This window comes from Eucalyptus grandis, chromosome 10, assembly GCF_016545825.1.
Source record: "Eucalyptus grandis isolate ANBG69807.140 chromosome 10, ASM1654582v1, whole genome shotgun sequence".
NCBI lineage: Eukaryota > Viridiplantae > Streptophyta > Magnoliopsida > Myrtales > Myrtaceae > Eucalyptus > Eucalyptus grandis.
The window spans coordinates 27,980,016-28,118,951 of record NC_052621.1 but is presented as its reverse complement, the minus strand read 5'-3'; the positions used below and the strand labels follow the sequence as shown (position 1 = coordinate 28,118,951).

Sequence of the window (138,936 nt, the reverse complement as noted above, 5' to 3'; positions counted from 1 at the left end):
TTCCCGCTTACGCAAGGCCAAAGCGCAGCCCACACTACTCAAACCCAAGCACCGCCACGTTTCAGCACCCCCTCAAACGCTCTTGCCACCAAGATTTGAGGAGAAACATATGCCCTTCGACACCAAACTTCAAGCACTGATTACAGAGATGCCAAAAAGGTGGTGGGAAGGAGGAGAACTTACCCAAAAACTTAAAGATTCAAGAGACACCCACCATCAGCGCAGACCCCAAGACGCTCTTCCCATGGAGAAAGAGCCCCGGGGCGGTGGGAAAAAACCCTAGAGAAGACAGAGAGGGAGTAGCTTTTGCTTATTCAAATCTGGGTAGCCCCCAGCTCGTGAGGAGGGAGGAAAGCGAAACGAATCAGGACAGAGAAATGCCCTCACTTCTCAGGTTTTCTTTTTCCTCCCTCTAGAAGCGTGCGCTAGCGTGCAAGAAAGAGGGCTCTCTCTCTCTCTCTCTCTCTCTCTTTCGGAGCTGTTGATGGTGGAGTGGGGGAGTGGTGGTGGTGGTGACACAAGCCAGCCAGGGAGGGAGCAAAAGCACCAAAGTGGGAAGTTAAAGGGATGCATGCCAAAAAGAACCTCAGGAGGCTCGCTAGGCAGCAGACACTTTCGCAGATGTATTTTGCCGCCGAGCGTGGCGTGAAGAAACTCCCATTTGCCCTCCTCTCTTTCCCGAGAAATCAATGATGAAATCGGTATAAAACCTTGTATAAGTCATGAGGAGAACCTATTACTTTAAGTGGTACAAGTTCGTTCTAACAAAGGGTCCCGGATTCGCAGAACAAATTGCTCTTTTTAAGGTAAGTGCTTTTCTTGGACTTTGTCCGTGCATGAAGAGAATATCTAACTACTTGCATGCCAAGAGTACTAATATAAATTAGGGTCTGGTCGGTCTCAAAAATTTTCTTTGCATACCTCAGCAAGTGATCATCCCATCTTAATATAAGCAAGCAATTAGGCATCTGATTTAAGGTTCCCACATTAAAATATTTTAGAAGTTTACATTTGCCGACTTATGAATGGAGTTATATACCGATTCTGTTGAAGTGCTTCAGGCAAAATTTTATGGGAAAAATACTGAGTATTGGTTCAAAATTGATTGAAGATTGGTTATATAATTGAATTAATTTAATCAGTTCGGAACCTGGATTGAATTAGTGGATTTAAGGTTCAATAAAGAATCGAACAGAGCCTATTTAGTTCCCAAGTTTTGTACCCTTGAGTCTACCCAACTCTTCCGGGGATCGGCCTTAAACCAAAGCGGCCAAGACCGGTTCCCGATTGAACGAGGATCGATGCACGCCTCTATTTTCCTCACCTAGAGAGGGAAGGAGAGAGGAGAATGCGGGGGCGAGTGGGGGCACGCGGGGAGACGGCGCGTGGGGGAGCCGGACACGGTCAACCATGGGCGAACAAAGTGCCAAATGCGGGTTACGAGGTGGGCCTGGGCCTTCTTTTTAAAAAGTCGTCGCGCGCCACTCCGAGTCGAGCCTGCGAAGAGCGAGAGATTCCGCGCTTCGGGATGCACGAAGGCCGGGACACGTGGCGTCACGCGATTGCCTGGAGGGGCTGAGGGCCTTTGGAGTTATCTTGGCTTTAATTGAGCTCAAGGAAAAGCAGATAAAAACAAAAACCGGCGCTGTTACCGTGGAGATAACTCAGAAAAGCCCACGGGATGAGACCTCCTGCCAAATCTCTTTTTCGGGTTCTTCTTAATTAATTCTAAAGTCCAGAAACTACTATGTCTCTTTTTGATTTCTCGTTTTGATTATGACCTTTTCTTTTTTTGTAAGACATGGATGTAGTGTGGGAATTTTATTTTATTTTTAATCATGAACATATTACATGTTGTGTTAATTCAGTACCAAAATATTTTAATCTGGCTGATTTAGTTCTAAACGTTTCGATTTTATCAATTTAGTCTTTATTTTTTTGAAAATTTGTCAATTTCAGCCGAAAATTGCTGATTTAGTAGTTTAGTTAGCATCGACAACGGTTGACACTCATGTGAACGAATTTTTTTAAATTCTTTTGAATTTTTTCTTTTTTCCTTACCTTGGATAGGGGAGGTTGTCAGCCAACCTTACCTATTGGACCAATGACCTCACTAGCCTAAGGTTGGGGGATAAAAAAAAGGAAAGAAAAGAGAAAAGAATAAAAAATTACAAATTTTGTCTACCTTTGCACCAAATACACTGTGTAAAACAGTCAGCGCTAACTAAACTGTTGCGTCAATAATTTTCGACCAAAACTTGCCTAAAGGAATAAATTACAAATTATTAAAGGGTTAATGACTAAATATGTACAATTAAACGATTTAAAACTGAAATAGCACAAGTGTAATAATTTTATGATTAAATTGATTAAATTAAAAAGTTCATAACTGAATTGACACGAGTGTAATAAGTTATTGATGTAGTATTTGGAATGTGTCGCTTTCGAAATCACAAGTTTTGTAACTTGACAAATAAACAACACGAACTATGTAAGGGATCAAGTTTTCTTTCTTTATATCACTTCGTTTTATAATCCAATGGCACAAGCCCAATGAACTCATCATTTGGAGGCTCGTGAACAATTTTATAAGCTGTAATCATGTGGTCCTAATTTTGAACAGTTTGCACTCGGTTGATAAAATTCGAGCCATGAACTTCCAGTTCTTAAGTAAGGAATCTCCGTCGCTCCATTAAAAAAAGTCGACAGGGATTTTTTTCTCGTGGTGCAGAGTAAGCTCGATAACTTTACACTTTTTCATTGGCTGAAATGAAGTCAAAAAAGCGAAATACACAAAAAGTGCGTATTGAAGTGACACCCGATGCCAAAAAGTGGGGGTGTTAATTACATGATCCATAGACCATTACGTCAATTTATTTTATCCCTTTTCGGGGTAACGTGACTTTAGGGGAATTTTCAATAGAGTGGTGGGGCCTACGTAGAGGTCGTTATACCGTAACCCAAATAAAAAAACAATTAAATAAGAAAACAATCCGCGTGATTATTTTATTAAAATAAAGACATTATGATTTCAGACAACGTAATCCGTAAAGTTTTATTTTATTTAATATGATCTCAAACTTTATTTCAATATATAATATGACCTTGATTTTTTTAATTTGTTTAATTTAATTTATTAATTTTTTATATATATATTCAACTTAATTCATAAATTATACAGAAATATTCAACGTTGTCTTTCTAATGCTGAGTTAAAATTTAAGAACTGTATTAAATAAATTAAAAAAATTATGAATCATATCATATTATGGGCCAAAGTCTAGGTATATTTGTATCATTTTTTCTTTTATTTTTATGTCTCTTTTTGGCTAGGAGATTGAAGCAAGAACAGCTCATTTAAAAGACAGGGGAGGGTGTTGGGTGTGGGATTTTTTTTATCTGTGCTTAGAAGGGAATTAGGTCGGAGAGAGAGAGAGAGAGGCCAAAAAGCGACAATCATTTGCGAGCTGTACGCTAAGGTTGGGGGGGGAAGAAAAGGGGAGCAATCGAGTGAATCGGAGTGATGGACGTGACGAGGGCGTTAGGTAAGTGAGGATCCCCCGGGCTGGAAATCCTTTTCTGGTGCGTCGCCCATTGTCTCTTTTGTAATCATTTTGCTCTCGGTTTGACATGTAGTCCCAAATCATTCGAAGGCGACAGGGACCGGGGCCGGGAGTGACGCTTGCGCGACGAGGATCTTATGTGAGCACGATTATTTTTTGTTGGCTGTTTTTTTTTTTTCAAATTCTTGGCGCGAAGTTTTAGTTTTTTTGGGCCGACGAGAATGCGCATCATGCGTGGTCTTCTCTTCCTTCCTCTTTGGTGTTTTGCCGGCTGGGGAGGTCGATCATGAGGGGTTTGATTTCTTACTCCCGCTTGATTGCGGAGTGGTTGGTTAGGGTGGGCGCATGGGGAAGAAATGATTACTGGGGATGATTATTGCGGAGAACATGGAGAGGTTGGTTTTGGTGATAATCTTGGTTTGCCTTGGGTTAAACCCAAATACACTGTAAATATGACCTTTTTTCTGTCGACTCGAATGTCATAATTATTTTTAATCACTTTAGTTCCATGTAACTTTTTAATCGATTAGTTAAGTGCCATAACACTTGTAATACGTAAGTGAGCATCTCATCAAAGTTATAACATTTGTGGAATTTGATTTTCAGTAGAAGTGACCACTTGCCTATACCCGACATATCGTTAGGTCAAGCCGGAGCACGATTAGTTTTTGGCCAGTGATTTATTATCTTTGTTTTGAATGGAAAAGGTTTAGAGAAGTTAAACTAGTTAATTTTCAAATGTTAAAAGCAGCAATGAACAGTTAAATTGCGGAGAATTATGGAATACAAATCGAAGTACAAGTACATATCTCTAATATTTGAAAGAAAAAAAAAGTGACACATATTGGTGCCCTGGTAACGGCTATACTAAACTTACGCTAGAGAACGCATCCCTCGCCATGGTCCGGACGATACAGGGTCGCGGTTGTCCCCTTGTCCAGGCGAGGCATAATTGTCGTGAAAACCAATCATGCGTTACCACAGTCATTTCTAAAATTTTGTCGCGGACAAGCTGCATGTACTGTCTTTCAGGATCCGCTGGCTAGTCCTGATCGTGGGCTCCGATGATGTCATAGATGTCGGTGGGGTACGCAAGCCACGAATCACGGTGGCCCTCCTCTTCCGCCATTTCGGAAATTCACGAGCCAATGATTGCCCACTGGGCAAGTTTCGGGTCACTGGATTAGTGGCCCAAACGTGATTGAATTTTGGGACCCCTGGCTCGGCCCGGCCCAGGCCCAAGATGGGACACGGCCCGCCGATGGGCCGTGCTGTGCCCGGACTGGCACGATCACTTGGCCTGTCGGCCCGGTCCTAATAAGGTCTCACTCAGCCGAAATTAGCCAGTACTCACTCGAACGTGAGAAAATGGGAAGGTCGACTCAAATTAGAAGTTATCTCAATCACTCAGTTATTGAATTCTTTAGCTAAGACAAGCAAAAGTTTTCGATGAAAAAGAGCTTATTGATGGACCGGTCGAGGCACCGGGGATGAGATCGGGGAAATCTTGCCGAGCCCTTGTTTAGTTGGGTGTGGATGTGTGGAGCGGAGATTAAAATGGGGTCAGTGGTTCAACACCAAACTACAAACTGCCTCGATCTTGGCAGAGCCAGGACCAAGACCATTTGTCTGTTGGGTATATGACCATGATAAGGTTCCAATTTCAAATAACGTATCGTCTCGGTACCAAGAAATGAAACTGAATTTTTCTAATAATTGTATCTATATCAGCACTGGAGCACATGCATGAGTACTAAGATTCTAGAGACATGACAAGCAGTGTTTACTGCTTATTTATTCATGAAAAAGCCAGATTCATACTTTAAATTGGCTAGAAATTTCACTCTCCCTTTTGGCCTGATTCCTATTGCCACCTAATTGTGAATTCTATCAGGATTTAGAGAAGGCCTAAGCCATATCAGGTTTCATATGCCAGAGACCTGTCTTCCTCCTCCTTTATCGTGGCGATCATGGATGCGACCTGTGTCATGCTCGGCCTGGCCTCCGGCAAGCGGTTGACGCATTTGATGGCCACCTGGAGTAAGTTCACCATCCGCTCCTCGCTCACTCCTTCCAAGATCAGGGACTTATCGAACACTTCCACGGTCCACTCCTCCTGGACGACGGACAGGACCCACTTGGGCAAGTCGAACCCTTTGTCATGGACCATCTTCCCGGTCAGTAGCTCAAGGAGGATCACACCAAAGCCATACGCGTCCGAGCCGAAGGCTCTCGGCATGCTTGGATTGGATCTATGGTCGGGTTCGAACGCGGGGGTGATCAATGATGGAGTCAGGTCTTGGTGATCGTACAGCACCATTAGACCATACTCACTGATGCAGGGCTCCATGTCCTTAGTCAGCAAGATGTTGGAGGATTTCAGGTTGCCATGAGCAATTTCGACATCACGGAGTTCTCGATGCATGGTAGCGAGACCCTTGGCAATGCTGGCTGCGAAGTTGAGCCTGCTGCCCCACTCGAATGCTCTTCCCATCTGGGTTCCTGAAATTTACAAGCAGACGATCAGATTTAGCCAAGGATGTTAATTAAATTACCACCCAATTCCTAAGAGGCACTGCAAATAACCAAGATCCCATTCTGTGCTTAAATTTTCTACGACAAACTTTTGTCGCGGCTATTGTTCAGCTAAATTGTTTGGATACGATTATCACCATGTGGATCTCCGCAGCTCGCTATCCTGGAATATAGACAGGAGAGTATCTGCGTATTTTCATTGAACCATGCTGTTTCTCTATTCACATTGACACACAGCATTACAGAGAGAGAGAGAGAGAGAGAGAGAGAGATCAGGATACCATGAAGGAGCCTGAACAGGCTTCCGTTTTGCTGAAATTCATAGACCAGAAGCTTCTCTTGCTGGGAGGAGTAGAAGGCGGCGGCCGGGAGCACGTTCGGATGCTTTACTTGGTCTATCCTCTGCATCCTCTTCTTGAAGTCCTCGCCTGAGATCGCCCAATCCTTGATCCTCTTCACGGCATACATTGCCCCGTTTTCGCATATGACCTTATAGAGGCTCCCGTGCCTTCCTCTCCCGAGCAGCTCGGCCGGAGCCCGGAGTAGCTCTTCAAACATGAGCCCATTCACGGTCGGCCTCGTGACGACCACGAGGGAAGACGAGACCACTCCACTCTCGACTGAGGTAGCCGAGACTTCTGGTCTATTCAGTGTAGCACTAGTTTTGTGTTCACTTGATGGAACGGTAGCCTTGTTCCCGCTTCCGTCGATCGATAATGCGCTGTTTTCTGAGTCGACCTTGCCTGTCTTCTTCATCTTTTTCTTGCAGAGCTTGAAGCCGACTGCGCCCACGAGAAGTGAACCCAGTAGTGCATAGCCCGAGTACATAAGTACCTGCTCGCCAGAGACGCCTTTCCTCTTATCTTGTGGACAGTTATTCGGGAGCGGATATCCGCACAGGAACGGATTGCCGATAAAGCTGCTCGAATTGAAATAACCTTGGACATCCGGGATTTGGCCGCTGAAGTTGTTGTAGGAGACATTGAATTCGTCGAAATTGTAGAAGTCGAATGCGGGAATCTTCCCGCTTAGCTGATTGTCCTGAGCCAGGAAAATCTGGAGCCCCGAAATCCTGGACAAATTCGGCAAGTTGCCAGAAAAGTTATTGTACGAAACATTAAGAACTTTGAGATTATCCAACGTAGCTAGCGAGTCGGGAAGTTCCCCCTCGAACTTGTTCCCGCCGATCTGCAAGTGAGTGAGCTGCCTGCAAATCGAGATCTGCGCTGGCACTCCGCCGCCGAGGTTGTTCCCATTGAGAACGAGGCGAGCAAGAGAGCTCGCGATGGCGGGCATATTGCAGAGAGAACCCATGTCGAGGCTCCCTGAAAGATTGAACCCTTCAAGACGCAACTTCGTCACGGAAGCATTCTGCGCATCGCAAGCTATACCGTTCCAGCCGTCGACGCAGGGGTCGGACTCTTGTTTCCAGCCGATGGCTGCAACGACCCCGTGATTCGAGAGGTTTCCTAGGAAGCTGATCAGCGAGCTCCTGACCTCCGCCTCGATCACCGCACCCGTCGAGCCTAGTAGGCAAAAGAAAGGCACCATCAACGCCCAGACGAGCAGAGTTCGCTTCATTTTTGGACAATAAAACTTCGCCGACTCTGGAGTTCTGAGTCGATAGATCTAAATACGCCAATGTCTCGGGGCCGGTAACGCTCGTTGCGAATTGGGAGAAGATTCCAATGCTCGTGTTAATTGCCAGTATCAATTAGGCGCATAAATTATTTCTGATTCCACAACGTAAGATTTGTATTCTTGCGAATTCCGCTTCTCGACGTGAGAGTTGACGAGGAAGACAGAGGAAGGGGCCATTTGGCTTCTTCAACAAGAGGCCGGCCTAGCCTCTAGAAACGGTTTGACAGTGAAATGCCACTTCCTCTGCACAAGAAAGTCTCATCTTCATCCAGACCTGCCGATTCCAGTGTAGGCACGTGGCCCTTCCGAGTTCACGTACATTGGCGCGACTGCTTCGATGGACGGTCGAGTGATAAAGGACAGAACCTCGAAACAGAGTGTCCTCTCGATTCGATTCATAGCTGATCTGACCACCTGGGGCCATGCCACATGGAAGTACATCGAATTCGTTAGCCTCGGCGTGCATAGTCTAGCAGATCCCTAATGTGGACCGAGTCTAGAGTTTGTGAGGTCATAACTTCATGAGTCTCGTGAAGTATGCTTAATAGGCATCTCGAGACATTCGTAAACAAGATCCGTGACATTAAGGAACGAAAGAGTTCACCGACCCTTGATGAAATGACGCCTCGATGCGATGCCAACTTCAAGATCTCTATCAACAAGACACGGACAGGTGAAGGAAAAACCAAGAGAAAAGCCACGGTGCGCGGACGGTCGTACACGGACAGACCACCTTCATTTGCACGAGACAAAACGGCACAACGCCACTGGAAAACAGGAATCTAACGGAGAGTTCAACTAAAAGTACCGAGGTGGGAAAGCGAGAGATCTTTATTTTACGCAAGACAGAAAGTCGAGGTCAATTCGCTCTCGGCGATTGGGGTTAGAGGTGGTGGTTCGCAGATTTCTGGCCGCAGTAATAAGCAGTGCCGACCATGAGAGCGACGGTGACGCCTTGAGCAATGACCCGAGCCCTCATTAGCTTCTGCCCTAGGTGCGAGTCCCCTTGCTGGAAACTCATCAGCCCCGCCACCAGCACTCCCGCCGTCACGAACGCCCCTGCGTGGCAGATCGATCGTGAATGGCGAACAGCGTTTATAACAGACAGACCATGATGTTCAACAACGCACAAAAGGAGCCATGCATGTTGAAGATGGGGTCGTTACCGATGGGAACGAGGGGGTTTTGGGCACGCCGTCTTCGGTCGAAGAGCTTCTGATCGACTTCCGAATCGGATGTACCTTGCATATCTTCCTCTGCAACGGCGATCTGGTGGACTACACCCGCCTCTCCCGCTGAGCGTCTTGACTGCCGTTAAAGTTTCTCGACGAAACTCCGGTGGAGAAGTTCGTGGGTGTCCGAAGCGGCGGCGGTTATCTGCATTAGACGGGCTATTTACTGCCCTCCGACACCGTTCCTGTCCTTTTTCCCGGGGAGTGGCTTGGTATGTCGGGACTCTCGACAGTTCATTGCGTGTTGTCTTGGGATGATGCCACGTTTCGAAACACCCACCAGACGCCTAAGATGCATGGACATCTCTCTCTTCGCAATCGCAAGGACCTTTCTTTTTACAGAAATAACCATTTCTGCAACCGCCATCCGCCGCTCACCCTTGACGACCATCACCATTCCCATTCGCAACCCAATTAACTCGCGCCGCCGCCGCCGCCGCCGCCGCCACCACCACCGAACTACCATCACCGTCAATACACCGCCGCACCACTGAGCCATAATGTTCATGGTCACATGCCCTCCACCACCGCAGCCCGCTTCCATTTTAGGTCTTGGCTTCAAGTTTGAGGTCGTGTAAAATGGGCCGGTGCTAGGGAGTAGAAGGCCGCGACCGCGTGGTGATTTTATCGTTGGCTTATAAACAATAAAATCATTTAATGTGTTTTGTCTTAATTAAAAGCGGTTATTCTTAGTAAATGTTCATCATACCATCTTTATTGAACAACGTTTGTCATGTCTAACTGATGATTAAAATTGTTCCATGATAATTTTAACTCCAACTCTATAGTGAACATACGTATCATAATCAACTAATTAAATTAAACAAAAGAAACGCATTTTAGTGCGGGTTATAGAAAATTTAAGAAAGTGCGACGAGCATATAATTCATAATGATATGCATTATGTATATATTTTAAAGGACAAGATAAAAAAAGAAGGAAGTGTAGTGGTCTTTATTTTTGAATAACTGATCAATGAAATAGTGTTCTTAAGTGAATAAGTTTTTATTTTCCGTTTGCTCAAAAGTAAAAGAAAATTAATTTTACAAACATGATCTTTGGTCGTACTAAAAATATCAATATCAAAACATTGGTTTAGCAATATGTTATCATTAGATCAAGTCAATATATCAAAATATACCTCAAAAACACTGCATGAGAGCTCTCATTGTCGGATCCTCTCTTATGTTGACCAAGAAATGGCTCACGATGGAATGAAATTGTTTATATAAATCAATGTGATTCTAGCGTCCAAATATCGTTATAGAAACATCCTTGACAAATAAATTCATTACAAAAAATCTTTTTTTTTATAGAGATTTTATCCATTGTCCTTTTGACTCTTATCAATACAATTATGACTATGGCGATCAAAATTTGCATGAAATTGTATTTATCTCCTTCTTTACTAAAAGATAGCGTGTATAAAAAGATAGAGTTGCTTTCAATTAATTTATACAGCATAAGAGGAGTCCAATTTTCTCATGTCAATTTTAAAGCAATATAACTAAATGTAAATATAACAAAAAGAAAAACCCCAAACCATTCCCCAGACTTTTTTTTTTTTTGGTAAAGTTCGCCAAACTTTTGTTTATGTTACTAAAAATCATAAATTTGCCTACTCTAACGTTAACAGCCAAACCTTTTTTTGACATAAAAAATACAGAAGCTACGTTATACTCTGGCACGCATAAAATTTGTTTTTTATGTGATGCAAGAAAAAGGTGGAGGTACCCACGTCACAATGAGCAAGTCTTGAGATTTTTGGTGGTATTTATCCTAATAATCTTAGAAATATTAACATTAATTTTACTTAGATAACAATAAGATTACTTTTTTTTTTTTTTTTTTTTCAAAAGATTCCGGACGCAATCCACTTGGGTTGGCTTTTTGGTCTCCGAGAGCAACCCCTCTTGCTGTGTGTGTGTCTCTCTCTCTTCCTCCGTCCGAATCAATCTTATAATCCTCGCTCGCTCGCTCGCTCGCTCGCATCTCTCCGCCATTTCCAGAGTCTCCATCGCCGCCCCTCTCTCTCTCTCTCTCTCCTCGCCGCGCCTGTCCCCGTCTCCGCCGTGCTCAGAGCGAGCTCGCCATTCGCGAGATCTCGCCGCCGCCCGCAAGAGGAAAACCTCCGCCGGCCGGAAATGCCCCGCGCCTAGGGTTTTCTCCGATTCCGCCGATTCCCCCCCGCCGTCCGAGGAGCCTCCTCCGATTTCGGCCTCCGCATTTCGGAGCGGGCCCCTCAGGGATCGATCGATCGATCGAGCGAGCATCGGGGGTGGGCGAGAACGCGATGTCGCAGGGGTACGCAATCGAGCTCTACTTCGACCCGGCGCTGGAGAACCAGGTGCTCAAGGCCTGGAACGTCCTGGCCCGCCGCCAAATCAGCACCCAGCTCATCGAGATCGAGGCCCGGCCCCACATCACCCTCCTCTCCTCCCCCTCCCTCGAGCCCCTCAAGCTCGAGGGCGTCGTCCGGGCCTTCGCCGCCCGGCAGGAGCCCGTCCCGCTCTCCTTCTTCGCCGTCGGCAGCTTCCCCGTCGACAACAACGTCCTCTTCCTCGCCCCCAAGGCCAACATGGCCCTCCTCCAGCTGCACTCCCAGCTGTGCGACGCCATGCGGAAGGAGGGCGTCGACGTCGGGGAGGAGTTCCGCCCCGAGTCGTGGACCCCGTACTGCACCGTCGCGCAGGACGTGCCGAAGACGCGCATGGCCGAGGGCTTCTGCGTGTTGCGGGACCTGAAGTTGCCGGTCACCGGGTATGGGGTGGACATCGGGTTGGTGGAGTTCCCGCCTGTTAGGGAGGTGTTCTCTTATGTGCTAGGTAACCCTGTAGAAGGATGAGATTTTGAGGATACTCTGTGATCAGTTGATATGAAGATTTAATCCGCGTGTTCCGATGGGAACACGGTGCAATTTATTTCTTATTGGGTTTCGAACTCATATTGATGGTGGTACTTAGAGAATCGCCCTCTCTGCAATTTTCATGCTTTTGAAGGTTGGTGGCAGCAGCCGAGCGCATATAAGTAGCCATGTTTTGTGATTAGAGATTTGTTTGCTTGTGCTGAAGCTGTCAATGTGACTACATTAGGTAATTTGTACAGGCAAATACTCTCAATAAATTCTTGTGTTCTAACTAATATCATTTAGTGCTTCCCCAATCGGCGGTCATGTGCCTCTTACGCGAATCCACAGAATCTTGGGACAACCTTTACTATATAAATACCTTGTGCAGGTTGACCGTGTGGGTCTATCTAACATATCGTCTCCTGTTAGGTGCTCGCAATATGATCCCAAACTGGGTAAAAGCCGCTAACACCATGAATGTAACTTTTGCGAGAAATTTGTTCTGTCTGAGCAGTTGTTTTGGTGGCCCTTTTAGTACGCGATTGACCTAAGACGTTTCTGGCCCTTGATCCAAGGTATCATGCTGACTTAAGCTATTCTGGACGCGCCAATCTTAATATTATAACACGCATTTAATAATTCTTTTGCATTCCATATTTCCCACCATCACTCACCTGCGTGACTTTTACCTTTATATCGTGACGATAAAGTCTCAGGTTGTGTATCTGTAGTTGTTCAGCGATGATATTCAATTCCGTCCTTCCATTGCTTTGAGCACACTGACTGTTTGGTTTACAATCTTTGAAGGTTCTTTACCTTGGCTGTGGGCCTCTTGTTCAATTGAGTGCATCTTTGTTCCTGAATTGTGGTTTCTAGTGCTTTTGCTTCCACTGTATTTCATCTGGTATTTAGGTCGAAATGCTGTATTGCACAATTGAGTTAGCTTCCACTTTCTCGCTTTTAGTTGGTGGATATTGTCTGAAGCTGGTTGCAAATTGGTCATACTCATATAGTGGTTCTTGACAAGCAATTTCATCAAAGTCATGGATTAATATGGCCCTTGGCACGACTTGCACCTTTAATTAGACTTATTGCCTATATGCTGGGTCTTGAATCCTCTGTTCATGGTGGGAACTTGGAATGCTCTGTTCTTTTCATGGACATTTAGATTTCTATATACAGGTCTCTGTGTCGTAAATTCTCTTCATATAGATGAGAAATTTCCTTTTGTCAGGATTTGACTGTTAGCTCTATGTTCTCTAGTGGGCACGCTATGCTGGCAGGTCCTACTCCTTTATGACAAATCTTGTGTAATTTTGGCTTGGAGTTGAAACTGTGTTTTGCACAAGCATGTCTAGCTGTCATATGCTTTTCTTTTTGACTAGTATGAGGACTAGTTTAAAGAATCTTTGGGCCTAGCATCAAACTAGCCACTTGATGAGATGGCATCCAACAAGTGGTCTGCTGCTTTCTATCTGTCATCATTGCATGCCTATCATGGGCTAATTGTGTCCTTTTATGGAGAGCCACATTCTTATGGAAGAAAAAAGGAAAACCGAATGTCCCTTGAAACAATTTGTTTGCCATTTTCTTCGCCAGTCTTTAGGCTTTTGCTTAACACTTCTACCTGCATAAATATGGATTTCACTTTTCGTATCCATTGCGTCACCTGGTCCTTTTACTCTTGGTGAATTTTGTAATTGCCTGTCATGGCCAACTTCCAACTGCACCTCTGAAAGCCTTCATCTGTTAAATCAGTGGTATTCTTGAGGAGCTTTATTGAGCATGATGCACGCAGTCCTGACATCTGGGAGTTTTATTGTCTTCAATTGTTACTTCTCATAGTCAAATCACTATCTCGATGAAATGACCTGGTTCTTTAGCACCATCTGCTGCTATATACTCTTGTTCCTAAAATGGAGTTTGAGAAAGTTCTCAACGACATTACAGTTTTGCGATCGCGACACATGCTGTTGCAACTGTTATGGACCATATTGATATGATTTAAACTTTAAATCGAGCTTGCTGAATTTGTGCCATTAGAAAGTGTGGATGCATTGCATTTCTGCCATCTGCCTGAGTTGTGCTTGATGTCTATCTGTTCTGCAGTATGGTTTCCTGCAAAGCATACTGAAAGCACATTTTATGTTCAGTATACTTTGTCAGGAAGATTTCGAGATATGAGAAGCCATACCAACACTGAAATCATGGTTAGAGTTTGTGTATAGGTTGTATGCTCTCTGATATCTTGTGATGGCTCATCACATGCAAATTCCCTTTACTTCTGCGTCTAGACTGAGAACGATTTGATGCTGTCGTCTTCAATTTTTCTTTCTACTTAAGATATGGATGCCCCATTCTCACTCGGTAGCTGCAATGGATACTTCTTATCTGAGCAGGGCGTGTGCTTAAGTCCAAGTTCGTGATTTTTTTTCTTTTTCCTGGACAAGATGGAGTAAAAATGGGGTAGCTTGCTTGAAGTTTAGCATGTGAAAAACTATGATTGAGCTTGAATGAATGTGGGTGGATGTGCAGGGATTGAATGGGTGTACAGTCCTAGACAGAAAGGGTTTGGAATTTTGATAAAGATCAAAGCTATGGTGAACTTTTATGAATGGCAATATCAGTGTCGGTGAAAAGATTTCTTTATGCTGATACGACTTTTGCCATATTCTAAATTAGGATATGTCTTGTAATCATGCTATGATAGGATGGCAGTGCGAACGTGTCCGACTTTGTAAGTGATGAATAGACGCTCCCGCTTGAGGTTCAAAATATGATTGTGCTTGTGTTTTGTGTTGATTATGTTGGATGGGAATGCTTCCAGAGAGTTTAGGATGAACATGTTATTGGCTATCATAAGCTATCTAATCGGGGATGTGTAAAGGGGCTGATGGGCTGGAGACATGGACCACTATGTGCTACACAGAAAATTTCCATAATTGGGCCGGCAGCAAATGGCATTTTGGCCCATCTCCACTCTCAGTACAATTGCCTTCGAACGATCAACTAGGTCCGGCAATTCGTGGTTCCCGGTCATGCATGTGTCTCGTGCCTTAACTAAGAATGGAGGAGTGTCAATGTCGATCCATGTCTCGATAAATCTGTGTCGTGTTCGAGTCATATTTCCGCCACCCTGGGAAGAACCATTTTTGGTGCAATTATTTGCTTATTGCTTGGTGAATCCGTCTCTACCTTTTTTCACTCTCTCATCTAGCTGCTATAGTTGGAAAACTAGCAAAGTTCGGGGAGGGATCATGCACCACATGTCCTCAAAATTTTTAACTTTCTTAAATTTGTTACTTTCTTATTTGTCTATTATTTAACTAGATCTCTGATTATGACCCAAAAGAAACAAATAGATCTCTGATTTTCATTTTCACCAGGGGTCCTTCTATTACAAAGGTCAATGGATTTGTTAACGATAATATCAATACAACTGAGTTATTAAATACCAGGCCTATACCATATGCAACTCTCGAGAACATTTTATTATGACTTTTAGTAAAAATGCTTATTTGGAAAACGTTTTGATTTTCAAAGTAACAATTACACATAACACGAAATGAACAATGAATTGAAAACCACAAACTCTTTTTAAATAGGTATTTAACCAGTGCCTTAAAAACATTCGTTATTAAAAAGAATTTCAAAAATGAGGAAAAAAAATGGAGACAAGTGAAACAAGGAGAGAGAAGGTGTTAAGGAGGTAAGGATGACACTTGAGAACAAATGATATGGAGACCAGGATAAGTATATAATCTTCTTTCTCTATTTGTGTAAACTTGATGGGTTATGAGGGTCTCTTTGTGCACAATTATAAAAAAAAAATGGGAAAATTTCAAATAAGGATCCGAAGTGTCATTATTTTCTCAAATAAGGGATTAAAATGTCCATAGTCTCAAAGAATGCTTGAACTCACTATTTGTGTATTTAATATTTCTTTGATTTTTTTTTAAAAATTGAAAAGGTTGGTGAGAGAGGGTGGCGACCTTTGCCTAGATCTCGGGAAAGGGTCATTGCCCAAAGATCTAGTAAGGGTCGTGGCTCTCACCTAGGCATTGATGAGCTCTTCGCCCCAATGGCCATGGGACGGCGGCCACAGTGGGAGGAGCCCTCCCACCTACATTTTTTTTACTTTTTTAAAAAGTTTTTAAAAAATATAATTTAACTTAAATTTAACTCATGTTTTAATAAAAATATTATTAGTTGGCCGGAATATTTTGTTAGCCAACGATTAGTACTTCAAGTCTTTTTTTGATATTGATATACTTTATTTGGAATAAAATTCACTTCAAGTTCTTATTTGAGAAAATAAAAACACTCGAAACCCTTATTTGAAATTTTCTAAAATAAAAGAACCTTACACATGGCTGCGTTGGTTCAGGCATACCCATGGGTTGTTGGGCGAGTCTCTTCTAAGGTATAGTGAGTACTGTGCTCCCGAAGGTGAGCTAGGCCAGATTCCCGACATCACAAAAAAAAAAGAATAATAATTTTAAATTTCTGAAGTTTATAATGCATTAATGTGTAATACCATGAATGGACCTAGACTGAGAACCAGGGAAGAAGAGTAAATTTCCTACAAGTATGTATCCCCCAGTGGGCGAACAACTCCCATTCAAACCCTTCAGGGATAGCCTTTTAGTAGAAAACCACTCAGCCTTTTAGTTCAGAGCTTAGAGACACTCAAAGATGCCAGGATGGAAACGTTTCTAACCTACCCAAGCTGCATTTCTTGGAGGATCCTACCAGGCTGGAGAAGAAGAGGAGTTTAGAAAGCCATAGAAAGAGTTTTCATAAAACACTCACTTTACTTTAAGGGACTTTGCCTAACACAATACACCCTCCTTGCCTTATATAGACAATAAGAGGTCACAAAGCAACAAACAAGGACTAAGCTCATGGGTCCAGACACAAACAAAGACGTCGAAAATTTTTGGGAGGGAATTATTCGCACACTATGAACAATAATTGTACTGTGAACAGTACTTTCCCTAGCCTAGTGCTACTGGTAAAAGTGAACAGTGACTTACTACAATGAAAATGTATGGACTCAATGGTCTCGTCCGTCACGAGCATTGTAGTCATAGTCGAAGTCATCCAAGCTGTGTACTGTTGCTAGGCAATGTTTATCGTATTTTTGCTCAAGTGCTTCAAGGTCTTCTGGTGAGAGAATCTAGTTGAGCTGTCTTGATGAGGATGCTTCTACGTGAGCCTAGTGAGATGCTTCTTCTCGAGCCCAATCTGTATTGTCACGTACTGCAGTGTCGGCAGGAATGCTTGGCTGAGGCCAATTGGTTGGCTGTGCATAAAAAGATGTGTTCATGCTTTGAGATGAGGACGAAGGTCATAGATCGTAGGGATCCTGGGAAAGATAACCTCCAAAGCGTGCATAGGGGTCTTGAGTGGATTGGACAATGTCATATGCTTCTATTATTTCATGATCTTGGGATGATTCTGCTTGTTTGCATTGTCTGAGTGCTTCCTTAGCTTCTGATGCTAGATCATAATCGTCCCATTTGGCAAGTACATTGTAATTCCATACATCTTCAGGAATGGTTTTGTTCTCCTAGCACAGGATTCTCTAGAGTTCTCGGTACTGGTGTTCACAAGATCTAATAGATCCTGGATAAGATTTGTGAATCCGAGCTTCTCGGCTGTCCAAGTGAGGATGTGGTTCCTATTTCCTGTGGGGCATTAATGATGTGGCCATTATTTGTGAAAAAATACCATGGTCGTTAGAAGAACAAGATGGTATGAACTTCAGGATTTGGTGTTATGGTTCTCAGTTCTTTTTCCAAGAGGTATTTCCAATGGGTAGGGGGATAGAACCAATTGAGAAAGTTTAAGAGATTTTTATCACATTTTCTTTCAACATTACCTCTACCGAGTAAGAATATCCTTGTGAGATTGGTAATGAATCTTCTGGTTGGAATTTCAATAGCTATTAAGTACTTATTGGTTAAGTACCATAATAACATTTTGAGCTGATCAGGAAAATCATCTTCCTTCCAGATAAAATGATGTATGAATGGATAATATGAATTTAATCCAAAAAGATAAAGAATCGAACCTCCATTGAATCTGAACAGATCTGTGTGGTATTGCCACATAAGGTTCTCTAGGTTCTCAGCGAGGCTATCATTCTAGATTTGCTGAATAATTTCCTGGGGATATTTCCAACTTGGCAAATCTTTGATCTTCTCAATCTTGTATTTCACGCCATGATTGAGCATATGGAAAGCAGGCCTCTTGATGTACATGTTAATTTCGGGCTGGTGCTTTTGGCCTTGACAAAAAGTCAGCAAGCACATTCTTCTTTTCAAGAATATGTTTAGTTTCAAAAGAGTATTTCGAAAACCATTCAGCCCATCGAAGTAGTTGGGAATTTGGAATTTGTTTCTGTTTAAACTTGGTCATCTGAGGGAAAGATGCCATGTCTAATTCTACCAGGAAGTGATGGCCGATGAGATGAAAATCAAACTTTTTGATTCTATTTTTTACTGCTAAGATTTCTTTGAAAGTGGAATAGTAATGCATTTCAGCTTGAGAAAACTTTCCACTTTTGTGAGCACAAATGTGTCTCTTACCATCAATTTCTTCAAATAGGATGGCTGCCTAGTATTCATCACTGACGTTAGTTTGGAGAATTCTTTTTCCCGTTGATGGTATTTTCAATGGTGGGAGATTCTGCATAATCTCCTTAAGCTCAACGATTGCTTTGGTCTGAGTTTTTCCCCAAGATAGGGGATTCTTCTTCAGCATAGATTGCAAAGGAATCAGGAGTTTTGCAATATTTGGGACAAAATCTCTAAGATAATTGATTATCCCAAGAAATTATTAAACTTGTTTTGTGGTGAAGTTATCTTTAGGAAACTTCAATAATTCTTGAGTAATATGTGGCCCTGGGTAGTATGTCCCTTTGTTAAGGTGTATACCAAGGAATTTGATTTCTATCTGGGCAATATTCATCTTTCTTTGAGAAAGCATAATGCTATGCTTTTTCATAATTTCTACAAACTGCTCAAGGAGTTGACAGTGTGTCTACTCGTCAAGACTGTAGAGTAGAATGTCGTCAATATATACGGCTGTACTTGACAAGATTGGTTGGAAAATATGACACATGACCTTTTGGAAAAGGGATGGTGCTACTTTTAGGCCAAAAGGAAAAACTTTCCACTGGAAGTGCTGGTTCGGGATACAGAATTCTGTTTTGGATCTGTCTTCAGGATGGATGCTCAATTGCCAAAATCCGGTTTTGAGGTTGAATTTGGAATAGATATAGGCCTTGGTTAGACCAGTAAAGAGAGAGTCTCTGGATGGTAAATGGAATTTATCATCTTGGAGAAAAAGGTTGAGAGGTTGATAGTTGATTACCAGTCTCATTTTTCCCCTGTTTTGTTTGGCATGCTTATTGACATAAAAGGTTTCGCAAGCCCATTGAGAATTAGAGATTTCAATAATGCCTTGTTGCAATAGTTTTGAGCATTCCCTTTGAGCTAAAGCCAAATGTTCTGGCTTCATTCCCATGTGACTCACCTTGGTTGGATTTATATCTTCATTCTTCTTGAAAGAAAGGCAAACAAAGAACTCTGAATTTTCCCATAAAGGATGGGAACACTTTTGAGTAAATTCTGAATGGGATTCCGAACAAAATTCTAACAATTTTTGCATGATCGGATCTAATAGACTCATCTGAATGGAAAAGAGTCTCTTAATATTGACGAACTCGGAGAATTGGTCTTTATACCTAAGACATTTTCCATGAATGATACGGAGTTGAGAGATTTGAGTCATGATGTCCCACCCAATTATCAGGTCTTTATTGGGGAGACTTGATTAAAAAATCTTTGTGGTTATGGAACACTGAGGAAAGAACTGGACAGTTACTGGAGTGATCCTGACATTTGTGGAGAAAATGTCTCCCGAAGCAGAATTGAAATATCGGACATAAGGAGTCCAATATTCTTCAGGAAGAACTTTGGTATCCAGTATTGAACAATTTGCTTCGGTATCAATGAGAGCAATAACAGTGATAGATTTGGCAAACTTCAAAGTGAGGATTTTTATAGGAAAATGGGGACAGTAAATTTGGCTTGAAAATATATAAAGGCTTGGTTCTGAAAATGTGGGGGATATGTGAAAGATGTCTTCAGACTCTGAGTCTGACTCAGTCTTACTGAAAGTTTGGTAAGAGGGAATGACACAAAGAGTTTGTTCAGATGGCTCTTCATCAGCAGAGAATAATGATTCAATATCATCATTTTCAAGAGAAATACTTGTTTCATTCTCAATGTGATGAATTAGACGATTTTGACCTTTTATAGCTTGGGGATAATTTTTGGCAAAATGTCCTTTTTGATTGCAAATGAAGCAACAGTTTGATTTCTTATGGCTTGTGCGATCATTCCTTTTGTGTAAGTATCGCCATTTCTTCTTTTTCTAGAAGTTCTTGGGGCCATGTTTGGACTTCTTCATCCATAACTTTTTAAAATGTTTCTTCTTTTGAGAAAACTTTCCACAAGTACCATCACATGCTTGTTTTGAACATTTGATCTTTAACTACTAGCGAGAGCAAGCTATCTCGAGACTTTTGTCATCTGTGATGTAGGTATGAACCATCTGGCGTTTTAAGCACAGTTCTTCAAGGTATAAATGGATTTCTTGCTGTATTTCTCCCAAGGGAATATCTTGTATTCTCCTTTATCTTCCAAAGAAAAATCTTTCAACCATCTGGGATAATTCTTTAAGGATGGAAGTTAGGAGAACATGTTTTAGATTTGGATCAGCTCCAATTTGATAGAAAAGCTTAAGCATTATTCGATAATGCTTATCAAGATATTTCTTCTGGAGGGAGCAACATTTCCTTTCAAAAAATTCTCTTCTTTTCATTTCTATGAGGTCAGTGGGTTTTCCCACAAAGACATAATATAAGATGGTGATGGCATGGCCGAAATCAGGTGACATCAGAAAATGAATTTGATCTTGTTCTGAAACTGATTTCCACCAAAGTTTGATGCTTCTTGAGAACCTTGTAACAAAGTTGTAAAGGACATCATTCATATCATGGTTGGTGATGGACTGAGTATTCAATCAAGTATGAAATTCTTCAAGTCTTTTTGGCCATTGTGATAAGGAATATCATCAATGGTGAAAAACTGTTTTGATGCCATGGACACATGCCGTCCGGGATTGTCTGTTTGAACATTTTCTGGCTCAGAATAGTTTGATTCCATCTCATGATCTGGAGGATCGGCCATGAATATTGATGAAGTGTTTGGCTCAATAGGGAGGGAATCAATAGTAGGAATCGAGAAGGATGAAGAGGACGAAAGGGATATTGAATCTCAAAGATGCTAGGAGAAATTTGTTCATCTGGGAACGGAATTTGATTTTTTGGAATGGTAGGATTAGGCTGTTGGATAACAAGGTCAGGTTCATGAGTACCCAAATCCTTTAGAAAAGATTCTAATGGATTGGATAACATCATCTGATCTGGCCTTTCTTTTATAATAATCGAACTTGATTCTATAGGCATCTTTTCTTTTCCTTTGTCTTTTGCAACTTTTTGATACGATCTCGTAATTCTGCCATATTTGGTTCTTTTCTGAAAGAATCTTCTGGGATGGTAGAAAAAATGGACATTTGGGATGGTGAAGGCAAATACCCAGTTCTGACAGTAGTTGCGAAGGGATCGAAAAGTCTGAACCTTCATTCTTCAAGGAGTTGGATTTGCCTCTTGAGTTTTTCTATCTCTGGCTTCGGGCTCTCTAGATGATGATACCCTAGATGTTGTCCTGATTCTAAGACATTTAGCCTCTTCTGGAATTCAGAAATAATTTTCTTGGTGGTCTCATCATACTTGCGAAGATCTTGTTGCACATTTCCAATTTTGGAATCGATTGCTTTGAAAGCATTGTTTTGTGCTAACAGAGTCTCCGATTGCCAATTTAGAACAGTTTCAACAACATGAGTTCTTTTCCGTCTTCCATGTTCATCCACATCAGTAGGGGCAGCTATCTTAGGAACATGGTCATATCTGCCTTGTGGATTAATGAATTCCTCTGAAGCGAGAAACGAGAGTTTAGAACTTTCTCTGATAAGAGGGGGAAAGTTATCATCATGGTAACGGAGCCATGGTTTCGTTTGTAATGTTATTCATTCCACACGCTTGATAGGTGAATCAAGTGCTGAGAAGATCCCCTCACATCATGTCTACAAAACCAGAAATTCTCAAAGCACTCGTTTCTCTTGCTCCTTCTCCTTCATCTTTAACCCCTCTAGAATTTCGTGTTTCCAATGCCTCTAAGATAGATTATCTCTATGAAGTCTCTCTTAGTGATGAAACCAAGATCTTAGAAACTCAACTTCCTCTCATGAATCCTTACTCCGCCTTTGCTAAACCCAACTCGTCATTCTCACCTATCCACTCCATCCGCCAGCTTATTCATCAAACCCCAAAGCAAGTAAAGGAGTACGTCCAGTCCTTCAAATTCGACCAACATCCCATTCCTGCTACTGAAAATGAGTATTTTGTTACTCTTCATATCCCTCCAAAATTCCCTAGACAATAGGCTCAATAGGGATACACTCATGTCCATTATGGCGCTGTTCATCTTGTTCTTATTTTTCATGGTCGTAAAGGTTTGCTAGTTGTGGCAAGAATTGCGTTGTTGGATACCAAGTTTTTATAATAGCAGTATGCTTGCATCGATACTGTCCAAACTACTTTGAATATCGGAACAGTCTTTGTGACTTTGTATCCAAACTTTAACATAGCTCTTTCAGATCCCCAACTACTTTATTTCTTAAAAGTCCAAGTATAGCTCACTGAAGTCTCTCAAACTGCTGACTCTATAGCTGCAACCCTACATTACCAGATGGTTTATCGAGTGCAAAATCATGCTCTTGACCTCAACTTCAACAATGGTAATGAAGACGTCTTGTTTATCTCCATGCAGAATGATCATGCATCATGCATCCATGTTCTAAGACAGATCCCGAAGGATACGTTGGCCAAGCTCATTTTAGAGATTTGGATCACCAACTATGAAAAGCTACATCAGCATAACAAGCCTTTCTAGTCTATGGATTCTGAGTTCGTTCGAAAAAAGAGATGAAACTGTTTCCATCAAATTTGGCAAGGAAAATGAAAAAAGTTCTTCTATCTTCCAAACTCTCTTCATGATCGAACCATCAAATTTGGCAAGGAAAAGGAAGAAAGTTCATCTTCCAGTGTTGTATTCTTCAATCAATTTACGAGCCAGATCCAAAAATACTTGTTCGACACTTTGACGATGATGGATATTATGTCTATTATTACAAAGACAACTATGTTAATTGTTTTTGGGATCTTTTTGCCAATCTTCTTAATGTATAAATTTTCCTGATGAGATGGATCCTTTTGCAAAACCCACGCCCCGAAGGAAAAGGCCAAAGAATAAATGTACAAAGGTACTTAAATATTTCTCCGACGATCGTGATTTGTTACTAAAAAGAAAGTCCTTTAGACCATAGAATCGAATTACTACCTTTTCATTTCACATATCAAATCATCTTATTTCGCAATAAATTAATCGCCGATTTGGAAAAACGCTTGGCCGGCATCGCTCTAAAGCCGATCCCGACTGCCGACGACGGCCGGAACCGAAAAAAAGCCGCCGTCGCCGCTTGTCGCCGCGCTCGGTCCGAGTTCTCCCTAATCGCTCGCCTCCTTCTCCGTCGAGATTTCTCTCTTCTTTCTTTGTTCGGTTTCGTTCGTCTTGCTAGGGCTTCTGCACCCGCCGAAACCGAAGCTGTTCGTATAATTATTCTTATATTTTACAACTGCATGATCGCGAGTTGTCTTTCCGCTCGCCGCAGTTGCCGCCGGAGCTGAAGCTTGTTACGCCGAGCGATGTCGAAAAAGGGAGGCGCGGACGCGTTTTACGTCGTGAGGAAGGGGGATTTGATTGGAATTTACAAGACTCTGAAGGATTGCCAGGCTCAAGCCGGGTCTTCTGTAAATTTCTCTTTCATGCTGACTTACAAGTTCCCATTGCTTGCCGTGTAGTCTCGTGTGAAGTCCGTCGCTTTAGAGTTATATTCATGTATTGAGCTTTATTTATGTATTTTATCAGATACCCATTTGAATTTAGGCCTCTTAAACAAGGAAAAACTGCCCTTGATGCGTGTGCTTAAGGGATGAATAGTTTCGGTTTAATTCCATTTGATGACGCATTACTTGTATGTTCCTAGAGTATAGAGTGCCTCTGGTGTGATCTCCTGCATTTAGCAGTCGTATGGTGTTTCCCGGCTGGTGATGGCGGTCCACCGATAAAAAAAGGGCCGGAAACATTTCGGCACATTAACCCTGCATCTATGGGGTTGAAGTTTCTCAGGTTATAGTTTGTGCAGGCCGCAGTCTGGGTGCATATTGTAATATGTTGTGCTTGATCTTAGGATCATTGAGTCTGGTTGAAGATGCAGTATAGTCGAACAATCTAATTGCTTATGTCCTTGATTTGGCTCCAGTTCTAGAAATCTTTGCTTGTGTTTTAAGACATCGTGAGCTCACCATTGATGTGTCTCTAATCTGGCTGGGCATTATCCTCTACGGTGATCAAACGATCAACCTCTCATTGACTTAGTTCTGCCATCTGCAAGATTTCATTGTGCTCCTGTTTTTTTATTGTATTCTTGTGAGAGCTTAGTCTTGCATGGTTGCCCTGCTCCAAAGATATGTGGAATGATCAATATCTTGTGCTATGGCATAACAATGATTTGGCCTGTTGTTTAAATGAGATCTTTTCCTCCTCCTCGTAGGTACATTCTCCATCCGTGAGTGTGTATAAGGGCCATGGTCTAGCAGAGGAGGCAGAGGAACATCTCAAGTCACATGGTCTTAAGAATGCTTCTTATACCATTAGTGCTGCCGACTTGAAAAATGATATTTTTGGGGAACTTGTTCCTTGCCCATTTCAGGTTAGATAGCAAAAATTGTCAGTGCTTCTTAGTAATTTGAAGTGCTTCATTGTGGGGATGATATCTTTTCTTTAGTCTAATTGGTAGAGGTGTCAAATTTCAGTTAAATTTGGTGGTTTGACTGTTGTTAATAAGTTAAATTAGGTTGCCGCTTGTCTGTCTTTCACTTCTCTTTTCGACTTATTCATCTTCAGGCTCTCCCATAATGGAGGGAAGCTTTTATTTGTTTGATTAGGCTAGGTGATTGCTTACAGCATTGGTAGTATCTTAATCTGATTCTAAGACCTAAAATGCCTGGTACTATTGACAGACTATGATACCAAGGTCCAAGACTAAGAATCTTTTGCTTGTGTGGTTTTTTAGGATGTGAATTCATCAATGCCCAATACTAGTAGAGAGCACTGTTTGTCAGCTCACTGAAAGGAGATATGATGGAATCTTACTATTTCTTCTTCCTTGATTAATTTGGTACTGCAACATTATTTTCCTTCAGCAACCAGCCTCTACAAGAGGAGCATCATTGAACAAGGCACTGCCTACAAAGAGATCAGTGGAAGCACTTCAGTGGGACCATAAGGTGTGTTAAAATGTTTATCAAATTTTTTTTTTTAGACATTTCAGTCAGTGTCTAAAAATTTTGATGTTTGGTGTCACATGGAGTTGCAGTAGTTTAGAGGGATTACTAAAATTTCAAGCCTATCGATGGAAAATAATTATTTGAGAAGCTGCATATTTTGTAAGAACACATTGCTTGACAGTTAACAGATCAAGCGGAAGCTAGGCTGGAATATCAGGACTGATACTCAAATTATTGCCCCTATATCCTAGAGTTTGATCCCTATGTTCATCTCTTGATCACTGTATATCATTAACAATGGGAACTAGTTTCCTTATGAATCTTGTTGGCATTATTCTTTTTGATAAGAGCCTGGCTGGTAAGCCTTATTCATTGTGTTTCTGGATTTTTGTTGCAAGGGTACGTTATGTTTGTTGTTTTGGAGTCTGAACTTCCCATATTGTTTGTCATTAAAAATGGGAAGCTCAACATACTTGTCCTGATCCTCACTGTTTGGGTTGATTGTGTGCTTAGTAGCTTGGTTGATTTATTTCTTGTTTGTCTAACAGCAGGCGGTTGGACCAACTTCAGCTTTGATCAATCATCAGAGCAAACATTTGAAGTTAAATGATGGTACTGCAAGTCAGCCAGCATCTTCCAATTGTGTGGGTGACAGACTTCTCTCATGCATATCTTGTCATCATTTATTAAATTTTTTAAAGCCTGGATGGCAAGAGTGTCGCTGTTGTTTTTGGATCAATTGTTCCTTTGATCTGAAAATAAAAAGTTGAACAGTAAGTTCTGCTTGGGAAAATTTCATGTTTCAGAAATATTCTAGCCATTTTAGAATTAAATCTTAACTTTAATATTTATTTTGTGTTGTTTTTGTATCTATCATGTATTTTTAAAAACTTATATTTGCTGTATCTTTGCCTCATGGCTAATAAATTATCTCTCCCCCTCTCTGCTGTTCCCAAGCAGAGCTCTTGCTCACTAGAATTTGATGGAGCTTCGAAAGGAAACCCTGGACCGGCTGGTGCGGGAGCTATCCTGCGTGCTGATGATGGGAGTTCGGTATGCAATCACATGGATCGCCCAATCTTTTATGCCTTGCTTTTAAAATTACTACTCTGGAGCCTGAGTTTTTGGTAGGTTTGGCGATTGCGTGAAGGTGTGGGAATTGCAACTAATAACGTTGCTGAATATCGGGCTCTAATTATGGGATTGAGACAAGCTTTACAGAAAGGGTTTAAGAAAATTCAAGTCCGTGGGGACTCAATGCTTGTCTGTATGCAGGTTTGTCATTTTATTTGATGTCCTTTCATCCTTGACCTATATACTGTGGTGTTTATATTTTAATTTTTTTTTCAATAAATTTTTTTCTGGACTACTTGTATGATCTTTTTCTTTGTGAGAAGTGTAATTGTAAGTTGGTTCCATTTCTTTTGAATTGTTATGATATTCGCTCTTAGAATGCTTTCTCTATGTGCTGAGACTTTGGATCAGTGAGCTCCTGAAGTACCTTGTATATTGAATATGCTTGAGCAACTGCTAGGCATGTAGGTCGACATGCTTGATGCTTGTTAGTGAATTTGCTTATAAATTTGTTTGCACGACAGCAATTTCTCTTAGTAGTCTTGCTTGAGCACTTTGGATGCTTGGCTTCTCTTGCCTGCTATTCTCTTGAGTTATATATTTTATTACGCTGTTTTTCCTTAAAGAAATGCCTATGCAACAGATTCAAGGAAAATGGAAACTAAAGAACCAGAATATGGCCGACTTGTGTCAGGTGGCCAAAGAGCTCAAGGACAGGTTTACTACTTTTCAGATCGATCATGTTCGTAGGGTACAAACACTAATCTTTCCCCCTCATGTTTTTGAATGTTTATCTCCACTCTAGGATTTTGTGCATAAACAACCTTTCTTGGATTTAATCTTGAAAAAGCTCTCTTTCCATTTTCTAGGAATTCAACTCCGAAGCCGATGCCCAGGCGAATCTAGCTATCGCTCTCAAGGGTTCAGCTTTCTTCTCTCTTGAGATTATGATGACTCCGGTTGATGGGGTGTCAGATATCGATCTTGACAGTAACTTAAATTGCATTTTCTGTTGATTGGCAGATGGTCAAGTTGAAGGGGAGTGTGGACAGCAATAGCTCGAGCATGGAGCCGTCAGCTGCTTCCTGTTGTGCCCTCAGATTGTTCTGGAAGAGAGAGAGAGAGAGAGAGAGAGAGAGAGAGAGAGAGTTGCACTCTTTGCTTGGGACTTGCATTGCTACAGGAAAAGAGCTGCATTAACATGTGTCGACAAGAAGGGTACTAACATACGAATTATGCATACTGCCAATTTCCTCTGAAACTATGCTGCAGCTATTCTTTTGCTCGAGGTTATGTTAATGGGCAGTGAAAACCCAGTTGTTGATTTCTGAAGTGGAGAATCATGTTGGACCAATTGAAATTGCTTGATGGAGGAAATAACCAGTGCTTCCCATGCTTCAGTTGATCGTTCTTTGAAGTGATGTCTGAAACCAAGTTAACTAAGCTTAAGTGAGGATGATGACTACTGATGTTAGCTTAGAATGGATAAGCATGCATGCTGTGCCAAGAATCAGCGCCGTTGAAGTTTGGACCAGCGCTCGCGACAGCCATAACGAGGAAATCGAAAGAGTTCTGATTCAAAACAATGAATTTTGGTTTTTGGGAAAAAAAAAGCCTAAATGAGAAAACAGAATGAAATGAAAACAGTTACACGACTTTTTCATTTTCTTTTTACTTAGAAAAACGAGTCTGTTGGTTTTACTGAAAAAGTGGAAATTGTTTTGTGAGAAATTCAGTTTGAAAGAAAGTACCTTTTTTTGGTCCTTGTTTGTGCCAAAACTAGTGGAGAAAATTTGTTTATGGTACTTGAAGACAAGTCAATCCACTAGAACATGCCTATATCCTTAAAAAATGACATGTAAAGACTAACAAACTAGAATCCACATTTTTTGTTTATTCTGTAATTTATTAAAATAACAAGAATTGCAAAGAAATTAGGAAAGGAATCATGAAGTCATATTCGTAAGATACAGCATACGTTGGTGTTTTCAAGAACGTAGAAAAACATGAGCAAACTATATTCAGGAGATGGTCGACAAAGTTTAGACAAAAAAAAAGAGATAGATGAGACTTATTAGGAAAATAATTGATAAAAAATAGGAATATATATATTTTCTCATTTGGACACATATCAAAAAATAAGGAAAATGATTTTCTTTTTATCAAAAAAAGAAGTTGTTTTCTTGATCTAAACTTATTATTTTCAGCCCATGTAAAAAACTCCTAATGATTCATTTTTTATCGTCCAAATATTAAAAAGTTCAAAGATGAGTCGTGTTTTTCATGAAACAAAACGACCGTATTTATTCACGTAACGTAGTACGAATTCTGTTGTGTCGCGCCAGGAAAGCACAGCGCTTTCTCTTTTATCTGCGACATTTTGTCGAACAGTTAGAAACCAAACAACAATGGCGGCTTCTTGGCTTTCCATACCGTCCTTCCTGGACTACAGACATCTCCCGCCTCCATGTGCTCCCACTCTCCGTTCGAAATTCACCTCCGCTACCTCCAAAACCTCATCTTTCGCAGCACCAACAACAAGAGGGCGCTCGCATTCCATCGCGTCAATCACGCACGCGTTCAAGAGAGCTCCTTCCTCCAAGACCCGGCAACGGGGCGTCTGGGAAGACCCCGACGACGGAAGCGGCAGCGACTACGACGACGAGGAAGAAGGAGATGGGAGCGAGGGGGACGGCTTGGACTTCGAGAGCGACTGGGAACAGGACGGGGACGGCGTCGTGGGCCGTGCTTCCGGCGATGGTGTGTCTTCGGCGGACAATTACGAGGAGGAACTGGTGAAAGGTATAAGGGTTCTCTCTGTTTTCTTTTTTTTCCCGGTTTCATCATCTTCTCGTGAGGACGCGATGATCATTTTCGTGTTCGATTTGCCGTTGCAGAGGTTGAACAGCTCTTAGGACCAGAGGAAACAGCTGTTCTGCGTGACAATCCCACTCCTAATTTGGCAAAGATATCGACGGTAAAAATTATGCGCTCGGGTTCGAGTTCTTTTCATCGGCAGCTTATCTCTTTGGCGCTGCATTGGCCGTTTAAGCTGTTTGAATTCTCCTAGTTTAAGTTTTACATCTTCCTGTCTTGATCCAGTACAATTGGCATAACGGTCTATGTCTTAGCTAGTTTCCATTTCGTGTTCTCAGTCAAAATGGAACCCCCTCCATACCTTTGCGCTAGCCGGACAGATACATTTCATGGACAAGCTGCTTGAAAATGGTCTTGATATTGATACTGTTGATGAGGCAAGTTTTAGGAGCTTCCTGGTTTGTTTCCTCCACGTTTCTTCCCCTCAGATTGACACTCGACGGTTTACATCTGCAGTATGGTCTTACTGCTCTGCACAAGGCAATAATTGGGAAAAAGGAGGCTGTAATTAGTCATCTGCTGAGGAAAGGTGCTGATCCTCATGTTAGAGATCGGGTGCGTGACTTCATTTCATTGTTCTGAATCTCTGTAACAGTTCCCTGCCTTTTACTTATGTGTTCTGATGCAACGGTGGTCTTACTTATTGATTTTGTGGTAGGATGGTGCTACCCTGCTTCATTACGCTGTTCAGGTAAGTGCCAAGCAAACTGTGAAGCTACTAATCAAGTACAAGGTTGATGTTAATGTTGCAGATAATGTGAGTATGGCTTACCTTTCTTTTGTGTACTCAAGTCTTCTTCTTGGTGAATATGAATCTTTATGAATCCTTTTGACGCTCTGTTTCTTTTTACAGGAAGGATGGACTCCGCTGCACATCTCTATGCAGAGTAGAAATAGGGATATTGCAAAAATTTTGTTGGTCAATGGAGCTGATAAAACCAGAAGAACTAAGGTATTCTGATAAACTCTCCAACAATATGTAGATGAACTAGTGACTTGCCAAAAGGTTGCCTCTTTTATGGGTCTACTTTGGTACTTTAAGTTAATTCTTGGGGCTTCAAGCCTGTGATGTATTTGATCATGCATATATTGTTGATGAATAAAAAAAGAAGAATTTCACATATTTACACCAAAAAAAATAATAATAATAATAAAAGAAAGCAGACTATATGGTAGCTTTACATCTTACTGTCAGTATCTGTTCATGATTGATTTTGGTAACTTGCCAGGAGTTAAAGATTAAATCTGTTCTCTCCTATTGTAATGTAGTTCTTGGCTAATTTGTTTCAGGATGGAAAAACGCCTCTAGATTTAAGTCTATGTTATGGCAAAGACTTCAAGTCATATGATCTCGCCAAGTTGTTGAAGCTTGTACTGGCTAATCAAGATTTTTGATGGGCAACACAAGTTGAAGGTAAGTCATAAGTATTCATCTGGTGTGGTAGTTTTATGAAAAGTTTGCATTTTTCTCTGTGCTCTATTGGGAATGGCATCATCTCGGATTTCATCTCAGATTGGATTGGATCCCAAGAAAACATGATTCCAAGGGCAAGGAGCGATACAGGATTGGCTTGTGCATTGTGCACTGATATAGATAAAAAATTGGAAGCGAGAGATGATACTTGGAATGTGGGTCTTTAACTTGGACCGCATCCTATCTACGTATGCGAAGTGCTACTGATTCTGAACATTTGCTGCTCCTACATTAGATGAGTAATACGTGGGGCTGCTGGTTTTGAAACTTAGGAAGCTGATGTATAACTGGTCTTTCTCTGTTCCATATATAGTCGTGGGCTACAATGTGGGGTGCAATCAGAGGTTAGCTATCAGCTATTTAAGCTTTACTGAATATGAGGTTCTCCAGGGTAAAAAGTTGTGTTCATCCTGGCGGAATTTTGGTTCGCGGGTATAATTTATGCGCTTTCTTCTCTTTCTTCATTTTCCGCCTTGTCCCCTGTAACTTGAACTCGGTGTGTAGAATGCTGATTTGTGAACGGAACTCCTAGGGTCTTGTCGTGATAATCCCATAACGATGTCGACATAGTTATACTTGACATTCCATGGTCGTGTAACTCATATTTCCAGGAAAGCATTATGCAACCTATAATGATCTTTCCGCGAACAACAACGAGTGTTTCCTTCAAATAATTAAGTTAGAGAAGCAAATGGAGGGTGCAAAATATGAGAGATAGAATGCGTAGTGTTGAGTATAATTTTGATGCGCACAAGGAGTGACCCTTGTGAACAAATTAAGACTTGTTTGTGCCGACCATGTATTTATTAATTTAACCGTATTCAAGCAGAATGAATGCGAAATAATTTGATGAGCAAAAAGGATTGTGTGAGCTTTTACGAAAGATTAAGTAAGATAAGCCAATCGGTGATTTGAAAGATGTTCGCAATAAGTTTTTCTTTAGTTTTTCCCAAATGAATGAGAGCCTTTTAATTATTTCAGCTGTGTAATCATCAATCTTGTCAATTGAGATGGGAGATGATTAGTTGTATCACCCAATTAGTCCTAGTCAGTCAACTTGCTCTTTGATGGGAGTTTGTTATGTCGGTCCAGTGTTCCTTCAGTCCCACATCGCTTAGAGATCATGTAAACTGTTAGTTTATATTATGATGAGAAACAGCATAAGGTTGTCTCTTCGGAGACATCTGATAAAATTGGAACGATACAGAGAAGATTAGCATGGCCCCTGCGCAAGGATGACACGCACAAATCGAGAAATGGTCCAAATTTTTTTTGTCCTTTTGCCCTGAGTTGCGCAAATCAAGAACTGGTCCAAATTTGTTTTTATCCTTTTGCCCTTGAGCCGCGCAATTACCGAACTGGGCTTGCACTGTCGTTTTTTGATCTAAACTCTCTTACCACCTTGCCCCTGTCGTCCAACTCATCATGACAAAAATACCCTCCAACTCCCAGCAACTCGGGTCGGATACAGAAGACCCGACCCGGGTCCATCTGGGTCGGGTATTCGGATTGGAGACCGCAGCACGGAGCTTCTTCTTCAGAAGATAACACTTGCGCTTCGCCAGTTTCGGAGATAAATTTTCTTGCTTTCGGAGTTCTCTGCATCGACAAAACGATGGCCAGCGTCTCGGCCTTCGTCGCTCCCCACTCCATCGTCAACCCCGCGGCATCTCGAAGAAATCCCAGATGGCTTTTCGGCATCCGCGCGCAGAGCCTTCAGTTTCAAGCCCGGAAGGAGGTCGTTTCCACCAGCCGCTTGTCGTCGGGCGAGCGAAGTCGGCACCGGAGTCGCTGGACGAGGGTGGTGAGGTCGTCGGAGGAAGAGGAAGTTCCGGTGGCGGAGGCGGTCGCGGAGGCGCAAGTCGAAGAAGATGCTTCTGCTTCTGATTCTTCTGCTTCCTCTTCGTCGGCAGCTGAGCAGCAGACGGTCTCGGTCCCGGTCTCGCCCTCCGACACTCTGACCATGTTCTTTCAGGTACGCCGACGAGGAGGACCCATTTGGTTCTTGATGTGAATTTGCTTATGCTCTGTTAGTCTTTGTCTTTGTTGTTGAAGTGCTTGTGGGTTTGTAATTTGTTTGCGAGTGTGGTTGTGGGGGGGTTGTGTACCCTTCCCTTTCTCTTGCAGCAAGTGGATGATGTGTTGTTGAATTGCTATGTGCATTGCTCTGTTGAGGTTAGATCATTAATAGTCGAGTGCTGGCATTGGCGTTTGTACAGTGCTGGAGTTAGCTCTAGATGTTGTTGTAGAATGCCTTATATATCAGGAACTGAGAAAAGAAGAAAAGAAATGAAACAAAGGAAGATCAAGCCCTTCTCTGAAGAATGAAAAGAAAGAGGTTGTGAAATTTATAATAAAGAAGGACTTCGTTAACGAGTGCCAGCAATTAAAGGGGAAATTGTTGACCTATTTTCTTTTATTGGATTCGAAAGAACTGGACCTTTATACTGTTCAAGCGGATCAAAGATGAGGAAAGGGATCGGGGAGCTTTATAATCTAACAAGAGGCCTCTTTCTATAGGTTAAACAATCAATGTTGTTTCGCTGAGAAGTTTTGGCATGATTTTGATCTTTAAACTCTTGCATGGTGAATATATGTATGTGCTGTGGGGGTGTCTATGCTAGTCTTGTTATGACAGCATGTTGAGCCTCGACTGTTCATTTAAGAGGTTGATGTTTTCTAATATTTTCTTTCTTATTTCTGTAGGCAGAGGGTACAATGAGCGAAGCAGCCATCCCGGCGGTAACAACTGCATTGGAGGTAGACCCACTTAGTTTAACTTCCATTTGTGTTTCTCTCATCTCATGGCGTAAATACTCTGAGTGTGGTGTGACAGTCAATTACCTGTCTTTTGATAGAGAAGTTGACAAGTTGCTATTAGTAATACAAGTAACCACGACATCAGGCAGCCACGTTCACTGTAAAAGACAAGATCTTATTGACTGCCTGGGGTGGAATACCCAAGTCCGATTCACAACTCATTAAACCCATAGAAACGTCTCATACTTATTTCCAAGTGTGAGAGAAGCTGCTCTGTAGCTTTGACCTCATTTTCCTTTTCTTTTTCTTTGGTCTTTTGTTACAAATTTTGACATATTCCTGACTTTTATTGGATTTATGAATTGTTTTTTTCTTGGTTGACTGGGTAATATGGTCTTATACATGGCCTCTCTTCTCTGGTTTCAATTGTAGGGGAAGTCTGAAATGAAGTGCTCTGCTATCTAACTTTAACTGGTAGTGTAGTGTACTCAAACTATTATTGTGCTTTAATGTGTCCAATTTCTTTTCTCCTCTAGGGAGCTGAGGGCGTTACAACTTTGAAGGTTCAAGTTGTTGAGGGCATTGCCAGTGTTGAGGTGAGTATGGGCTCTTGAAGTGTTTATTATGGTTTTGTATTTGCTTTCCATTTGGTTTGGACCTTTTACTGCATTTCAACTCATCTGCATTAGTGACCCCAAGCAAACATATACAGTGCTAGATTTATCCTGCAATACCTCAAAGCCTTGGAGGATTTGTCCTTTGAGAAGGATGGCCTTAGGATAAGAACATAGCAGGCCCCAATTAATAAGGAGTTCTGTCTAATTTGTGAGTAGAGACAGCAATGTATCCTGCAAACCATGGAAGACATTTTAAATGTTAAGGCGCAAGGGCCAACCATGGCCTGTCTCCACGTTCTTCATGTCAACAGCTTTCTACCCCGATCTTTCTAAGTTTGCTCAATCGTGTGCTTCTCTTTTATCTTTCTTGGACATTGGATGGTTATGGAGCCTTTATTCTTTTTGGCCAGAGGAATGTTGTAGCGCTTATGTTTTGACAATTTCGTCCTTTCTGATCAGTTGACGAAACAGACTACAATACAAGCCACGGGGGTGGCTTCCAGTTTGGTCGAGACCATACAGGGCGCGGGATTCAAGTTACAAACATTGAATTTGAGCTTCGACGAGGAAGAGGAGGTCCCTGTCTAGATCTTGGAACTCTGAACCATTAGGCATAACTTTCAAGTTCTGCTGAGATTCTCGGCCCCTGATGTGCCTCTCGTGAAATTGAGATGTGTAGTTGTCGTTTCAAAGTGTTGGAGAATTCATATCTTGAAAGAACTGTTCCTAACACGGCCAATTACTATCATTATGTGATTCGCGTACATTGATTTTACAATGGTCATTGTACCAAGGCGAACTTGACCGTGATGCACTTGCTTGGCATGAACTTCAATGGCCAACATACCGATCTATCACCGCATAGGAAGGCTGTATGCATCCTCTTTGTATATATAACCGAGCAAGAGGAGTTCGCATGACATGAGAAAGTGAAAGCATACATCTAATAAAACTTTGCCATTGTTTTGCAGTTCCTCCCTCCCCTCAAAAGAGAATAAAAAAGGGTCTGAACTCATTAATTGCACATTATCTGTCATTGTGACTTGGCAATCTTATCCTCTGATGATGTCAATCACGTTCTGCATTTGCAAAGAGCACATTACGAAGTGTAAGAGAGGAGGTTACGGTCTCTGCCACATGTAACTACTTAAAAAGTGTTATCAATCCTAGGTTAGAACACGACCGGTGGAAGTCACTTGAGAGCCCTAACCTAAAACCCTACTTTGCGTGAACTGGATATTACAATTAGCCTCCCGGTTGCAGCTCATCGGTCCTTCGTATGACCTAACTATTTGTCATATTGTCACACCTTCATGCCTTTCTTGCGTTCGGATTACACAACCTTGGCCACAATTACCATCTCTTCAAGTCGTGCTTGAGCCGGATCGAGGTTGATGACAACATACATCATCACAAAACGGCACCTTTAACACGAAAAAATTCACCCAACAAATTAGATCAATGTAGAGTAATGGGTCGAGGTCCTTTTTTTTATGATAACGAAGACGGGTTAAAAAACTACTTAAATTGATTTTGATTAATTCTCTAGTATGCACTGTCAAATAGACACGTGTTTAGAATGGATGGCTCTCAAATGATCTAATTAACCAATGAAAGAAAGCAAGTTTACCAAGGAATAAGAACCTAAGACTGAGAGAGCGGCGGTTACGTTCGGCTCCATATGAAACCTAGGTCAAATTGTGTAAAGAAAGCCAGCGAATCCTATTATGAGATTGTGCTGGCATTCTCTTAATTTCTCCCACGTGAGATTGCTCAAAACAAGGTCTTCTTGTGGGCTTCGTACGTAGCATGGAGGCACATAGAACTGATCATACAATTCATTTATGTCGTATTGCTCAGAAACCTACGGATAAGATCTTCCTCGGTTAGACCCTTTAAGGTTAAACCGATTGCTCATGCACGGAATATGTTTGACTCTCAGGATTAGTCTCATTAACTCAACTCGACACTGGCTAATAACTTAACTTGAAATGTACAAAATCTGCACTGATTTCAAGGCCTACGCATTGTTGCAACTAAACAAATCCATCGGGCCTAGAGTGTTCGAACCCAGATGCATATCAAGTTGGCAAAGGTAGATTCTACCTCGCCATGTATTTTTCTGGGGTAGATGTGATCTTTAGTGCATTGCAGGTGCACCCATGGAAACTTGTGAATTGCCCTTTCTCGACCAAATTTTCACTATATATAGCGAATTCATCACCCGGTTTAGCTCATTGTCAACAAGAGCTCGCAGAAAACAATCCCTTTGGCAGATACACGCTTTTCCGTCTCCGAAATGGCTTTCAAGGCTTTCGTCTTCCTTTTCCTGGCTTTGCTCTTGTTCACAACTGGGGTATCAATCAATCTTTTGCATATGCTAAGAGTAGCTAGTTAGCTAAACTGAGTCATTTTCGCTTTTATATTCTGTTCTATGTTATTTCGAATTCATTCGTGCTTATTTAGCTCCTTCACTTTCCATATCAATGTCAATAGTAACACGTAGTTTATGTGGTTCATGAATAGAGAAAACCAACCGGGCAATTTCATTAGGCTTCTCAGATACATATGCAGTTACCTAAGGAGTGGTCATGGAGCATGAGCATTGAGCTCAGTGCTAAAATGCTTGAAATCCAGTGGGAACTTCTTTTTTATGGTGAAAACCTATAGTAGAAGCTTGGTTAATTGTTCTTTCGTTTCTTAGGGGTAAAGGATTTCTGCAGAGTTATTTCTACAAAATTTAGCTAAAATCTTCGTTCATCACTGAAATCAACGCTATGCTTCTAGCACCAACTGATCCTTTCCCTCGTTACGATCGTCTCATCTTATCACGGGCGTTGTGGTGCATTGTCAGGCAGCACTAACCAACAATGCATACAACGGATAAAGTTTGTCAACAGTGTTATCGTTAAAATCGCATGCACGACATACCGGTATTAAGAAAGTAAGAGTCTCAAGATTAACATCCTTTGTAATTTGATGCAGAGTTCAACCGTGGCTCCAGCTCACCCACCAGAGAAACCTCCCACGGCAGTTCACCCGCCAGTTCACCCACCAGTGAAGGCTCCCATTGGAGCACCCCCTGTCAAGCCCTATGGTAAATAATAGCATCAACTCATCCCTTGCCCTTAAAGAGAAGGAAACGAAAAAGATCGAAAAACTTACATGCGTCAGCAGAAAATAACAGTGTCCACAAGTAGTGTCGTGATGATGCGACAAATTTGCATTCGAACAAGGATTCACCATCTGTTCCCTCGTTCTCGGTTCATTTTTCTTTTTCATTTCCGGCAGTGTAATAAATTCCTGTCTAATTTCCCCAAAAACACAGGATGCGTGGCGAAGTGCGAGGAGCTCTGCAAGACGCACCGCAAGAAGAGGCCGTGCATGACCCCATGCACGGCATGCTGCAAGAAGACCAACGAGTGCGTGCCCCAAGGTTATACGAAGTGCCCTGGCTGGGACTACGTTTCCATCCACGGAAAGAAAACCGCTTGCCCTTATTAGCCATCGCTTCATGTTGTTTGGATGTGGTCGTGGTTTTTTACTTCATATATTGTGTTGTACTGGTACTTGGAGTTGCTTTGATCATGTAATAAGTTCCATATGGAAGGACGAACAATAAAATAAGTGTAAAACTTTCATTTGTCAAAGAAAGTCTTTCATCTTTGGGCAAGCAAAAGCATACACACGGTCTTTTAACTCCTCAAAATATTCAAACTAACTGGTAACTGAACATATGATTTCAACCAGCTTCCCCATCTGTAGTGTGTTAGTCAAGATTAATGAAATATTTACGCGTATCATTATATTAACAGTGTCGGCACGATTGAAAGAGAGTTCCTCTATTCATTGCGTTCCTAACGAAATCTCCACACTACTTACAGAAATATAAGCTTATGACTTACAAAATCCTGAAGGTGTAAAGAACAGAATAAAACTCATTCAGTAAGCCTTAGGATCTGCAGTTGATAGTTTAACAATCTGCCTTCTCATATGCGAGGACGAAGCCCCGCTCTACATCCTTATAAACCATCAAATTTGATGAATCCCGAGTGCGAATCTCTTGAACTTCGCAAGACACATTTTGAATGCATGCAATGGATGCATGCGATATTTCTCTCCTTCTCTGATTTTTAGAATCTTAGGTCCGCTGCACGCGTAGCATGGAGGCAAATAGTGATCATGCCATACACTTACGCCGTGTTACGCAAAAACCTGCGGATGAGATCTTTTCATGGTTAGACCCTCCACAACTAAATTAAATTCTCGTCCATTCACGCATGCAATTTGGATCGTTGACTCTCGGGATTAATCTCATTGGTATACATGAAATGTACAGAATCTACACCATTTTCAAGACCATGTATGGCTGCAATTAAACAAATCCATCGAGCCCAGAGTGCCCGAACTCAGATGCATCAAGTTGGCACAGGTTGATTCTAACTCATCATATGTGTTTATCTGGGGTAGAAGTGATCTTTAGTTTACTGCAATTCTACTTATGGAAACTCATAAGTAACGATTTCTCGACGAAGATTTTCACTATCAATAGCAAATTTTTTGTCCGATTTTGCTCATCATCTTTACACATACGCGCTTTCTGTCTCTAAAATGGCTTTCAAGGCTTTCCTCTTCCTGTTCCTGACTTTGGGCTTGTTCACAACTGGGTATCAATCTCTAGCATAAGCTGAGAGTAGCTAGTTAGCTAAACCAAGTCATTTTTACTTTTATATTCTATTGTTTAATTCAATCCTGCGTAATTAGTTCCTTCTCGTTCCTTCTTTTTCCAACGAATCAATTGCAATAACAACATGTTGTTTATGCCGTTCATGAATAGAAAATCAACCAGGCGATTCATCAAATTTCTCAGAAACTTTCTTAGAGAACTTCTTTTATGGCCCAAAGCCTATAGTAAAAGCTTGTTTAATTGTTCTTCCGTATCTTAGGCAGAAAAGCTTTGAGCGCAATTATTTCTAGAATTTAGGTAACATTTTTGTTCCTCACTAAAATCACGGCTATTCTTGGAGCACCACCTAGTGCTTTCCTCATTACAATCGCCTCATCTTATCACAAGCATACGAATGAAACCAGTCGTGGTCCATTGTCAGTCGGCACTAACCTACAACTCGATACAACGGATAGAATTTTCGACAGTGTTATCATGAAAATCACGTGCACGACATATTGGAGTCTTTTAACAATAAAGGCATAGTTTCACTTGTCAAAGAAAAGCCTTTCGTCTTTGGGCAAGCAAAAGTCTTTTGGGGCGTGATTGGTAACTATTTTAACCAGAAATTAATTTCTAGAATAAAATTAGATTTTTCTATTTCTATTCTTAGATGAGTTTCTAAGCAAAAATATGTGTTTGCTAACGATACAAAATTTCTATTCTCAAAGTAGAAATTTGCATGATAATGACACGAAATTTCTCCTTGCTAGGTGGTAGCAAACGGCGGAGGGTGGCCGACGACGACCTACAGTGGGCGGCTGGCAATGGGGGGAGTGGAGGTGGTGGGTGGCAAACGGCGACAACCGACAATGGACGATGGACGGCAAAGGCAAGCGACGGTGACAACCGGTGATGGCGGGGGTAGTGGGGTGGTGGTGGCAACTGGCGGTAACCGGCGGGGGGTGGGGGGAGTGGCGGTGGTGGGTGGTGGGCAGCAACAATGGGTGGGGGGTTGGCTAGTTGCAAAGACGAGTGATGAGAAAAATTTTTATTTCTCATTTCTGTTCTAGAAATAGAGAAGTGGAAATTTTTTACTTTTTATTTTTGTTCCAAATCTATTTTTTGACTAATAATTTGTTACAAAAATAGAAAAATGAAATTACATTACCAAACATATTTCTATTCTAGAAACAAATCTACAACAGAAAAATAGTTTTGGAACAAAAATGGAATGATTATCATGCGCATCCTTCACTTCTTAAAATGATCAAACTAACTCATAATTGAACATTTCAATCAGCTTCTGCATCTGCCAATATATTTTCCTCGCAAGCAACTGCAATCATGCGGCCATCTAGAATTTGTTAGCTGGGATCAAGAAAGTATTTGCGCAAATCATTAGATTAACAGCATCGGCGCCTATGAAATCTGCAAACTTAATGAAGAGATATAAGCATGTGACTGACAACATCCAATAATCCTTGAGATCTGTAGTTCATGGTTTAACAATCAACCTTCTCATATGCGACGTTGGAGCGCCGCTTCAGATCCTTATAAACCATCAAATTGGACGAATTCCAAGCTTGAATCTCTTGAACTCCACTAGATTCATTTGAATGCGCGGATAATTTGTTCAATGGAGGGAGATTTTGTCCTCTGCAAAGAGCCCGAAAGACAAGTCAAGTCGAGAGATCGACAATGAGTGAAGTGATGATCCTGGAGATCCAGCAGCGTCCGGGGATTTAGCTTTGTCCTAGATGAACTCTCTACTACAAGCAGTGTGAAAAGCTTGAGGTCGCCATTTTCTTTTGGCCAGGAATTGAATGCAGATGCATCTCCATTAGCTATGGTGATTAAAAATGAATTCAACAATTTTTTTTTTGCCCGTTCATTATGAATCATTAATGAAAGAGGACAAGTCTAGCATTGTAGGTTCTTAGTGTTGGACTGGGTTCACTCCCCTGTGAAGAAAATCCAATAAAATATAAGCCCAAAAACTTGGGCTCATATAATAATCCATATGAAGAAATAATGGGAGGTTATATTTTGCCTAAATAAATAGGGTTTCTCTATTTTTTAATGTGGTAGCCACAAAAAATTATTAGTGTGAGGCACTAGCGAGAGAGAGAGAACAGAAAATTCGGAAAGAGATGCTATCCGGTTTAAATCAAGCTAACGATTGGAGGTCAATTTGTGCACCGCTTCCTACATTAGGTTTTTTGTAGGTTGAATTGAATATGCTTATTAGTGAGATTTATCATTGATCTTCTATAAAGTTCAAGTGTATCGTCAAGAATGGCGTCTTAATATTATTGCTTCTATATACCTCTAATATTAATTAAAAAAGAACTCTGCTCACTCAATTTTGTTGTTAGTGAAGATTTTGAATGGACTCTGATCTCGTTGTTTTTAATCTCCTCGCACCAAGGAGGTTTTCCACATAATATTGCCTTGTGATTGCCTGCTTGTTAGTCCTATTAGGTTTGTATATGAAGGGAGATTGTTTTATTTTGCTACGTTAACCCAATATCGTTTGGGTTGTCCTTATTCCCCCAACACATAGATCACTCTCAAACGACCCAAAACAGTGGAAAAGAGTTTGCGCATTTCTATCGAAACGAAAGGTTCTCAATCGTTGTACATAACATGAAAAATCTGAACTCCCACAATGCGGAGACCAGTCGTATAGCATGAGTATTTTAGATGCCCTCGACTTCTTTAACATGTTACTTGAGCCGGAGACAGCTAACATGATGGGAGAGGGAGGAAGCAGTTCAAACAATACATCCGGGTAAGGCTAGCATTCAGAATGCCCTAGCATATTACCTGCCTCGAAATCCAATCTACAATTCGGCGAATGCACATGCAGGGAGAAGTTTCCAGGTTCATGCCTCACTTGAAAATTAATTATAACCTTTCTCTCTTGCTCCTAGCACACCGAACATCTTCCCCGCCAAGAAAAAACAAAACCACAAAACCTAACAACGCACGCTGACCATCTCAGGGAGACAATGCATATGACATCACATGTGGAGAGAGAGTGTGTGTGAAGAGCAGAACACGAGAGAATCCCACTGTCCTACTGCTCAAATCTCGGTTTTGTTTCAGGGGAAGGTCGGCCTAGCATCAGCCTTGGAGGACACTCTAGATTAATCCTAGTGTCAATATAATACGATCTGTCAAGAACCAAAATCTGACTTACTGTAAATAGAAAAAAACAATGCAGGGAAGAAAGACTCTTCCCGCCGTCCTTTCTGAACAGACATTATTGTACAGCCCTGGTGCTTAGAAAAGAATAATAGATATAAAAACTATCCCCCCATATCCCATAAGTATTCAGAGCAGAGGGAGGAGGAGGAAGAGTGTGAAAACAGCTAATACAACTGGCATCTGACAGCAAGGGCAAAGCCACTTGCCGTATCAGTGCCGTCCATCTTCACTTACCATTACCAAACTTCGAGCCTGTGAAAACATGATTCAAGAAATGCAGCATTTCCCTGGTATAAAAGAAGGGGGGGCGAGAGAGAGAGATCAGAGCTATCAATAAAAATGACATCAACTTGTTATCTTGCAAAATGGGAAAATGGATAGCTGTCGAAGAGAATCACTGCTGCAAGTACCAAAGGAGAGACCTCGTGCACGCTGTACAGGGATAAAAAAAAGAAGAAAAACTTGGGTAGAGCTCGACCATACTAGTAAAGAGATAATAGAGACAGATCTCGGGACATGTGGGGTCTAATCTAACAAGTCAGATTTCTGACATCAAAGACCATGACTATTGTACTCCGCCCAACTGGCATGCACTTGACTGAACCCCGCCCACACCGCCTCGTCTCGTAGCATCTCACTCCCTCCTCACTCAGTCTCTCTCTCCCCCTCTCTGTGAGCTCTGCTCTATTTAAGGCTTGTAATACTGTTGCTCTCTCCATCGAAGTAATCATCCAGAAGAGAAGCTCTTTGATCTCATCTCTTTCGAGTTTCAGCCACTCTTGTTGCCATTCCCCATGGCCTTCAAAGCCGTGCTCTTCTTGGTGGCCACTTTCATGTTGATAACCACAAGGGTACTTTCTCTCTCTTTCTCCCTCCCTCCTATTTGTGGGTTGGCGTGCCTTTTCTGTGGTCTAAATCGCTGTCATCTTTTGACAGGTTTCATCCAGTGATGAGGAACTCAAGATGAAGGTAATGTGTAGAATACTGTGAGTAGGAAACAGTGCTGGGTTGTTCAGCAGAAACTGGGCTTCGCTTGCTAGCTTTCACCTTCTAGAGATATGCTCTCATTTACCTGACTACTGAGCAAAAATATATATATTGCCCCACTTCACGACTTGGTCTTTTTAGTACTTTCTACAAAGAGAGACAATGGAAAAGTCTAGTGTTCACAAAGAGACAAGATTAGCCAACCAGGTCAACTGCACTAACTGTTCAGAAAAGTCCAAGTCCCTAGATGTTTCAACGTGGAAGACGCATCATACCCTTATCCTCAACTTTAGTTGCATTCTTGTTTTTCTTGTTGAATCACGTTAATGCGTTGCTAGATTACACGTAACTTGGATGAATTTTCCGAGAAATTAGAGATTGAACGCAGAAGTTTGTTGCAGGCTCCGTCTCCACCGTATGCCAAGGTCCCAGTGCCAGCTCCTGCTCCGGCCAAAGTGCCATCTCCTCCATCGAAGACGACACCACCACCAGCGAAGACTCCCACATCCGCACCTTTACCTCCAGTGAAGTCCAAAGCAGGTAGCGATCTTCCCCCTCCCGACCTTCCCATGATCTCTGTCTTTTCCTGTCGTGCCCTCTTTCGCTGAGGCATCTCATCGAACGCTTCGGTCCGCGTCTCCGCAGACTGCATCCCGCTCTGCGACCAGAGGTGCAAGCTCCACTCCAGGAAGAGGCTGTGCATGCGGGCGTGCATGACGTGCTGCGACCGGTGCAAGTGCGTGCCCCCGGGGACGTACGGGAACCAGGAGATGTGCGGCAAGTGCTACACCGACATGACCACCCACGGCAACAGAGTCAAGTGCCCGTGAAGTGCTCGACCCTTTTCCTCCCTCAGCTGCTGCTACATCTCGCGACTCTCGTAATAAAAGTTTTGAATACAGGGGCGGGGAAAAACCAATGGTTTTCCGCTTGAGAATTTGCTGAACTTCTGCTGAATGCCAAGAAGGCTTGCCTGCGTGATTCTGTAATCTGGGTTGTTTCACTTTCTATGAAATCACCAATCTTTCATCTCGTTTCGGTGGTCGCTCCTTCATTGATCCGCCATTGATATTGAAGCAGGTTTTCACAGCATAACTTCTGGTAACACTACAGTTAATACAGCATCCGTACGTAAACGTGGGGAAAAAGGAGTACTTGAATATTTATAATTTTCCAGTATAGGAAAATACGTGATTCGATCGACGAACGATTTTTGAAAAATATGGTACTTTACCCGACATATAGAGAGAATTAGTACACCATAAGGCTGCCAAATATCATAGATTAAAGGAAAATTTTACGCATATCTAAATACAACAAGCGTTTTAAGTAATTAAAAATATGAGAAAAAAGAATACAGGTTGTTTATGCAAATTTTTTATACTTTTGGTCGGAGTGTTTTATGGAAATTTAGAAGCTATACTATTGGCCACACACGGATAATGTCGCTTATGACAATTCGTGGTACTTTTTAGCTATTACTATACCATTGGCTAATTGCTTCAATGTTAATGCTTTCAAGTCGCAAACTCCGAAATCAAATTAGTATGGGTTAATATCATGAAAAACTCCAAATTGGTATGTTTGTGACAAATTTATTTTAAATTAATTTTTTGATTATAAAAAATTTAAACTAGTACACATGTGATAAATTTATCACAAATAATAAAAAAAAAAATCATAAAATTGTATACTTGTGATAAATTTATGCACAAACTATTTTTTTGGCATTCAAAAACTCCAAACCGGTACATTTGTGATAAATATACCCTTCATTAAATTCAATCAATACTGCAAAAACTCACAAAACTAGCATAATTGCGACAAATGAAGAGCAAAATCACAAATCGGTACACCAAATCAACTACCATGTATTATTCAACTCAACAGTTTGACAACAAAATTTAACATAAATTAATAAAAGATAAATTTATTACAAGTGTACCGGTTTTGGGTAAAATTAATTTTGGATAAATTTGTCATAGATATATCAAATTGAGATTTTTTGTAATATTAACCAAATTATTTTCCACATAAGTAAAATATTAGCTGTAAGCAAAGGTGAATTACGATGAGTATAGATAAGTATAGATAAGTTGTGACCGGTAACGTTAATATACTACATATGAGAGTGATCGAATTTACAATTGATTAAGGTAACATCACAACAAATTTCAAGAAACTTACGGCCTAATACAGGACCGTTCCCTTTGTTTCACCCGGGGCCCAAGAAGCAGCCCGACCATTTATATGGTCCAACGGAAAAAGGCCGGGCTAACAGACAGTCATTCGCTCGGCCCAACCCTGTATGGGCTGGGCTGGGCTGACGAAATGGGAGCTTAAACTCCAGTGGCTACCTTTTTTTTTTTCAATTTAAGTGATAAATTATAATTACTGAGTATGTATACTTAGCAATATTACTTTCCACAATCTAGTGTACATGAAGAAACAAACCGCTAATAATAGGAATTATATTCAAGAAATGGATCGAAATCTTTATGTTATCGGGTACCCATATCAATTTACTTCCTGAATCTAAAGGTTCTCACGCAAGGACTTCCTCGTACTTTCAAAAAATTATAAATTTTCCTGCTAGATAATCAAGCTCAGCCGGAGTCAACAAACCTAAGTGGACAAGCCCCAACTTTGGGCTTTAGAAAGTGTATATGTATGCTTGCGGGCTAGATCAGGCTTTGCTAGGCACTAGCTCCACGATCAGATCTCATTAAGAAAAATGTCTTTTGATCAGTTTTCATTCATAATAAAGCAAGTCAGAACCAGAGATAATCAACTTCCACATTCATCAAAAAATTTCAGAGAGTTGGCCGTGATGGAGTGGTTCTGTGGATACCTTGACCACCATGGTCGAGAGGAACGGGTGCTAGACGTGCAAAAAGTGCGTCGGCAGCTTGGAGAACGCGTTTGTAACGATTCTGTTCGGGAGCGGATTCTAATAGGCGGTGCTTTCTTTTTATTCGGGAAGCGATTCAGAGTAAAAACACGTGTTTGGTAGCTGTTCAAAATTTTTATTACGGAATAGAATTGCGTTTGGTATCGTATTAATTGATTAAGTTCCAAATTAATTTCTTTTGATTTTTAAATAAATTTTAAATAATTTATTTTGATTTTTAAATAAATTTTAAATAATTTCTTTACTTTTTACTTTTTTTTTCTTTTTTATTTTTCTTTTTCTTTTTTCCCCTTTTTCCTATTCTTCTTCTTCTTCATTTGGCCGGTCGCCGGACCGGCGACCGGCCAGACGAGGGCCGGCGACGCTCACCGGAGCGCCGCCAGCCCTCGGCGAGGTCGGCCTTCGTCGGCCGAGCCTCGCTGGCAGCTGGGCGAGGCTCGCCCAGCCCCGCCGAGCCTCGCCGGTGGCCAGGCTGGCCTCGCCCAGCCTCGGCGAGGCCAGCTTGGCCACCGGCGGGGCTGGGCGAGCCTCGCCGGTGGCCAGGCGAGCCTCACCGGCAGCTGGGCGAGGCTCGACCTCGCCCGATCTGGCGAGGCCGAGCCTCGCCCAGCTGCTGGCGAGGCTCGCCTGGCCACCGGCGAGGCTTGCCCAGCCCCTTCGGTGGCCAGGTCAGCCTCGCCGGTGCTGGGCGAGGCCGGCCTGGCCACCGGCGAGGCTGGGCCTCGCCAGATCTGGCGACGCCGAGCCTCGCCGGTGGCTGGGCTTGCCTCCGGCGAGCTCGCCGGACCTCGCCCTGGCCTGGCGAGCCTCCGGCGATCTCGCCGGACCGGCGGCCGGCGGCGGACCGGCGACCGGCGGCGGCGGCGGGCGGCGGCGGCCGGCGGCAGGCGGCGGCGGACGGCGGCGGGCGATGGCGAATGGCAACCGAGATGATGAAAGAGAAGAACAAGGTTTTACCGTTTCGATTCTTTTTCTGATTCTCGGACGAGAATCAAATTTTTTTGATTCTCAAATCTTGTCAAAATTGTTCTTGAACAAAAATTTACCAAACGCGATTCTCGTCCGGCCCGATTAAACCGAGCAAAAAAATCGGGAATCTGGCTGTTGGGCAAGTTGCTGGCCCTAAGATTTTAATGTCATTGTGTGGATGCGCTCTTTGGGATGCCTTGGTTATCCAGAAGCGCTCGTACTTGATATCGAGATAAACTTTAGGATCTACCTTGACTAAATCAGTACTTGGTTTGGTGCAATTAATTAAATAATTTGTGCACTTTCAGCTCCAAAGGAAAAAAGTACTATAAATGTGGATCGTGTGGATTTCTTCCTTCGCAAATAATCCAGTCGTATATCTGTTCTCCTCTCAAGTTCCACTTTTTTAACCCCTCAGACCTTTCAAGATCTACGAACATTAAGACATAAAATAATAGCTCAATCTTTTGCACAGCTTTTTAATTTTTTTAAGTATTATTTTTCATTTTCAATAATTTAGGTAAGGGGCCGATGTACAGCTAGCGATTAAATTAAATGTTTTTTCCTGCTATAAATGTATAAACAGACACGGAAATTATTTTCGTCGATGTACGGAGAGGGCGTCGTCTAGTGGGAACCGGGGATTTTATTACACAACTGTCTCCTTGCATTAAAACCAGCAACGAGGTGTCGGCATTGGAGTTTGTTGTTTTTCTTCTTCTTTTTAAAAAAAAAAATTATTTCCTTTTTTTTTTTCAAAAAAACAAATTACGAAGATACAGGGGAGCAATATTTGCATAGATGAGCTGTGAAATTGAAGGCATGGGTGGGACCGCTGAGCACATGAACATAAACAACATTAATCAGTCATTTCATTGACAGATCCATGTCACTAAACTTATCAAGAGCCAGAAATATTTGTTTGGTTTTTTTTTTTTTTGGTGCTTGACATTATGTAAATTCCCAAAGAGAGAGAAAAATGAAAAGGGCAGAAAAAAGGCAAAAAAGGATTCACTTTTCGCTTATGATCAATGGGCCATGTTGGAAAAGTAAAAGCCCGGGCCAAGCTCAAATGGCACTCTTCCACGGAAAACCCCAATCCCAAAAGTTACCGACGTGAAATTTACATTATAGGCAGCCTTGACAACATATCAGGACTCGAGCTTCGGGCGGCTTACTATTTTTTCATCGCGATTTTGGTCCCGATCATATTTCATTGGCCGCATTTAGGATTTACTCAAGCGCTATGCTTCTATTAGTTTGTCAATTTATTTTTATTTATTTCTCATGATTTTTTGGCACCATATTATACAGCTCATGAAATAATGTTGTGAGGGGTGGCAATGTTGCCTTCAGATAGCCGCATTAGAGAGATCGATCTGGCATGGGAGCCACCAAATACGCGCCCGAATTCAGATGCTTTTGCCCCCACTAGCTAGCTGGGATTTATGGGTACCAGGTACAGTCGGTAACCCTGCCCCTATTTCACATTTCACGGGGCACTGGATTGTTTCTAATAAATGTTTGACACGTGTCATCAAGACACTCGTTAAAAGATTCTTTCCAAAGTGCATTTGTTTAAGAAAAAAAATATTTTGTCTGAATTAGTTTATCGAATTTTCATCTAGTTCACTAAAAATGATTAGTTAAGTAAAAACACTTTTTAATCAATGAAAATATTCATGCATAATTTTTTTTTTGTCTGCGATAAAATTATGAGATTAAAATTATTTTCCAAATAAAATCCAAACACCAGGAACGATTTTGGTCATATATAACAAAAAAAAAAAGGAAAACTAATTATTTTCCCAAATTATGATTTTTTGAAAAGCATTTTCCTTTTCCATAACATGTTCCACTAAACAAATGCACCCTAAATATGTCCATCTAATGTTAGATCGGATATATCTCGATAGTTGTCATTCGAACCTCTAGGATTTTGGGGGAAAAAATAAAAATCAAATAAGAGGTCATTAGACTCTCAATATCACATAAATGTTGTTGAAATGTAATCTTATATCGTTTGACCATAAGTCTTGTACATTATTTATATATATGTGTGTGTGATTTCTCTTCATTTGTAAATTGAAGTTTTTATATTGGACCTTGCATGTACGATCATTAATATGAAACTGACCTGCAAACTGAAGATACATAGAAAGTACTCCATAATCATTCCAAAAAAAGGAAAAAAAAAGAAAAAAGAAAAAGTGAAATGGGCTTCACCGACGCATCTACAGTGATTTTAGGCGATGACATAAGAAAGAAAATATCTACTTGTGGCCGAAATCGGTGATCCTTAACCAGCGTTTCTAAAAATAAAAGTGTTTTTTTTTTTCGAAAACAATTTTCTCATTATAATTGTTGGGTTTATTAGTTAATTAAGGGGGAATTTCCCCTAAATACTCATTAATAATAATCACATCTACTGCCACGCTCTCCCGCCAATTTAGGCTTCCTCGTATCGTGCGCTGCGTTCTGACTTCTGAGCCAGCTGGTGTTTACTTCGAATTCCTCGTTCCCCGTGCTGTTTCGGTAATTGCTTTTCACCAAACCCCCCAACTGCACGCGCCGCTCATTGCAAATTTGCAACCGCCCGCCACCATCGCCCAACATTAGAAGCCAATAAAGAAAATTAAATAATAATAAAAATAAAGCATTCCACATGAGAACCTTTTTTTGTTAGATTTCCATGTCCCTTGCTCGTTCCCGCGAGTTGAGATTTTCTTTTTTATCTTCATTTATTTGCTAAAAAGAAAAAAAAGTCTAGCGAGGATTTAGTGTGCACACGCGCCCACGAAATTAAGTTAAGTGAAACTTCAAGCCAAACTCACTAAAAGTTCATTTTTTTTAAAATTTAAATTTGCGTAAAATGAATATAGATTCTAGGCATCAGGAAAGCTTTTATCGTATTGTTTTTTAGCATTCTCTCACTATGAATTTGTGATTTGACGTATGAAGATTCTGTTGTTATGACTTTTATTGACAATGACTTCAATCCTTTTAAAAAGAATGAATGTAATGTTTATAGAATATTTACCTATCATATTGAATCACTCTCGTTATAATTTTCAACCGACTATCCTTTTGATATTTCAAGTCGTGTCAACTTTTAAACATCGATCAATCTTTTAAAAAAGAATGAACGTAATTTTTATAGAATATTCATCAATCATATTGAATTATTGCCATTACAACTTTCAACCGACCATCCTTTTTACGCTTTAAGAGGTGTCAACTTTTAAACATCAATTATTAACATCTGTAAGCATTATGCTAGTAAATTATGAGCGTGTTGAATAAACCTCTTCAACAAACTTGTGATTACAACACAACCGCACTCACACGAGTTATTCGAGTTGTGGTATCTAGAGGTCAAATGGCTCCACTTTAGAGATTTTATATAATTCTAGGTACACTGTATTGCAATTAAGGATTGAACATTGTTCTCAAATGCCATAAATTTTTTATTTTTTCGGTTTAACGTAGTGTTGTGTTTGGTAAAGCAAAACGAAATATAACTCCAACATAGTACAGAAGAGGTCTAGCCTCTCCAGTCAGGTCTACCAATGCCTGTCCACATCCTAAGGAGAGGTGGCGGGCTGCTTGGATTCGCCCGAAACAATGCCTTAGGGACACGGCACCTAACTCCCCTTGCAGCCAACCCAATATTTTTCTTCTCGGATTAGCTGGGAATACAGGCCACGGGGTCTCCCACCTAGGGTGGATCTTCGGCCTATCTAAAATATTCTCAAGGCTTTTAAGGACCTGCTTAGATCCGAAACAAAATATAATTATAGAATGAAATGAAAATAATCAGAACGATATATTTGTGCGGTATGAAATTATTACGAAATGCAAAACCGTAGCAAAATAGAAAAGGCATTATTACTGTACCGCCAGGAGGAATTCTCCTGTACTAAACATGATTGTCAAAAAGGTGGGGCCCGTTGCTTGTCCAGCAAGCAGACCGTGATTGGCGGTGCACCGACTGCCACGTGCACGCGCCTCCCCATTAGCATTAGCATAACCCGCTCCCTCAACTCAGTCCTCTCTTCCACTGAGACTCTCACTCCAACATCTCCACTCTCTCTCTTCATCTCCTTCTCTCTCTAACAACAATGTCGCCGCCGCCGTCGCCGCCGCCGCGCTGCCCGGCCCTCCTCCGCATCGCGCCGCTCCTCCTCGCCGTCCTCCTCGCCTCCTCCGCCGCGCCCGCCGCCTCCCGCCTCACCGCCGACTACTACGCCAAGTCCTGCCCGCGCTTCCACCAGATCGTCCAGGACACCGTCACCTCCAAGCAGATCTCCACCCCCACCACCGCCGCCGCCACCCTCCGCGTCCTCTTCCACGACTGCTTCGGCACCGGCTGCGACGGCTCCATCCTCCTCTCCGCCGCGCCCCTCGCCCCGCCCCCGGAGCGCGACGCCGACATCAACCTCTCCCTCCCCGGCGACGCCTTCGACCTCGTCGTCCGCGCCAAGACCGCCCTCGAGCTCGCCTGCCCCGGCACCGTCTCCTGCTCCGACATCCTCGTCGTCGCCGCGCGGGACCTCGTCACCATGCTCGGCGGCCCCTACTACGACGTCTTCCTCGGCCGCCGCGACACCCGGATCTCCCGCGCCTCCCTCGTCGCCGGGCTCCTCCCGCGGCCCAACATGACCATGTCGGAGCTCCTCTCCCTCTTCGGCGCCCGCGGGTTCTCCGCCCAGGAGATGGTGGCCCTCGCCGGCGCCCACACCGTGGGGTTCTCCCACTGCAAGGAGTTCAGCTCCGGGATCTACGGCTTCAGCAAGTCCTCCTCCTACGACCCGACCTACAACCCGCGGTTCGCGCAGGGGCTGCAGAAGGCCTGCGCCTCCTACGGCGAGGACCCGACGCTCTCGGTGTTCAACGACGTGATGACCCCCAACAAGTTCGACAACATGTACTACCAGAACCTGCCCAAGGGGCTGGGCCTGCTCGCGTCGGATCGGGGGCTGTACGGCGACCCCAGGACGAGGCCGTTCGTGGAGATGTACGCCAGGGATCAGGACCGGTTCTTCAAGGACTTCGCGAGGGCGATGCAGAAGCTGAGCCTCTACGGGGTCCAGACCGGGAGGAGGGGCGAGATCAGGCGAAGGTGCGATGCCATCAATTAAGATCTTCGCTTCTTTTCTCGATCGCTGTCGACTCTTGTTTTTCTCTGGTGGGTGTGATTGAGAAAGTGAGATGGGGTTGAGGATAATGGGAGAAGCACGCAGTGGAGTGGGATTTTTATATTTGTATTCATTTTTTTCTGATGAGGCAATATGTATACATGATGTTTGTACCGGAACTGAAGGCATTTATAGATGATGATTATTCACTTTTTCAGCATTTTCAAGGCTGTTGGTTTCTTAATTTCTTTGCCGGCCAATGGCTTCTAAGTTTTGTTGCTTCTTGTTCTTGAGAACCAGAGCTCAGCCCAGCTCAGCTCCTGTTCTTCTTCTTCTTGGTCAAAAAGGAATAACGGTCCTCTCCTCTCTTTCCGCTTGCCCTTCTCCTTTTCTGAGACAAAAAGTCACTTGCAGTGGCGAATTAGTGAGTGGGAGGAACAGGCCAATTATGGTAAGATTAGGGTGAAGACACCTGAGGTTACCTTAGTAAAACAAAGTAGAACTGGTAAGTGGAAAGTGCTTCTCTCTCCTGTTTTTCCTGCTGGTGCAACTGCAGCAGTGGAACGTGCTTTGTCATTGTATTGGTGGATTGGAAAGATGGACGTTACATTTTCGCTTCATTTTTTAGTTTTATTCTAACGTCTCCAATCTAGGATAGTCCCTCCTTTTCATTTTTCTATTTTGGCTGAATAATAGTTTGCTAGCTTAACGGGTACATCTTCATTTTGTTTATGATGCCTACTCAAAAGAGAGGAGTCTCTAAAATGGAGCTCGATTGAGGATTTTCCTAAGAACCCATTGGCTTAAAAGTTAAAACTATGTAATGCAGTCATTCTCACGGTGCACTCAGATTTGATTCGAAGGAACTAATTAGTTATGTCGGCAGATGAAGAATTTTCCTTCGAGAAATACTCAACAGTCATTAGATCGGTTTATAAGGTGACGCGGCGAAATGATATTATTTACACGGGAACTAACATTGAAATCTGCCAATTATTTATTTCGAGTTTAATTTTCTAGAAAGATCATTTTTTTTATACCTCAAGGGTATTGTTTTACGTCGGCCAACCTGTTTTGCCAGCCGTGCAAAGCCTGTATAGATTTCCGGGGTAGGCATTAATTGAGGACGGGTGGATCGGTTTTGGCGGAGTTGAAGGGCCGCAGCATCCGAAAAGTGCCTTACAGCGTATCAACACAATTTCTGCCTTTTCTCTTTTAGCTTGCTTTTTTCTACTTTTTTGGTTTGGAAAGGATTCAACGACCCATCATGTCTCCTCACGCGGAAGATCGCAAGTTCTCGGCATCAAATGATGGAGAAGTACTTGACTAGTTGCATGGTGCATCCCAGTGCATGGGCTTAAATTCGTCAGCATATCATTTGAGATTCATCGTAGTTAACACGACGTCCAAGAAAAATTGGCAATTTAAATGGATCGAAGCACGAATAGTCGGTGCGTCTTCTAAATTCGAGAGAAGTACACTATCGGTGTCATAAGTTGTGTATGACGCTCACTTTGGTGTCAAAAGTTTCGGTCAGATCACTTAAATGCCAAATCGGAGGAAAAACGATCACTTTGTACTACTGACGAGAGATTTCGGCCAAAATGATTACGTGATCAATCGACAAGGCATTTAAATGATAGATTTTGGCCAAAATGATTACATGATCAATCGACAAGGCATTTAAACGACGTTTTTTCCGTCATCCTTAAGAAAACGGCGTTGTTTTGCCGTCCTAAGTGGATGACCTTGAGAAAACGATGTTGCACAACTCATTTGGATTTTTTTTTTTTGGATTGAAATTAGGGTTTTTTTGTTCGATCCTTGCCCAACACCAGTAGCTGTCGCTCGGCTTTTGTTGCTTGATCGCCATCACTCAGCCTCCATCATAGTAGCACCGTGTCCCAATTTTTGGTAACATTTCACTAGCTTCAACATCCTCAAATTCTTCGAGCTAGGACCACGTCCAGCAGCTCTGAATGGGTGTGTAGGGCGAGCCTCTGGTGGCTTTGGCCTTCGATCGCGAACCAGTGGCGACACACAAGGGAGCACCAGCCCTGGTCGCCGGAGCCTAGGTACTGGAAGACGCAAGCCAAGCACTTATCGGGGAGATCAGAGATGGAGAGGGAGAGATCAGGGGCGACGCACTCGTTGGCGGCCTCCCCAAGCATCGGCCAGATCACGGCCTTCGACTTGGCCGCCGAGTGGCCATTGTCGGGATTAGGGTCGGGGCCATTGAGCGCGGGGGCCGTCGAGGATGGCGACTGGCCGGAGATTTAGGGTTTTGAATTGGGGGAGACACACCAAACCGCGTCGTTTTGTTATTTAAATGCTAACTGTATTTTCCGGCGAGCCACATCAGCTTCAAAATTAATAAAAAAGTGCTACGATTTAAATCGGAGTTTGCACTAAAATGATCGTTTTTCAAATTTTTTGGTAGTGATTTGACAGAAATTTTCGACACCAAGTAAACACCGTACACAACTTATGACAGTTATAATATACTTATCCCTCTAAATTCTCCAAAAACGGAGAAAACGTTGAGTGCATTTGTTATGCATAGCATCACTTTGTAACAATATGAGCTACACAATCACATAATTTGAAGAGTAATTCTGAAAAAAAAAAAAATAGCAAATCCTTTTTATTGCAAGACGTTCTGAACTTCCAAGCCAATTGCTAAAGAACTCGCAGGAACTGCACAAGAATCAGATCCTCCATCACAAGTGTTACGACTACCTGCACACCGTCAGCTTTCGGATTTGGAAAACGAAGAACCCTTTGTTTTAATAGGTAAACTCAATCCTCGAAGCATACTGATTTGAAAAATGGATTCAATCCTCTAAGCAACATCGACCTTCTGTCTAGCCAAATGCATATTGTTTACTAATTTTAATCCACTCCCGTGATGCGATAAACTACAGCCAATTGATCATCAGATCATTAACCCAAAAGCATTTAGCTCATGATGATCCACGACGATAGGAAGTGATCCTCCATGACGAAATAATACATTTATGCGGCGTTACATGGTACTTAAAAGTTCACCACAAGCCAAATTTGAGAGCGGAGACCAGAAAACGCCTGTACCCAGATTTTAGCGATAAAAGAATTGTGGAAGAAATTAAAGCTCCATTTTTAGATAACAAGTGTGAGAGTATGCTAGCGTACAAAATATACAATGGAGGGCTAAAAAAGTGCTGCTCCTTTTCGTTGTCCCCAGTATTTTGATTTTCTTCTTCCAAGGGTTCAAACACAGGTAGAGATCTCGCAACCAGTCAACTTCATGACGAGCATCACATATTTTATGTAGCTCCCTTCATGACGAGCATCACATATTTGATGTAGATTCCTTGATTTCCTCAAATGAAATGGCCTGCGCAGAAGGAAAGAATTAGAATCTACAAATAGAATTTCCTCGATTATTAGCACAATTTCTTTATCCATCCATTCCAGCGTGTATCGCTGTGAATGTGGCTGCTGGACCACCATTCTTCTTCCAAAGCCTAGGGAAGTCTATTGAGCTCATGGTACTGAGCTGAATTTTCAACTGATCTAAGACGTGCTTAGTAACATAGATATTAGCAGATTCACCTGATCTTGGCCAGCAAAATCATTCTCCGGAGTGAGGAAGAGCATGCAGTGGCACTCTTTCCTGCCAGAGTTACCCAGAAAGAATATTAGTTTGAGCAGAGGGACAACCATGACAAGTTTCGCGGGAAAATTCATATGTATAATCTCATGTACCATCAAAGCAACCAAGTGAAAACGTTGATCTCTATCCTACGACAATGGACACAAGGTCTACAAAGACCAACTTCAGTGTGGTATGCAAATTCTGGGGGATCTGCCTTAGTTTTACCTCATTATTGTAGCTGACAGCTTCACCCATCGTTCACGAACCAACAACACCCAACCAACCCCCCAAAAAAAAAAAAAAAAAAAAAAAAACCCAAACAACCCAAAAGAAAAATATTACAAAAAGGAACTCAATTGCTAATAATTTGGATTGTGCTGTAAGATGATGACAGTCTAAATAGTTCAGAAAACAAAAAAAGTTAAAAAGGGAAGAAATCCAAGATTGGTTAAGGTTATAAAGTCAATTCACACGATCACTAAGCATCTAAGTTATTCATATCAAGATAATACCTACTATTACAGGTGATAGTTCCAGGGTGGGTATGTTTCAGAGCTGGAACCTGGAACCTACCCCGTTATAACCAGCTCTCAGGTTTTGGACCCTGGAAGCTACCCCGTTCGCCTAGAACCGGTCCTGAAACCTACCCTATTTTTTCCGGTTTGGTTCCAGGGTCTACCGATAACCTATCCATTTCTATAGCAAAATCATATGAGGTTATGGATAACAAGACGATTCAAAGTAAAAGATAAACAACAGAAATCCCTATCCATAAAAAACAACAATCCATAGGATGAAAACATAGTCATGTACACTTTAAACGATGAAAAGTTCAAACACGTAACATAAAACATAAATTATAAAACTCCATTCTCCATTCATCCATAAAAATTTAGGAGAAGAGGAAAGATTGGCAAGGAGTTTAAAGGAAGGATGAAAGATGGAGGAGTGCTAAGGTTAGAATTTATGGAAAAAGAAATTAAAGTTTTGGCTTTATAGCTTAAAAACTGGTTCCAAAATAAGGCAGTCTGGTCTGGTTCTCGGGTAGAATCGGTTTGGTTGCACATCCCCACCTACTGTAATGTCCATGGTATTTTGGACGGCACAAGTATCCATATATTGTCACAAAAATGGGGGAAGAAAAGAAGAAGAAGAAGCAACCATTCTACTATCATAGTCAGTTAATATTGTCAGCCATCAACAAACAACTCCCAGTCTCAGCCAACTTAGTTTTACAACAGAAGAGGAAGATATTAAAACTAGCGAAACATAACCAGAAAAATGTTGTAAACTTTCACAACATTGATGTACGGCAAAATCACTCAATGGCGTTAAAATATACTCTACCTTTCCCTCATAGGAACACAGGGACAATTCCAGAAACCTTGCGCTACCTCTGCAGGTTTGTCATCATAATGCCTGTGGTTGAGTGAGTTGAACCTTAGATTATGACACGGACTATGTATATCTCTTCAAATACATTTTTAAATGGATGTATAAGTAATAAAACAATCCGGAGAAGGCAAGGTTGATTTGCATGTATTACCTACATGGGCAAAGCGGTGCACCTAATGTGTCTTTATGGTCAGCCAGTCCCTGTTGAAGTTCCAATATAAGTTAGCTATGCACAAATTCAGCATTAGCAAACAAGCACTCACAAGCCCTAAACAAGCTCATAATGTAGGAAGCAACAGATGATAATCATTCAATTAGGGATTCCTGCACACACTGTTTCATCTCTGATGTTAGATGCACATTCTTGTAATCCACCAGTAAATGAGCTCGGATTTCTTTATCTCAATGAACAATTAACTGATGCAAAGAAGGATTTATTAATTGACTTGAAAAAGCAACTTCAGAATTTTATAAAGGAATTAGACTGGTGACCTACATTCCAAATGGATTACTCTTTAGTAAATGAGAGTGCATGATGTTTTACCCGTCATAGTTACTACTGCATATCTAAATGGTAAAACTTCCATCTGTCAAGATCTTTAATTTTGATATCAGTAGCAGATGCTCATATTGAATTATACACTACATAGAAGCCCACCCATTACTCAAGCCAAGTTTCAATTGAAGCTCAAATTGGCCATGACACATGTTAAAACTACAAAATTCTTTGTTTTCGTTCAATATAATAGGCAAAACAAACTCGCACCAATTATGGAGCGAGTGATGAACTATAATATTTTAGTGAAATTGAAAAACCCATTTATACAATAGGATGCAGCATTGCATAGTTGAATTCCACGGAGGTGTTTCACTAATCTAAGTTCACATGGAGTGACAAGCTATCAGAAGAAGACTGAGACCTAGTTGAGTCCCGGTATCAGTGAATGAACTGTAGTTTGGCATTGGCAATGATGATTCTAATTTTAGGAGAGTAATCTGAAGGCTGATATCACAGCTTCTTAATACCAAAAGGTGCAGATCAGTGTCATCCAACTGAAATTATGACAAAAACAAAGGCCTAGACACAGCATAACAGCCATGTTACAGACACACAAAAACCTGATCAGCTAAGTAGAAAACTATACAGTGATGAAGCTTTTCAGAATTCATACCCAAATGAAGGGGCAAAGAATGGACTTGAATCATATAAACTGATCGCGTACATAAGTCCTACATACCTTAATGACAACAGAAGTCACACCCTTATCGACGCAGAAATATGTTCCTGATCGGCGAGCATACTGCTCTGAGAACTTCCTCATTATCTCAACAGATTTCTCTGACGGCTCCACTGCAAACAAACCATTAAAGTTCCATCACATGCAAATAAATAAGCGCAAGAAGCGACAAACTAGAATGGAGAAAAGCAGCAAATTTTGATTTTTGACTATTGAAGCCGAGACATGTGCATTAGTCCGGAGTTACTACGAGAGAATGAGAGTCAATTAGTCACAGCAAATACTCATTGAACTTATGAGAAAAAGGTGGCTTTTTTCGATCGGGATTAGATCTCTTCCCCCTCTCTCTCTCTCACCCCTGTGAATCTCTTCTCCTTTTCCCAAACAAGAGAATTAAAAACAATGTAAGAAACTCCTAAATAGAAATTGCATTACTAACTCATTTCCCAATTCCGACCAAATTTCACACTTTCAAAGCCGCAACCGGAACACATACAAAATCGACAATGAGCAAACATCTCACAGCCCCCAGCTAACACATCAGCGCAATAAAGATCGAATTTTACAGCTAAACGGGACTAAAAAAATCCAATCAGCCTATACATCAACCAAGGGAAAACAAAGAAAAAACTTCAAATCCTCGAGCCATAAGGCCAATGTTATGAATTCAGTTACTCTAACCAGAGATAAACAGTGAAACTGCAGAGCTCGTCTTCTGCAGATAACTAATCCGATTGCGCAAAAGAAAAAAGCACCGACGCCACCGGCATGAAGAGGACGGCACGCCGAACAGCGCCAAACAAATATTAAAAAAACAGCAAACGAAGAGGACGACGACATTCGCACCTTTGGCTCGGACGACGGGGCCGCGACGGGAGCGGCAGAGGCGCGGCGCGAGGGACGGCAGGCCGACGGCGGCGAAGGAAGAAGCTTGGAGAGTCATGGCGAGTGCCGATTTCTGCAGCAAATCCCGAAGCGGTGGATGAGAAGAAGGAGAAGGAAATTAAACCCGGGCGTTGTGTCTTGTATATATGTTTGCATTTTCGTCCCGTCTGGTTACCTTTTTTTTTTCCTCTTATTTTCTTGCCCTTTTTTGGTGATATTAAAAATAATTATAAATTCGATATTTATCCGTAAATTCCCCTGGGGCGCACGCGCGCCACACGTTGCAAAATATCAAGCGAGAAATTACGCGAGCCAATCAATCGAATCGGGTTTAAACGCATTCGAATCAAAAGTTGTCGATTTCAAGAGTTTCACAAGATCAAGGAACAGACGTGGCGCGCGAATCTGATGCACGACACGTCCCGAACCGACCCCGACCCCGATCCCGACCTCGTGACATTACTAATCGTAAATCACCCTACGCATGGCCGAGCCTGAGGATATTTTTATTGGAGAAAAATAGCGTAATGAAAATGATGGCTACTCGTACCGGGTCACAGGATCTTCGAGAATCCGATCCGGGCTGATCTGACTCCGGTCCGAACGCACGAAATCCTCTCTTTCGGATCTTGGCTTAGTAGTCCACCGGCCACGACCTTTGGAATCGTGCCGGAGCTTGTTTCTGGGAAGAAGTGCGTCGGATATAAATGCATTGGAGCGCATCAACCGTTCAGCTGTCGTGGGGGAGGAGGAAGTGACTTTCGGTTATAACTACTCTCGGGCCGGACCGGAGTTCGAGGCCGCCACAACTTGCTCTTAATCAATAACCCCCAAAAATAAAATATAGAAAATAAATCGTGACTAAAAGGAATGAGTTAATAAATACGGAAAAATAATAATGAAAATTGTGGGGGTTTTGCGGGTGCTTTGAATGGCCAGTGGCCATTCCAATGAAGGAGCGATGGTTTGGTGTGTATGTAGACGAAGACTGTTATTAAGTGAGTCGGTGTTTGCTTTGAGGGTGGCATTGTTGCGAGCCGTTGGAGCAAACTCCAAACCGTCGCTTTGCTTCCGAGAATACCCATTCCCATATCCCAAATTCTCCATCCTACTAAAAGCCACATGAACTCAATTGAGTAATCTTGAATTTCTTTCATGTTAAAAGTCAACTCAAAGGGTAAGACTTTCTTTTACACTCATAATTATAAGTTGACTTGACCTTTTCCACAACTGATGTGGGTTAATTCTAACAAAATCTTCCACATATTGAGTTTGGGTTGGAGCAGCAACAATTTATATCTCTCATGTAACTATTGTTGGAAATTTAGGCTCTAATACTCTCGTCTCAAAAGCTAGTCAAAGGATGAGAGTTTCCCTCATATTTATAATTATAAATTGACTATTGACTCCTTTCATAACGGATATATGATAGCCCTAATAATCTGCCCCCTAGGTTGGGGCAATAACAATCCGTATCTTCTATGTGACTATTGGGTCCTTCCCTTATTGGTAACATAGGCCTTATACCAATGTTGGGTGATCTTGCATTTCTTTCACCCCAAAAATTAGCTTAAAGGGTAAGACTACTCATCATACTTGTAATTATAAATTGATCATTAGCCTTTTCGAAAAAGATGTGGAATAACCCTAACATACTCATAGTGAAGAAAGGGGAGGGGATTTGTCCAAAAACTCATAAATCTTTTAACTTTACCAATTGAGTTCATTTGATCAATTTTAACCGAAATTCACTTACGGGGGACATTGGACATCTTATGTGACACAACTAGTGCTGACGTAGACAATTATAATATTCTTTCAAATTTTTCATATATTTTTCGTTATTTTTTTTGTCCTATCTTCTTTACGCTAGCTGGCCTTGCTCGCCATAGGCGAGGCTTGGCTAGGCGAGGGCAAGCCTTGGTGAGGGTTGGCCTCGCTAGATGGAAGTCCTCGCCAAGGCTTGCCCTCACCCATGCTAGATCTATCAAGGTCAACCCTCACTGAGGCTTGACCGTGCCTAGTTGCACCTCACTTTCGGCTTGCTAACCGATCTGATCACCCACAAACGAAAGAAGAAAGAAATAAATCATAAAAATTTAATAAAAAATTCAAAAAATATTACAAATGTTCATTTCAACATCATCCGTCTGCATAATACCGTTGGCATCTATGTCAGTAATTTCTAGCAAGAATTGGCCAAATGGTCTCAATTGATAAAAAGTAAAAATATTTAAGACTCAATTAGTAAAATTAAAAGGTTTAATACTGAATTAGAAAAAATTGAATGAGTTTAATCCTTTTAGACAATGATCTGAGGGCCAATGAGCTTCATGGATGCAGTGACAGGGTAATTGGAACCCCCCTTATAATCGCAAAAGTTCTCAAGAGCAAGCCTGTAATTATTATTCAATTCAATTGCACTGCATCTATGGATTACAGCCGAGGGATGAGAAATTTGAACCTTGAAGACCAATTTTCCCGTGAAAATCAATCATGTTGAGCGCTTTCTTCCTCGATCTCAGAGAGCCATCTGCCCTGTTTGATCTGCGACACTCATCGTCGCTCTTTACTTTCCATCTCCGACGTCGTTCTTGTCGGTGTCTCCTTCGCCACCACGCTGCTCGTCGAAATCCCAAAGTTCATGTCTGAAAACCTCTTCATTTCTCTTGACTTTATGATCGAGCAATCAAGTTGCAAAAGGTTGAAGACAAAACGTCAATCAAGGATTTTCTGTAACCTATCCATGAGTTAATAATCCAAGAAAAATCTTGCGCAGTACTTGGGATCGAAGTGCTTCTTCTTTAACCTTTTGCTGGTTCCTCGAAGGAGCCCAATTCTGGTGCCATCCCACAAATAGATAATTACTAAAAAAATTCATAATCATATTACACAACAACTAATTCAATCATAAACCTTTCAATTTGATCAATTTAGTCCTAAATCTTTTGATGATTTGGTGATGAAGTCCTTTCAATTAATTTTGGCCAAGATTCAATGGCATGGATATCGTTCATCTTATGTGTATGGCAGTCAGCATTGACGTTGATAATTTTTATAATTTTTACAATTTTTCTAATTTTTTGTACAATTATTTATTTTTCTTTATTTTTTCGAAATTTTTGCTCTCATTGCCTAGTGGTCGGTGAGGCTTGGCCGATGACCCTCTCTAGCCTAGAGTTGAAAAGGAAAAAGAAAAGAAAGAAAAAAAAATCAGAAAAAAATAAATAAAAAATTATGAAAATTATTTCACATTAGCGTTGGCTGTCCATATCGTAGGATGATATGTATCCAAGTCATTGATTTTTGGCCAAAATTAATTGGAAGAACTATATTAATAACAATGTCAAAATGTTTATGATTAAATTGACCAAATTGAAAAATTTAGAATTGATTTTGCCACAATAAATTTAGGACTTCGTTTTATAATTTCCCTCCCTTAAAAGACTAGGTAATTTTATGTGCATTGTCGTCAAACTTTGTTTAGTACAATCAATTACAATTTGTGATTTACGAAACCAAAAAAAAAAAGAAGAAGTCGAACAACAAGAAGGAAATTTGGTTTTGAACGAATGATATGGGTTCACTCTATCTAATTTTCTTCTAAGGTATATCTTGAAAAAAGTAACATTCAAATGATGCGTTGCACTCGAGAAAACCCGAGTTCATGAAAATATGAAATACCCTTCTAATCTTGTAAATCGGTAAACACGCAAACCAAATTGCTGGGTGGGTGGCCCAAATATAAAGTTAGTTTAAACTTAGAGACATAGGGAATTGAACTTGTGTTGCACGTCTAATATCCACGCACATTAAACTCATTGCTTAACCACCAAACCGACAGCTTTCCTATCCTCACAAACCTAATTTCTTTTGCATTGTTTGCACACAAATGTGTGTGCATTTCTTAATATACTATATACATGTTCCACTTAGATATTTGTCATTTGCAATCATGATATTGCAAAACAAGATATATGTCTAATTGTTACTTATAGAGTGTGCAAGGAAAATCAACTTCTGTCCTGAGCTAATCCACCCAATAAAAGACACGAGCTCATCAGAAAATCTCTCTTCTTCTACCTATGTTTAAGGCATAGCCACTTGCTCCAAAAATTTCAAGGCTATAAAATCGTCCGAATATTTCTTGGATATAGGATTAGCGATCGAGTCAAATTATTAATTAGTGATTTCTTATTTTTTTGGCAACAGGCCTTATTTGATTCATGAAATTAGTGACGCACCGTGTGAGCTCATGACTTACCAACCTAAAGCGGGCTTCCCGTATCGTCAACGGAGAAACAAAGGATCGATAATCGCTCTCCCGTCTCTCGACCATCGGATGTGTCTTTCATTTTCCCATCTCATTCACACTCAGATCTCGTCTGGACAAAAGGAAACTACAATACAAAGCATGAAGAGAAGTTTACTTTACATAATCCATTCAAGAGCAGACATCCCAAGTGATCTCTCGTGGCAGACAGATCCTTGACCTAGTATAATACACCGGAACTTGTTACTACTGCAAACCCTAGAGCCCTCCACAAGGAGGGGGAGGAAACGATGAAAAACAAGAGAACACATGGTGGCAGTTTATTAGGTCAAACCGAGCAGAAGAAAACCCATGCACAAAGCACAAACATCTACAGCTACCCTAAGGGCATGTATACGTTTGCATACAGTGATTGATGGCGTTACAGATCTATCAACAAAAGCGGTAACAGTCGGACCAAGACGCTTGATTCCCCAAAGAGAGAGAGCAGAGAAATGAAGCAGCTCTCGAGAGCACCTGTTTCTGAGGAGGGCGAGGGTTTCTGTTCCCCGTTCAAAAGCGATCAACGCCCTTCCCACTTTAAGCTTTGCTTAAACTTTGACCTCCCTTTTTCGGTTTCCCCTTCATTGACCCCCTCTATTTCTCCTTTAGTCGCTGCTGGTAATGATGGCGGTGATGATTTCGCGGGGAGACAGGGGCTGCGGTTGCGGGTTGTGCGCACGATATAGGGGAAGCTGCGAAAGGAAAAATCATGATGGGGATGGAGGAGAAAGAGGGTGGGCGGGGACATGATGATGCTTCGGCGTTGAAAGATAGGGAAAAGCAAGAAAAATACGTTCAAGTTTTCTGTGCCCCTCTCTCTCTCTCTCTCTTCTTGAGAGAGAGAGAGAGAGAGAGAGAGAGAGAGAGAGAGTGAGAGTGAGAGTCGCTCTCTAGGAGCCAAGGGCCAGCCAGCTTTATAGATAATTTTGGTGGTGCTTCTAGGTGCCTTGACCCCATGCACAGCCAGAAAGTCTCTGCCGTATTCCTACCGTTAGATGTAAGAGATGCGATTTCAGAAAAATTTACTGGTTTAATTAGAAAAAAGTTACTGCTTTGTTAGAAAGATGAGTTTTGTAATTGTGCCGATCGATCTCCCTAAGAGTTCTTTTGGTAAGTTATGAGTAATTTACCGACTATTTTATGATAATACTAAGTCTTTGTTACACTTTATAATCTAATTTAAGTTCCTTACTAACGTTTATTTTTTTTTCAAATTTAAATCTTTTTTTTATCATTTACCAATTTGTATTTGTCTCTCTTCTAAATGTCATATATTTAATTCTCTTGTATGAATTCACCAACCTTTGTTTGCATGTTTTACTAGTTTTTCTCCTATTAGGGTTATCAACAACTTTTTCACCAATGTGTTAAATTTAACAACCATTGTATGAGACTACCAATAGAAAAGTTGATGAATCAAATTATATCGACTTTTAAATTAAATGTAGTAATTTCACATAAGAGTTGGTAAATTTAAGGCGTACTTAAGAAAGATAAAAGAAATTGGTTAAAGATAAGAAAGGTGAGTAATTAAAAGAAAAAATAGACTTTACAAGTAACCGGAATGAGTTGATAACACACAACCAATCGGTAGTTGATCAGAGAAAAGATGGAAAGTCACTTTAATTGAGGTTGATGATTTGAAAAAAAACTCGATAAGTTTAAAATGTTACTAAGAAATGCGAATAAAAGTTTGTAAAACATAAGAAAAATTGACAAATTCGACAAAATCAAATAATCAAATAAAGTCGACAAGTAACTTAAATGATAGTTGATAATCTGACCGTGTGGTGTAGATATAATGGGCTACTAACCAAAAGAAAAAATAATTTGTCGGAAAGAAAAAGTTATATAAACTTACAAATTTAAATATCAATAAATAACTCAAATAATAGTTAGCAATCCAAAATAATTTAGTAATTTGATCTGAAAAAAAAGTTAGTAAATCACTCAAATTTAAAGTTGTAATTTCATATAAGAATTAGTAAGTTCAAAGCGTTGGTAAATTAAGCAAATGAAAATTGATAAATTTGCACAAAAATTACTAACTTGCAAATCATTTAAAATTTGATAATTTTATGAAAGCGTTTGCAAGCTTCTTAAAATTTACTTGAAAATAAAGTCACCCGTAATATTTCCACCAATAGCTTTTTGGGCACTTACAGGCACTCATTGAAATTTGCTAGACTGAAAACAAAATAGTATTTTTGCGCAAAACTAAACAGTGGAATTCAGCAACTTGATGGGATCATTTAGGCTGCTATCCCCTAAAAGGTAGTCATTCATGTGCCTTTTACATTATGCAACATTTGAGAATCTAACATCAAGGTAAAAAAAAAAAAAAACCCTAAGTTAATCTTTCCCTCCCTCTCACTCTCCCTCTCCCACCCCCCACCCCCTCCCTCCCTCTCGTTGCCACTTTCTCCGACATCAGGTAATATCACCATCGTTATTTCACAGTCTCACTTTCAGATATGTACGTCAACCCCTGCATCTCAACCTACCATCATCATGGTTGATCGCAGCTCTAGACCTCCCTTTTGGATGCAAGCGTCCATTATTATCACCACCATCTATCAGGGTTTGGGTTCACACCATTAATCAGGATCTCGATAGCGTCGAGGGTCTCCCATGGAGTCGAGCTCGGTCATACCGCAAGGAGCTCGAGAATGTTGGAGGAGCTTAACTCGATTTAATTGATCCAGGCAGGCGGAGTCAAGCTCAAGAATGTTAGAGAAGCGTAACTTGATTCAATTGAACTAGACAGGCGGTTTATGATGATAGTGCTCGAAACGGAATCGATGGTGACAGCTAAATGGCTTATCTTAGAGAGGTAAATCTGTCAAAATGAGTTATAATCCCATTTCTCAACCGATATTGAATGAGCCGAGTTGTTATATGGGTCAACTATATCCAATAAGTGAGTTATAGATGAATTTATAATGTTAAAGTTCAAAATAATATATGTATTAAATGGGTTCATAACTTATTTAGATTCGACTTTTCTCTAAAATTCTTTCCACTTTTTCTCGCTCTCACTTGATCTTGATCTTGTTGACTTCACGTTCTCGCCTCAATTTGAGTATGGTTTTCCAAGATTGGATTATATATGGACTCATTTTAGCAATATGGGTCGATTGAGTATGACTCAATATATTTATATTGTATGGAAGTGGATCAAAATGGATTAGATATATCAGTTTGAATTGAATTATTTTCAATCCAATTCAAATCCGACCTGACCCACCCACCCTGTTTGACGGGCCACGCTAAGTTTAGTAGAAAGTGGAGAGAGATTTAGGACATTATTGAGATGATAAAGGTAGGGACTGCACCGGTTTATTACGTCCATGCGATTAGCAGCATGCCAAGGCTGTCCTCCACCTGGGTGGTAGTTGCCCATGTGCTTTCGACATCACCGCAGAACAACTGTAACGTCTGTCCCCATTAACCTCGGTAGATTGCCTCCCCTGCTGCCTTAGTTGTCCTCGACTTCTTGCCATTGTGACCACCGTCTCCATCACCACCGGTACCACCGTCACCGAACGGTTTCGCAGTCTCACTTTCAGATCCGCACGTCAACCTCTGCACAGTTCTTTATCGATCTCCACCACGGCAGATCGCATATTATCGTTTTTCATTTCGGTATAGGTCTCGTGATGGGTGTTCAGCAAACCCGAGCTTCTTAGCAGGAGGAGCTGGGCTCCATTCGATTGAACTAGATAGGGCGAATCCTACAACGGTCTATGGACGCGTCATGCCGAGGTGACACAAAGTCGAGTGGGGAGGAGAGAGGTATTCAAGAAATTACCTCGGGTCAGTAGAATAGGGAATATCACACGATCCCGAAACTGAATTTTCCATGACAATTTCTTCGGACGTTCGTGGCAGATTCCCTCAGAAAAGCAAAACTAGTCTGCAGTTAAAAGTCGATCTAGGTTGTCCCCCCTTCATCATCGATGACGAAACTTGAACCGATGACAGCTACTTGGTCCCTGGGGAAGCAGCAGGAGGACGAAATATAGATGCCTATAAGATCAGTGCCCTTAATCAAGCCGCTAATCAAGGAGTCTTCCCTCTCCTGCTGATGATATTTTCCATGGACAGTTTTGACTATCCATTCGACGAAGTTGAAAATTGGTGTCTTCCTGATAGAATTCTTCGTAAAAAAGTCTGATCACATCCGGCGAACGTTCTACCTTACTGATACAGCACTGTCGAGTCACGAGACACGACGCGAATTATAAGGAATGATTAAGGATTTACAACGTAATCATGCCTTAATCATGGACTAGTAAGTGCACCATATCACCCCCCATTGTGTCTGCACTCGAATGACATTAGGTGATGAACTTTGATGAGGGTTTTCTAAAGCAAATAAGTCGCGCAAGTTCTTCGTTCTTCTTTTGCCAATCTCTTTTTTGTGATTATGATGCAGTTTGGTCATTCTGGCTTCTTGTTGACAGTGATGCAAACACTGAACAGAATGCCAGATACACTGTAGCAAACCTGAACAGAAGTTCCCACTCGCATTAACAAGGCATTTTCATTTCCCTTCGATCGAGTTGAATCAGTTTTCCAGCAGTTGCAGTTCCCACAATTGAAATAGCAACATTGCAGAAACCAGAAAAGGCAATCTAGGAATCAGAGAGAGAGATGCTAAGGGTCCAAAAGTGACGAAAGGACATCAAGTTTCACCATGCAGGAGCAAGTTTATGAAATAGCTCAACTTTAAAACGAGCGCAACTAGAGATGGCTGTTGCAGGAATCCTCTTTATGCCTTATTATCCATCGTATGACGATGTGTGCTTATTTTTAATATGATGGATTGACGGAGGAAATATCTTGTTGGATAAATAATTGATCAAGAATTTATTTATCAACAGTAGTATGAAACAGTGAGTCGGGGGTACAACAAGGCATTTGATGTTCACCTTACTTTACAGTATATTATGCTTCACATTTTAATAGCTCCGATGCAGACATGGGGTATCATCTGATGAAATTAAACTTGTTCCTGCACATCAAAGAATACAAGTTAATGGCTGTTAAAGAAAGATCAACTGTAAAACATCAATTGGGGAAACTAATCAGTCAAATTCACCCAAAGCCCTTTTCTTCCCTCTTTATGCTAGTCAATTTGAAAATGGGTAAGACAGTAAGGGGAAGACAGGACATTTTGGTCTTAATAACAACACGCGCTACAACTAGCAGCCCTTTACTAGTTAGGGAAAAGGCTAGCTCGCTAGCTAGCTACAACTAGGTATAACCCCTACTTTATTGTATTGTTGGGCTATTTGAAGAAACCTGCTGAAAAACCGAAGTGCACTAACGCACAAGGGCTGAAAAGCCTGCAACTTGTTAGGAGTAGGTTTTGGAGTCGGACGAGAATCACGGTTAGCAGCCGCCACTCGGCCAAACCCTTGCCTTATGACTGAAATTCAATAACTGCAATGTTGAAATGAACTCTATCCCTTCAGACTGACAAAGCATGGTATGATCACGCTAGGACTTACATCTTGGCGTGCAGATACTGCTCCAAAGTCAGAGGTTTAGGACCACCGAACCAATCAATCAAAAATATATCCTTGATTTCTAATTTGTAGAGCTGGAAGTTGTGACCCTTTGGCCAGTCTGTCAACCAACCATGAAGTTCAACATCAGAGGATGATATTGTTAGCAACAGATATCGTCAAAGTTGCGTGGATGTATATAATTCATCAAAACCAAGGGCCAGATAGCCACTAGAAAAGTTCGAGTTTGTCTAGTTACCCTTCATCTCTGGATGCTTTGAGAACAAGGCAGTCTTAGCATATTCTGCTTCTTCAGACTTTGGGTCAACTGGCTTCAGCTGAAAAACATTTAAAAAAAAAAAAAATTCCCACAAATTAGCTGACAATCTTGCTCGTCAGTACATGTAACAAACCTAAATAGCTGTACTCAAACAGATTTCATGAAAGGTGCAGACAGACTAGCCGTTAGACTAAAGTACAAATGTTACTCTTGCACAAGCAGGTTCTGGAGATATCCAGCTACAGGCCCAACATTGCACTTGCTAATCATAATTCAAGTCCCTCTTGATTACACTCGTTGGCAAGAACAATAATGTGAAAGATTCTTGTATGCAGTTTTATGGCCAACAAATATATTTTTGCATAGGCCATTACATGCCTAACAGATTCTAGTTAGTGAATACAGCAAGTAAAATATGACTTCGCAGGACACACAAAATCTACATGGAGTAACTCAGTGAAGACAGAATAAGCTAGAAACAGAAATAGTGTCTTGACGGTTGGCCAATTGAGGACTTAGGTGTTATTTGGATTGATTTTAAGGTTTTACAAAAGCCCCAATCAAATCTTAAGCTCCCCATGGGGGGAATTCATCTGTTGGAAGTCCGACGTGGTCTCCACGTGGCATATTTGCTCATATTTCACGCATCATTTCCAATGCCAACTGGGGAGCTCGACACCTGCTTATGGCTATTTCAAAAGCTTAAGACACTAAAATAAAACCTTAATCGACCAGTGTGCAAAACATTCAGACAATTCACAAGCTTCCACAGTCACAGGATCCCAATAACAACTAAACTGAAAGTAATGCACCTTTCCAGTTAGCGTGATCTTTGCACAAGAGGGATTCATAGGGTCTTTCTTCCCACAGGTCCCAATAGGGTACTCGCTAGCTGTAAATGAAGCCCTCTCATCTTTCAACGCATTTTTTGCAGTTGGATCGAGAGTTGTCAAGTAAAAGTACGGGATGCCCCTTCCTTCGTTAGGCAGCCCATCGCTAAATGAGGCCACATTCCTGAGCAACAGAGGCACGAATAAGTAGAACGACCGAAATGAATTCTCATCAACGGAGGCATGAATAAGCAAACTCGCAAGATTATAATCAGGACAAGCAAAGAGTACCCGAACGGTGCTCCTCCCAAATCGCCAGAGATGGTGCTGCACAATCAAAACAGCAAATTTGACTTCCGTTAACAGCGACAAAAAACAGACAATCAAAAGCAAAATTAACCACTGCCCAGTATGTTAATCAATCAACAGAGGAATCATGATTCAACCATTTGCAATATCACAATGAATCGAACTCGGCCAATCCGATATTTTCTTGCACCTCGCGCTAGCTTCTATAGAAAGTTACCCATTCCTGCTCTCCATTATGCCTTTGAAATCCGAAATCCCCCTCCCCATTAATTAAAAAAAAACAGAACTTGTCATCAAATTCACACGGTAGGGACAGACACCCATCTCTAACAGGAGATAAAGACTAGAAATTTCAAATTGGACAGCTGAACTTTATGGAGTTACACCTGCAAGAACGATGAATCATTTGCACCGATCACTTTGCTTTGCTCAATCATCGAGAAAACTACTTCTACGGATTCACCGAGAAGAGCGACAATTCGATTCTACCGAGACGAGAAGCAATCGAAGAGACGACGAAAAAAGGGGAACGGGCGAAGGACGAGATGGCAAGACGCCTTACTTCAGGACGCCCCACGAATTCTGAGAGACGAGCCACCTGGCCGTGGCGGCGGCGTCATCCGGGTCGGGTTTCGAGACGGAGAGCGGTCGGGCCTGTTCGGACAGCCGAAACCCGGCGACGAGGAACAGGATCGAACATAGGACCCGAGACCAGGCTTTGACTTCCATGCTCCTCCTTCGTCCTCAAAACAAGCGCCGGTGTGGAGATATATCGATATATACACATATATGTATTATATATAGAGACACACACACACGCGGAAAGTAAAATGGTTGGTTTATTACCGTAAATGCACGTCCGTGGATTTACGGTAATATTAAATTACCCACCGTAGAAAATGTGTGTAAATAAAAAAAATGATTGGAGCCATTTTGGGCAACCATCAAACAAATGCCTTGTTGGAAGCCTCCGAGGAAAATAAGTTCTGTGAGATAATCTACCACAAATATGCATGCGACGCACCTTAAATAATATTTTTTTCCTAAAATCATCATTTTGGACAAGAAAATAAAACTTTGACTACGATTTTACATGTCATATGATCCTAAGTCTATAATATACGAATGGTAATTTTGTATTTCGATGACTAAGGGCGCGTTTGGTAACGTTTACGTTTAAAAATTGTTAAGAACGAGAAATAGAAAAAAGTGTTTTACGTTCTGGAAACAATTTCGAACAAAAAAACGCGTTTGGTAAACTTGTTTAGGGGAAAAAAATAAATAGAAACATGTTTGGTAAATTTGGATAATTTTTTTTATTTCTTTTATTTTTTATTTTTTCTTATTTTTCCTTTTTTTCTTTTTTTCTTTTTCATTTTTTTTTTTTCTTCTTTTGGCGGCCGACCGGCGCGAGGGCCGGCCTTGCCTTGATCCGGCGAGGCCGAGCTCACCCGGCCCGACGGCGCGGCCTCGCCGACCACCGCCCGGCGGCGCCGACTCGCCCGATCCGGCGAGGCCGAGGCTTGCCGGCCGGCGAGCTCGGCCTCGCCGGATCCCAGGCGAGATCGAGCTCGCCCGGGCCGGCGCGAGGTCGGCCTCGCCTTGATCCGGCAAGGCCGAGCTCGCCGCCGGCGGGCGAGCTCGGCCTCGCCATGGTCAAGCGAGCTCGAGCTCGCCCAGATCCGGCGAGGCCGACCTCGCCCGGCGGCGGCGAGCCTCGGCCTCGCCGGATCCTGGCGAGCTCGAGCTCGCCCGACCATGGCGAGCCGACCCTCGCCCGGCTACGGCGAGCCTCGGCCTCGCCGGGGACGCGAGCCCTCGCCGTGGTGGGCGAGGCCGAGGCTGACCCTCGTTGGCCGGTCGCGGCCATGGCCGAGGCCGGCGGCCAGGCCAAAAGAAAAGAACAAGAAAATAAGATAAAAAAGAAAAAAAAAAAAGTATTTCTCAAAGTGTTTGAAACAAGAAACACAAAATTTGTGTTTTTGTTTACATTTCTTTTTTGTTCACAGGAACAAAAGAACAAAAAGGAACAGAAACGCACCCAAACGCGTTTACATTCCTTTTTGTTCCCGAAAAAAAAACAGAAAAAGTGTTTAAAAACAAAAAAAAAGAATACAAACAAACGCAAATTAAATTGCTTTCCTGACATAAAATTGTGGACTTGTGCAATTTTTTCAATATTTTTTTGAAATATGTAAAAAAGACTTTTAGGCAAAAACTTAGGTATTAACAAGTTATAAAACTTTCTTTAAAAAAAAAAAAAAAAAAACAAGTTATAAAACTTTTAATTGGTCTAATTAAGCGATAAATTCTTCAGAGAGAGGAATCAAAGTCTTTTGGATGAGCAATACCTAAAATTACCTCTGTGTCGCTCAAATAGCGCTAATATACATCATAAAATTGTACTTTTAAACGTAATTTTAGTACTTATTTGCATTTTTTTTTAATAAGAAGGTGGAGGCTCTCTCACCCAATGTGAGTTCCTCTCTATCCCTAAGGTGATAGTTTACCCCTATTTTGAAACTGTAGCTTTCCAATCCCAATTTCTTGAAGCAATGGCAAATGGCTAAGCATCTTGCCAACATCTTGCCTCCACCTGATTAGGTATCCCTTTCCTTTTCACTCTTGTTCAATACAAAACCCACGCAACATCTTCATGAACCCAACAGTTGAAGAAGCTCGAAGAATGAAATGATAAGAAGTAGTTCCCTTTAGCTGTTCTTTTAATGTAGAAGCGTCCTTCTTTTCTACCCTTTCTGGCCTAGTTTCTTTGCTCTACACTCCATACTTAAAATTTCCTCACCAAATGACTTCCTAATTTGCTATCTCCCATAGTTAGGGCTCCCTTCACTCCATACCCCAAATCTAGATATCTATCCAGCAACACTAAAACCCCAATAACTCCCACCATTAATATCTTCACATAATCGAGCTGCAATTGATTAAGTATGGAAGGCACATATTAAAACCACCTTCGGATGATGGCGTTGTGTAGAAGGATGGGTAACTTGTGGGCAAGAGATGAAGTTACAAACTTAGATGTAGAAGTGCTTCAACAAGAAAAATAGAAAAGTGAACTTTTAGTTTATGGAAAGTTGTTCTCTAAACTAAATGTTAATTTCCAAGCGTTTTTAAGCATAATGAAGAAAGCATGGAAATTAGAGGCTATTAAATGTGACTTCATGGAACCTCGTTTTTCGTATTCACTTTCAATTCGATGGAAGAGAAAAAAAGAGTTTTAGATTCTAGGCCTTGGTCGTTTGCTAGCAACCCTATTGTTTTATAAAAAGGTGACCCCACTGTTCTAGAGCATTGTTATGATTTTTCTCATTATGCATTTTGGGTGCATTTTCTGGGACTTCCTTGAGCTGTTGTATTTTAGGGTTATGTAAGGTAGATTGCTAAAAAATTAGGTACAGTGGAGGAAATCAAAATTGAAGCAAGAAACAACAGCTATCATAAAATTGGCAAATCAAAATTGAAGCAAGAAACAACAACTATCATAAAATTGGCAAAGCAAAAGTGAGGTTGAATATGCTAAATCCCCTCAAAATAGGTAATGTTATTAATGTGGGTGGAAGAAAATGGTGGATAGATTTTAAATACGAGAGACTACCACATTTCTATTACTCATGTGGGTGTACATGACACTACGCAAATTTCTATCCAAATATACCCTATGAGAAGACTGGATTAGCCCAAGATAAACTAGGAAGATACAGCTCGTGACTCAAGGCAGAAGTGAAATAATTCAGTCCATGCTAGAAGCATTTTATGGTGATATTGATTTTTCGATGGAGGAAGAGGAAATTGTGCCGGATTCACCTATTTCCCCTATCAGTGAAAATTTGGGCAGTAATGATTTAAGGCCAAATAACAAGGCTTTAGTTATATATACCCTAGTGACAAATGAGCTAGTTGAAGATGCAAGAATGTTTGAATATGCAAACCCCAAACCGGGGAAAAGGGTGCAACAAACGTAGGAGCTATTTTTGACCTTATTAGAGCATGGAAAATGAGTAAGGCACTCCAAAATAGAAAAAACAAGATTGAAGACACAAGCTGCAAAAAAAGAAAAAAAAGAAAAGAAATGCTTTGCTCCCTATGAGAAGAGGGGATTGTTGGTGAACTTAATCGACGATGAGAAACTTCTGGACACACCAATCTAGTTGCGAGAAGGGGTCTATGAAGAGACTTTGTTGGTTAGTCTTAATAAGCTATCAAAAAAGACATGAAGCTCTTAAGTTGGAATTCACTCTTTTAATAGTTCACAATCTTAGAGCTTTAGGCTGCACATGATAAAATTTATGAAATAGAATTCAATTTCTATTCCCTAGACAAGTTTCTGAGCAAAGAAACTTATTTGATAACAACCTAAATTTTTTATTTTTGGAACAGAAATTCATTTGATAACAGAATAAAATTTCTATTTCTAGGAATATAAATTGATTAGATAACAACATAGGAAATCCTCAAATACAAAATAATAGTCGAAATAATAGTAATACATTACAAAAGTTAAAAATACAATTTCATGGAATTTCCGACATACTATGGTCCCTTGCTATTTTATTGGCAATAGTTTTCCTAAGCGTATTTATTTGGTTTCTCTCATCGGTTAATGTATCATTTGCAAGCTCATCTTGCGTAGGTTCAGACAAGTATTGTGAATCTCCATATAAGGAAAAGTTCTTATCCATCTTGTCTTGATCACAGATGTAATTATGGATGACACAACATGCAATTACAATATATGCTTGCTCTGGAATTGCAAATGAGGGCATGTGCCCCAAATGATCTTTTAATGACATTCCTTAGAGAATAATGCCTATAGTTGAACAATTCTCTTGCATTGTTGGCCGTCTCGCTATACCCCTATAATCATTTAAATGATACCATTCACCTTTAAAAAGAGTTAAAAATCCCGGAGTTTCTACATAACTAGAATTCACGACATAGTATTTGCCTACAACAAGGTATTCATACATTGGTCATAATTTGTAACTATAAATATGATCATAAAGAAAATTACTCCTTAAAGGACAAGCAAATACCTGGTGGCGGCTGCGAAAATTCCAAGCGATGAGTCTCCAGTGCTGCTGAAAGCACTCGACAATCGTTGGCAGAGCCTTCTTAACTATCATATACAAAAGTAAATTTCATATCAAATGAACAAATGCAATATCACATTTTGAGTGGTGATGCCTTTCCTACCTTTAAATGTGATTTGCTTCGACACATGTACAAAAGCATGAATATGGATGCCATCAATAACGCCTATACAACCTTGTCATTTTATCAAAGATTAGTATTATACAAGTTTATCAACAAAATAAAATTGATGTTGTAAAGGAATACATGATAATTCTACATTGAAGTAACGTTTATGATTATGATCTATAAGAATCTCTTGTGGGACAACATCAAATGAAGGTAGTATGATAATCTCTTTTGCCAATTTAAGAATTGATTGTAATACTTTAGTGAAGTATTTGCTGATAGTTTATCCCGAAAGTTGGAATCTCTTACATAAATCTCTATTTGAGTTCTTGTAACAATCATAGATAAGAAAATCCCAATTTGTTCATCTACCCTAATATATCAGCTATCTTCCAACCAACATTTTCCTTCATTAGATCACAAAGATTGAGAAAGACATGTCTCTCCATTCTAAAAGCTTCATATACTCTATCGGAATGCCCATAAAGAACTTACCTTATCTAGTGCAGTCCTGATAATAAGTTGTCCTAATAGATTCTCTTGTGTGCATGGACATATCCACTATAATAGTGGCCAATCATGCTATTAGTATATTAAGATCAAAATCATCAAAATCCTGCTCAATTGATTCAACTGATGCTACTTGACCATCATACATACTACTTTCACCTTTATCTATATTACCTTTATCATCACATAAAATAACAATATCAACCCATTAGATAAGAACTCTAATAGTAATCAACAATAGCAATAATGTCATCATATCAACTTAAAAACATAAATAAACAATGTCTCAAATATATAAGTCATAGAATGAAATTAAGCCAAATATAAATCCATAGCATGTTTCTTAACAACTATTTAAAGAGATTCAAGAAGTTCATGTCTCATTTCAAGTAGAGAGAATGATAAAAGCCTCTCTCTAAATGACATTAAGGCATGCCTAGTTCACAGCTTTATTGTAAAGATTCTGCTCCAAGTCGAGCATGCCATTTATAATGGCAACCACAGCTCTTATGGAGTAGCGGTCTATAGAAGGTGGCGCTTGTGAGGTTACGGAGCCACTTGTTGATTGGGCCGTCCTAAATTTGATCATTTCTTGAATGGCTTTGCAGATGTCATTAACATCATAGTTGTTACTTTTCTTCTCATTTTGGAATTTGGAGTTCTATTCAACTTGTGCTTCTCACGAAATGGGGGTGGTAGTTGCATAAGATGTAAAGATCCCCCTCATCAACATAGTATTCATTAGATTATTCTGAATCACCTATCATAGCACCACCACCATTGTCGCCACTAACAACATTGTCTTCTTTCTCCGACACCACTAAGTTTTCTGCATTTTCTGTTGCATACTCCCTAGTAGCATATGTATCACCAAACACAATACAAAAGTTTAGATACTGAGGAAACCCATCATTCTTGAATTTAGCCTATTCACTATTATCTTGCAAATTTCATAAAAATGACATACATCAACAACATAATTGAAGCTTACATCCACAATAAGAAAAAGTGGACTCGAGTAAAGTGATACATTGATGTGAGAATCCCATACACTTGAATCCTCCACAGCAACCGTTTTGTTTACATTATCCCATCAAAATCCAAATTGTGAAAGAAGTTTCCTAAAACTACTATACTGTTTCTTTAGTTTATTTATCCCATTCTTCAACTGAATTACATTACATTGGAGTTTTGTTTGTTTCTTGAACTTGGCATGTATGTTATTCCACCCTACTTTGTTATAGGTACAGGTGAGTCGATTTCCCTTTTTCACATTTTCTACCAACAAACTTGTAAGCAAATTGGTCAAAGGCTCAGTTTACTTTGCTATAAATGCTTCTTTGTGGGGTGTTATTTAACCTGAACTGATTGAGTATTCAATGAACCATATCAGATGATGCACCAATTCGAGAACAAAAGTTTTGATGTTAGGATCATATCAATGTAATATTCTATGATTGTTAATAAAACAAAATGCATGAAGAAAATTGACAAAGAACATCACCATATCAAATTATACAAGCAAGCATATATCACTCTAAGATACTCGATAGTCCATGAAAATCCAGTATTCTTTGCATACACATGTTAAGCACACTTGTAATATTATTTTTGCATACCATCCCTTGGAACTTCTACTTCTACCGACAATAATAAAAAATAAAAGCATTTTCGCTAAAACACCTCAACTATATATGAAGCATCAATTTTATCAAAAATATCATTCTAGAAATTTCAAAAAGCCATCATACCAAGCATATATTTAAAACAAATTAGATAATCTATCAAGTCATGGACTACTTATAAGATAAAAGAAATAATGTTGGCTCGAAGGCTTTGTTCTTATTTTAAATTTTATATAAGAATTTAGCATAGTGAACAAAGAGAATTTGAGAATCCCATTCTCATCATCTATATGAATTTGTGATTATTCATGAAGGCATATCTTTGATTAATAAGTACATCATGAAGGCATATATTTGGATTTGGGGTTTTGAAATGCAATTGTGTTTAGTAAATTTATTTATTTATTTATTTTTTCTTTTTTGAAAATTCAGCTAAACCCTTCACCGGACCGGCGAAGGGCTGCGGTTGCCAGCGAGGGTCGCGCGACCCAAACCGTCGTGCGACCCTCGCTTGCGACCGCGAGGCCCAAGCGGCGGTTGCGTCAATATACTATAAAAAATAAATAAATACTAAATTGCCTAGATGAGATGACATATATTTTGGTTGAAGGGGCTTGATATAAAATATAAAATGACAAAATCTTATGATTTATTTATGCATGAAATAGAATTTTTCATTGACAAATGAATAAGAACATACTACAGCATGCTGTACATACTCTAAAATATTCCAAATAGAAAGTAAATCAAAGGCTAACCCCCCATGATTTAATGATTACATGAAAGCCATGCATTTCAATGACATCTTATATAGCTAGGTAACATAAAATAGAGTAAATGAATCAGTGAGACCAAAATCCAAGTCTAAAGCTTTGAGAATGATGATTTGCTAGTTTGGGCCATCCACTGGGCAAGGTTTAATGCTTCGGGAGTTCCATAACAAAGATGTAACTTAAGTGGAGCAACCTAAGTTTGACAGCTATAATTTTTCAATCTCAACTAAGTAATTCTTTCAATGACAGCATCTAGATATGCATATGAAACTCACATTTTTAAAGAAAAATATGATTCAAAGCTTCGGATGAAAAATTAATGTCCAAGCCCTATAGTTGCAGAGACCTAACTAATAAAATGGCTGCCATAATAGTTATCCACCATATTCAATGTCTTCTTCTTTAAGCACGCCTCGAAAACCCAAAGGATTGCTTACTAATTCAAGAATATCAACACTCCAGCCATGAACATTATGCTTTACTTCATCGGAACTCCACCCACATATTCAAGACTTACGCTCACAGCCATACCATGAACATAAAGGACATCCATAGCAATATATCAAAGCACAAAGCAAAGGCAGCAAAAAACTACAAGATGTTTGGACTTAGTAGAAAGTAAATCTCATGGAGATGTGGGAATTGGGAGTAAAGTCATGAACAGGACGCCACTCGCCGCATGTCGTTGGACAGTGCCGGTCAATCAACCTAGATGCGTTGAGAAGAAGAGGTAAAAAGGCCTAAAATCACAAATTCAAACGACCATGAAAACTCTTACATGTAGAACATATAATTCTATGCAACTTAAAAGCACCATTAATATCATGATCCGCACATTTTCAACCCATATTTGGCATGTAACTTAGCTCTCATTCGATTCACGCCAAACTTGACTAGTTTATTCATCCCTAAAAAATAATCACATTGCTATCATGTATGTATTTTTACATGTTAAGCAAGACTATATAAAACAGAACAAGAAGAAACACCGTCATATGGATGGGAAAGCAAGATGGCCTTTATGTACCAAACTCACCCACAGAAAGGTTGGGGAAAAAACTATGGAATACCCCTTGACGGTTTGAGGACAGAATGGGAGATAAAGCATGAACAAGACGAAGAGGCAAAAGCCACCGATTACATGGAAAGCTAGTCAATCATAGTTACTTGGAGGCGTCGAGAAGATATGCTCGTGCAATCAATGAGGGCTTAGGGTTGAGGACGGAGTTGGAGTCGATGGCAGTGAGCAGACGAAGTGGACGCTTGCGAGTGGATGGAGTGGATGCTGGCGAGAGGACGGAGTCGAAGTCGGAGTCGTCGACTGCAGGGAGGACGAAGTCAGAGTCGACGGCAAGGTGAGCGGCGATGTGACCGGTGAGAGGATGAAGTTGGAGTCAATGGGGGGTAGGGAGGACAAAGTCGCAATTGATGGCGAGATGAGTGACAATCTGACCGGCAAGAGGACGGTGACAGTGTTGGAGTCAATAGTGGCAAGAAGGATGGATTTGGAGTCGACGATGAGGATGGACAAATTCAGAGTCAACAGTGGTAGGGTTTTTGGTTGGAGCGTGACTTTGTTGAGGAGAATGGACACCCAAATAGAAAAGCTCGTCTATAGAGGGAGGATGCCCAAATTGAAGAGAAGAATAAATCATTTCTATTTTTATTTCAGAAATTGAAAAGTTAAAAATTTTAGTTTTGATTTCTTTTTCAAATTTATTTCTAAAACAAAAATCTGTTTCAGAAATAAAAAAAATGAAATTGTGAATTCAGAAAAACAAAAAATAGAGAAATAGAAAAGTATAAATTTTCCATGCGCACCCTTAGTAACTTGTGAGAGACCTAAATTGGTCTTCCTTACAGAAAAAAATAAGGAAGAAGTGGTGGATTAAGTTAAAAAGAATCTTTAGTATGATTCTTTAGTTGTTGTTAATCCAATTGGGATGGGGGGAGGACTTGCACTACTATGGGATGAGGAGGTGAAAGTAGATGTGGAATTTAGCTCTTGGGAGTGTATTGAGGTGCTATGTAAAGATCTTGATAGTGGAGTAGTGATGATAGTTTTTTATTTACACGCATTTATCACCTTTTAGGAGATGATTGGACTATGGAATATCTTGCGCTCCAAGAACATTACTTATAATTTTTCTTGGTTATACATAGGGGATTTTAACGAAGTTTTGTATTGATGGGAGAGGTTGAAAGATATGACGTTGATAGGTATAGGATTGTGACTTTTTAGGAGTTTGTGAACTCATGTTCTCTAATGAATATAGAAAGTAAAACATGTGCCCTCATATAGACCAACAACCAAGATAGTGATGAGCTAGTTAAAAGAAATATGATAGGGCATTATGTACCGTGGAATGAAGAGTTTTTATTCTCTAATGCTGAGGCGTACGCTCTTTACGCTATTGGCTCAGATCATTGTCCATTCATCCTATCATTGGATTTGGCCAAGACTAGAAAACTGAAGATATTCAAATTTGAAATATTCTGGTTAGAAAATCTTAAGTGTAGAGATGTGGTTAAAAATGCTTGGGGGTTGAAATGGGGAATCAGTTGGATATTGTAAGCAAAATTTGAAAAAAAATAGCAACTGAATTAGGGAGGTGGAGTCAAAAGATTTTAAAAATGCATCCAAACAGATTGATTTAGTCAGAGAAAACTTACAAATTTAACAAATACCATAGAAGAAACATCAAGTGGGGAAGAGCATAAGAGAATTGTTGAACAAATTGAAGCCTTGTGGAGACAAGAAGAAATGTTTTGGAGCATGTAATCTAGGATTAATTGGCTGAAATGGGGGGACAAGAATACAAAAAATTTCATACTATGACTATCCATATGAGACAATGCAACAAAATTTCTATGCCTAGGCTTGATGAACATAACTGGAGTCGAGACTCATATTTCCTTAAACAACACATCATGGGTTTTATAAATCTTTGTACATTTTGATTAGAAGTAGATATTATCAGCTTATGTTAGAACAATGCCCGTGGATGGTGACTAATGTAATAAACGAAGCCCTTATTAAGCATATCGCTAGGGAAGAAGTGAGAACGACCATTTTTCAAAAGGGAGTAACCAAAGCACCGGGGTTGGATGGACTAAATTAATTGGTCAACAATACATGAAGAGATCTTCAAAGTGGTGGACTCTTTTTTTAACCAAGGTACATTGATCCTGAGATTAACAAGACTCATATTACTTTCATTCCAAGTATAAAAAAATCCTAAGAGTATTTCTGAGTATAAATCCATTAGTCTTTGTAATTTTAATTATAAAATAATTGCAAATGTGATGTCTAATAAGCTCAAACCCTAGATTTAAGAAATTATGTCTCATGAACAAGGTGCTTTTATAGAAGGAAGATAAATCCAAGATAACATTTTTATTGTTCAAGAGGTATTACATCAATTAAAGGTTAGAAAGAGAAAACAAAAAGTTCAGGCAATCCTTAAATTGGATATGCAAAAAGCCTATGATAGGGTCGAATGGGATTTCCTCGGTAACTGTATGTTGGGAATGTGATTATACGAGAAATGGGTCTTGCTAGTCAAACATTATGTTTTTTCAATATTTTTTTGTAGTTACTAGTGATTCTTATAAGATCTTTCATCAAACCCGAGAAATTAGACAGGGAGATCCATTATTTCCCTACGTATTTATTATTTTGGTTAATGTTCTATCTTCCCTTATGACTGAAGCATTAACAAACAAAGCATAAAGGGTATTTAATTGGACTCAAACTGCCCTACACTATCATATCTTTTGTTTGCGGATGATGCCATCTTCTTTTCGGATGGTACAATTAGGAAGCTCAGAATCTCGCAAATGTTTTAAACCAGTATTGCTTTGCATTAGATCAATCCATCAATCTAAATAAATCAAGCGTCTTTTTCCAGAAAAAACTGTCCTCAACAGCTAAAATCGGATATTGCAACAGAATTAAGAATTCCTATCATTGAGAAGTAAGGAAATATCTAGGCATTCCTTTATATTAGGGTCATATGAAGAAATAAATGTTTTCTTGGGTATTAGCAAGTGTGGATAGTAAACTAGAGGGTTGAAAAGAATAGTTAATATCAAAGGCAAGTAAAGAGATTACGGTTAAGATAGTTGTTCAACCTCTACCGTAGTACATTATGTCAATTTTTAGAGTCCCTATATCTATTTGTAGAACAATTGGAAAGAGGATTTCATCATTATGGTGAAAACAAAACGCATTTAGAAAAGGGATTTACTGAAAAGATGGGATCTTCTAAAGACTAGAAAAGATTAAGGGGGCCTAGGTTTTAAAGACCTAGTGGCTTTTAACTAAGCCATGTTAGGAAAGCAAGCCTATAGACTATGCCAAACCTCGGAAGTTTTATGGAGCAGAATTTTCAAAGGCCTCTATTTTCCTAGAGGGAACTTTTGGAATGCTAACAAAGGTCCCCGACCATCTTGGGGTTGGCAAAATATACTATGTGAAGAGATGTCGTTGAACTGGAGATTAAATGTGAAGTAGGGGTTGGTAAAAACATCAAAATCAAAGAGAAATGTGGCAGTTATCAAGCAAAATTAGAGGTCCAGTAAATCAAAATGATCCTCAATATATAACTGACTTGATACTTCATAGCATGGGTCAATGAAATACTCAATTACTAAATGAGACATATGGAGTTGATATTGTCCAAGAGATTTTAACTACTCCCTTCAATCCAAATTTAGGACCGGATAAACTTGTATGGATGACGAACAAGTCAAGTATATAAAAGGTAAAGAGTGGATATAATAAACTTCATCATATGGGGATATCTAGAAGAGACTACCAAGCATCGACCTTGTACCAAAACCTTAGAAGACTGTGGACTGAGGTATGGAAATTACAGACCTATCCCAAAAGTTAGATTCTTTATGTGGAGTGTGTACAACAAAGCCCTTCCTACCAAAGACAACTTATATAGAAGAAATTTGATACTTGATCCGTTATGCCTATTCTACGGCCAAGCTTCAAAAACCATCGAACACGTCTTTACATTATGTGCTTGGACAAAGGACATATGGTCGGATCCCAAAATTAGAGTTGTTGCTTCCTCGACAAACATAACTTGAATTGATAAGTGAATTGGTAATTTTCTTACTGCTCGTACTCCCCCATGAGCTAATGCTCAATTTGTAGGTATCCTTTGGTTGATTTGGAAAGTAAGAAATGCCTTCATATTCCAAGACAGAAAACCCAAGCCAAACTTGCTTGTGGATGAAACCATCTATATGACCTAGATCTATGAAAAATGGAAGTAGCATAATTCAAGCGAAGAATCTGAGATCTACCCTCAAATGAAGAATCGGACTGCACCATTACCTCATATCTTGAAATTAAATGTTGATAGCTCCTAGTGTTGCTCCTCAATGGAGGGTTTGGTCGCAGGTATATGTGAAAACAATGACAAAGTGCTCATCGATGGTTTCGCAAGGAAGATCCACGCTCCCTCGGCTTTAGTCGCTAAAACCCTAGTTGCAAGAGAAGCTCTATTATGGCTGAAAGAAGCACGTGTGTCGAACTTGAGGGGTGTACTTGAAACTGATATGAAAGTAGAACTAGTTTTTGACAACTTAGCTTTTGGTTAATTTTATGTCTTGACTTTGGATATGCTTGTACTCCGTTGTCGGGTTGGTATTTCAGTGAAGCATATTTCCGACCAAAAAATAAAAATAAAAAGATGGAGGGGTCTGCATGACAACATTTCTATTTCTCCTAATTTCTGTTTTTTTTTTTTTATTCCTCGGAACAAAAAGAACAGAAACCGTTTAGTAAAACTTTTGTTCCCATGAACAATTTCTCTATTTTTATGTTCCTGGAACAGTTTTGGAATAGAAACAAGAAACAAAAAAAAGTAATTTCTTGTTTCTGGAACAATTTTTAGAAATAAACCAATTTTCCTTTTTATTTTTCTTTTGTTCCTCTCTTTTGCCGCGGCCACCTCCAATCGCCTAGAGCCGTCGTCGATCGCCATCGCCATCGTCAACCGCCGGCCTCTGCCGTCGCCATCGTTTGCCTTTGGCCGCCGCCACCTCTATCCATCGCCGCTCGCCGCTACCGCTGCACGCCCACCGACCGCTGACCGTCACCGACGGATGGGCTGTGCAATAGCGGTCGGTGGCTAGCAGTCGTGTAGTGGCAACAACGAGCGGCGATGGGTGACGGTGACCGGCGATCTGTGAGCAAGAATAAAAAATAAATAAATACAAAAAAGAAATTGCTTCGTACCAAACGCATTTATATTATTTTTATATTTTTAGAGTATAAAGTTTGTGTAGTTATCAAACACCTTATTTTACTTAGAAATTGTTCCCCAGAATGAAAATAGAAAATAACTATTTCTGAAAAAAAAAAAAACTTTTTCCCAGCCAAGAAGTGTTGTTATGCGCAGCCTAATTAAACCAATTGAAATGTTTGGGATTGTTTGTACTTTTTAGCAATTGTTTAGGACTTGATTGAATCGATTTTGAAAGTTTGATGTTTACATGAAATCTCGGGAATAGATTATTTGGTATGAACAATATATCAATATAAATGAACTAGGATCAAACTAGATAGGATAGAAATATAAAATCTAGGAATTTATCATATTCTATTTATTGTTTGGTGATTCTAATAATAAAGTTAGATATATTCGCATCATATCATGTACATTATTTTTGATATGAACGACATATCAACATAAATGAACTAAAAAATTTACGAATGGAGATGATAAAAATCTCTTGCAACACTCTTGAATATTTTATTTTTTATTTTATTTTCCTCTCTTTTTAATTAATTATTTTTATTTCTTTCTTCCTCTTTCATCATTCTCTAATAAAAATTATTAAATAATAAACTATATCAATATACTTAAAATACTAGAATACCTAAAATATGTAATAGATATAAAGATATATTTATACTTATATTTGAATTCATATTATAAGATAGAATTAAATTCAAATATATATAAATAAGATTAAATTAAAAAGCTATTGTTATTTTTTGTTATTTTGAATTTTTCATATTAGAATTCAAATATTATTTATATTGAAATATAATTTTAATTTTGTTAATTTAATTAATAAAAAACCAATAAAAATTATGAAACATCACAAGATGTGTGGCCCGTGATCAAGAGAATATTCGACTTGATCTAATGATGAATCGAATGAAGGGCTTGCCCTGTTGCCGGAGCGCTCAGGTCTTCTAAGCTGAAATTCTAATTTATTTTCTCATAAATAACACATAAACAAATCAACTTAAAGTGTAATATTTCTTGAATAAGAAAGGGGCCTAAGTAAGGACATTTCGGTTTTAGCATGTCCAACTTAACTAAAATGGGGCATATGCTAGCTTTACCACCTTCTTTTTTTCTGGCAAAACACATTTCAGGGGTTGTCCATAACACATGTAAATTAGAGCTAGAGGTGAGTTTTTGCTAGTGTTCGAGTGCCAAATCAAATTCAACCCATCAAAATACGGTACAAATGCGAGTAATAATTTTCACGGAATAGCCCGGTTCGCCCGATTTTGATTGGGGCCGGGCTTGAACATCTTAACATACATCGCATAGATGCAGGCTTGAACAACACACTAACACAGATCAGATGCAATATTCGGGTCGACTCGGTTCGAGTCCGCTCGACCATAATTTCTGCCCAAATGAGCTTAGGGAAATTCGCAAATGGTACTTACTAATTTACTAGTATTTATTACAAGCCGGGAGGTTAATCGGGCTTCGCCCGAGATTAAACGGAGTCGGGTCGCCCGGTCATTATTCCGGCGGCGGTTCTGGAAACGGAACGAGCCCAAAAAGTCCAAAACCGCCGCCGCACGAGCACGCAGGAAAACAAACGAATTCACGCGCGGAGACAAAACAACCGGAGATCCGACCAACCTCCTCGCCTCCTTCCTTTGACCTTCGACGCAGTCGCCAGCGCGACCGTCTCTTCGGAGAATCCGCCGTCCTCCTCCTCCTCCTCCTCCTCCTCCTCGATTGACGCCGGAGAGAGACTCGAAGGCGATGGGGCTCTTCGCGCTGGCCGTCGCCGGCGGCGGATTCATCTCCATCGGCGCCCTCGAGGCCCTGGCCGCGTCGGGTTCGCTCGCGGACCGGGCCGGCGGCGGCCCCAGCCCCAGCCCGCCCTCGCCCCTCGGCCCGATCGCCCCCTCCGCTGCGCGATCGCCGCCCCGGCCGGGGGCGAAGGCGGGGTCGGCGTCCCTGATCTCGCTCGTCTCGGTCTCCGTCCTCTCGCTCCTGTTCGTGGCCAACTCCCTGATCTCGCTGGCCGACGCGGCGGGGTCCCGCGACCGCCTCGGCTCGGTTCTCCAGCTGCAGGTCGTGGCGGTGGCGGCGCTGTTCTTGCTGTACGCGGTCGCCGGGATTGTAGTCACTCTGACGAGCTCGTTTCCTTTGAGCGCTTCGCTGGTCAACGTGATCGCTCTGTTCGCTTTCGTGGAGGAGTTCTGGCGTACTACCTCCAGAGGAAGGACACGAGCGGGATCGAGAACAGGTACTTCGATCTCATGCTCGTGCCCATCGCGGTATGCACGTTCTCCACGGTTCTGGGGTTGAAATCCCCGAAATCGGAGTTCCCGAGATTGGCCCGCGCTGTCGGTTTGGTGCTTCAGGGAACGTGGTTTCTGCAAATGGGGTTTTCCTTTTACACTGGCTTGGTTGCTCACGGGTGTTGGTTGCATGAGAAGAGTAGAGGGAATTACACAGTTAAGTGCAAGGGGCATGCTGAGTATCATAGGGCTAGAGCAATCGCGACGCTGCAGTTTAATTGCCATCTTGCCCTGCTTGTGACGGTAGGGGTCGGGATTTATTCCCTGATTGCGCAGAGGAATGGGATTAGGAATGGGATTCGAGGGGATTTCGCGAAGTACAGGCCCTTAGGGGAAGAAGTTCAGAGTTTGGGCAATCATGAGCAGTTTACTCTGGACTCTGATGAAGATGTTGATGATGGGAACAGGGAAGAGGAGAATGTGGTAAAGCCGAAGGGTGCTGTGATAGAGTTGGGTGCTAATGGATATGGTTCCCATCATTGAGTTGAGGGAGAGAGGATGAAATTTCTTCCCTGAGAAGGCTGACTTCATGTTATCAATTTTTCAAGTGCTTAGAGTAGATGGACCCGAATTTCACTGTACAAAGTGAACTGAGTTAGCTTTTATGTTGGTTTTCCATTCTGTGCAAAAAATTTCAGTTGCTATAGTTTTCTGCTGCAATTGTTGGGCTAATTTTTCTTATGTTCATAATATGTATTGAATTTCTGTCTCTGTTCGGGTCAGGTCAGGAACCCTCTGCTGAAATGGGGGAAGCATATAATAAGATTCAAACTTTTGAGTGTGGTTCACACTGACATGATCTCCATTGTCTCGCCATTTTGAGTTGCCTTTCTTTCTTATATTTCCCTTTGCTGGTTATACTGATCAAATAGATAGAAAAACTATATCTTCGATAGGTGGAGGAGATGAGCATGGAAAAGTGTGGGAAAGTGTAATCAATCATTTAGGAAAGTGCTAAAGTCTTTCTGATGATAGCTAGATGCACCAAAATTGGTTTAGTATGCATCGGCTGGCTGCTGCAGCTAGCAGCTCAACTTACTGACAGCTGGCCATAAATGCTTAAGCCTGACCTGATGCTCACTGTTGACTCGCTTTACTGCCAGTATTTGTATCACATTTGGTTGGAGAAGCAAAAATTGACCATTTCCTTTTGTCATTCTGTCTTCTCTTATTGTCAAGTTTGCTGAGAGGTTATGAATTGGTTTGCTACCTTTCTCACCTTAAAGTCCTTAGAAGACACAATTTTTTGTCTGCCGTTTGTCATATGTGATTTGTCTGTGTTTTGAGATTGCAATGTGAATTTGTGTCTGAGCACCTGGACATTGACCCCTCAATGGGAATTGGAGCTCCTTCATTCCTCTGTATCCTCTGGCAGCTGGTGATAGATTACAAGCTATGACATGGTCAGGTATCCCATGGCTTGATCTTGCTGGGACATTTCCTTTTGCTGGATTCACATATGATTTGAGTCGCTCGGAATTACAGCAGTGAAATTGAGTGAGAGGTTGCCTTAAAATAAGTATTAGTATGAGGGGATTCTGAAATTACCATTTAGTCTGGCTTTTCTTACCTCTGGAACAATTGCATAACTTGAATGAGTATAAATAGATTTGTTCACCGTGACCTTGACTTTCAAAGTCATCCAGTAAAACGTGGACACGGGCGCTCATCTCTTCCAGGAGTAAACGACCCAATTCCTTATCCTCTTTCTTCCACTCTATGTATGCATGAGCAGATAAATGCTCGTGGGTCACTGAATGTTTCAAAGCGTTCTCTCTCTCTCTCTCTCTCTCTCTCTCTCTCTCACCTAGTTCTTTACTTGTTATTTGCTCATTAAGTGTTATATATTCTTTAGCCACCATTATCATGTAGTTAGGTTCTGTATTTTGTTTGGGCATCTTTCTGTCTTTCTGATCTCCATGAAACTTCTCCACCAAGTTTGCACCGTGTCAAGTTGTGTTCGGATGTGGGGGGATGCTTGCATTTCATACTCCCATCATCCGACACCTTTTCCATTTTCTTCATTAACAAGTAAGTTCCCATGATTTAATTATATGAAACATGCTGCTGTGTATAAAGGTGCTAACCTTCTGTCTTTGTCTTGGCAATCCCCTCATGTGTCCTTTGGTGATAGCAGTCGGAATGTGAAGACTGTTGCTGCTGCTTTTTAGCATGTAATTGGGTGACTCCTCTCTCATGGTGGGTTGTTTATGCGATTCTTCTTCTTGATTGAGCATGAGAATCGATCAGGTCGATTAGTAACTTCCTGCGTAGGCAAGGCTTTACAGGACACGAGTAACCTATCGCTCAGCACTTGTGCAAAATTGTCTTCTCATACTATTTGCAGTACAGTGATCGCATTCCTTTTAAGAACCTTAGGGTCCTAGTTTCAACAGCAATTTCTCATGAATGCTTGCAAGTCTTAAAAAGTTATCACCTCAAGTGGGAAGAGCACAATTCCAAGTCACATTTCAAATCACGTTCTTTCAGAGCCATATGATATCTTCAACCTCCATGCATAGTGTGCGTGTTCGGGATATGACCTAAAGCAGAACCCCACATCTCTGGATTTTTAAAAGCATACGATGGTGCGATAATCTTTTTCGTAGCTTTTGTCTTGCATTTAATCAGCTTTTGGTTAAACCTTTTCAAAGTGGAGGTTTGAACTTTTGACCTGATCTTTTTGATTCGGATTTTCCGGGCCCTTACAGTTCGGTCAATTTCACCCGTGAAACAAGCAAATTTGTGTCCAACGGAGCTGGCAAAGGTGACAATTTTTACAATCAACTTCGATACGGGGACATCATGAAAAGACCGACCTAGAACCAAATCAAAAACGATGAACTCATGTACAATCCTCGCCGTCCACAAAGCTACGGCTCCTGAAAAATTTACACGATGCTACGTACAGAAGCAAGCTCAATGAAGCCGCCAAGGCCAGAATCCAGTAGTAACTGTCTAGGCGGGCTTCGCTCATGTCGTCGGAGAACCAGCTGTGGCCCCTCGTGAAGAACTCGATCACCGAGATCATCAGGGCGCTCAAAAAGCTCCCGACTCCGAAGACGCTGGTGTACAGCGCGAATCCCATGGTCCTCATCCTAACGGGGACTTCGTTGTAGAAGAACTCCTGCATCCCGACCACGGTGAAAACGTCGGAAATACCCAGCAGAATGTACTGCGGGAGCAGCCAGAAGATGCTCAATTCGGCGTCTTTGGCTCTTCGTATCATCTCGAGCCTCTTTGTCTCGACAAGCGCGGCTGTCACCATGGCTATGACTGAGAGGAACATCCCGATCCCCATCCTTTGCATTACGTTAATGCCTTCCTTGTTGTGTGTGAATAGCCTTGTGATCGGTATCAGCATTTTGTCGTAAAGGGGCATTAGGAGGATTATGGATAGCGTGATGGCGCTCTGGAGGGTCGCTGGTGGGATGTCGAAGTGGCTCCCGATGTTCCGCTTCATCGCCATCCCTTGCTTTGTAAAGAAGGTCGCCGGTTGGTTGAAGATCACGGCGAACATCAGGAGCATCGTCCAAATAGGCAGCAACCGAAGGAGTACTCCCCCGTTATTGATCACATAACAGCGACAGCTTTTGGGGTTCTTTTCCAAGTTCTCGATGACCCCAACATTGTGAGGACAAAGAGGTTTCTCTTGCAGCCTGTGCACAACAAAAAATGATGAGACTTGTCAGCTACTGATCAAGATCATGGAAAGGATGGTCATTGTTGGTTCAAGAACTTGGAGAACTTACTCTAGCTCCACCAATTCAGACTCCTCATCTGGTAAGGAAATTGCTCCATTCTTGAATTTGGATGCAATCGCTCGGATTCTCTTATATACGATAAGAAAAGGCTTGTTACCAACATTATTTGCATCTTGTTTGTACCCACAGAGTTTGTTTCCGCATGAGAAAAATGCAACCGATGCAATCATCGCTCCAGTCGGTATGGCGTATCCCAGAACCCATCCGAAGGTGTCTTGTATGTATGACATGAATGTTATCCCCAGGAGGCTGCCACTACAAATGGCAAAGTACCACCATTGAAAGAACGAGCTGTTCTTGCCTGATTTCTTCTCGTCCTTGCTGCGAGGCAGCTCCTCTTCATTGTCGAGTTGATCCGTTGCGAATGCCTGCAATGATGGATTGTACCCGCCAAGGCCGACGGAGATCAAACAGAGGGACCAGAAGAGGTACGGAGAGTAGTCGGGCTTGCTCGGTGGGTGCCATGCTGACTCCAATGCGGTTGACGTCAACGCCACGAGTCCCTTCCCAACACAATGGAAAGAAAAACGGGTATCAATACCAAGGTACTTAATTACAGATTCACTGCCTCTATTCTTGATCCAGTAAATGCTTATACCAAAGCCATGCTCAGTTGGAAACACGTAGAATGCTATTTAGCTGACTATAGTCTAACTAAAGTGATTATGCCCATTGAACACTAGGAACAAATCAGATTGCACCTGTGCTTCCCCAAAAAAAGTTGCTCTTTTAAGGTCGTGTCACAAAAGGAGAGCTCATGACCTGAAAAAGCATTTTTTTTTTCTATCGAGGGCAAAAGGAAAAAAAAAGCTTCCTTTTTATTCAAATTGCTAGTGAAAAAGCATTGAGCACCTCCAAATGCAAAAGGCATTGAAACGACAATCAAAAAGTGGTTACATGGTCATCTTTTATGGTCTCTTGATATATATATATATAAAACAGACTTTACCACAAAAAGCAAAGAAGACATCAGAATTGCGCACGTAACTAGATAACTGAAAATAGAGAAGGGCTGACTCGGCTAAGTACAGATTTAGTCTTTTAAAATTTTAAATTTTCGTGTCTAGGCAATCTCATCCCTAACTTAATCGAGTCCTCTAACTCTTTGGAGTCGTACGATTTAATCCTCTAAGTTTCATTTTTTGCAATCAAGCCCTCAATTTTCTTAATATGTGCAATCAAATCCCCATCTTACAAAAAACCTAATCAAAGAAACAAAATGCAGTACTGCCAGGCTTACAAAATGTCTTCGACGACCATCGTACCCCACCAGATTCTATGTGCTCACAAGCATTTACCATCTCTTCCACTAATTATGTGATTATGGGAAGTCCCTATCTTACAGATAGGATCTTGTATAAAAAAAATCACTTTAATGTAGCATTTTTTTTTTTGTTGACCCACTTTAATGTAGCATTTAATCATACCAAGAAACAAAAGAAGGTCAAAAAAACCTAATCTGGCCTTAATGATTTCAACAATGTTTCTGCCTCCACGTCACTGCTCAATATCAAGAAGAGAATAACGAAATTCTCGAGGATCCTACGAGTTCACGTTGAGAAAACATCAACCAGTCACGACATGGAACATCCTTTTCTAAGAGAGAAAACGAAAGTAACGTGCTTGCGGAACGGTAAGAAACGGAGAGAAATCAGGAAGCAGATTGAAGAGCGAGAAGGGCGTGGCACCGAGAATCGAACCGAAGACTCACCACGACGTAGAAGAGGGAGAAGGACAGGACGGTGGAGTAGCGGTCCCAGTAGGAGTCGGCGAGCGGGGCCACCAGCAGAGGGAGCAGCGAGGTGAGGCCGCACCAGGCGTTCACCATTTTCGCCGCCGACGAGTTGCTCATCTTCATCACCTCCGTCAGATACGTCACCAGATTCGACGCCACCCCTTTGAACACGAACCTCTCCATCCCAGCTATCACTGCACCAAATTCATGCACAACCCCAAAAAGAAAGAAACAAAAGAGAGACCAAAAACCGTCATTCCAACTGATAAGAGTCGTTCTCGATACTTGCATGCGACATATACGTATAGGATTCTCACCCATGAGAAGAACGCAAGCCTTGTTGAGCCTCCTCTCCATTGTGGGTTTGGAGAGAGAGCTAAGGGAATGAGAAGCAACGCAGAATTTAAGGAGTCGATGATGACCTCGAGCTGAGCTGATCCGAAAGAAGAGAAGAGGCGAAACCGATCATCTCTCTCTTCCTCTCTTCTTTAACTTTCAGGGAGCCGCACCGAGTGCAGCCCTTCCGCCACCTTGAAGAAAACAGTAGCTCCCACTCACGATGACCCCCGTCACTTAAGCATGGCTTGCCTTCAGTCGCTTCCCTTTTATATTATAATGGGACACTACTAGACTTCTCACTAATTTCCGAAATATAGAAAAGGAGGTCTCAGAACTGCCTCCCCAAATACGTCCTTGTTCCCATAAAGACGCAAAGGGTCGCAAAAGATACGAGAGCCCCCACCTCCAAGTTTTGGTCGGGTCGCATATCGACCCGGGATATTCTTCACGACCCAATTAACCTCTCTCTCTCTCTCTCTCTCTCTCTCTCTCACTTCTGTAATATCATATCAATGAAAGGAAGTCGTGAGAGTGGTGCGAGCAAAGTGTAAATAAAGCATCAGTGCTGATTGACTGCACGGCAAGGACTTATCGCGCAGGTGGAAAGTGAGGGTGTCGACATGCAGTGGTCATTTTCACGTTCCTCCCCTCCCTCCCTCCACCTGGGTCGCGGCTCGGAGGCCGTGCGTGGAGACACGTGGCGATCCGGACACGTGTCGCCTGCCGTGGCAAGCCTCGGCACCACGAAACATAGATCCCGAGTATTGGAGCCTGGGAAGTGCTGGCGCAATCGCATGTCTCGAGTGACGATGGAAGAGAAAGCCATCGATGATTCGCAGACAAAAACAAAACCAGAAAAGGGAAGAGATAAAAAAATGTTCTAAAGAGATATCTTTTTTTAATGAGTGCGTTTCGATTAGGGGACTTGTCGAGCATGCTTTATAAAAGATAATTTCGAATTTCCAAAGCGATAATTATGCGTAATATAAGGACACTCAACAATACGATAAAGACATAAGTATATTAAAAATTCTAAAACTTATTATGAAAGTGTAATTGAGAATTTAAATTTTCAAAAATAAAAATTAAACTCTAAAATTTATCATGAAAGTGAGATTAAATCTTAAAATTTTTCAAAAGTACAATCAATTTCTAAAATTTATTAAATTGATGCGATAAAGTCCTTCTATTTACTTTGTCCAATTTGACAAATAGAATATTCTAATAAATTTTGAAATTTGATTGTATAAATTGACAAATTTTAAGATGTAGTTGCACTTTTTAAAAGTTTAATAACTCAATTGCACTTTCGTGATAAATTTTAATATTTCCAATGCACTTATCTCTAAATTAAAATTATATTTTCTCTAATTGATTTGTTGACAAGTGCGTTTGGAATATTAAGCTTACAAAGTCCCATTTCGAAATATGGCTACCAGAGTGGGGAGCATTTGTTAAAATGATTAATTACAACGTTTTATACGTTAAACCATCATCATAAAGGGTTAAGAAGTTATTTCGAAATCGGCCTGAAGCGACTTTTATTTACTACAGTTTTCTTAATTTGAATCCCCAGTATTATGCACTGTATTTCTTTAATTTCAAATTTCCTGAAATTTCCAGTGATCAAATGTTGAACGTAGACACACGTATGCTCTAGGTACAAACCATTTATAAACCATATTCAACAAGCACTTCATGAATATTTTCCGTCTAGTGCACTGCCCACGTGAAAAGCACAAAGAGAAATTATCATATGAAGTCATTTCGCGGTCGATATGCAGAAAAAATATGCGAAAAATTAGCCCTTCTCCTTATGAGTCTTATAGAATAAATCAAGCTATTCATTTAAATAAGCTGATTTAACTTAATTTACTAGATTTTCGTGGAGTGACTTCTTGCTTTCAATAGAGAGCATCTAATATATATCCTTAAAAAGTAACTAAAAATGTGTATTCTTTGTGCAAACATCAAGTGCAAAGTAGGAGTTTTCTAAGAGTTAGTTTCGCCAATAAAAGGATATATCAACTCATTTGTGCAATTGCCAAAATAAATATTATACCGCCTGCCAACAAGATGTTTCAACTCCAAAAATAAGCCTTCCTCATGTATTAGAAGACATAATAATAAAGGGAAAAAAGAGAGAGAGAGAATAAAAAGCAGATCCAATGATTCTAAAAATTTCCCATTGGACTTGAAATTACTTGTTCTAAAATTTCAACTGATAAGAGTATTTGATCGTTTTATATTACCAACGTCAACAAGACACGTGATATTTACCACATAAGTTGAAAACTTTCTATCTCCTTTTTTTAATCGTGTTAAGGTATTTTGTGCCGCCTATTTACGTATGGCTTACATCTCCTCCACCTATTAATTTAAATAGAGCGATCAACATGGTATGACAGTCCGATTCTGCTCCCTCCTGATTCGATTCCCACAAGAGACGATCGTCGAAATGTGGTCGACGCTCCATCAAATCGAAAGAGTTTCGTGGGGGAAGAGAGAGATAGAGGGAAAGAGAGGCAGTGGTGGCTGACGAGGATATGGAGCCAGAAGATAACGAGCAACCCCGCCAATCGAATTTCTTCCCTTCTTTTTTTTCCTTCTCGCTTTACTCTTTTTTCTTCCCAAATGAATGCAAAGGAGCCTCGGCTTTTCCCCTGCTACTTCAAGGCAATCTCTCGACCCAGATAAGCTTTTTGACGAGGAAAAGCGAAGGCAGAGAGAGAGATGGTGGTAATGGTGGGTGAGATGGATGGCACTTCCCTCGCCACTCACCATTACCACCACCAATTTTTGTTTGGGTCCGATGACGGAGCACCCACTCGAGAATCTAGATAGCCCACGTAACCCGCGTAGAAAGGAATTAAAAGATCGATAGAAAGGTACATGAGATCATGCTTCGGTTAGAGTGGTGTAGAGGTCTTAAAATGGGTCTTAGACCCATATATGACCCATTTAAATCATAAATGGATCATATATGGTCACTTGTTTTTGACATAAAGTAGTTAAATAGGTTTAACAATTAAAGACTTTGATAGATGGATCTTAAGTGGGTCTTAAATGAGTTGAATTTAGATCCAATTTTCAACCAAAACCTCACAATATTTGGGAAAAGTACCAAAAAAGTCATAAACCTATTACATTTGTACGAATTTAGTCATAAACTTTTCAATTAGACAAATTCAGTCCTAAATATTTTAATATTGGTACCAATTCAGTCAATTTTGGTTGGCCAGCGCTGACGTGGACGTTGGCCGAATGCTAACATGACAATGTTTATGATTTTTTTTTATTGTTTCAAACTTTTTATTAATTTTTTTCTTTTTTATTTTCTTTTTCCTTTTCTTTTATGCTTTCTTTCTCATGGTGAGGCTCGCCGGCCACTGGGCAAAGGCCGCAAAGCCCTCGCCTGCCGCCGGCGAGCATTGCGGCCCTCGCTTGGCCTCTCCCAGGGTCGCCGGCGAGGCCATGGCGGCCATCGCTAGGGTGGAGGCGAGGGCCGCAAAGCCCTCGTTGTTGGGGCGGCAGGCTAGGGTTTGGAGGCAAAGATCGGGCGGAGGAGCGGCGGCGTGAGGTGCGGAGGTGGGGGACCAGGGGCCTCAAATTGGGATTTCGTGGAGGTGAGGCCGGCGGTGATGAGGTCGAGAAGCTTCGGGTCGACGGCGGAGGAGGCGCCGGGACTCGCGGCAAGGCCTCGGGCGGGCCGCCTCGCCCGCGGCCCTCCGAGTGAGGGTCTCACCAGATCGGCAAGGGCTTCGCAACCTTGCCGCCTCGCTGCCATGGCCTCGCTGCCACGGGAGGCCGGCCTCACCCAAATTTGGGCCCTGGAGAGGGAGGCTAGGCGAGGGCGCGACCCTTGTCGACGGCAACCAAGGGCTTCACGGCCCTCACCCAATGGCTAAAGCCTCATTGGAGGCTTGTCGGCCACCGCCAGGGAAGAGGTGAAAATAAAATGAAAAAGAAAAAAAATAAAAATAAAAACAATTAAAAAAATTATAAAAATTGCCACGTTAACGTCGGCCACCGCCGACATCCACGTCGCCGACATCCAAAATTGACGGATGGACTGAATTAGTACCAAAATTAATTTGATAAATTAGTCCAATTAATACCAATATTAAAAGGTTTAAATGCACTTTTTTTTTTGGTACTTTTCCCCATAATCTCTCTATTCCCTCTTTAACTTTACAAAAATATTTTTTTTATAAAAACTGAAATTATAATTATAAAAATTGTCCATTAAATTTGTGTTTTATAAAACTATTTTAGCAATACCATTTAAAATAAAAAGAAATAGCTTGGAAGCATTTTAGTAATATAATCTTTAAAAAAACATAGAATAAGTTTTTCTAAATTTGGTTAAATATTTATAAAAAAAAAATTAATATGGGTTGGGTTGGTATGAGTAGAGTGTGGGTTGGGTATGGGTCGGAAAATTTACATTAAACATAAATGAGTCATAAATGGGTTAATGGGTCAATTTGGGTCGGACCATTAATGACCCGACCCAAACCCAACTTCACCCACCCGTTTAACAGCTCTAGAGTGGTGGTACGTGTAGTTAGGACCTACCACCAACCTGTGCCCCAATCGACAAGGTCATGTCTTGTGGTTACCTTGTGATTTGAGTATGCACACATGCATAAAATGAATCGGGGTGCCAGATATGATCGGTCTCACACGGATCCCCCAAGAATCCCCTCCTATCCAACATTTCGAATCATTTGGGTTCATGGAATTCGCTGAATAGCTTATCGGTCTAGTAGTTTAAGATAGCAGTTTCAATTTTGCTCCGGCGAATACGTGAAATATCGAATAGCCCCGCTAGCAATTACGATCCTGCTCCGGCGAATACATGAAATATGGAATAGCCCTGCCGGTTGAATGGGGAATGGATGAAGCCTATGGCTTGCAAGTCTTGCGGCATTTGGTAGAACCGAATATTTATGTAGCCACACAAAGGAAATAGATTGTTGATTATAGTCTATTCTTGCCCAAGTGACTAAATGAAATTTATCTGTTCATACTTTCTCGAAAGACGCCGGTGTTCACTAAGCAACCTCGGACAACGACCGTCTTAAATGTCACCGAACTCTGGCTGTCCTCAACAGAGATCGATCCAAGCAAACATGAAATCGCGGAGATGGCCAGGCAGAGATCACTTACCGAAAGAGATGGAATATCCACGATGTCGTCTCAGGCGTATGCATGCGGAAACATTCCCAAGAGTCTTCCAAGACAGAAATCTGAGAGAGGAGCTGCAGGGTTGATGGAGGATTCGTGGGGGTCTTGAGTTCCAGCCGAAATGGCTTGCAATCGTTCGAACAGGGGTTAGTATCACGAGGAAACGGGAGCGTCGCGGCAAGAGAGACTAGGAAACGAACAAAAGCGTTCCGATGGTCTTAGACCGACGGACACGAAGTTGCATTTCCGAAACACGACGAAATGTCCAAACGTCAATATATCCTATAATATACTCCTTGATTTCCACTACGAACGCTTTTCTGTCGAGCGAGAGAGAGAGCTCATGATCTGTGAACCAGAGGACATCTCGCAGAATTCACACCAGCAAAAGGGGGTGAAAACAATGGAAACCCAGCCCCTGCATTATCGTCTTCTTGCGGCTCCCTGTCCTCACTTCAAAATTGAGCTTTGGTATTTGCTCTATTCCTGCAATTCAGATGTTCAGATAGATTGAGTAATTACCCTTTGAATTCAGATGAACCCTCCCTTAGTTCTTGAAAGAAGTAATTCCACCTTTTTATTTTTTATTTTCATTTTGGTGGAAAAGCAAAGAGTGATTACGGCCGAAATGAGCATCTACGCTATTAATATCAGTGGCTTTTCATGGTCTCAAGGCATCTCCATGAAACCAGATAAAGAAGATTTCTGAGCATCCTTGGGCACAAGTATGACGATGACTATCGACTTCCTATTATTACAAAATTGATGCAGTTTTACAAGCGTATAAAGATCACATCCAGTAGAAAAAACATCAAGCAGATCTCGTGGCAGTGTGGAATCGAGTAACGCATCGAAGTATATGAGCCTCTGTGAAAGCCTCTTTCGCATATGAAGATCTTCCGAAGGATAGGCACCACCCAGCTGCTGAGCTTCAGGTATGGATCAATGCTGGTTCAGGTCGGATTACCTAGTAGCGGATCCAACTGATCAAGGTTCACACTTACAAGCTTACAGAATGGCTACCCTAACACGCTCACTGATGTGGCCGTAAATCCAATTTGTAAGCTTGAATTTCCATGGGAGATATGATTACGTGTCCTTCTTGAACATCTGCATGCTGCTCAGCATACCCAAGCAACTCTGTATCCTCATGAAGAAGATTCAGAGAAGTTGCTCTTGCATTTAAAACTGCGAGCCCCTTGAACATGTTAAAGAGATTGACAGGCTCATCAGCTATATTTGTACACTTTGTTCTGCCCTTGTGACAATAGGAAGAATCCCAGTGTCGTCGCTGCAGAACTAGAATGAACCTAGAACCTTCCGCTGCTTGCTGAGAGTATTTTAAAGGCCTGGGGACCTTTAAGCTGACAATATGCAAGTCACATGGTAGAGAAGAAGATAAAGGAGAGAGGGATTTTGCAGGAGGCTGAACAGATATATCATGGGACTTCTTGGAAATGAATGCATGTAAAGGGTAGTTTAAGTGTGCGCCAACAGAATGGGAAAGAAGCGAGGGACTTAATGGAAGAGGGTTGGATTCAGGATTCGAGGTACGAGAAATGTTGGATTCGACAAGGATGTGGAATACCACATTCAGTGCACGGTTGTCCATAACTCCTTGTCCCAGACCACGCCCATCATCTCGGACTAAGCGGCGGTCTAGCATAATCTCTAACCATCCATCCTTAGGGCTAGCTGCACCCAGTGACTGCCTCGAATGAAGGGAAAAGCGCCGACCATCAGTTCCTTGCATGAAGGCAAGAGAAGGCATTGGATAGTAATTTCCCTGAAGTGGGATCTTAGTGTAATACTCCCGCCGACTCATTTGAAAGCCATTCAAATCTGAATAGAATATTCTTCTGTTATCTATATCTGATCTGTATCGAGCAATTAACTCTTTGTCATTAAAATCTGGACCCAAGAGCTCAACATGATACTCCTTCTCCACGATGAATTGCTGTACAGAGCCTTCTACATTGAAGATGCGTGTGCTGTGAGAGACGGGTGAATTGTCCCACATTGTCTTTGGATAAGAATACACCTCCTGCACCAAGGGACCTTCAGAGACAACCATGGCTCCACCAGCTTCGATGATAGGTTCTGCATCACCGATGGGTTTGAACAAGTAGGCTCCACTTCCAGAACTCGAGTAAATACCTATGACTTCACCCACAATGTTTTCTGGACCATCCAGATGTTTAATTTTCTGCAACAATCCATGCTTTGCATCAAAAGTAAGAACCTGATGCCTGTTTCCAATTTCAACAGCGTCACTTTGTATTTTTGTGCAAGTATATGGAGCTGGACATGATAAAGTATTTGACTCAGAGAGCTGCTTAATTTTTGCCAGCTTAGCTTTTTCGCATCCAACAAAACCACTTCCAACATAATACGTCTGCAACCCCATGGGAGGTACAGAAACTTTGAAGTGAAGTCGGTGCCGCCCAGTAAATATCTTGCTTTTGTGGTGCTGCAGCTCTGGAGATACTTGGCTCTGAACACATGTCCAATTGGAGTCCAGAACAGCAACATCAGGCCTGTCAACAATGACCATGACAACTTCTTCCCTCGATTGTTCCAGAGGATTGAAAAAAACGACTGAGTGATAAGTTCCTTCAGTAGCAGTGATCACTTTATGTACTGGCTGAGCATCATACTTAGACCTAACCTGCTCTGGCTCAAACTGGGCAGGGGTCTGGTCGGATTTATCATGACGAATTCCAAGCAGTACTTCGATTCCTTTGGACATGAATATTTGCAGGTCCTGCAAAGATGTGTGCATACGCATCCCATAGTCACGAACCACGTGATCCTTAGCGGTACCAGTTACGCCATCATGATGCTGAAAAAGAGCCAAGTTCCTTCTGGCAGCTGTCAACTTATAGGAAAACCCTACAGGAAGCTTTTCACATTGTGCTCTTTGACAATATCCTAGCAATAAAGCTATAATCATCTCTGTCGCACGAAGTGTTTGCTCAAGCACTCGATCAACAGCCTTGAAGAAGGGTCTTGAAACATAATAGCCACTCCAATAATCCTGTTGCCTATCTGCGTAAGTAAAGAAATCCCCTGCTAGAGATGGAAAGCCTCCAATCTGAGCCGAGCCGATTTCACCAGGTTGTGAGTAATTTATTCTCTCAGCCTCCTCGTGAATTGCTCGGAAGTAATCATCCAAAGTGCCAAACTTTGCTTCTGCATTTAGACTGGGATTAGAGTTGATATAGTCAAATAGCAACTGGTAATTTCTAAATTGGGCTTCAGCTTCATCAATGCTGATGTAGCGGAAATCATCTCCAAGCGGAACCAGAAGTGTGTTCGTCCTATACAATGTTGATTTCTTCTTATATTGATCAAGCAGTTTTAGTGCCCTCTCATGCACATTTTCTTGGTTGGTTTCCACCGGGTGTTCTCCCCAAGGGCAAAGTTCGTAGACGAACCCACGCATTCGAGCAAAGTCAAACTGACAACAAACAGCAGGCTCTGGTCCACAAGTATGTGGTATATCATAAGAATAGAAGGGCATCATGTGGACAAAAATATCGGTCGACTCCTCTGCATCCCAGCTCTGACGCCATACATACTCCAATTTCTTGTGCCAAGCAAGTTCCTTCTTCAGCTCATAATGGGTCCTCTGGATAAGCATGTTTTCAAAGCCCATTCGACGAAGAAGATATGCCATTGTGGGCGAGTAACCAAACGGATCTATAGCCCAAGAGTTCTTAGGAATAACGCCAATGGTTTCATTGAGCCACATATTCCCCTCTGTCATCTGTAATGCAAAAGAAGGGAAAGAAACTAAGCGAAGCAACAAGTTAACAAAGAAACAGGCACATCCACTCTCTCCAGGCTCGACACTTGGTGAATACATATTGACATCCACATGCGTCCAAGGGTCTTAAAAAAAGAAAATTGCATATGACATAGATATGCCTAACGAAGCCATGAAGTGCTGAGAGAAGAAAAACCTTGGGTATTCTATAATTCTGGCAAGGTAATTGTAAAGGATCTAGCGTTACCAATCTCAAAGTAATTTCTTTGCCTTGTAGAATTCTTTTACGGGAGACTAACAGTGTAAAAATTATTTCCCCTTTACCAGTTGTTGATCTCAGCACAATTTACCCCACTAAAAACGTATTCCAGTATAAAAGGTATTTATTACAACCAAGCTATGTATCCACAGGCCTCCATTCAAGGTGAAAACACATTGCTAGTTCCACTAGATCTGCATACATAGGCTACGTGGCTTTTGCCTCAGGGAAGGCCTAACTAAAAACTAACAATGATGGAAAATGGTGTTTGATGAAACATGTTGCTTGTTGAGAACACTCCATTATCATTCACTGAGACAAGCTTGCACTACAGATGCAGAAAATTAACTTTGTCCTCTACCAACTCAGATTCTACTATTGGGACTGGCAAAACTAAATCAAACTTTCACCATAAGTATGTGCCATAAAGCAAATTTATACTTAGGATACTCTGAGAGAGAGAGAGAGAGAGAGAGAGAGTAAACCTGTTCAATTATGGAGTAATAATGTGAATTAGCCTGCATCAAGAGGCAAATGTTGTCATCTTATATAGCAATCAATAAACCATTGCTGCAATCGAGGGTATCACATTAGTTACCTCATCATTCATCACCCAACCACCACCAACAATTTCTAGTTGACCATTCTTCACCAAATTGGTGAAAGATTGCCTCTTTAATTCTGATGCATCCCTCCACCACCTTTCCAGGTATGACATTTCTTCCCAGATAAACTTTCGGCGAGTATCCTGCAAATCCATACTTTTCCAAATTAGTAGATCTCTGTCTATTCAACTTGCTAGCTAAAATTGACAAAAGAAGCCATCTCTGTCTTTTTCCCTTCACTTTCTTCCACCCAAGCAACCAAATAATCCCATTAACATCAATTGAAGCTAAACAAACTAACTCACGTCACTAATGAGCTTCTCACGAGAAGTGAAACTTTTGTTTTCAAAAGATCCAAAATTTAAAATCCTGTGAGTATAGATAAATTTCCAGGCAAGAAGACCGCAATGATCAAGTCACAGCTAATCCTTAGTATGCACTGAAATCTTGTCTACCCTGGTTCAACAGAACCATCTTGCAAAGCTTCTCCAAAAGCACAAGATAACATATGAATTGCATTGAAAATAGAAGTGTCAGGGATCGCAATTGAGGCTTTCAGCAACAATTCTATCAAACCATAGGATTTCATCACATAGTAAACTTAGGTAAGATGAAAATCCAATCACAAGCGCTCTAAATCTACTAGATTTCACAAGAGTCTATGCATTGTGACTTGGCCTTTTTCCATCAAGTTATTCAGTTTCAAGAACCATGAAGCTCCGGCAGTCATCTAATACAGGTAATTTTGCCAAGGCATCTTTACAGAGGATCTAGCTCTATGGTAAGTCCAAAATCTAATCGCAAGAGTCGAGACCCTTTTGTGTGATCGAGATCGCCTTTCCCTAACTAACCATAATGCCTTCACTAACTCTAGGAAGTAAAACCAAGATGCTCTCACCTAGTCACAGACAATCTCTAAAACTAGAAGGAATCTCGACCAGGTATAGCAGCATCAAATGCATTTCCAGAACAAGAACTATTCGTTATCTCAAAAACGCCGAATTGAATCAACTGATTTCGCATCCCACACACCAAAAAGAGCGCACAAAACCTGCACGAATTCACCCGAAGGACTTCACCAAATTCACTTCAACCCAAAACCCTAACCAAAAATCGCACCTTCGACAGAGACTCGACGATCGTGTCCAGAATGTGGCGCGACTGGCGGTCGTAGTACTCCTCCACGGTGAGCTTCCAACCGGGATCGTTGTGCGAATGCGGGACCACGAACACCTTCAATTTCTCCTCGTCCCACTCGTTCCCCTTGTAGCTCACCCTCCACCCTTGCTTCCACGGCCCGCCGTCGACGTCCAGGAACTCGATCTTGTCGTACAGGTCCTTGGTCGTGAGGTCGACCGTGGCGCCGAAGGCGGTGTCGTTGACGCGCTTGATGCGGGAGATCGGCTTGCGGGGCTTGAAGGGGCGGCGATAGTGGCCCGGGGAGGGGCGGAGGCGGGAGGAGATGGGCTGCGGGACGCCGAAGAGGAAGAGGGTGAGGAGGAAGAAGAGGACGGAGGTGGAGAGGGCGATGGTGACGAAGTTGGTGAGGACGAAGTTGATCAGCGCCGTCCGCTTCCGGGAGGACTTGCGGGCCGAGATCCCCTTCGCCTTGGCCGGGGCGGAGGACGGGAGGAGGCTCGCCGGCGGCCCGCCCACGAGGCGGCGCGTCTTGCCGAGGTACGAGGAGAAGGGCATCGTGCCGTCGCGTGGTGTCGTGCGCGCGAGAGAGATGTTGGGATCTACGAAACTGATGTCATTCCTGTCGGCGTTGGCGGCGCGGCGGCGGCGGCGGCGGCGGAGGAGCTAGCGATGGTACCGAGAGAGCAAGTGTGTCGTGCGGGGGGGAGTGAGCGCGTTTGGAGGGGTCTCGCGACTTGAGGAAAAGAGCAGAGGCCAGGCCGTGGTGACTACGGTGCCCAGTCAAGTCAAGGGTCTTGAAATCAAACATTTCTATTTTTCATTTTTTTTTTATAATCATTTGTATTGTTTTAAATATTCTCATGGAAAATTTTTTATTAATTTATTTTTACAAATAATATAAATGATTATCTTTTAAAAATATTTTTTAAATTATTCGTATTTCACGAAATAAATAAAGCCTAAGTTCTAACACTACTACTCCTAAGTCCTTATCCCCGTGTTTAGCTTCAATGAATAGGAATTAGCTTGTACTCTTGTTTTTGCCAAATGATTTGGTTACAAAGCGTTATGTTTGGTGAAATGGAAAATTTAAGCTGTGGAACTTGAGAAAAAAATAGAGTGAATTAATTGGCTAGTGATGGTCGGATTCCGTGGAGGGGGATGGAGATCGGGACGGGGGAGATGGCATAAAGGGAGGAATTTGTATAGACAACAATAAGGGATATTATCACCCTGTGTATATCACCCTGTGTATATCCATTATCGCTCTTATTCCTTATGGATCACATAGCGTTTCTCACTAAGAGGGTATAAGGACATCGCCTTTTGTCGACAGATTTTTCCCTCGAGAAATGTTCCATAAGGAATTGGTGGGGCATGAGGCGATAATAGGCCTAACTCGCTCTGTGATCCCCCCCAGATTTGTTTAATTTAATGTAACATATAATTACAAATTAGATTCATATATAGATAATTATATATATTATATACGTGGTAATTAAACATAGAATACTAAAGTTTGAGTTATGTATCATTCATAATTTATCCATTCAAAGACATATGCACTTTCTATATTGTGTGTGATTAGTGTCAAATTTAGTTATATGCAATTCTTTTTTAGTTATTATTTAAATATATATGATGAAAATATATCCATTTAAAAAAGAAAAAAGCACTATTGCTCAAATTTTCACTCATGGCAAAGCAATGCTATCCCTTTTAAGATGCTTTGTCCCCCTTATGCTCATCTCTATTGACAATAGCCATCAAACGATAATCACCATGCTTGCGCATATGGCAACTTACAAAAGGGAACGAACCACCATGAGGCAGTGGTTGCGGTGGTCACATCGCTAGATCTAATTCTAGATCTAGAGAATATACTTATGATGATTAAAATAAAGGAGTTGCCTATGAGCATCAAGATGGTAGCCACTTGAGAGTTGCCATCTTGATGGTCAATATAAGTCTCGCTATTGGTGTCATTCTTTTTTTCTGACTTTAATTATCTTATTATTTTTTAAATATTTTTTTGACTAGACAAAAATTATCTCTCATATCAACATAACTAAATGCCAATCACATAATAAGACAATTCATGTAATCTTCGATCCATCTTCGTACAGTACATCGCATGATGGTATTATCGACATAACAAAAATTTACAAGACTCAAGTAAAAGCCATGGTCGAATATTATGATCCAGGGACTAATTCAGAAAGGGTCACCTGGTTTCTCCAAAACGTTCCAAAAAAACGTTTTTGGAACACTTTCATACGATTTTGTTCCCGGGGAACAAAAAAAACAAAACGCGTTTGGTGCGTTTCTGTTCTTTTTTGTTTTTTTGCTCTAACAAAATAAGAACAAAAAAGAAACAACAAATTGTTGTTTCTTGTTCCGAAAACAAAAATGAAGAAACGTTTTTCTCTTCTCTCTCTTCTTCTTCTCTTCTTCTTTTCTTCTTCTTTTTTCTTCTTTTTCTTTCGCCGGCGATCGGGGCGGCCGGCCGAGAGGGCCGACGACGCCCTCGAGGGCCTCGGGCGATCTCGCCGGAGCGTCGCCGGCCCGCGACCCCCGTCGGCCGGTCGCCGGAGGCCAAAGTGACCGGCCGAAAAAATAAAAATAAAAAAGAAAGGAAAAAATGAAAAATAAAATAAAAATGTTTAAAAATTAAAAGAAATAAAAAAGAATAAAATTTACCAAACGTATTTCTATTCATTTTTTATTCTCAGGTACAAACGTTACGAAACGCATTCTTTTGTTCAAAATTTCTCCAGAAAATACACTTTTTTGTTTCCGTTCGGCCTTAAGAAAAAAGAATTCGTTACCACTCCTAGTTTTCCAAACAAGTACCGGGCTCCAGAAAATACCTAAAAATTCATCTCGAAAATATCTCCTGTTGGGCTTTAGGTTTGGGCCCATCCTCGCACCGGCCGAAGGCGGAGCAGGACGACGCTCGTGTCCAAACAGGCCCTCGAGCCCAAAGAGGAATAATGCCGTATATCAAGCAGGAGCGTTTCGGGATCGAGCTTCCTTGCAGCTCGTCCCTCTTTCTCTCTGTCATTCCGCTGAAGTTGCTGATTCGCAGATTCGCGCAGGTAAGAGAAATTTCTACCCCTCTAAATCGCTGCGTCGATTCGCGATTCCGCGGTTGCTGGCTCCGCATTTCGATCGCTGCTCGACTTGGATTCTCGCGCGTCCGTGTCCGTGTTTGTGCCGGTTCGAATTCAGATCCGCCCGCCGCATCCCTAGATCTTCATCGAGGTTCCGGTGAATAGGTAGATTTCGAATCGAATCCGCTGGCCGGATCGTTGGGATTTGTGTACGACGTGGCTTGTGCTTTGATCTTCGCCTAGAATGATTTCGTCGCGCTCTTTGGCTGATTCCGTGTTTGGGAAGCGCGATTGGTTTCGTGAGCTGGTGCAAATGCTGTAGTTTCCCGCGAAATTCTCGTCGGAGGGGAAATTGTTTCACTGTTGTTGTTGTTGTTGTTGTTGCTGTTAGGTATTCTATGTTCATGAAAGGTTTAATGTTGATAGGGAATTTATGCCTCTTAGAGATCATTGGGCGTGTAGTTTGTTCCTCTAGAGACGCTGGATCCATGTTCAAAGGTTTGCTCACTTTAGTAACAGCTTATTCATAACGGCTTTTAGAAGATGGGGTAATGTGGGCGGGGTTCTGTCGCCTTTTGAGCCTGTGAAGTGCCAGGCCATGAGGTTGTCGGTGGTGGAACTTCGTGGGTTTTTTGGGATTTGGCTATTACTGGGGAGATTAATAGCGATGGGAACTCTAGATTTGAAATATGTCGTTAGTTGTACTGCAGGGAACTCTGGATTGTTTTGCCAACTGAGATCTAGAATATTTATTATAATCTTGTTTTGTGGAGCTTCCTTTAAATATGGAAATGTACACGAAGTGTTTTGATCTTCTTATTCTATGTGGAAATTTATGATAATTGCTATTCAAAACTGATGCTCCGACTTATGCTCCTGATGTGAATCAGAAGACGAGGAAATTAGTGGTCAAGAGGAGAAGAGAACTTAGTCATCATGCCTTCTCAAAAGATCGAGACAGGTCACCAAGACATAGTCCATGATGTAGCTATGGATTACTATGGAAAGCGTGTGGCAACAGCTTCGTCTGATACCACTATCAAGATAATAGGCGTGAGCAATAGCTCTGGATCACAGCACCTTGCTTCATTGAGTGGTCATAAAGGCCCTGTTTGGCAGGTTGCTTGGGCACACCCTAAATTTGGATCAATCCTTGCTTCTTGCTCATATGATGGACAAGTTATCTTATGGAAGGAGGGTAATCAAAATGATTGGGCTCAAGCTCATGTTTTCAATGATCACAAGTCATCCGTGAATTCCATCGCTTGGGCGCCTCACGAACTAGGTCTCTGCTTGGCTTGTGGTTCATCTGATGGGAATATCTCTGTCTTTACTGCCCGACCTGATGGTGGTTGGGACACAACTAGGATAGAGCAAGCTCACCCTGTTGGTGTCACTTCTGTTTCATGGGCCCCGTCCATGGCTCCGGGTGCTCTAGTTGGATCTGGTTTGCTAGATCCTGTTCAGAAGCTGGCCTCTGGAGGGTGTGACAATACAGTGAAGGTGTGGAAGCTTTATAATGGAACTTGGAAGATGGATTGCTTCCCTGCCCTTCAGATGCACTCTGATTGGGTCAGAGATGTGGCTTGGGCACCTAATTTGGGGCTTCCGAAGTCCACAATTGCTAGTGCTTCTCAAGATGGGACTGTTGTAATATGGACTGTGGCCAAGGAAGGAGAGCAATGGCAGGGTAAAGTTTTGAAGGATTTCAAGACTCCAGTTTGGCGGGTTTCCTGGTCGCTTACTGGAAATTTGTTGGCAGTTGCTGATGGGAATAACAACGTAACTTTGTGGAATGAGGCAGTGGATGGTGAGTGGCAACAAGTTACTACAGTTGAGCCATAGATTTGGAGTTTGTCTGTTTTGTTATCTACTTTAATGTGTTTTGCCTTGCCTAGGACCTCTTTGATAGACTGTTATTGTTATGGTGTTTCTCTTTTTGATTTTAGAGTTTGTGAATACAATTATTTTAACATAATCTTTTCTTGGGAGATGAATGAAGGGGTATTATCAAATTTGTTTTTTCTTGGTGAATGTTTGACTGGTGGGTTGGTTCAAATTGAGTTTACCATTTTCTCTGGGATATGGATATTTATATCTGTGCATGCATGTTTATGCCCATCATTGTCTAAGAAGGTCAAGGAATTTATTGGCATAATCAAAGACTCAATTACCTGTGTGTTGCTTTTGTGCATCAATATCGGTTACTCGAACAACCTGCAGCTAAATTACTCATAAGAAGACCAAGAAACTGCATACTTTCTGGTTTCACATGCTTTAACAATCAGTCTATGCCTGATTATCCTGAAAGCTAGGAAGCATATTATTGTTTATCAAACCATTGACCTCTGCTCTCATTCTCAAATATTTTAATGGAAGTGCGGCAATTCCACACTAGCGCCTTTTGAATTTATCTTTTATACATCTTTATATTAGGCTTCAAATTGGATTACATAACCTTTACTGTGCCTCATCACTGGTATGACGGTCCCTGAGAGTCCAGCATCCGTGGTCACTACTAGGTGTAATGTTTCGCTACCTTTTCTCTACCTATTCCTAGGATCAAGGATGCAATCCAGAGTTAGTGTGATGAAATCTATCTGATACAATGTTTCCTGGATTGGAGAATCAGTTGTGCTCCTCAGCCTGATCCATCGAATTGAAGCTTTCATGTGATGCTATCTCAACTTTCGCTCATGTCATATACGACTTGATGCTATGCTGGGAGTTAAAATGTGCATATGTAAATGCTATGGAATGTGTCATCAGTAAGTGCCTGCTCGATCACCTCTCCCCCCTTGCCCTGATTGAGTTGTTAATAGGGCGTTGAGAACTGAAATCAATCTTATTTCATTTGCCTGAAAAATTGATCCTTCTCTAGTCAGGTCCATTATGTTGGTCCAGGGCGAAAGTTCACCCTCTTACAATAGGAAACTGTTTCATTGTATATAACCAAGAAATCTACTCTGAACTTATGGCCAGGCGGATCTTGGCTATAAGCATTTAAGCTGCGACCATAGATGTTATTGAGTTTGGTCTCGCGACCAAGATAATCGCAAGCCCCTAAAACTTTTTGAGAGCAAGTGGAAGCTCTTTCCATGTCAGCCATAAGCCACCACCTCTGAAAGTTCACGTTCGTTCAGTGAACTTCAGTTTTAGTCTAATTAGATCTGTAGTTGAAATATTCCTATGTTCTAATATGGTCAATAATGCCAATGGTCAATTTCCACGTATAACGCCAATTCAGGAATCAGATCCATCATCTGTCAAAACCGGAATCTATATCCTCGAAAGCGACTGCAAGGAGGTGAAACCCCATATTGAGGGACTTAATCGGGTTGGATATGTACCTGTGACTACGAAGATTTAGCATCATGTCCATTCATTGACGAGTGATGATAGTACGCTTTGGAGTTGTGGATAATGATCTGAGCCTCCGCCAGAGCCTTTTTGGTGTCAATGTCGCAACACTTGACATTCGTTGTGCTTGGCCGATGATGAGTCATGGACCACCGGAGAGCCTTTGGCCAGTGTGTGGAGTTCGCTAAAGCAAAATGGTGCATTCGTTTCGCAGAAAATTGACAATTTAAAGAAGAATTATCCAGATTTGATGTGTTATATGACTTACAATAGTGAGTTGACGAAAAAATTATTTTTGTTAATAATAACCTACGTAAATATATTTTGATGAGAATAAAAACATTTTTGTTACTCATGCTTCTAAGTGATATGAATGGTTAACGTTTATAAAACTTAATATAAATTATTGGTTTTTCGAAAACAACGCATCCTAAGACTCGGACCTCTAGTCGGTCCATACAGAGTGGTCCTTATGGCTATGCTACAAAATAGCAAGCATACTCGATGGTTTTCTTTGCAAGAAAATTCTAAAATCGCAAGTTGGCTTTTGGAGTATCGAAGAATTCGTAGGATCGCGATAAGATTCACTAATTTAAGATCGTTGAAATGTGGGGGAAAATGGTAAGGATAGATTGCAACTCTAGAAGAGATGGATTCGCAATTTGTGCTTTCAAGGTTAAAGCCAAAAGGAAAGAAAGCAGAGGAAAGGTACTGATTAGACTTAGGTTGCGCATGGCAACATTTCTTGGCCGGGGAACAATTTTTTTTCAGAAATAGTTCTTTTCTATTTCTATTCTGGGGAACAATTTCTATGTTAAAAAACCCGTTTGGTAACTACACAAAATTTTTACTCTAGAAATAGAAAAAGAATAGAAATGTGTTTGGTAAAAAGAATAGAAAGCAAGCAGACCATGCTCTGTACTTCACCATCCATTGAGAAGTTCGGACAGGAAGTGGAGGGATGAAACTGAAGTTCATGAACTGATGACAAGCAAGACAATCTACCGAACTTTACAAGATGGCTAGGGGATGGTATTACGTGCCTAGGCTGGGATAGAGATCAAGTGGAGAATTATCAAAATACTCATAAATTTAGTGTAATTTTTCCAATTCAATCATAAACCTTTTGTAATTATACTAATTTAGTTCATTTGACCAAATTTGACCGGTTGACGTTAACTTGACAATTTTAATAATATTTTATTTTATTTTTCGAATTTTTTAATTACTTTTTCTTTCTTTCTTCTTCTTCTTCTTCTTTTGGCCAGTCGTTGAACCGGTCAAAGGCTACGCCTGGTGAGGTCGACTTTATTGGCCATTGGCGAGGCCTAGCCATCGCCGATGAGCTCGCCCTCGTTGTCATTGGGTCGTGATGGCAAGGCTCGCCCTCACTAGGTTTGGGCGAGGGCTAGCCTCGGTGAGCTCGAGCTCGCCTGGAGACAGCGAAGGCAAGCTTGCCCGCGATGGCGAGGCCTTGCTGGCCGTAGCCTCTAGTCAGTCCGGCAATTGGTCAAAAGAAGAAGAAAAAAAATGAATAAAATAAAATGTTACAAAAAAATTGCCACGTTAGTGTCAGTTGACATCCATATCAGAGCTGGCTGGCCAATTTTGGTTGGATCAACACAATTACAAAATGTTTAGAATTAAATTAGCAAAATAAAAAAAGTTTAGGATTGAATTGGAAAAAATGTAATAGGTTTAGGATTGTTTTGATAATTTTCTCAGAGATTGAGTAATTGGTCTGTGAAGAGAGCTTGGACCTCTTTTCTCACAGTGCTGACAACCGAAATTGCTCAAGTCAATGTTGATTTGGGCTCAATAAGATCGACCAACATATGGCAAAGATAAAAAATTTTGCTGAGTCCTTTTAGTTGGCAATTACATAAAATCGACAAAGGTGATGAGAAGTTATTAACAGACGACAAAAAAGAAAATTACTAACTGTTGAACCACGAAATGTTGGTCAGTAAAACTCGACTGAAGTGAAGATTGACGGATCGAGAGGGAGATAGGGTGTTTTAGTCATGTAGCCAACGATTTCGGTTGGCATGACCACTGGTTCACAGAGCCGTAAATCTCAAAAAATGGGCTGTTATAAACGTCAAGAAGAGGAGTTTGCAAGCTGTGGAAGTAACCGTAGACGTGGGGCAAGTGATGAGGACATGACCGCGAGTAGTGGGTCATTATGTTATCATTTGTTGATACGTGTTGCTGAATTCCATGAGTCACGTAAGTTGTTATCTAATTTTCCTTTGCAATTGTGTTAACCATTTTGAATGGCTATAAATTTTTGGAGTGTACATGACCGCGAGTAGTGGGTCATTATGTTATCATTTGTTGATACGTGTTGCTGAATTCCATGAGTCACGTAAGTTGTTATCTAATTTTCCTTTGCAATTGTGTTAACCATTTTGAATGGCTATAAATTTTTGGAGTGTAATTCGAGCAAAGGACAGCCAATCAAGCAATGAATACCGGTTGTTCTAATTTATCTTCCTACTATCTTTATATATCAATACCCTTCTACACGGCTGACCTCGATTACCTCAAATTTTCATACCTTTAATTTTCTAGTCAACTCACGTTTCCTTGTCCAAGAATCAATAAAGGGCCCCTATATGTCTTTGGTCTATTTTCCATATCGGTTCACATTTGGAAAGTTACTTTGTCTACATTTGCGAATGCCTTGTAATTTTGATGTTGCCCTATTTTGGAGAGAGAAAAGAAAGCAGCGACAAGAGTATGATCAGATTGCTTCGACGGAATCACTCTGTGTTACTTTCGGTCATGTAAGTTTCGATCCGTTCCTCAGCAAAGAAGAAAGGCACAGAAAGAGATGATTCCTAAACCTTGATCTCCCAACCACTACACAACTCCCTGATCATGTTCATGCTCCAGATAGCAGACTTATTCATAAAGGATAAACAAGAAAACATAACAAACGTGTCTATCCACTATACTTGATTCGATCACTCGATCTGGTCGGTCGGTATCCCTGAGAGTAGCCCGAGTGGTTGATTTGAGGATGAATATTGCGGTGGTCGAACATTGGGATCTCCTTAGTTGATGGCCTCGATCACCACGGTTATGTGTTGGCCATCTTGTTCTTGCGCCGCCCCCAAAGACTATTTCGCTCGTCTCGCAGCTCCTCTCATTAGTACGTGTTCGGTTCGGGTGAGCAATGCTGGTTGTGGTGCTGCTGCATTTGCCTCAGCCACTGCCGCTGTGGCTTGGGGTAATCCCCGACCCACCACAAGTACTGCTATACATATAGCTCCTTCCCAGCATTGAAATAATTTATTATCATAAAAGATGCGTCTCTTACTTCATAGAAGACGTGAGTCTTGGTCATAAAAATGGGCGACTCTTGGTCCTAAAAGAGGTTGTCGGTAGTTATGCAAAGAGGTTATTTTTTACATGAAAAATGGTGATAGTTGGAGAGAAGATACCTATTTCCAAGAGATGTGTTGATTGTCTATCTATGAATAGAGATCAGACCACAATTGTTCTTCTTCATAACTCTCTCTTCTTCCGTTTTAATATACGCAACTTTAACAACACATTCAAAGTGACATTCCAGGAGAGAATTAAGTAATTGTTAAACTCGTTTCTTTGCAGTTTTAGTATATATCCTGGAGGTGTATTTATTCTAAACCTACTAATAATAATAGTGGAGGCAAATAATAACTTGAGGACACTAATCGTCATCACGTGTTGAAACATCAAGCATCTATAACTACATTTCTAACTTCTTCACCAAACAAATTTCCCCGACACCCGGTCCATCTTTGGACTTTCTGACGCCAGAAACCTCGCACTCTTCCAGCTTTGGCAGAGAAATTTTCACCTCTATCGGGTCTAATGCACCTTTGTGCAATCGAACCCTGTGTTTGGAAAATGACGCCCCAATGCCCGTCATTTTCTCGTCCTAGCCAGGCATTCCCACCTCTCTGACCGGACTAGCTCTTGCGATGCTACCAAAAAAATCCTTCTCAAACTCCAACTCATACCGAAACAAGCTCCATGGGCATGAGTCCCAATCCCAGGAATCGGCACAATCCCGGGATTGGGACCGAGGCCAAGGAGCCAGAGACCTATATTTGGACCTCGAGCTCGTACTTCTCAAGCATCCTGCCATGCTACACTCACATGATGATCCTAAGTATGAACAGGAGGTGATCGGGACCAATGCTCCTTCGAGAAACTCGGTTGGGACGCAGAGAAGTAAAGCGCTACGACCAAGCCAAAGAAGAATACTAAGCAAATGGCCAAACGAGAACAGTAGTATTGTGCCAACACTGGACTATGACCAGAGACATCAGGCAGATGGTCAACACGTCTAAGCCTTTTGTCTTAGTCATTAATCAACACATAGACCATTTTCGACGCGCTTTTATCGCTTCCCAATTTTCCTATACTTGACCCTGAACTGTATCGCAGAATCATGCATCCGGCCCCAGCCCTTGTGACGTGCCCAACAGTCCTTCGGACAAAGACCTCCGGCAAGGAATGGTGCAAACTTGCAACGTTAATAAATAGGATTGCCATGGCCAGCAAACTTACGGGTTACACTTTACATGTGAATTTGAAATGTCCGGTTTTTCCCACATATATGTCTAGCTCAGATGCACAGGGAGGAGCTTTTCATATCTTGAGCCCGACGTGACCTTAGTTTGCTTGTCATTGGATTAAGGAAAAGCGACTTGACTTGACAAATAATTCGATGACGTTACTCCAATCGCAAGGCGCCTTTGAGGAGGGACAGGATTCGGAGGGATGCAAAGAAGACTCTAGAACCCAAAATGCAAACACAATGCGCGCTTGACCCCACCAACGTGAATATTGATGCCAGGGGATTAGTTTCGGATTAGGACAAAGTTATTTTAGGGTCCATAAATCACGCGGGTTAGTACTATCTCACTCATCAATTATTTGAATTTCACTATAAAATTCCGCATGATTCGAGTAAAATCTCATTTTAGTCTTCTATACTAAACCAAAACAAGCAAGTGTTTATTTACCATCACTAACACCACGAATGGCTTCAAACTAGTATTCTTATGCTATATTTGCCATCAAATTAATTTTTTCATGAAAATCTCAACTCGATGAACCTAAGTAAGTTTGGGATTTTTGGATATATGTGGCAGAATTTTTTGGATAAATATAATATGAGTATATTAATTTAGGGTAAATATGATATTGGTATACTAGTTCGAGTGTTTTTATGATACAAAAATTAATTTGAGATCAATATGATATGAGTATATTAATTTAAGATTTTTGGTAATACTAGCTCTTTTTACTATTTTCGATTAGGTATGCTCTTTCTTTTTTTTTCTTTTGGTCTTTTTGCCCCGAACATGAAAATGATAGTTGCGGGGCTGGACTCTTCGCACGGTACAGGTTTGCCAAAGAAAAAGTTTACGAAAGGGAAAAATAACAGTGTTTGGCGGCGGAAATTGTATATAGGCTGGGGATCAGGTCACGTGCGTCCCGTGTGGGGGTCCCCCGCGAACATTTTCAATGGCTGGAAATACACGTGGCCCCCCCACGCGATTCGGGACGTGCAAAAACTCCCCAATGGGCGAATTCGTAATAATCCCCCAAATCCAGTGGCAATACTCTCACCCGACTCTCAACCTCCCCCCGCGACCAAAACGTCAAAAATCTTCTCCCGAGCGAGGAGAGAGAGAGGGGGAGAGAAGCAAAGAGGGCCAATCGCAGAGAGATTCCAGCAATCTTCTTCACCCTCGCATGGCAACCTCCGCCCGCGCCTCCTTCGTCCTCCGCCGCCTCGCCGACCTCTCGACGAAGCAGCAGCCGCCGCCGCCGCCGCCGCTCCTCCCCCGCCGCCTCTTATCCGTCGCGCCGCGGCGGGGCGCCCCGGCCTCCTCCTCCGCCGCCACCGTCAGCTGCCTCGGCGGCGGCGTCTCCGACGACTTCGTCTCCACGCGCAAGTCCTCGCTCGACCGGGGCTTCTCGGTCATCGCCAACATGCTCAAGCGGATCGAGCCGCTCGACAACTCCGTCATCTCCAAGGGCGTCTCCGACTCCGCCCGGGACTCGATGAAGCAGACGATCTCCGCCATGCTGGGGCTCCTGCCTTCGGATCAGTTCGCCGTCACGATTCATATATCCGAGCAGCCTCTCCGCCGGCTCCTCGTCTCCTCCGTCATCACCGGGTAATTCGATGCCTTCGCTGTTGTTTTCCGGCGGACGGGATGAATTTCAGTGAACGTCGTGTGCATTTTTATCGCAATCGTAGGGGTCTCACCGGATGCTGGATTATATCGCCGGTGATCTCTTTTTTATTTTTCGAAAGGAGTGGCGTGCAATGGATGCCGGTGTCTGTTCTGATTTTTAGAAGTAACAGTTTGTATGTAATTTGAGCAATTCAAAATGATGTCCATGAAAATGATTTTTGAACCGGTGTCTCTCTATATATGTCTAAGCAAAGGTCGATAGTGATTTTCGATTGATATGGTATGAACTTCAGGTATACGTTGTGGAATGCGGAGTACAGGATGTCTTTGATGCGAAACTTCGATAGTTCCTTGGACTCTTCCGTGAAGAGGGATTTGGTGAGCCAAAATGATGTTTCGCAAGTGGAAGGTGAGGAGAGGCAAAGTGGAGATGAGAGTGATGTGTCTGTTGTAGATATGGAGGGAAGAGAAGTGCAGATATTTGGTGATTTGTCTCCCGAGGCTTTGAATTACATTCAGCAGTTGCAGTCGGAATTGGATGTGGTTAAGGAGGTTTGTATTTTCCCTTAAACCTTATTGTTGTTATCTTCATCTTCGTTTTTATCTTCTTTTTGAAAATCTGAATGCAAACTGTTCTTATAGGCTCACCCACCCATAGGCAGCGCAGTTGGTTGAGATCTCTCCTCCAGCGAAGGAGGTCAAGGGTTCGAAACCCTGCGTTGTTAGCGATTAAAGCGGGGGGGCCCGGCGGGCCCGGCGGTGGGTTGCTGGGCCAGTTTCCCCCAAGTTATAGTTGCTGTTGGGTCTCCATCGTGGAGGCCCATGAGACCCCAAATCGGCGTAAGCCGACAAGGGCAGGCTCCGGCGGATCCTCGGTCACCAAAAAAAAAAAAAAAAAAAAAAAAAACTGTTCTTATAGGCTCTGGTCTGTTGATTATCATATTTGAGCTTTGATGATGTTGGAAGATCCTCCCGTGAGTGTCTTCAAATGAGACTACTGCAAATTTCATGTTATAGGTCTCTTTGTGCTAGGTCATTAAATGTAAATCATATTGAAGTTGCTCGTATTTTTTGGGGTTTGAGCTGGAGAAGCTACTTAGTAATGCTTGCAAGTTAGAGAAAGCACCCATTTTAAGATGGTTCTTGGGTTGCTTTCTGGAATTTGGCATGCTGTGGTCAGCTGCAGAATGATGTGGATGTTAAATTAGGCAATTTGGGAAATGACTTTAGTATGACACGTGGAGGTCATATGACGTCTCATTATATTTCTGCCTCTCTTTGGGTCTTGTGGGTTGAGGGATATGCTTGCTTGTTCACACATTTTTTATTGTATTTTCAAGACTGATACATCTTCTGTTGATCAGAGGATGACTAGATAAGTTAAAAATTAGTTATTATGACAGGATGTGGATTTCATGTTGGATCTTAGTTCGAAATTGTAAGTCCCGGCATGCATGGCTGGTGAAGCACAAGTGGTTAACCACCAATGTGCAGGGACTTCTCCTCCAAAAGGAGATTTTAGTAAATAAACAAGTATAATGCTAGCACTGAGGTCAAGTTGGTAATTTTCCCTTATATTTGCCCCCTCCCAGAGCCCAGGTATCATATACACCTCCAAAATAAAGAGAAAGCACTTATAGCTATCAAGATTAAGTGACCACTCAACATTGCAGTCATTTTTTTTTCCAATGTTTTTATACATAATCAAAGAGCATTGGGTGTGCTGCAATGTTGCTTGGCTTGAGTGACTCTGCCTCCCTGTCTTTCCAACAGAAATGGAAAAGAGGGGAAAAAGTACAGTTAGTACGCACAGCAAAACAGTTATTAAACTGTGATGATTTAGTCATCTGTGGGCTTTATCCAAAGAACCTAATAAAAGTGAGCTGCTTGAAAATGGCGGTAGAAGGGGGAGATGATACCGTGTCTTTTTCGTCGTTAATATTGGTGGCATCTTGTGTCGGTGCACATTGGTTGGACATCATTGGTTAGAAAGAATCATCAATAAGTCAACAAAGTGTAGACATTGTCGACAGAAGAAAAGTCAGGGCTCCTGGTTGTTAACTTGATTGATGAGGTAAGGAAGAAGAATGCACTACAGAAAATGGTAAATGTAACATAAGAAGGTTAAGGGGGCAAAATGTTGACTAAATTGTTTTGAGGAAACCCCAAAAACATGGGTGACAATTGCCTGAATGAATGGCCAAATTTGAAACCTGTTGGTGCTCTCTCTCTCTCTCTCTCAACATCATTACTAGATTGCTTTTGTCATAGATCTTTTTAGAGTGTGATGTGAAGAAGCCTCTTGACTTACATTGAGATTTTGCCACATGCTGCTCCGCCTTGGGCAGATAATTGTGGATCTTTAATTGATGGGGCAAATTGCCATTTATGAGACAGTAATAAGAAATTGAGTTACTTACTAATAATGATGGGACAATTCATGGTCAATTTGCTGTTTGACTATGCTGCTTTAGTCAATGTCATCAACATAATTAGGTTTCTTTGTGAATATTTGTTTGTTTGGGTACATGAATCTCAGTATTTCGAAAATTTCTGATGCATTTAAAAACGAAATAAAACTACTGATGGATAAAGAATCGCATATTTGCTGCTCCTTGACGACTTGTCTGAAATATCTAGGACTTCTATCCTTCAGCTATTGTATGATATGCCGTGTCTTGGTCTTCTTGTAATTGGCAGTGAATTGATGGCTGCCTCTGTAAGAATCCCTTATGTGCTGGCCTCTTCTTGGCTTTCCACCAGATTAATGCGACGATTTATCTGCAAGTCTTGTGTCAGCAGCCCAGTCTGCAAATTGTATAAGCTGTTAGTTCATGTTGATGTGCCATTGCTTTTCCATTTCTCTTATTATCAATGTTCATCTTTTCACCTGGTAGAGCTCTTACCTTTTCAGGAGTTGAATTCGCACAAGAAGGGAAATATGAGAATTCAGTTGGACAAAGAGAGTAGCAACGATCTGTTGAATTACTTGCGGTCTTTAGATTCTGACATGGTAATCGCAAACTTGCCTTTTGATATTAGCTTCATCTAAATTGTTGTAAAAATCTTCTGCATATTTTGTGTATCATACGCTTGATTTGTTTCTACAGGTAAATGAATTATCACATCCCTCATCAACACAAGTGGAAGAAATCATTCAGCAACTAGTTCAGAACATATTGAGAAAGTTTTTGAAAGATAAAATGGCCAATGAAAATGCCCAAGAGGGCAACGATGAATTGTTTGACGTGATAGGCACTTCAAGGGATAATTTAGCTAAACTCCTTTTCTGGTGCGTAATTTCTCTTTTGTTGATGGATTTTTGGTGCTATTAATTCGAGCCAGCTCTTTTTACCACATCAATTTCTCACTCAGGTTTTCCGTCCATGGCAGGTGTATGTTGTTGGGTCATCACTTGAGAGGCTTGGAGAACAGGTTGCAGTTGAGTTGTGTGGTTGGATTGTTGTAGAGATAATAGGAGGCATGTACATTCTCTTCTTTTTGCCCAGAGATTCTGTTTACTTAAATTGTCAGTGGAAATAATCCCCAATTCTTCATCTTGCTTCTACTCGAATCACTTCACTGGAATTATAGGCTCATAAAAAGTGTAGGTTTAATCATTCAAATGCATCTTCCATTTAAATTGTCTGCACAATTGGATATGACTTTTGTGGTGTAGTTTAAGTAAGAAATATCATCTCGATGATGGTCTCATATCTAAATTCTCTGCCATGGTTCTGTGTACCAGTACTATGTAATCACTGTTGAAAGAGGTAATATACAAATTGTGTGCTCGTTTTGGTCGATAAGCTCGACCCTCGGCTTTTAAATGTTGCCTAGTATATGTAGGTTTGTTGTCTTGGAAATTCCAATGAAAGCGGCCAATGCACGGCGATTCCTTCAATTTATTTGGACATGGTGAAGGTGATAAAAATATCAGGCCACCGACAAGCGGCAGCTGATGTTGCCATATTAATTGGTTCCATGTGGGTGCATTCAGTCCATGCTGATCGCTTACATGCGGCAAGCATGAAGCGAGGCAAAGCTGTTTAAAGTAAAAATAAGGCTCTATTTGGTAATCATCTCTGGAACAATTATTTTCGTTCTTTTATTTTATTGAACGAAGAAAAAAAAAATTGTTTGGTAAAATTTTTGTTTCCGAAAATAAATTTGGAATAGAATCAAGAAGTATAAAAAAGTAGTTTTTTATTCTTGGGAACATTTTTCTTTTTGTATTTTTCCCTTTCTTCTTCTTCATTTTAGTCGATTGCCAACCTTGGCTATAGTCAGCGACTAGTCAGACGTGAGCCGGCGACCTCGCTTGAAGCGTCACCATGGCCGGGTGAGGTCAACCTGTAGGTGGAGCCTCGCACAGTCACAGCGAGGCTTGGCCTCACCAGCTGATGGGAGGCTTGGTCTCGATAGGCCAAGGCGAGATTGACCTTGCGCTGTGTGGCCACCAATGAGGCTAACGCTCGCCCTAGCCAAGTGAGTTTTAGGCAAGCTCATCGAACCTCATCCAGCATGAAGGAGGAGGAAGAAGAAAAAAAAAAAGAAAAAAAAAAAAATATAATAAAAATTAAAAAAATTAAAAGAAAAAAAATATTTAAGAATTTCTGTTTTAGAAATATAAATTTTGGACAGTTATTAAACGTGTATTTTTTTGCTCGAAATTATTCCCATAAAAAAATTAGAAAAAAAAATCATTTATGATTAAAAATTATTCTTGGAAATAGAATCATTACCATACACATTTTAAGAGTGCAAGTTTTAAAAATCAATTTTTGGTTAAGTTTTTATTTTTTGGACAAGTTTTTTAAGAAAAAATAACTATTTGTTTTTATAATAGAAATTCATATGATAAAGACATGAAATTTCTCTTCCTTGGCAGCTTGAAAATAAATAAATAAATGAAATTACGTTACCAAACAAAATTTTATTTTAAATTTATTTTTTAGAGTAGAAAAAAAAGAATAATAGCGAATTAGAATAATTATTATACGCTCGTATTGGTATATGATAAGTTCTTACCCATCCATGTAAACACGTATTGCACGCTCTCTAGTTAGGTTAAAGGCAGGTAGACATCCTTAATCAAAATCTACTTTCTGTCTGAATCACGCGTAGCTCCTCTCAGACACAACATCATGGTTGACAAAACCACCCGATCTGGAAGATGATTGGGTCTTGCATTGCTGTCTTCCATGTGCCAACGTGGACATTCAACGCCGTCACTGGTCCTTGTTTGCCACCAAACATTGCGACCCACAAATTATCCCGGCTTGAGTTTTTCTCCTTCGTTTCGAAACTATTGACTTAATTTTATGTCAAGATCGATCTATTATGCAATCGTAGCAATTAGGGGTTGGGCCAGTCTATCACCTAGTCTAAGGATTAATTCGCACAATGTTGATTCCTAATTTTTGGGATTAAGAACCGACCCTGCTGAGCCTAGGCGGTTCTAAGGTCAAATTGGACTAATTGATAAATTTTTTTTTCATTTTTTGTATTTCTTAAAAGGATAAATATATTATTTTAAAATTACATGTCCATCAATAATATGACATTGAGAACCGAATTATGAACATCAATACATATCAAACATAAATATAAAATAAGGTAACAACATAAATTTATACTTATTAAAAGCAACAAACCATAGAAACGAACACACGAGACGAGGGAATAGAGGCTAGTGAACAGAGGTGAGCGACAAAGCGGGAGAGGTGAGTGAGGCTTAGACAAGTGAGGAGGCTTTCTTTTTTTCTTTTTTCTTTTTGTTGAATAAGGGTTGGGTTTCTTTCTACTTTCTAATTTATATGACAAATTGAAGTGTCAAGAAAACAAAAAAAGAGGCACTAAAATTTAAAATAAAAAAATGCATATAATCTATAATATATTGGTATGGACAAAATTAACCCTAAACTCCTGAATTGAGAATCAACTGGTACAATATAAGGTCCAAAGGTTTTGGGACAAAAAACCGACCCAATCTCCCTAAGAGTTAGACTAGGACTGGCCAGGTTGGGTTGGGACTCTGGACTAATGCTCATCCCAAGGTGGAAGTTGGCATCAAACAAAGTCATTGTTTCACTATTCATCTAGAGTACTAAATTACTAATTAAGCAACCCAACCTCCCATCCATGATAGATTGACTAAAAAGATTCAGAACACAAGCTGCCATCGTGCTTAAATGCCTAATCTGAAATTTCTTTTCCTCCGTCATGTTCAAGTGAATTTCATTCAGAGTGTCCCTCAGCTCTCGGGCAGTTCAATGATCCTGCTTTTCTTCCCTTCTTGTGTAAATGAGCAAAGTGTTGGATCCTAAGGTCGAAGAGGAGCCGATCTTTCTACCGAATTAAACTCAACTAAACTAAAGAAGCATGCGTAGGTAAAAGACAGGCGATTGAAAGTCCTTCCGAGTATAGCAGATTTTATCTTTCATTTTACCCTCTCCTTCAGACTGCATTCCCACTTATGCCCCCGAGTTTTAGTTCTGAATCATTCCTCAATCCCATGTAACAGGGACAACAGTATATCATCACAAGAAATTCGACGAAAATTGGAAAATTCCATGAATGCAATATCCCATAATTAACCATTTCTACAGGACACCAGGAAAGAACTATATATACACAACCCACAAGATGTAGCAACCTCATCCCGTTGGCTCGTTTGGCCAGCACGGCTTCTTCCAACTCACGGAAGCCAAAGCTCTCCAGCTTGGGATTGCCAATGAAAAGTTACGCTAATCTGAAACAGCACGGTGGTGCTTTTTTGTGTGTATAGCAAACAGAGAACAGCAATTAGAGTTTTTTTTTTTGAGTTTTTCAGCATTGCGCCAACCTCAGGCGGATTGCAAATACGCCCTCATTGCTATGACGAAGACAAGAATCTGTTAAACTTCTGTATTTTCGCCAGATTGTGAGATGAAGATGCGAATCCTGTATTTGATGAAGCTCTTCTTTTTTTCCATCTTGGGCGAAAGAAGAGATCCTCTGTATCTAGAACGTATGAGATCTGTGAACAATTGCTGACATTTAGAAACAATACCCATTGGAAAAGACAAAAAAAAAGTACGCACATCAGGTGAAGGACCAGAGGGGGTCAAAAATACTTCCCTACTAATTAAGGAATAAAAACAATGACAACTTCTAATATCAAATTGATCTACCTAAACAACAATGGTAAGAAGACACAAGTCACAGATGGTCTCAGCACGGCAAAAGATAATACAGCAGCCTAAACACCCAAAAACATCAAATCCCAAGTGTGTGTAACAACATCAATCCCGGATGCCGTGAACAAGAGGAGGAAAAATTAATTTATGAAGAAACATGAACGTCAAAGGCCAATTGCCATAATTAAAACAGGAAAAATCAAGAAGCTATTAAGCCACACACGCGCACACAATGACATTCATCTTACCTTCGATGAGTTGCAAGCTATCTTGCATTCCAAACCATTGATGATTCTAGCACCTTCCATGACCATACACAAAGCAGAACTTTCATCCGGACTCACATATTTCCGTTTGTTTCTGTCAATCACAATAATGAGAGCAAGCATTTAGTGAAAACGTCCCTATTTCTACCCTTTATCCAAATAGACCAGCTATATTCACCACCTTCAAATTGAAAATTGCTCAGAAGTTCTGTCAAGGATAAGATAATTCTTTTGGATCCAATTCTATCACAATTTTTAAAGACAGTCAACAAAAAAATGACCACAACTAACTTCACCAGTGAACCAACTTCAATATTTTCAAACAAATACAGAATGTGCTGCAAAATGAGATATCAAAGGGATTATGAAGGAGAGTTTGAAATGGTAGGGGCACAAAATAATTGGAGAAGGCCACACCAAAGGCATAGGACCATTTAGGAATATTCATCAGCAGCATTGTGGAATAACGATGAAGATAATACAGCACTTACTTGGATGGACTATGGAAATTTACGAACTTTGGTTCAAACAAAGTAAGTCTCACTAGAACTATTTATATTAGTACTGGAGATATTCTGGAATTTGGTAGGACAGCATCTGTAGACAGCTACTCCAACAGAAAATAAATAGGCGGAGTTTCAATGGGATTGGGTAAAACTGGCCTATTAACTAGAAATATCAGAAGTTATCAGAACTTGTTTAGGATAGGCATTGATTAGTCACTAGAAATGTCAAAGTAGGGGGAACTTGTAAGTGCCAGTATCAGGCCTTTTATTACTACCTTAGCAAAAATGTGTCATGCAGCTTCTTTTTGCCAGGAAAAACTGAAAGGAAGTCATTGTACAGATAATCAGCAAAGTTAGGGTCTATTGAAATTGCAAAAACCTCAGGCTTTTCGCTTATACTGTCCATCAGCTGGATGGACATACGAGATGGAGAGGATGACTGCAGGGAAACAAGAAAACAGATCATGAATGTTTGAACAAAGAAAAACAGCCGATTAATGGATCAGACACATAATTCCCTACAGTCAGGGATAAAACAAGGTGCTGCAAAGTACTTACAAATTCCAACCGATATATGTTTTCCTCATGGAGAAAGATACGCGTGTTCTCATAATACACGGCATCAATTAGCTGTTTCCGAGATTTTTCATATTCGTACAATTGAAGGAGCTTGTTGTCCATATCCTCACTAGCTACAGTTTGAAGCTGCAACAGAGACTACAACTGTGACATAGGGACAACCAAGGTGGAAGAAAATATAGCAAAAGATTGAGCCAAACAAACCTGCTTGACCAACTTGTATATCAATTTGTCCAACGTAAATAGAATGTATGAATGATTTCCAATGATATCTCTGCATGCATCTTCAAATTTTGCATTTTCAAGAGTACCATCAAGCAATTTGTATAGGACAGACATGAATCTGCAAGTGAGCAGAGCCAATATGAACATACATCCAAAACTTATTCTAACTAAAATTACATGAGCAGATTTTCCATACCTGGCATAAGGATCTGAAGAACATGAATCCTTCAAAGTTCTTCGCTTCATTTCAGCACATAGCGAGCTTGTTTTTGCAGATAAAATTCTTTCATAGAGAATCTGGTCAATGATGCATATACTCATTCAGGAAAGTCTCAAAAATTAAAACTGGACATAATAAAACCTAAATATCCATTCTTACTTGATGAAGTCTGAAAAGCACGTAGAAATTGTCATTTCCATAGAATAGCCGGGAATCTTTCCCCCCTCCATTAAGCAGAGGAGTTGTTACATGCTTTGAAAGGGGCTTCACTGAGGAAAGGAAGCGTTCTGAAAGGGGCAATGGGTTGCTATCTCCTCCAACAGAGTGTGCATCAGCAGCCCCCTCAGCCTCACCTTCACTCTCAGACTTACCATCAGCTTCATCACGCTCTAAATCCTCCTCCTCTTCAGGCTCTTCATGGGAGCATGCATCTCCGGCAGAATCACTGCCTGAGACATCTCCACCAGTTTCAGAAACATTTTCACTGTCTTCATCATCAGCATCTGCATCATTGTCTCCACCATCCTGGCCAGCTACATGGTTGAGGTTACCTGATCGACCCTCTTGTCTGTCAATATGACGTCTTGTCTCGGTTAGAGAGTTCGCTGCATACACCTCAAGGTTCTCCTCCTCAAATTCCTCATTTGGTGATAACTCACCCTCTTCTTTTTCAAATTTGGATGGTTCAACAGTACCTACTTGATTCCAGCTGATTTTCACACTATCTTGAAGTATTCCATGAACACTCATTTTTGCAACAGCATTGCCCTGAAGCAGCAAATCAAGCTATGACATGAACATGTTCTTTCATTAAAGGGTGAAAAAGATGAGAAATTGAGAATTGCACAACAGAAGAATTTGTGAGGTGTTACTGTTTGGACAGATTTAAGTGGCAACCGCACTACTTTACTATGGACAGGTAGGATTGTGATTAAGGAGAGTGGCAGCAAGATCATACCTCCGATAATGGTACAGAGTCCTGAATACCTTTGGATTCATGGTCTTTGCTGGCAGTATCCTTAGGATGGGATGGAAGAGCACTGGAGCAGGAACCTTAAAATATCAAAAGCATTTTGTTCCCAGATAAATATCAAAAGCATCATTATAGGTAGATAACATCGTCAAACTCCAAAAGATTGATATAATCCCACTGAACTAAGCATTACCTGATATCGCCTCCACATTGATTCTCTCATGACTGTTCTCTGAAACAAGTGGCGGGGTGCACCCACGTGTTTGTGCATTGGCGGTAACTTGAACATTGGAAGCAGCAACTGTCTCGGACAGATCCACATCCTTTGGTTCCTTCTCAGAAAGATGAGGAGTATCGCTCACTACATCATCTCTATCTGCACGTTCTGAAACTAAAGAATTGTTTTCTTTAGCAGAAGCATCTCTGTCAAGCAAAGCGGCCTTGCTGACACCTGCTAGTCCTGATGAGGCATTCTCATCCACGTTGTTCCTCAATTTTGACTGCAGCAAATTAGCTTTGGCAGCATCAGCATCAGAGGTTTCATCACTTCCTCTTCTGCTTGATGCACTACATTTGGTAATATTGCACATTGCATTTCCAAGAATTTCAGCACCATCAGAGCTAGGAGTTCTAGAAGAAAATCCCAGCATTGGCTCCACAAAGGTAGCCCAAAGTCGCATTACTTTATTAAACTGCTCTTTGGAGGAGCAAACCTCTTCGCATGAATATCGGACAAGTTTATACAAATCTTCAAGAACTTTTACGTCAGAGTATTCAAACTCCAAATGTGGGACAATAGTTTGTCTACTTCCAGCAGCAATGGCAAGGAGAACATCATCCTCTTTTTGCTTCTTTTCTTTCAATTCTTTGATCTCAGCCACCAAAGCTGTGTACCAAGCCAAGTAACCATTAGAGGAACAAAAAGCTACAACTACAGAACGTCCAAGGCAATCTATTTTGAGAAACCAAACGAATAAGTTATATTCACAAGGAAACTTTAAGACCAGCCATTACAATATACAATTGATATAGAAAGCTTTCAATAGCATTACAAAAAATACCAGGAATGAATATGGGAAATATATCATGACAATTTCGGAACTAGCAAGACCTGCTGATAGCTTTTCCCCACTGAATTTAGTATTTCAAGGAAAAGTACAATTAATAAACACTATGCTCATGGGGAAAAAAGAGACCTGCTGAAAAGGGTCATCTCATAGGTACTTTTAGAATTTGGATGCAACAAAAATCTCTTATGGGATAATTAAGAAGGAAATAAGATGCTTCAAATATTAAAGAAACACAATAACAAGTCAACTCTTTTGGAACATAAAGAAATGTACAATGCAAAATCTGAATATGATACAAAATATGCAAAAGGAGAAGACACCATTTCAAGAAATAATCAGGCAAAAGCCAACTGCCACCAAAAAAATTTCATTTGATTGTTTTGACTTACATTTTGTACTTAGGTTCTTTGAATCCTGCTGCTTGAAATAGAAGCTGCGATGATCAAGCGATTTGTAGTGGTTTTTAGCATAAATTTCAGCCCAAATCTTGTTAAAATCTGAACGACACCTTGTCCATTCTTCCTGTTTCTGCTTCAGGCGAATCAACATGACAGGCAACGCAACAGCAGGATTTTTTCGGAGGATGTCCATTACATCCAGACCGTGGTCGCCATACAGACGCTCAATGCATCGTAGATTGAGAGCTGTAAAACAGAATGCGTAAGAGAGACAGTTGCTAGTAGCTATCTATTAAAGTATTGAACTAGGCAATACAGATCAAATTGAAGCTCAAGAAAACCATATGACATACAGACCAGTGAAGTAATTTTCAATTGGAATAGGAGTCTCCAAGTTGTTAATATTCTCGTTGATGTTGTTCCAGACTTCCTCTGCCCTTTTCGCAGTGGAGCTCACTGATTCTAACAGCATGTCCAGCTCAAATCTGCAGCCAGTAGAAAACACTCTCATGACCCTTGCACAATGAGCATCAAAAAGCAACCACTAGAAAAATCATTATTGAGCAATCTAATCCACATTTCACAGTGATTACAAGTAATAAGGTGTTGAGAAATAATGTAGTAATATGAACACAAGATTGCAAAAAGCTTTAGCCTGTGTTATGTACTTTAAGAAGGGCAGAAGATAAATAGGATCCATGGTGTCCTGGCTCTTTTAGGATGGTCCATGTTTGACCAGAACCTAAATTTGACTTTATCCTGACATATTTCCACTTGTAACACTTTCCGAAAACTTAGTCATACTATTTCAGGAAAATTCCACAGAACAACTGACAAAGCAGAAGCAAAGATTTCATGCACAGAGAGACAGACATATTAATTGTAAAATTGGTGCAGCACCCACTTTCAAGTTCACCAATGTACTCATTCACTTCGGCAACCCTTTTGTGTAATAACCATATAAATATGGGGATAACATGGAGGATATGATCTAATTTAAGTCCTCTCCATAGGTTGACCACAAAGGTTAAGAGAAAGATACATAGTGTCCCCTGAGTTGCCACATGAACCAGCCCCACTTCAATTTCAAGCTACTGTGACGTAGCTTTTACAAAGTCAAAAATGTGGATGGCATGTTGATGTAGATGACCAAACAGGGACATCTTATAACAAAAGAATATGTACCATGTATGGGCAAAATGCCAGAAGAATAATCCAATGCTTTTACCTGTCATCTTCACATCTGAATAAACTTTCTTCATACTGATTCCTGCGCATGTGTTTGAAAGAGTAATCCTCACTACCTGATGTCACAGACACCCAATGATCATTGAGCACTTGAGCACCAAGCTCTGACCTCTGGCTGACTGAAGGAATTGGATACTGCAGAACACCAAGCAGCAACAAGGTGATATTAAAATATGAACTTCTATAAACAGCTAAGCTAAGAAAAGCAAACCATTTTATACATCATCTGGCAGAAGCCGGTAACTTGGGGTACAGCGTTGACAGTTAGACAAGTCCAGCTCTTGAATGGATTTGAACATATACTTGTCTTTGCATCTTTCCTTATCTTTGGCTCCATCATTCTCGCGCTTATGTTCCTTATCTTTATCCTCAGCCTTTGCTGTCCAGGACATGTGCCCATCAGCAGAGAGCGACCCTTCATCCAGTAAGCAACCAACATCAGATTTTGCTACAAAGAGGAAACATATAAAATGTGGCAGGCTATTTGAAGAGGAGAGGTGAATAGAAGTATTACATACTTTTACTCACAATACCAGCAAGAAAGCCATCTGGAAAAGGAGACTCATTAATAACCAAAATTATTCATAGACATGTAGACAAATTATATAAACAACAAATCTCAAGAACTACCAATATTCTCACAGCGCTCCAAAAAGCCATTGAATTCTTCCATGAGGTCAGGATGCTTTCCAAGCAGATCTCTCACCTAAGGAGATAAATCAAACATGAATGAACAAAACAATTTTTCTATGATATTGGCGAAGTCAAGATACACCACAACCAAGGACAGATCAATGAAAACTCAAGGGTGGGGGCCAACTTCAATAATAAACAATTTATTCTGACAATACAATAGAGATGGCCAAAGGAGAATATCGGGTTCTTCATTGACTGATGGTTCTGCACAGCAATGGAAAGCAATCGACAAACAAACATGAACATCAACTTTCTCACAAAACCAACAGAAAATGGATCCATCTTTGCAATTTGTCAGTAATAATAAAATCTCATTAAAAACAAAATAAGTCTTTTAAATCTACTTTTAAATCCCATAGTGCAACATATGAGAGGGTTGCTCTTCTAGCAGTCTCACACAATTCTCAAGATTAAAATTACTGTTTTGCAAATAATATATAAAAAAGCATATCATCATTGTGGACCTGAAAATATCAAAGGGTATCCAAGAGGGAAGATTGGAACCATTTGTTAAAAAATGGACCACATATTAATAGTTTGAGTTGACTCCTTAATTGTTTTGGTGTGTTTGTGGTGGAAAAAAAGCATTTATGCAAAGTGCTGAAATTCAAATTACCTTATCAACCAAACTAGAATGACCTTCTTATAAACATGGAGTTCAAGAAGTATAGGTAGAGGACTGTTGCATACCGACATAAAGAGTGGTCTCAAACACATACCAAATTTTGTAAGTCATTTTTCCTTATAATATCACTGCTGTACATATGAAGGCACTTCAAGAAGGCCTGATAATCATCTGAGCTGCACAATCTCTCCTTGACTTTTTCACAGAAAATGAATCCTTGGTTATACATGCCTGCCACAAATTCATGGTCCAAAATGAAATAGAAGCAACACAAACACATTAATGATGAACTGGACTGAAGAAGCATGATGCACGGAGTTAAAAGTTTTAACTTTAAAGCAAACAGAACAGGAAAAAAACAGAGACAAAATATAAGCATACATTTGAAAGTACAGCCAAAAGCAGATATAACGTGAACAAAGGTAAACCAATCACAGTGGAACAAGTTCCTGTGCTGATCTTTTTTTTTTTCAAAACACTTGCAAGAGAGATGACACGAAAATCTTTGAAGTACATTTATTTACCTTTAGCTGTGACTCCTGTACAGCTACAGTGAACATAGAAGACAAATAATTTACCCTACACCACATCTGACTCTTTACATGTACAGTTAGTTTATTTTATACAAGGACATTTAAAATCATCCAAGATGCCAAAAGCGCATTGATAAAGCAACAAATTCAGATATTTTAAATAACAAAGAAACACTAACATCGATAGATATTTACATGAGTAGTGTCACCCATAGTTGGAATAAGCTGTATTGAACCGTACCTCTTTTATACAGATGTCTTTGACGCACCATGCATAATTTTCACTATAGAGGATGACGTACACAGAGGTAATTGATGAAAAAGATCTATATATACTTCTAACCCCATCAAATTTATACAAATAAGACGATAGACAAATGAAACTACGATGAAAATTGCCAAGGTGTAAAGCTATTTATCTATTTGGCAAAATGAAGAAAGAATTGATTAGATGCAGATGCTACTGCATCATATTATTGCATAATGTACTTACTCTTTAGAGCATCCCTGTCTTCACAAGAAGTCATTCCATAGTTTTCAACCTTCCTTGCAGATTTTCTTTTGTCGGGAAAGCGCTGTGAGTTGAAATCCCTACTAGTGTCATGCTCAGATTCTCTATCATCCACTTCACGGTTCCTCCTGTCCCTGTTATCCTTCTCAAAACGCTTTCTTTGATCCTTCTGTACCTTGATCATTGCTTTATCATCGTCTAAATCAGGACGATCTACATTTATATCATGCTCAGCATGAGCATTGATAATCCTATCTCGCCGCGCTCGTTGCTGACCGCAAAAGGAAAAGGAAAACCATTATTTTGTCCTGCATACATCCATGATGGAGCATCCAAACACAAAAGGAGGCAAAACAATTACCTTATCAATTTGCATTTGCCGCAATGTCGGTGTAGCAGAGCTACGTTCATGTTGACGCTGAAATGAATTCCTGGCATAAGGAAAGTTGTGTGTGGAGGCCGTTGCTGAATTATCAGGCAAGAATTTGGTGAATTCCTCAAGTAAGTCTTGATGGTCGCCAAAAAGGTTTTCAACCTGCAGACATCACAAGCAAAAAATAAACCACAAGATAATCAAAAAGATCCCAAGTTAATACTCCAGGTACTTCAGACCATGCTAATACAATTAAGCCTTCATATGACAGCAGGAGTTTCTGATTATATCAAACATGTGAAATTTTGTTATGGGACCAAAAATCTTCAGTATTATACGAAGCACGTGGAACTGCATTTACCTCACTATAGACCTCATTAATGTCCTTGTGCTCCTTCCGGTACTTATTGAGGATGTCCAAAAATGACTTATAGACATGCTCATCATTTTGGAAGCGTTTCTGAAGCCACGAGACACAATATCAGAATTTGATTGTGCCCCTTCATTAAAAAAGACAAATCATTCTATACCTTGATCTTATTAACAAAAGAGATGGCTTCTTCAAATTCCACATTCTTTTTTATTGGTGTTTCATCCTCGTCGGGGGATATTTCAAATCCCTTTGGCAAGAAAGTATTGAATCCCAGAATTAATTTGTTATGCCCTTTAAATAATTCCTTTACTCTTGCTATGACTCCTGTAGTGTCAGTCCTGCAAGATACCAAAAAGTGCGTGAATGAGAAGCTGTTAAACCTTTGATAATCCCATTGTCAACAAGATGTTTATGGTTGTACCTTTGAGCCTTGAAATCTTTCATAACCTCGAGGAACGTGTCGTACTTTTCCCTTTGATCTTGAAACATATCCTTCACTTCCTTGAGGTACGTCAACGCGTCATTTGTCGTTAGTTTCTGTGATGCGCTACCTCCACCAACAACCCCACCTCCATTCTCCATAGCTCCTGTCCCTGTTACTTGGGATTGCCCGTAGCTTCATCACGAGAAAAAAAATTAAATCATCAATTGGAAATAACATCTCTCCAGATAATAAGTACCAATCCAAACCTGTGCTTGCATACAACAACCTAAATTTGTCTAATCCCAAAACTTGTTTCTTTTCTCCCATACCTTTTTCGTTTGTGTCCAAAACAAGAGTATTTTCATGAAATCATGGATATGGGTATTGAAATTGTGAGCTCTGCCTACCGTTCCCTTAGATGTATTTGGCGTAGTTTCAACTGTATCCCAATTAACAGTTTTAGGATTACATCTTTTTCACATCTCAGAAGAGGGGGGAAAAAACACAACCAAAAATTCCCCGCAAAAAGAATTTCTAAGGTAAATTTCGCAGATGTACACAGTCAGGCACAGTGAACTGATCTCGATCGGAGGTAAAGATCCCCAAAAATTTTCAAGCTTGAGACTTGAAGAAGCTTGGACAAGTTTTATATCACATCTCACGAGGTCTCACAGAGAATATAACATCTGAAAGTTCAAGTTCGACCTAAACAGATGAACGATCTCCATGTGGGTTAAATTCATCACTTCCCAAAAAAAAAATTTGGGAGGGCACGTCTCGGACACCTTGCATCAGAACAACATAGGCACAATCGAAATGCATGAACAAGCAGACTCGTTCCGAACCAACCGACCAAGTCGAAAAAAGATTGAAAATTTTTCGAACCTGATACAACAGAAGCGGCATGAATTATACGGAAGACAAAAAACAAGACAGCCAAAAACTCACTACTCCCCACGAGAAGAACCGAAAGGCCGTTTGAATTGCGAACCAGGGTACACATCATCCCTCGTCCTCTTCATTCCTGCACAAACTGAAGCAAACCCACAAAGCTTAACCCGTCAAACCATTAAAACGACAAAAAAAACAAACAACTGCAACAGGAATTGAGACCCGGAATTCGAAGAGAGAGAAAAGAGCCAGCACCTTGTAGGTCTGTGGAATTTTTATCGGGCTAAGTGAGAGGGAATGAGCAGATCTCGAGCAGGCAGAGAGAGGAGGGCAAGCAGAGTTCGAAGCTTTCGATCGAGAAGAGACCATTAGCACGACATTTATGTGCTGCCCTCTCGGCTATTTTGTGTGCCTCTAAGGAGGGGCAGAGAAGTATACTCTTGAGAGAAATTTTTTTCTTTCGAGAGCACGACAGAGCGAGCGAGCGAGAGAGAGAGAGAGAGAGGCGATGCGTTTCTGCTGGCTTTTGTATGGAGAGAGAGAGAGGACAATTTCACGTTCGAGGGAGGCAAGGCCCATCAAGTTTAGAATTCGCAATAGGGGCGCATTAGTTTGAGAATTTTTACGATTCAAAAATTAATTTAAAATAAATTTATCGTATGCTTGTGGCTGCTCTCACTTAAAAATTAAATTTTCTTGCTCGTAAGTAATTGGCCAAGTGATAAAAGGATAGCTTCTTTTTCATTTTTTTGGCTTATCCTAATGTATTGTTAGAGCAGCGGTGATGGGATTGCCAATCTCAAACCCTCGTCTCATGAGTAATGCCATGAGTAATGCAAAGTAACTAAACTTAATTTAGTAAGTGTATGACCCTTATGGTAACCCTAGCCAGAGTCACTAATCTTGACCGCCCCTATCCTCACTTTTACATCGTGGACCGCGTTAGCGGATTCAATTACTTATTAGGTCACTAGATTTATCATAACGAACTTACTCAATATAAATCGCAATCAATCTTGATGGATATCTTGAATCTAAATCTCATTAGTGCCACATTCAGAATTATCGTGATTCTCACATACATGAAAAATCTCTAGTTTAGGAAGTAAATATAAAAAAAAAAATCAGATTATTTTTTGCCGTAATTGGGAAGTAAATATAACCATTTTGTTTCTCTATTTTCTATTTTTCTGTTTCCGAAATAAGTTTAGAACATAAATAAGACGAGTAACACAATTTCATTTTTCTATTTCCAAAACAAATTTTTACTTAAGAACTAGATTTAGAACATAAATCATAAGTAAAATTTGTTTGCTTTTCAATTTTTAGAACAAAAATGAAAAATAAAAACTTTTCTCATTATCACTTTCAATACTAAATGAGCCCGCCATCCACCACAATTCGCCACTTGTTGCTCGCTCGGATGGTAGAAATTTTGTGTTGTTATTAAACGAATTTCTATTGCGGAAATACAAACTTTTTGTTATTATAAAACACGTATTTTTCTTAGAAACTTGTTAAATCAATTTTTGGTTAGAAATTGATTTTTGGAACATGATGGTTATTATTCACCCCCGAAGTACAAGAGCTCTACCTTCAATTATTGCTATTAAAATCCATATTCTCACCAGCTTACATTGTAAGACAATAGAAAAATTATCCGATCAATTTTAAACATATTATATAAGAATTAATTTAATCCTAAACTTTTAAATTTTGTTATTTTAGTCCTAAATCTTTGCTTCAAATTCTAATATACTCCTTCTAGAACTCTTAAATTTTGTTATTTTAGTCCTAAACCTTTGCTTTAAATTCTAATATAGTCATTCTAGCCAAATTTTGCCGAAAATCACTGAAATTATAGCATACTATGTTGGACTCAATGATGACTAGATTGCACTAGTTAACAATTTCCAATGAAATTGACTGGAATAACTATATTAGAGCTTTGTACAAAAAAAAAATTAAGACTAAATTGGTAAATTTAAAAAAAATTTAAAATTGAATTGACATTTAGGATTAGTGGGGTAATTTTCCCGTAAGATAACTATTTATAAATGCATGACAAGCTAGTTCTTTTATGCTTGATTTACTATGCTAAAGGACAAATGTGATTTGAACTTCAAAATTAGAGTCAATAAGGAAATATTAAATGGTTGTCGCATGGGAAAATGATCCAATAAGTCCTAAACCTATTATGTAATTGTCAATTTAGTCTTAAGCTTTTTAATTTTGCTAATTTTATCCTAAACTTTTGAACAAAATTTCAATATAGTCATTTTGGTTAATTTTCATCAGAAATTACTACCATAGCAACATGCTATTTAGGACAGTTAATGATGATTAGACTATCACATCAATAATTTCCAACAAAAATTAACCGAAAGAACAATACTAGAATTTCACTCAAAAGTTTAAGATTAAATTGATTGAAAAATTTATAACTAAATTATCATTCGTATAATAAGTCTAAGATTGATTGGGTAATTTTTCCATTATCGCATCTTATGGCGTCAGTTGATACGTACATTCAACTACTTACTCATTCCATAAGTCATGTGAAAAGAATTGCCTTCCTTATTTCTCCCATTAGCTTCAATTTGCATTTCATCACGTCGATGGTGTCTTGTCGCTAATTCTTGCACATTCTATGACCTGATCTCCCTTAATTGCAACTTGGGATACTAATTCTCCATTCGAGTCACATACATCACACTTACGGCTTTATTAAGTCATGTTATAAAAATAGTTTATCCAACGTTCGAAGCACAAGTCAAAGATTCAATCCTGACACTGTCGCTTCCAAGTTTTCACGTTCCTTCTGGAACGACTTAAACGGCTTATATGGCATGATGTGCTACAATCAAAATCAAATTAAACGATCCGAAGCACTTCCCGATTTCTTTGAATTTTTTTTTTTTTTTTTTAAGTAAGCTGACCTAGGGTTCGAGTTGCTAGTGAAAACAGAATATCACCGTTCGTAAAGTCGTATCAAAATATCTCTACCCTGCTTGTACCAAATTCTCCTTTCAACGGGTCAGTTAACCCACAAAAAGCTGCCCTTTAACTTGATCTGTTTTACTAATATTTCTCATATTAGAAGTACTGCATATCTAGACCATGTATTTATAAACAAATTAGAAGGTGAATTAGAAGGAACAGCGAATTAATTTATTTGTATGTGTAAAGAGAAGAAATTCTTTATTGTCAATAAGACTCGCATATGGGCGGTAAATGAATAATTTGGGAAATATTTTTCTCAAAGTAATTACTTAAATCGCTTACAAAAATAAATGATCGAAAAAAATATGCATTGTCCACAAAAATATTTAGACATAAATTATTGTCCATGATTATAATATTTTACATTGGTCAATTATTTTAAGTCATAGAAACAATCATTTTTAGAAAAAAAAATTTCCCAATCATTCACTTTCTACTAAATGAAGGGAGCCTAAGTGTAACAGATTAAATTTTGCTTTTGCACATATAAGATTTACACATTATGAACATAGGTACATTATTAATACAATCCTATTTATTCTTTTACTAATAAATAGTTAAAGTTGTTTCTGAAGTTTTGCTCTTTATTTAACATTATTAATAACGCCTTATATTCACCAACTATTATATGAAATTTCCCTTCTTTTTTTCTATGTAATTTACCAACTTTTCTCTGATTAACTTTTCTGCCAGTTTTGAATTGCCAGCACTCATTTCAGTTACTCGCCAGCACTCATTAAAGTACTTTGCGTTTACCAATTAATGTATTCAATGATCTCTTTTATTCACTTTGCTTAGCCATCCTTACCTATGATTGACTTACCAAATAGTTTGCATTACTTCGCTTTCATTTGAATTAGTTACCAAAATTTTTTGATTTTTTTTAATTATCAAATTCACTTATTTCTGATAAGAATTTTTTTACCTTTTACAAACTTTTATTTACGTCTTTTACCCACTAGCGGTAGTGCATAAGGCGGCGGAGTTTTAAGAGCGAGAATTGGGAGTGGCAACTCTATGTGTTTATTACGCAAAAATCAACAATTTAGAAAATAGTTACTTAAAAGTGATTGATGGTATATTTCACAAAAATGAATAAACAAAATATTTCTTAACCAGTAATGAAAATATTCAGACATAAATTGTTGCCGATAATGAAATTTTTTTTTTGTTGACTAATTTTTCAAAGCCATAGAAAACAATCACTTTAATTTTTTTTTTCAAATTCAATTTTCTCACAACAAACAAACTGTTGAAAGCGTGCATCAAAAACTTAATACCTTCACCTGGGGAGATATCAAAAAGGGAGCTCAAAACTATGCCCATTAGTATATCAGTTAAATCAATCTTGACTCAAAAACTGAAGTTAATGAGTTATAAGCCAACCGGGATATATTAATTGTTATACACCACATCAATTCTCTGATGTGAGATTTTTCTAGCATAACTCACTCACATGTGCATCCCAACACTCTCCCCCTCACGTGTGAGCTAAGTGTTAGGTCTACTCCCTCTTAATTCAAATATCATTCTGGCCTAATTTCATCCTTACGGGCCCTCATTGCTATACCACAATCCCTACTTGCCTGAAAATTGCAACCAATCAACTCTAATACCATTTGTTGAGAGCGCGTAGCAAAAGTCCGATATCTTTACCTGGGGAGATTTCTAAAAGATAGCCCAAATCCGAGCCCATCAATATATCCGATTAGACCCACCTTCACTCAAAAGATTGAGCCAATGAGTTATAGATCAACTAGGATATATTAATTACTCTATACTACATCAATTCTTCAATGTGGAATTTCTCTAATACAATTCACTGACACGTGCATCCTAACACAAACGGATGAGCTAAACTTCATTAGCGATTCTTTCTTCGGGAGATTTGTTCTCTATTTGATGGTTCTTCAAGGATCACTCCAAGCTTTAGATGTTATGTTCCAATTTTTTGAAATTTTTTTAAGAACATAACAAAAGAAATCTGCAAAAAAAAATAATAATAATCTACCCATAAACTTTCTCGCATTAACCTGATATTTATTTAGACCATACTACAGTGGCAAAAATACCAAAAAGAAAAAAAGAAAAAAATCTACTCGCTTTTGAAGCTTTGTTTCTTTTCATCCACAGCCAATCAGCCTACATACAAGTCCCAGGGTCAAATCCTTGAACTAAGTTGACTATATAGTGTTG

At 40.6% G+C, this 138,936-nt stretch overlaps 18 protein-coding genes and 1 non-coding gene across 24 annotated transcripts in view; 11 read left to right on the top strand and 8 right to left on the bottom strand.

Annotated features, from left to right (window-relative positions):
* The window catches only part of LOC104422593 (RING-H2 finger protein ATL46), a 2,860-nt gene extending 2,212 nt beyond the window's left edge, over positions 1–648 (bottom strand). The window contains exon 1 of the mRNA XM_010034961.3: positions 1–648. This exon is cut by the window's left edge and continues 2,212 nt beyond it. The gene's annotated coding sequence lies outside the window, so the exon portion shown is untranslated.
* A 4,674-nt stretch (positions 649–5,322) lies between these two features.
* On the bottom strand, positions 5,323–8,020 carry LOC104423889 (probable inactive receptor kinase At2g26730). Its single transcript, XM_010036326.3, has 2 exons — positions 6,380–8,020; positions 5,323–6,065 (listed from the first exon to the last, which is right to left on the bottom strand). The coding sequence occupies exons 1-2, from the start codon at positions 7,677–7,679 to the stop codon at positions 5,482–5,484; spliced, it is 1,884 nt and encodes a 627-aa protein (XP_010034628.2). The 5' UTR covers positions 7,680–8,020; the 3' UTR covers positions 5,323–5,481.
* A 489-nt stretch (positions 8,021–8,509) lies between these two features.
* LOC120289078 (RING-H2 finger protein ATL48-like) lies at positions 8,510–9,053 on the bottom strand. Its single transcript, XM_039303609.1, has 2 exons — positions 8,906–9,053; positions 8,510–8,798 (listed from the first exon to the last, which is right to left on the bottom strand). Exons 1-2 carry the CDS (start codon positions 8,985–8,987, stop codon positions 8,623–8,625), a joined length of 258 nt encoding a protein of 85 aa, XP_039159543.1. The 5' UTR covers positions 8,988–9,053; the 3' UTR covers positions 8,510–8,622.
* Positions 9,054–10,879: 1,826 nt separating this feature from the next.
* On the top strand, positions 10,880–12,117 carry LOC104422592. The gene has a single exon (XM_010034960.3). It carries the CDS (start codon positions 11,265–11,267, stop codon positions 11,814–11,816), a length of 552 nt encoding a protein of 183 aa, XP_010033262.1. The 5' UTR covers positions 10,880–11,264; the 3' UTR covers positions 11,817–12,117.
* Positions 12,118–23,328: 11,211 nt separating this feature from the next.
* Positions 23,329–27,836, top strand: LOC104423888. 2 transcript variants are annotated; one of them, XM_039303597.1, is made up of 10 exons: positions 23,331–23,507; positions 23,685–23,823; positions 24,627–24,785; positions 25,279–25,362; positions 25,911–26,006; positions 26,323–26,415; positions 26,494–26,637; positions 27,080–27,187; positions 27,306–27,357; positions 27,460–27,836. In XM_039303597.1, the coding sequence occupies exons 2-10, from the start codon at positions 23,719–23,721 to the stop codon at positions 27,492–27,494; spliced, it is 876 nt and encodes a 291-aa protein (XP_039159531.1). In that variant the 5' UTR covers positions 23,331–23,507; positions 23,685–23,718; the 3' UTR covers positions 27,495–27,836. The 2 variants fall into 2 exon arrangements, with proteins under 2 accessions (XP_018720091.2, XP_039159531.1); XM_018864546.2 differs by having other exon boundaries at positions 23,329–23,823; positions 25,914–26,006.
* Positions 27,837–28,731: 895 nt separating this feature from the next.
* On the top strand, positions 28,732–31,251 carry LOC104422590 (ankyrin repeat domain-containing protein EMB506, chloroplastic). Its single transcript, XM_010034957.3, has 8 exons — positions 28,732–29,238; positions 29,334–29,413; positions 29,592–29,690; positions 29,770–29,868; positions 29,972–30,070; positions 30,167–30,265; positions 30,604–30,727; positions 30,827–31,251. Exons 1-7 carry the CDS (start codon positions 28,845–28,847, stop codon positions 30,706–30,708), a joined length of 975 nt encoding a protein of 324 aa, XP_010033259.2. The 5' UTR covers positions 28,732–28,844; the 3' UTR covers positions 30,709–30,727; positions 30,827–31,251.
* A 704-nt stretch (positions 31,252–31,955) lies between these two features.
* Positions 31,956–32,058, top strand: LOC120289288. Its single transcript, XR_005547212.1, has one exon. It is a non-coding gene; the product is annotated as a U6 spliceosomal RNA (small nuclear RNA).
* Positions 32,059–32,332: 274 nt separating this feature from the next.
* Positions 32,333–34,978, top strand: LOC104422589. The gene is made up of 4 exons (XM_010034956.3): positions 32,333–32,762; positions 33,494–33,547; positions 34,084–34,143; positions 34,624–34,978. The coding sequence occupies exons 1-4, from the start codon at positions 32,403–32,405 to the stop codon at positions 34,750–34,752; spliced, it is 603 nt and encodes a 200-aa protein (XP_010033258.1). The 5' UTR covers positions 32,333–32,402; the 3' UTR covers positions 34,753–34,978.
* A 1,429-nt stretch (positions 34,979–36,407) lies between these two features.
* On the top strand, positions 36,408–37,800 carry LOC108955644 (gibberellin-regulated protein 14-like). The gene is made up of 3 exons (XM_018863738.2): positions 36,408–36,520; positions 37,150–37,261; positions 37,493–37,800. The coding sequence occupies exons 1-3, from the start codon at positions 36,464–36,466 to the stop codon at positions 37,666–37,668; spliced, it is 345 nt and encodes a 114-aa protein (XP_018719283.2). The 5' UTR covers positions 36,408–36,463; the 3' UTR covers positions 37,669–37,800.
* A 4,916-nt stretch (positions 37,801–42,716) lies between these two features.
* Positions 42,717–44,064, top strand: LOC104422588 (gibberellin-regulated protein 14). Its single transcript, XM_010034955.3, has 4 exons — positions 42,717–42,894; positions 42,980–43,012; positions 43,432–43,570; positions 43,676–44,064. The coding sequence occupies exons 1-4, from the start codon at positions 42,838–42,840 to the stop codon at positions 43,858–43,860; spliced, it is 414 nt and encodes a 137-aa protein (XP_010033257.1). The 5' UTR covers positions 42,717–42,837; the 3' UTR covers positions 43,861–44,064.
* Positions 44,065–50,985: 6,921 nt separating this feature from the next.
* LOC104422587 (peroxidase 63) lies at positions 50,986–52,275 on the top strand. Its single transcript, XM_010034954.3, has one exon. It carries the CDS (start codon positions 51,032–51,034, stop codon positions 52,049–52,051), a length of 1,020 nt encoding a protein of 339 aa, XP_010033256.1. The 5' UTR covers positions 50,986–51,031; the 3' UTR covers positions 52,052–52,275.
* Positions 52,276–55,124: 2,849 nt separating this feature from the next.
* Positions 55,125–59,351, bottom strand: LOC104422586 (ferredoxin-thioredoxin reductase catalytic chain, chloroplastic). Its single transcript, XM_010034952.3, has 6 exons — positions 59,165–59,351; positions 58,319–58,431; positions 57,232–57,281; positions 57,033–57,104; positions 55,643–55,703; positions 55,125–55,424 (listed from the first exon to the last, which is right to left on the bottom strand). The coding sequence occupies exons 1-6, from the start codon at positions 59,259–59,261 to the stop codon at positions 55,380–55,382; spliced, it is 438 nt and encodes a 145-aa protein (XP_010033254.1). The 5' UTR covers positions 59,262–59,351; the 3' UTR covers positions 55,125–55,379.
* An 8,995-nt stretch (positions 59,352–68,346) lies between these two features.
* LOC104422585 (protein CREG1) lies at positions 68,347–71,232 on the bottom strand. Its single transcript, XM_010034950.3, has 6 exons — positions 71,013–71,232; positions 70,433–70,468; positions 70,124–70,325; positions 69,291–69,369; positions 69,035–69,152; positions 68,347–68,535 (listed from the first exon to the last, which is right to left on the bottom strand). Exons 1-6 carry the CDS (start codon positions 71,177–71,179, stop codon positions 68,511–68,513), a joined length of 627 nt encoding a protein of 208 aa, XP_010033252.2. The 5' UTR covers positions 71,180–71,232; the 3' UTR covers positions 68,347–68,510.
* A 15,014-nt stretch (positions 71,233–86,246) lies between these two features.
* Positions 86,247–87,961, top strand: LOC104422584. The gene is given in 2 exon segments (XM_010034949.3): positions 86,247–87,062; positions 87,065–87,961. Coding segments are annotated over 2 exon segments (1,026 nt in total). The 5' UTR covers positions 86,247–86,620; the 3' UTR covers positions 87,649–87,961.
* A 1,924-nt stretch (positions 87,962–89,885) lies between these two features.
* LOC104422583 (protein NRT1/ PTR FAMILY 5.8) lies at positions 89,886–93,363 on the bottom strand. The gene is made up of 4 exons (XM_010034948.3): positions 92,982–93,363; positions 92,641–92,858; positions 90,918–91,432; positions 89,886–90,824 (listed from the first exon to the last, which is right to left on the bottom strand). Exons 1-4 carry the CDS (start codon positions 93,019–93,021, stop codon positions 90,011–90,013), a joined length of 1,587 nt encoding a protein of 528 aa, XP_010033250.1. The 5' UTR covers positions 93,022–93,363; the 3' UTR covers positions 89,886–90,010.
* Positions 93,364–98,814: 5,451 nt separating this feature from the next.
* Positions 98,815–104,720, bottom strand: LOC104422581 (alpha-mannosidase 2). Its single transcript, XM_010034947.3, has 4 exons — positions 103,946–104,720; positions 102,820–102,969; positions 102,707–102,739; positions 98,815–101,962 (listed from the first exon to the last, which is right to left on the bottom strand). The coding sequence occupies exons 1-4, from the start codon at positions 104,519–104,521 to the stop codon at positions 99,227–99,229; spliced, it is 3,495 nt and encodes a 1,164-aa protein (XP_010033249.2). The 5' UTR covers positions 104,522–104,720; the 3' UTR covers positions 98,815–99,226.
* A 2,248-nt stretch (positions 104,721–106,968) lies between these two features.
* LOC104422580 (protein transport protein SEC13 homolog B) lies at positions 106,969–109,113 on the top strand. Of its 2 annotated transcripts, none has more exons than XM_010034944.3 (2): positions 106,969–107,064; positions 107,970–109,113. In XM_010034944.3, exon 2 carries the CDS (start codon positions 108,016–108,018, stop codon positions 108,922–108,924), a length of 909 nt encoding a protein of 302 aa, XP_010033246.1. In that variant the 5' UTR covers positions 106,969–107,064; positions 107,970–108,015; the 3' UTR covers positions 108,925–109,113. The 2 variants fall into 2 exon arrangements, with proteins under 2 accessions (XP_010033246.1, XP_010033247.1); XM_010034945.3 differs by having other exon boundaries at positions 106,971–107,064; positions 107,973–109,113.
* Positions 109,114–116,096: 6,983 nt separating this feature from the next.
* Positions 116,097–120,445, top strand: LOC104422579. Its single transcript, XM_010034943.3, has 5 exons — positions 116,097–116,624; positions 116,939–117,197; positions 119,560–119,658; positions 119,756–119,937; positions 120,039–120,445. Exons 1-5 carry the CDS (start codon positions 116,197–116,199, stop codon positions 120,112–120,114), a joined length of 1,044 nt encoding a protein of 347 aa, XP_010033245.2. The 5' UTR covers positions 116,097–116,196; the 3' UTR covers positions 120,115–120,445.
* A 2,742-nt stretch (positions 120,446–123,187) lies between these two features.
* Positions 123,188–134,237, bottom strand: LOC104422578 (paired amphipathic helix protein Sin3-like 2). Of its 4 annotated transcripts, none has more exons than XR_721222.3 (23): positions 133,993–134,237; positions 133,795–133,879; positions 132,844–133,038; positions 132,580–132,760; positions 132,411–132,509; positions 132,038–132,211; positions 131,659–131,947; positions 130,727–130,863; positions 129,942–130,017; positions 129,830–129,859; positions 129,533–129,726; positions 129,292–129,446; positions 128,421–128,548; positions 128,055–128,309; positions 126,789–127,481; positions 126,581–126,675; positions 125,782–126,390; positions 125,599–125,699; positions 125,382–125,520; positions 125,157–125,303; positions 124,978–125,037; positions 124,075–124,186; positions 123,188–123,666 (listed from the first exon to the last, which is right to left on the bottom strand). XR_721222.3 is itself a non-coding variant. In XM_010034942.3 (23 exons), exons 2-23 carry the CDS (start codon positions 133,866–133,868, stop codon positions 123,523–123,525), a joined length of 4,191 nt encoding a protein of 1,396 aa, XP_010033244.2. In that variant the 5' UTR covers positions 133,869–133,879; positions 133,993–134,237; the 3' UTR covers positions 123,188–123,522. The 4 variants fall into 4 exon arrangements, 3 of the variants coding, with proteins under 3 accessions (XP_010033244.2, XP_039159223.1, XP_039159224.1); XM_010034942.3 differs by having other exon boundaries at positions 124,874–125,037; XM_039303289.1 differs by having other exon boundaries at positions 124,874–125,037; positions 131,659–131,944.
* Positions 134,238–138,936: the final 4,699 nt, after the last annotated feature.

Coding starts and splice junctions, on each gene's coding strand:
- LOC104422581 (XM_010034947.3), bottom strand. CDS start 104,521: ATGCCCTTCTCCTCGTACCTCGGCAAGACGCGCCGCCTCGTGGGCGGG. Junction 102,970..103,945: donor TCGTCGAGTCTCTGTCGAAG/GTGCGATTTTTG, acceptor ATGGATTTGCAG/GATACTCGCCGAAAGTTTAT. Junction 102,740..102,819: donor GTTGGGTGATGAATGATGAG/GTAACTAATGTG, acceptor CTCTTGATGCAG/GCTAATTCACATTATTACTC.
- LOC104422585 (XM_010034950.3), bottom strand. CDS start 71,179: ATGGAAGTCAAAGCCTGGTCTCGGGTCCTATGTTCGATCCTGTTCCTC. Junction 70,469..71,012: donor AATTCGTGGGGCGTCCTGAA/GTAAGGCGTCTT, acceptor TTGATTGTGCAG/CACCATCTCTGGCGATTTGG. Junction 69,370..70,123: donor AGATCACGCTAACTGGAAAG/GTGCATTACTTT, acceptor AATGTTTTTCAG/CTGAAGCCAGTTGACCCAAA.
- LOC104422580 (XM_010034944.3), top strand. CDS start 108,016: ATGCCTTCTCAAAAGATCGAGACAGGTCACCAAGACATAGTCCATGAT.
- LOC104422586 (XM_010034952.3), bottom strand. CDS start 59,261: ATGACTCTCCAAGCTTCTTCCTTCGCCGCCGTCGGCCTGCCGTCCCTC. Junction 58,432..59,164: donor CCCCGTCGTCCGAGCCAAAG/GTGCGAATGTCG, acceptor GTTTGTTTGCAG/TGGAGCCGTCAGAGAAATCT. Junction 55,425..55,642: donor ATTTTGCTGGCCAAGATCAG/GTGAATCTGCTA, acceptor CCTTCTGCGCAG/GCCATTTCATTTGAGGAAAT.
- LOC104422589 (XM_010034956.3), top strand. CDS start 32,403: ATGGCCAGCGTCTCGGCCTTCGTCGCTCCCCACTCCATCGTCAACCCC. Junction 32,763..33,493: donor CTCTGACCATGTTCTTTCAG/GTACGCCGACGA, acceptor TTATTTCTGTAG/GCAGAGGGTACAATGAGCGA. Junction 34,144..34,623: donor AGGGCATTGCCAGTGTTGAG/GTGAGTATGGGC, acceptor CTTTCTGATCAG/TTGACGAAACAGACTACAAT.
- LOC104423888 (XM_039303597.1), top strand. CDS start 23,719: ATGTCGAAAAAGGGAGGCGCGGACGCGTTTTACGTCGTGAGGAAGGGG. Junction 26,007..26,322: donor AGCCAGCATCTTCCAATTGT/GTGGGTGACAGA, acceptor GTTCCCAAGCAG/AGCTCTTGCTCACTAGAATT. Junction 27,358..27,459: donor TCTAGCTATCGCTCTCAAGG/GTTCAGCTTTCT, acceptor GTTGATTGGCAG/ATGGTCAAGTTGAAGGGGAG.
- LOC104422588 (XM_010034955.3), top strand. CDS start 42,838: ATGGCCTTCAAAGCCGTGCTCTTCTTGGTGGCCACTTTCATGTTGATA. Junction 43,013..43,431: donor ATGAGGAACTCAAGATGAAG/GTAATGTGTAGA, acceptor AGTTTGTTGCAG/GCTCCGTCTCCACCGTATGC. Junction 43,571..43,675: donor TCCAGTGAAGTCCAAAGCAG/GTAGCGATCTTC, acceptor GCGTCTCCGCAG/ACTGCATCCCGCTCTGCGAC.
- LOC104422592 (XM_010034960.3), top strand. CDS start 11,265: ATGTCGCAGGGGTACGCAATCGAGCTCTACTTCGACCCGGCGCTGGAG.
- LOC104422583 (XM_010034948.3), bottom strand. CDS start 93,021: ATGGAGAGGAGGCTCAACAAGGCTTGCGTTCTTCTCATGG. Junction 92,859..92,981: donor GGCTTGCGTTCTTCTCATGG/GTGAGAATCCTA, acceptor AATTTGGTGCAG/TGATAGCTGGGATGGAGAGG. Junction 91,433..92,640: donor TCTCCCTCTTCTACGTCGTG/GTGAGTCTTCGG, acceptor TGTGTTGGGAAG/GGACTCGTGGCGTTGACGTC.
- LOC104422587 (XM_010034954.3), top strand. CDS start 51,032: ATGTCGCCGCCGCCGTCGCCGCCGCCGCGCTGCCCGGCCCTCCTCCGC.
- LOC104423889 (XM_010036326.3), bottom strand. CDS start 7,679: ATGAAGCGAACTCTGCTCGTCTGGGCGTTGATGGTGCCTTTCTTTTGC. Junction 6,066..6,379: donor CCTGTTCAGGCTCCTTCATG/GTATCCTGATCT, acceptor TGTAAATTTCAG/GAACCCAGATGGGAAGAGCA.
- LOC108955644 (XM_018863738.2), top strand. CDS start 36,464: ATGGCTTTCAAGGCTTTCGTCTTCCTTTTCCTGGCTTTGCTCTTGTTC. Junction 36,521..37,149: donor TGCTCTTGTTCACAACTGGG/GTATCAATCAAT, acceptor AATTTGATGCAG/AGTTCAACCGTGGCTCCAGC. Junction 37,262..37,492: donor ACCCCCTGTCAAGCCCTATG/GTAAATAATAGC, acceptor CCAAAAACACAG/GATGCGTGGCGAAGTGCGAG.
- LOC104422578 (XM_010034942.3), bottom strand. CDS start 133,868: ATGAAGAGGACGAGGGATGATGTGTACCCTGGTTCGCAATTCAAACGG. Junction 132,761..132,843: donor AAAGATTTCAAGGCTCAAAG/GTACAACCATAA, acceptor GGTATCTTGCAG/GACTGACACTACAGGAGTCA. Junction 131,948..132,037: donor GGCAAATGCAAATTGATAAG/GTAATTGTTTTG, acceptor TTTTGCGGTCAG/CAACGAGCGCGGCGAGATAG.
- LOC104422579 (XM_010034943.3), top strand. CDS start 116,197: ATGGCAACCTCCGCCCGCGCCTCCTTCGTCCTCCGCCGCCTCGCCGAC. Junction 116,625..116,938: donor GTCTCCTCCGTCATCACCGG/GTAATTCGATGC, acceptor TATGAACTTCAG/GTATACGTTGTGGAATGCGG. Junction 119,938..120,038: donor TTAGCTAAACTCCTTTTCTG/GTGCGTAATTTC, acceptor CGTCCATGGCAG/GTGTATGTTGTTGGGTCATC.
- LOC120289078 (XM_039303609.1), bottom strand. CDS start 8,987: ATGCAAGGTACATCCGATTCGGAAGTCGATCAGAAGCTCTTCGACCGA. Junction 8,799..8,905: donor AAACCCCCTCGTTCCCATCG/GTAACGACCCCA, acceptor TCTGCCACGCAG/GGGCGTTCGTGACGGCGGGA.
- LOC104422590 (XM_010034957.3), top strand. CDS start 28,845: ATGGCGGCTTCTTGGCTTTCCATACCGTCCTTCCTGGACTACAGACAT. Junction 29,239..29,333: donor CGAGGAGGAACTGGTGAAAG/GTATAAGGGTTC, acceptor TTGCCGTTGCAG/AGGTTGAACAGCTCTTAGGA. Junction 29,691..29,769: donor ATATTGATACTGTTGATGAG/GCAAGTTTTAGG, acceptor TTACATCTGCAG/TATGGTCTTACTGCTCTGCA.